The sequence below is a fragment of the Rhinichthys klamathensis genome, unplaced genomic scaffold (assembly GCF_029890125.1).
Source record: "Rhinichthys klamathensis goyatoka isolate OS25496 unplaced genomic scaffold, OSU_Roscu_1.1 h1tg000094l_1, whole genome shotgun sequence".
NCBI lineage: Eukaryota > Metazoa > Chordata > Actinopteri > Cypriniformes > Leuciscidae > Rhinichthys > Rhinichthys klamathensis.
This window is the reverse complement of record NW_026606633.1, coordinates 2,278,962-2,423,140: the sequence shown is the minus strand read 5'-3', so window position 1 is coordinate 2,423,140 and position 144,179 is coordinate 2,278,962. Positions and strand designations below refer to the sequence as shown.

Here is a 144,179-nt window from a genome sequence, read left to right as displayed (position 1 = left end):
AGAGTGTGTGTGTGTGTGTATGTGTGAGTGAATGAATGAATGAAAGAAAATAGCGTGAGTGACCAGAAGAGGGAGACAGAGAAAGGAAGGAGAATACCAGGATCATGACAGTACCCCTTCCTCAACGAGCGCCACCAGGCGCTCCCGAGGATGGAGCCTGACGGGAGCGGAAGAAGTCATCAATGAGCGAGCGGTCCAGGACGTCCCGGGAGGGGATCCAGCTTCTCTCCTCAGGACCGTATCCCTCCCAATCGACCAGAAATTTGATGACCGCGGCCTCGAGGACGGACATCCAATAACCTGCGAACTCTATAGACGGGAGAACCCTCAACGCGAATGGGATGAGGTGCAGGACGGGTCGGGGCGCGTATGACAGGTTTTACGCAAGACACGTGAAAGACTGGATGAATACGTCGGAGATTGGGAGGAAGTTTAAGCCTGATAGTGACAGGGCTCATGACCTTAGAAATACGAAAAGGTCCAATGAATTTGGGGGCCAATTTGCGAGAAACGGACTGTAACGGGAGGTTAAGGGTGGAGAGCCACACCCTCTGACCACAAGTATACCTAGGACTCTTAACGCGGTGTTTATTAGCAGCCCGACGAGTGAGGGAACGAGAATGACATAATGCTGATCTCACCCTTCTCCATGTGCGTTTACAGCGGCGAATAAAAGCCTTGGCCGACGGGACACTAGAATCAGAGTCTTGGGACGGAAAAAGCGGCGGTTGATACCCAAGACAGCAATGGAAAGGAGACAGGCCGGTGGCGGAGGACGGAGCAGAATTGTGCGCGTACTCAGCCCAAGGAAGCTGTTCAGTCCAAGACGCGGGGTTGCGGAACGCAAGACTGCGCAGAATGCGCCCAACAATCTGATTAGCGCGCTCGGCCTGACCATTAGTTTGCGGATGAAAACCGGAAGAGAGACTAGGGGACGCACCGATTAGTCGACAAAATTCTTTCCAGAATTGAGAAGTGAACTGGGGTCCCCTGTCAGAAACGATATCTGAGGGGAGACCGTGAATCTTGAAGACATGATCGACGACAGTCTGTGCAGTCTCTTTGGCGGAGGGGAGCTTAGGAAGAGGGATAAAATGAGCGGCTTTGGAAAACCTGTCAACGACCGTGAGGATAACAGTATTTCCCCCCGAGGAGGGAAGTCCTGTTATAAAATCGAGCGCGATATGAGACCACGGACGGGACGGAATAGGAAGCGGCCGGAGAAGTCCAGCGGGCGGTGAATTACTGGGTTTGGTCTGAGCACAGACAGAGCAAGACGCAACGAACCGGCGGATATCACGTTCGCGGGTGGGCCACCAAAATCTTTGGCGGATAGCCGCAAGTGTTCCTCTTACTCCGGGATGAGCGAACAGCTTAGAGGAATGCCCCCATTGCAGAACGGCAGAGCGCGCAGTGACGGGAACAAACAACAAATTCCTAGGACACTGACGAGGAACGGTGACAAGGGAAAGAGCTCGTTTGACTAGTCGTTCGATTCCCCAGATGGAAGCACCGAGGACGCATCCCTGAGGAAGGATCTCTTCCTTGACAGGGACCTCCTTGGGGGAAGCGAACTGGCAAGAAAGCGCGTCGGGCTTGAGATTCTTCGAACCGGGGCGATAAGAAATGGTAAAATTGAAACGACCAAAAAATAACGCCCAACGAGCCTGACGAGCGTTAAGACGCTTAGCAGATCGGATGTACTCGAGATTTCTGTGGTCGGTCCAGACTATGAACGGAACGGGGGAGCCCTCTAGCCAGTGACGCCACTCGCCCAACGCTAAACGAATGGCCAACAGTTCGCGGTTACCCACGTCGTAATTGTGTTCAGACGGTGTAAGGCGGTGAGAAAAATAAGCGCACGGATGAACCTTGCCGTCAGTGGAAAGGCGTTGGGAGAGGATGGCCCCGACGCCCACCTCTGACGCGTCCACTTCGACGATGAATTGGTTGGAGGTATCAGGAGTAGTGAGAATGGGAGCGGAAGTAAACAAAGACTTGAGATGATCAAAGGCTGTCTGGGCAGCCCGAGACCACTCAAAACGAGACTTGACGGAGGTGAGTGCGGTTAGAGGCGCGGCTACCTGACTAAAATTGCGGATAAACCGTCTGTAAAAATTCGCAAACCCCAGAAAACGCTGAAGAGCGACGCGAGAGTCAGGCACCGGCCACCCGGTAACAGCCTGCACCTTAGTAGGGTCCATGCTGATCCCCTCCGCCGAAATGACAGAACCGAGAAACGTGACAGACTGGGCGTGAAACATGCACTTCTCTGCTTTTACAAACAAACGATTCTCTAGAAGCCGTTGGAGAACCCGACGAACGTGCTGGACATGCACCTGGAGAGAAGGGGAGAAAATCAAAATATCATCCAAGTAAACGAAAACAAATATATTGAGCATATCTCTCAAAACATCATTCACCAGAGCTTGGAACACGGCGGGAGCGTTGACCAACCCGAACGGTAAAATCCGATACTCGAAGTGCCCAAGTGGAGTGTTAAACGCAGTTTTCCACTCGTCTCCCTCCTTAATGCGCACCAAATGGTACGCATTGCGTAAATCCAGCTTTGTGAAAATCTTTGCGCCCTGCAGAACCTCGAAGGCGGATGACATAAAGGGAAGAGGATAGCGATTCTTCACCGTTATGTCATTCAGCCCACGATAGTCAATGCAAGGGCGCAAAGAACCATCTTTCTTTTTCACAAAGAAGAATCCAGCACCGGCGGGAGAGGAGGACGAGACAATAGTACCGGCTTCTAAGGATTCAGAGAGATATTTCTCAAGGGCTTCGCGTTCTGGGGCTGATAAAGAATATAGCCTCCCTCAAGGGGGCGTTGTGCCGGGGAGGAGGTTGATACCGCAGTCATAGGGTCTATGAGGAGGGAGAGAAGTGGCCCGGGAACGGCTGAAGACCGCCCGCAAATCATGGTACTCCTCCGGCACCCCAGACAAATCACCTGGATCCTCCTGAAACACAGAAACAGAGGAAACGGGGGGAACAGCAGACACTAAACATTTAACATGACATGATAATTTCCATGAAAGAATAGAACCCCTGGCCCAATCGATCTGAGGATTGTGTTCCACAAGCCAAGGATGGCCCAACACAACAGGTATATAAGGAGAATGAAAAATTAAAAACGAAATTGTCTCTCGGTGATTACCCGAGACAGTAAGACTCACCGGTATGGTAGCACGGTGAACCTTCTCGAGGACACTGCCATCAAGAGCGAAAACAGAAGTGGGCTGATTTAAATCAATTAAAGGAATACCCTGTTCAAGAGCCCAGGCTTCATCAATAAAACTTCCCTCAGCTCCCGAGTCGATAAGGGCTTGACAGGAAACGGAGGAGCCCGGCCAGTGGAGAGCAGTAGAAAAAGTAGTGCGGGTTCTGAGTGGAGGGACAAGGGCAGTAGCGCTCGCCAGTAACCCTCTCTCTACTGGCGAGCGTTGGCTTTTAGTTGACATGTCGACACATAGTGACCAGCCGACCCGCAGTAAAGGCAGAGTCGATTAGAGATTCGGCGTTCGCGTTCAGCGGTGGAAATGCGAATCCCTCCCAGCTGCATAGGCTCCGTCCCAGCACTAGCGGAGGAGGAAATGGTGGTAGCGGGGAGCGGAGAAAGGAGAGTGGACTCCATACTGCGAGATCGACGCCGGAGCTCGAACCGCTTGTCGATGCGAATGGCCAGGTCGATCAAAGCGTCAAGACGAGTAGGAAGTTCCCGGGAGATTACCTCATCTTTAATGTCTGCATTGAGTCCCTCCAAAAAACGAGCGACCTGGGCGGGTTCGTTCCATCCGCAGGAAGTAGCGAGAGTGCGGAATTCAATAGCGAAGTCGGGAACCGAACGTCTACCTTGACGAAGAGATGAGAGAAGACGAGAAGCCTCTGTTCCATGAGCGGAGCGGTCAAAAACTCGGGTCATCTCTTCTCTAAACAGCGAATACCGGTCTAAACAGTCCGACTCGGCGTTCCAAACCGCCGTGCCCCATTCGCGAGCCCTTCCAGTGAGCAAGGAGACAATATAGGCGATCCGGGCTCGATCCTGGGAGTAAGTGACTGGTTGAAGAGAAAACACCACCTCGCATTGTGTCAAAAAGGAGCGACATTCTGAAGGCTCACCGGCATAACAGGGCGGATTGTTAACCCTGGGCTCATGAACGTCTTGAGGTCTGGGTGGAGGATCAAGCCGGAGATGGTGAATCTGCTCGGAGAGGTCGGTCATCCGAGCCGCTAAGGACTCCACTGCGTGTCTGGTAGTGGACAGTTCCTCCTCGTGACGGCCCAGCATGGCTCCTTGATGCTCGATCGCCATCTGAATGGAGTTTTCCATCGCTGGGTCCATTTTGGCCAGATTATTCTGTCAGCGATGTCTGAAGGAAGGACCCAAGAGCGATGGCAGATTAACAATGTCTTTAATATAACAAAGGAATGCGCCTCGTAGGGCTAGCAACAGAAAGTCTCTCATTAAATGCTGCAAACAATAGAGATGTAACCCTGGACTGGGCTGGCGGGTCCCGGAGTGGCAACACAGGAGAAAAGCAGAGCCACAACAGCAGCGGTAGGGACTCAGGTAAGGAACCCGTCTCTAGTCTTCAGTAGCAGGGTAACTGGGCAGATAATAGCTTTAGCGAACAAACAATCAGGGAAGCCTGCAGAACAGGACTCACCAAACAAGACAGGACAGGACAGGATAATCAGGTGAACAGACAGACTCGTACGCAATCATTGATAATAATCTGGCAAAGGAGAGGTGGAAGAAGGATCAAGAAGTAGGAAGACTAATCAGAGGTAAAGAGGTAGCAGGTGAGAAGGGGATGAATGCAATAGCGATAATTGAAGAGGGCTGGCAGAGAATGAAGAGAGTAATAGTAAATGGGTGTGTCTGCACAGAGTGTGTGTGTGTGTGTATGTGTGAGTGAATGAATGAATGAAAGAAAATAGCGTGAGTGACCAGAAGAGGGAGACAGAGAAAGGAAGGAGAATACCAGGATCATGACACCCCTACCATTGTTTTGTAATAATACTATACCCCGCAATAATACTATTTAAATACGAATCCTACGTGTTCTGTGTGAATGAATGGTGCAGTCGACGCGCAGTTTAATTTAACACACACACACACACGCTGAAGCACGTGTGATGCTCGAGCTGTTTATTTGCCTATATGAGGACACGACTGCATGAACTTCCTCGAGACGCACTTGATTCCTGCCGGTTCCATAGTGAGAGCGGCGCGGCCAGAGAAATGTTGGGCGCTGCGGCATATTATATTATAAATAGTTTTTCAGCGTGAGAAATACAATGTGTGGCGGGAGAGCGTGACAAAAGACCGAAATGAGTGACTGTTATGCTCAACGCGTGACACTTGAGAGCCCTGCAACTACTTTCTGTTACTTTCTCCTGCCCGCAAAAGCCCGCAAATAGACTTTTTTTTTGTACCTCCAAATAGTTTCAAGTTAGCATACTTGTCGCCACCATACACATCAGCATAAATGCTCCTGATAAATTATGTTATTAAAGCATTAACACACACAAACCACACTGTTATAAAAGCAAGCAAGCTACTGCGTGCATGGTTTGGCATGACTGAATGCGCACAAGTGCGCTCCCTTAAAATTCCTAAAAAGCTGACATCAGTTCATCGCGATCTCACACATCTCTGTTATTATCAATGAAGCTGACTGCACAATGAATCTTTCATAATATATACCCTTTGTTTGTTATAATTAGAGGATTTGCCAGCATACAGAATTCACACACAGAGTGAGTGCATTACCGCCCGCGCCCGCACCAGGAACTCTGTGTAATCCGTATGGCCGTAAACATGGGCATTCAATGTGCAACCAAGGTTTGTGAATTTCAGAAACGGTTTTATTTGTTGTTAAAGCAGCCAACCACACAACATGCTCTTCTCGGCATCACTGGACAGCATACGTACTAAAAAAACTACAAAGAAATAACATTTCGTACAGCTAACATCTGCTACAGCCGCCTACGGGACCAACGCTACTTCCGCTACTTCCTTAGCAGCAAAGGCCCGCAGTAATGGCGGCGCTGCTTTACTTCCGTGTTTCGCCGGATTTGTGTATACACCGTTCATCATTTGAAAACTATCATAGTTGGTCAAATTAAGCCCAAGCGCCACCTACAGGCCTGTTATGTGAAGTTGTAGGCTAACAACAACAGGCGAAATGGTTACGACGTTGCGTGAAAGGACTTTATTATATTAACATTTTTGATAATTATGCAGCAATAGTAGCATATTAGTACGGTACTGGTCAAAAAGTTGGACACATTACTTGTAATGTTTTTTTAAAGAAGTCTCTTTATATGCGCTTCAAGCCTGCATTTATTTGATTAAAAATACAGAAAACAATTATTACAATTTAAAATAATGGTTTTCTATTTTAATATAGGCCTACTTCAAAATATAATTTATTTATGTGATGCAAAGCTGAATTTTCAGCATCATTACTCCAGTCTTCAGTGTCACATGATCCTTCAGAAATCATTCTAATATGATGATTTATTATCAATGTTGGAAACAGTTGCTGCTTAATGTTTTTTTTTTGGAACCTGTGATACTTTTTTCAGGATTCGTTGATTAATAAAAAGTTAAAAAGAACATCATTTAATTGAAATAGAAATTATTTTATAAGTCTTTACTATCACTTTTTATCAATTTAACACATCCTTGCTGAATAAAAGTATTAATTTCTTTTCTTTTTTTAAAGAAAGAAGGAAAATTACTGACCCCAAACTTTTGAATGGTAGTGCATATCAGTACAAAATATTTCAATTTTAAATAAATGCTGTTCTTTTTGTAACTTTTTAAACTCATAATCCTGAAAAAAGTATCAAATGTTATAAGTATATTAAAATAGAAAACCATTATTTTAAATTGTAGTAATAATCACAATATTACTGTTTTTTCTGTATTTTTGATCAAATAAATTCAGCCTTGATGAGCATATGAGACTTATTTCAAAAACATTAAAAATAGTAATGTTTCCAAACTTTTGTATATGCCCCTTTTTTCTTTTTCTTTTTTACATTTGAGCCCCTGCCCTTGAGGAGCTCTCTGCACGTCCCTGCTATGTTTACATGACAACGATGTACTTAAAACAGATGACAAAGTTGTCAAAACAATCCCCGTTCACATGGATCTGCAAAAATGACTAAAAAGGCTGCGTGTTATGCATGCCAGGCCAGTAGTTGGCTATGTCACTTTGTCAAGAAACACCCCGAGAACACGTAATACGCATTCATGAACATAGGCCTAATATGCGCATGATGTCACCATTTTCACAAATACACATTTTTGTTGCTTACTTGGAGACAGTAAAGGCATGATGCCTTTACCGTCTCCAAGTAAGCAACAAAAATGTGTATTTGCTGTTGGTAAAGGCCCCCAAAACACCGTTGTCGTGTAAATGAATGACCAAAATGCATAAAATGTTTAGCATCCTTAGATTGCTAAGATTTTTTAATGTTTTAAAAAGAAATCTCTTCTGCTCACCAATGCTGCATTTATTTGATCCAAAAATTTTACATTTTTTGATCCAACTTTTTTACAATTTAAATTAACTGTTTTCTATTTTAATGGTTAAAAAAAAGCATGTGATGGCAAAGATGAATTTTCAGCATCATTACTCCAGTCTTCAATGTCACATGATCCTTCAGAAATAATATGCTGATATGCTAATTTGCTGCTCAAGAAACATGTCTTTTTTTCAGGATTATTTAATAAATAGAAAGTTCAAAAGAACAGCATCTATCTGAAATAGAAAACTTTTTGTAATATTATACAATACCGTTCAAAATTCGGGTCAGTAAGTTTTTTTTTTCTTTTTTTTCTTTTTTTAAAATAAATGAATACATTTATTCAGCATGGATGTTTTAAAATGATCAAAAGTGACAGTCCACAACTGTTTTGAGCAGAAAATCAGCATATTAGAATGATTTCTAAAGGATCATGTGACACTAAAGACTGAAGTAATGATGCTGAAAATTCAGCTTTGCCATCACAAAATAAATAGCTTTTTAAAATATATTGAAATAGAAAACAATTAAAACAAAAATATTTCACAGTATTACTTTTTTTGCTGTATTTTGGATCAAATAAATGCAATCTTATGGTGAGCAGAAGAGACTTCTTTTAAAAATATAAAAAAAAATCGTACTGATCTAAAAAATTTAAACGGCAGTGTATAGTATGTCTGACATTCGCTGGTCAAAACACAGAGAACACCTATCAAAATTAATTCATTACACATGTTTAAAAAAGTGAGAAGAATTTTTATTTTAAAAAATATATCATTAATCAAACGAGAATTTTACGAAAACATTTTATTTGGAGCCTTTTTGTTTTATTGTGAGAGGCACTTTGGTCCTGTGCCTCAAGAACTCTTGAAAAGTTCAGTCTTAAATGACTGACCTTATCATCTGTATACCGCACTAAGTGAAGGGACAGGAAGAGAGATAAAGTAAGTCTACGTGTATGAAAGGTGGGCTGGGATAGGGTTGTAAATATAGAGAGAAAAAGAGAGAGAGGGAATGGAGTGGGAGGGCCAGAATTACCATGGAATAAATAACAAGGCTGCCAGCAGATAACAGACCAATTCAATCTCTCTTTCTCACCCGCTGGCGAAAAGCAAAACAGAACATGGGATGCCTTCCAACGTCACCACTGTAAAAAGCTATCAGTTTTCTCTCTCGCTCGCTGTTCTTCTCATTGAAGCCACAGCTTGTTCACATTGGGTTTACATATTAAAGTCATCTTTTGTGAGGGTGTCATGATTTCCAAACATACATGCACTCTCTCCTGGCTCCGGTCCCTCAACAGTTTGGTTATATCACAGAAACCTCGACAAAAGCATCTAAAAAAAACTGTCACAATTACAAATTCTCCAGACTGTCAGGGAGTGTTCAGCCAAACACACAGTGTACCATCTGAAACTCTGGAAAGATATGTCTAGTTAAGCCAAAAAAAAATGTTGTTACAAAAGCTAATTTTATTGTTTTATTGTTGTTAATAATATTGTCTCTGAATACAGTCGCAGTGGGGCAGATGAAGGGAATCTCTGAATGGGATCTCGGCCATACAGGTGCACTGTGGAAAAAGACAGCAGTGAAGCATAAAGCCATTCATCCCGCTTACGTATCCGCCCCATAATTTATGACTGCTGCATACGAAACCTATGCAGCATTTTCTGAGTGCATGTACTATAGAGCTTGGTAAATCAACATGACTGCTAACAGAGGACACTGTGTACAAGCCATCGAGGGAAAAATTGCATCCCTCTGAGTGAAACTCAGAACGTCTTATAAAAAAGCGTATGTACCATTCTTGAGTCACACACTGGAGGTTATAGCACTATCAACAAGTTTAATCACAAAACAAGAATATGTGCAATCTGGAGCACTATTGAGGATGGTTAAGATTTATTTTAAAGCATAAATGAGGTCTTTTTGTGCATATTCTACACGACAGGTTGCTCTTAAGTCACCCTCCGGATATATTGTGATAGACGCATGACTGTGATAATCAGGAGGTGTGTCAATCTGACTGAGATTGTGCAGCTCCTGAGACAGGTGCAAAGTGGAAAATGTGACCAGTAAAATGACAAAGAAATGACCTATTTCCTCTTCCACACATGCTGAAATAAGACCAACCTGCTATGGTACGTCCTGATGACATCCCTTCACACTTCCAACAAGCCATCTATTATTTGTTCGTCAGTTGAGACTTAATTGAGCAGAAACCACACATAAAAGGCAATGACTGATGAGGCCCTCGATTCATATGAAGTGGCTGTTTCTTGTTGCAATTGTATGCTGTCATTTATGTTACTAAATAAAATAACTTTTTTTATTGTAAAAAAAAAAAAAGAAAGTCAGTGCATCCCATTATGAGTGACCCAACTATCTTCACCACTTTTTAAAACAAAGTGAAGGCCAATGTCACTAAATTTAATGTGTCGATTGTTTGACATTGGAGTTGTTTTGAAATAAGGCAGCACTTTCCAATTTCTCGGTGAGAGAGGCCTATGTTCTGTTGGCATGAAGGTCAAGGTCCACAACAATACAGTGATACATCCATCTCACGCTGTCTGTCTCGTTACGCCTGAGAGCTCTTTTGACTCATTGGCCCATGTCGAATGAGAGGTGCGATCAGGAACAACAGTGTTTTTCATGTTTCTTATTCTCGCCTTGCCCTTTCTTTATTGTGTTTTTTTAGAGCCTTGCATCATTTTTTTTCCAGGCTGTAAACTGTGGAGAGGGGCGTCTCTAAGCTCACTGACCCTCGCCACACAAGACTCGACGAAATTAAAAGAAAATAAGATACCAGCTTTCCACTGCATGAACCGATCCCCTGCTGCAAGTCCACTGGGAGAAGCCCAGCAGTGACTGCACTTTAAAAAATGGGCAGACTGGAAGAGGCTGCTGACCTGAAACTGCCCGAGATCCTTCAGGGGATCTGAGACGGAGTGACAAAGAGAATGAAGGTGCGAAGTTACATTGGCATCATTACGGCGAAATTTTCTGTGCAAAAAAAAAAAGTTCTATTGCGATGCTTGAAGAATTTGCGCGATTAACTTGAACTTGATGACGAATCTTTATAGGGAAAAAAATTCCCCTCACTCAAAAGTCCCAGGTGCTCTGATTCTCAAAAGGAAATTACTTCCAAATGCAAAATTTCGTTGAGCAACGCTAAATGTCAGCACTTTTTATAGAAAAACTCAACAAAGTCTTATTTAGACAGTTCTAAATGTACACTAGCAGGCAAAGGTTTGATCAACAACATCAAATATATTAGAAACAAAACTGAAAAAGGAGAGAATTACACAGTGACCAAACCAAATCAAAACTCATATTTTTGGAGTACTGCTTTTTAAACAGTATTGAAGTAGCATCCATGCTGTTTGCGGATTTACTTTATGGTCTCTTTCATCCATTAAAAATGGAGCTGTAAAGAAATTCAAATGTAGTCACAATTTATATTTGCCTAAAAAACGAATTAACTCAAGCATTTAATCATAAGACTTCAAAGAGTTTTTATGATCATGAGAAGTGTATATTTAATCAGGTGGGTCCAACTTTTCACTGGTAGTGTAAGTCATTGGTGGTCATACTAATAAATGACATGTTCTCTCTGACCTCCCTCATCTCCATCTCTCTCTCTGGCAGCAGATTAAGTTGAGTTAACAAGCAGTGCAGATAAGGGTGACTGATTAGCTAACTCATCATTTTCTCTGCTCTAATGATCTTTTATCCCACCTCTCTCCCACACACACACACACACACACACACACACACACACACACACACACACACAAACTCTTTCTCTCAATCAGGCCACACTCACACACAGTTTAATGAATGGTTAGGGGAACCACTTCCAGAACTTCAAATATTTGGGAAATTAGCAGCATATAGAAGATGCCCAGTTTTAATTGTTCACATTTTTTCCTTTATAATGAAAGAATGATTTTTCTTTAATTTCTGTTATAATGAAGGTCACATTAAAACTGCTTTGGAAACTAGGCATAACTGAACTGTATTGGAATGGAAACCATAAACAGAAAGAAATAAAACTGTTACATGTAACCCCAAATATGTTTAAAAAAATGTACATTACACATTTGAGGGGCATTTCTAACCTTTCATAAGATTATTGAGACAAAGTCAAATAAATAAAAAGGTGCATTTTCAATCTAGGCTGCGAGGGCTGCACCAAAGAGTTCAATTTGATTTCAGGAGCTGCATTTTCTTCAGTAGGCCTTCTATTGTTTCGCATTAATGTAACTATATGGGCTACAAAGAATTCACATGACAAAGCACTAGCTGAACTTTCTCAAAATTACCTTTCAAAAAAGTTGCCTAGTGACAGTGTCATATATACACTACGGCGGTAGAGATTGTATCTGATTTTATACTACTGGGTACTTTATATTTACCGTACCATGGAAACTGAATGGTTACACCAGTCTTATCAAGTTCAATAAATGAATTTTCCTGTAGTTCCAATGTTTCCTTTCCCCACCACTCAAAAAGTAATCAGATCATTTATGCTGGGAAAGAGTGGCATATAAGTCAAAACATGACTGAATTGTTTATTATAAGTAACAAGACAAAAATGATCACAAGTAATTTCTACAAATCATATAAAATCTCATCTATATTAGCTTGCTAAATAATATTAACAGCAGAATTTGCAAGATCAATTAATGCACATTTTTCAACACAATTAACGCAGCACTGGCCCAAAATAGCAAGTCACAGTTATCAACTGGCCTGAAACATGTCCAAAGCACATGTTAACCTACTTTGGTATGTACTTTCGTATAGTAATGTTTTGATTGTAAATGGTCTTTACCTTCAGTACAGTGTTCACAGGCTTCGCATGCAGGTGTTCAACCTAACAGAACATGTTTGCGGTCCACTGCGCTGTGTCGTACAGTAAATATACATTTTCGAGGTGGTATTTGACACATGGGCACCGCGTTTAGACGCCATGACAAGTTAAAAGAGGTTCAACTTTTAAAAGCGCGCCTGGGGACCCTGCATTCTTTTCAATTTTTATAATATGAAAATTAATCAAAAATATAAATTATTATTCAAATTCTTTCCATTTCCATCACACCCAAAGCTGATTATAACTTGTGTGAGTTTAATGCATTATTTCACACAAAGGGTTTGTGTTTTTCTCATCACCTAAATTCCCTGATTATTCAGATTGTCCTTTAATACTTTCCAAAACGCATCCAAAATTGAGGCTCTGTGTGGACAGTAACAAAATATGTGAATTTTGAGTTCAACTTGTGTACCTGGGAACTTTTCTAGAGTTCAAAAACACTCGAGGAGGTGATGAAAAGAAAACATTAGCAACCCAGTCAGATAATGATCCATTTTCATTGGCTGCCCAGTGTGTGTAAGTAGCCTCAGGTTGATAACAGATTTTGGCGCAAAGTTCAAGATGTAATTGTAACACTTTAGAATACTGTTCCGTCATTAATAATGAATAACTACACAGAAACAAATGAGTAACGCATTATTAACACTCAAGTAACTACTATTTATTAACAAGAAACTCTGATTAACAAATTAGTAAGTAATAGTGCTTAATTTAATGAGGTATAGGTCACTATGAGCTAATCAATATTTTTTCATACCTCTCAGAGAACTACTATATACAGGTTCATAATTAACGTGAATAATGCATAATGTATAATTCATTCTAAAGGGAAGATCATGATAACCCATAGTAATGACTCAAGTATTATCAAATCCATTAGAAGGAATTACTAATGATTTGGATCAGTATTCGAAAAACATAATAACTCTCTAGTAATGAGGTTTTTGGAAGCTTATGAATAGTAATGGCTTATAATGGATTTGGTAACACTTGAGTCATTACTAGTGGGTTACTATGACCTTCACTTTACAGTTAATTATATATTATGCATTATTCATGTTAATTATGAACCTGTATAGTTTTTAGTAGTCCTCTGGGAGAAATGAAAAAAAATAGTAGTTACTGAATAGTTACAATAATGAACTACCTCATTCGACTAAGCACTATATATTCACTAATTTGTTCATCAGAGTTTCTTGTTAGTTAGTAGTTACAACGTTACTCGGTTGTTCTTGTGTAGTTATTCATTAATGACTGAACAGTATTCTAAAGTGTTGCCAACTTTTTTGTGTATTGCACACTATTTTTTAAAAGCCGCCCTGTGGTGTGAACATTTTCTACAAGCACATTGTCATCCGTGACACTGGTCTGCTCAGCATTAAACACAAAAGTGACTTTAGATACTTTTTCTAGAATACAGAAACACATAAAGACTCCAGGGTTACATCTACAGTAATATAAAACTCCCATTGTGTAAAGTAGTAACTTTAGCATGCTAGATGAACAGTTTATTCCAATTGAATATGTTGTGTCTCGTTAACAATCATGATCATATTCTACATTTGAAACAGCACTGAGAAGCTTCCACTTCATCCTGCTTCTGGCAAATGCTAGTTGCCTAGCAATGAAATAGGCCTAGCTGATTTTATGGTCTGTGAAGTTCGCAAGAGCCAGAGAGAGAAAGAGAAAGACTGAGAGAGAGATAGCAAGGGAGAGACAAAATGGATAAAGACAGACAAGTAGACGGGGGTGGGCGAGCATTTGAATAATATTTTGAGTTTCAAATCTAATACTGATAAATCCAGAGAACACTGTATGATGACAAATATGGGAAATGTGTAACATATTGATCCGTTTATTTTAATAAAGCACGTATGGTGGAAATGGATTTGGCTGTTCTTTGTCTTCATCTAGGGATCTACTGTGTGTGCAAACAGTTTAGATAATTATCTGATGAAGAAACTGAGCACAGAGCAACTCACACGATATAATACTTTACAACACATGAGCCCTTACGGTTTTTTGAGTGAGGGAGAGACAGCCAGGACTCATCTTAGATCCTAATCTCCCAAGGCTCGCCTCCACGAGGAAGTTCTCTTTAACCATCCTACGGTTTTCCTCTCTTATCGTTTCGCTTCCCTGTACCACCTCAGAGAGGAGCCAAGTTCAAAGCACCATTCAAAAGCCGCCGCTGTAAAAGACGAGCAGGAAATCTAATTAATGTGAGCGACAAAGAAATTAAAATAACCTGAGCCGTATTCGTGACACTGAGGTTATGGTCAGCTGCAGGCTGAATATTAAAACAGGTCTATTATCTGACAGAAGAGCTCAGACTCAGGTGACAGAAATCAGAGCCAGTGACGTGTCCAAAAGGACAGTATTATCTTACATTTAGTTTATGAATTTTTATAACCCGGGGCTTTTTATGCTGAGGAATGTGAGAGTAATCTAGGCTCAGTTATTGACTATGAGCTGGTTTCTTAACAGGACACTGTACAGTTAGTGTATGCAGACAATTTTTCCAAATTGTTTTCTACAAACAAATTATGTATACTGCAAGCTCAAACCATACACTCTGTGACATCTCAATTGAAAATCTGAATTTAGTCCTGTTTTCTGTGCTGATTCTGTAAGACATTTGTTTGCAAGTGAATTATTGACATTTTCTTTCTGACAGCCCACAATTTCCAGTCAGCACTTAGGGAGACTGTAAAATCTCAGCATGTACTGGAACAGCCACTCCAACAGTCCAGGATTCCTCAAACGCACAAGCAGTGATGAATGATTTTTGGGTCACAAAAATGTCATGAAATATACTACTTTAATTAAATAAAATGGGGGAAATTTGATTATGTTCTTGCAAAACATGACTAGGTATTCCTTTTTGTTGGGTTTGATTAAAAATTGAGCCTCATCTGTATTAAATAACATAAAACTTTAAAAAAAAAAATTATGCATTGTCACATTTTTCTCATGAGATCAGGCTGACAAAATGTCAGAAAGCTTGCAAAGGTGAGAAGGGGCTCTGATATCACATGACCTCATAGGTGGCTGGCAAAAGTGGGATGTTATGATTTCCATATTTAATTTGCATATTTTTCTTCCTTAGACCCGAGACGAAAGAAAACATCAAAATAAACGAACAATGCTACCATATTACAGTCTCGCACAGCAAGAGTGTCACACACACATGAACGCATTTACAAAACTGAACAGTAATTTGAGGACAGCTACCATAGTCGAGAGAGATTCAAGAATCACTAAACAATTAAACATGAAAGAATGCAACAACAAAAAAGTCTCATTCTCCATCTCACTTTCTATCTACTCCTTATCCTGTCCTTTTCAACGTTTATGACAAACGACAGACGAAATCATTCATTTCCAATGAAGTTTTGACCCTCTGTGGATATCTGATCAAAAGGTCAGTCACTTTCGATAGTTGTGCTCCATTACTAAAGGCATTAACGAAAACATGGTGTCTTCACAACAAACTTTTCATAAGACTGCCACTAGGAAGGTGAATTTGCGACGGTTGTATTATAGACAGTGACACAATGACTTCACACTTCCTCTCCACTCCTGTCCAAATCTTGCCTTGATTCCTTGTCACATTCAACCCCTCTCTCCAATTCTGCTTGACCACAAAAAGAAAGCAAATTTTGTGTCTGCAGAGATTTCTGTAATATTTTAAAGATCGTATCCAGTATGTTACAATAGGGAAGAAAAGACTATCGCAACTTACGTTTCATGCCGACTTTAAATAAAATGCATTGATCATATAAAAGTTAAACCCCAACAATGCATGTTCCTCAGTGGCAAAGCAAAAAAACTATAGTTGTGATTTATTTCAGTCACAAGATTAAATGCTGCAGTTTAAAAAAAAAAAGTGCCATTGGCAGCTGGTGATTTCAGTCTGATCTCCAGCTTAGACCTTCCTGCACCATCTAACACACTTCAGATCGAGGAAGTGTTCTTTGTTGGCTGTTCTTTCTGTCTGTGTCTGCCTGGTTATTTTGAATATATGCAGATTGAAATATGCTGAGATACACAGAGCTACTTATCAATCAGAAAAATCAAAATGTGTGTGAATAATAAACTCAATCTCCTGAACATCAAAACATAACGCACGTACCTGTATTTGATCTTTTCTGCCATCCCGACGTCGCTAAAATTGTTTCATGTCAAGCAAGAAAGATAAAATCTGACATTCGTTTATCTTTTTAAAGGCCCACTGAAGTGCCTTGGAGGTCACAGCTTGATTCAATGTGTTTATGTAATTTCCACTGAAACAGGAAGACAGGGCGGGACATCTCGAACCCTTTTTTTAAAATAGCGTTTCATTTATATCACAGCTCTGCCAGAGCCGTTGAGCTCTGTAAAGCCGCAGTTTCCTCCTAATCTCTAAACGTTTCTCCTCCATATTGCTTTAAAATATAGCATTCTGTGCAGATTTCAAATGGGTCCGATACGTTTTCCGGTTTCATATGATCCGCTCTGTGCTATCGTGTTTCTGGACCGGAGCAGACTGTGTGCGGCGCTGTTGCCTGGCTGAAACCCGTTTAAAAAAAAATTTGCATTGTTAAAAAAATATATATATTATAAATATTTTAAATAACACAAAACAACTAAATGGTGGTAGGTAATACACATCTGATTTTATATACTGCTTTAGTAAAAAAAAAACTGCAATGGAAACAGGTTTTGCGCATTTACAGTCAGCTGACTTAGAGAAGACGCGGGGATAATAATGATAATTATCATCATTATTATAACATTTATTAGGCTACATATGTAGAAGACGCTTATCAAAAAAAAAGGAACAAAGCAATTCATCACATATCATTCATAATACAGGGCTAAGATGATCACAAATAGGCTAAACAAGATTTTGACGCATATCCAAGTGTGTGTGCGGAATGTGGAGCGCGCACTGGATGGCACGGAGGCGCGGGGCGCGGGCGCGAACACTTGCATTTTCCTATCAACAGTGGAAACAACTTAAAATAGGCTAGCCTACCTATTGTAGTGGCAATTTTAATGATATTCATTGATCTTTAGTAAAATATAGATGATTCAAAGAATGTCACATGTGTGTCTCTCACTTGTAGTGAGAGAAGATTCTGTTTATGTACCTGGGGAGGCAGAAGAGGGAGACACTCCAGAGAACAGACGAACAAGGACCTCTGACCTAGATGTCAGAAGGCCATTTTGGTGCAGGGGAGCTTAGTGGGCCAACTAGTGACGTCTATGGAAAACTACTGGGAGGAAGGCTCTGGGGGAAGAAGGCCTTGAAACTAAGATAAAAGCTAGTTCAGTCTGTCTGGGGGTGTGTCACTCTTCTGCACAGGGTAACAACTGTGTATTAGACTGCTCCTATTCTTGCAAGAATAAATACTTCTATTTTATATAATTTGACTCTGAGTGTCTCTTACGCAGTGATGTTTGTTTGAGATGAATTTTTGCCACAACAGTTTTGGTGTCAGAAGTGATATTCCTTGGACGTGCCTCCTGGACCTGAGATCGGACGGTGTTTGGCCACCTGGACTAAGTAAGTTCCAGCTCTACCTCGTAAACTTGAGAGAGAGGGGCCGACCGATATCAGGGCCGGGAGAATCGACCACTGGAATCTAAAGAACCCGCAGGTGGCAACAGAAGCATCTCTGGTAAGAGACAGTTCAATTTATTTTCTTTTGGGTAAGTTAATTAAATTCAGTTTAATTGGGGAGAAGAGTGAAATTGAACCATATTGGCTGAAGGCTGTTTCTGTGGTACGTAATCTGAGATTAATTGAGATCTATATAGATCAAGAAATTTCAAACAGATACGAGGGAAAAATCTGAGATTAATTGAGGTCTGTAACAGAACAAGAAATTTCAAGCAGATAAATAATCTGGGATTAAGTGAGAACTGTAACAGATCAAGAGATTTCAAACAGATAGGTACCCTGAAAATTAGTTGTTCCACGACGGAGCAAATTGTTTTTAGGTACTGAGGCTAATTAGGGGGAACCAGAATTTTTTGGTAAACCGTAATTAGGAGGGCACTAATAGTGCAACCCGACCGATTTGGGTTAAAAGAAAGAATCGGATTTGTTTAGGGACGCCTAACAGATTAAAGAAAACGCGCGTTGAAGAGAAATCCACAGAGAACAGAAAACAGCCAGTATGGGGATGTCTCAAAAGCAAGCTTGCGAAATTTGATACACCGGTTTTCTGTAGAACTAGGAAAGTATGGGGGGAAATGTATGTTTTAGATATTGGAAAAAAAAACTGAGAAAATACCATGATCATGAGCTACCATGAGCACAAATAGACTAAGAGTGTGCGAGAATCAGTGGAACAGGGCAGCGGGACAAAAGGTTGTTGTGGCTGCGTTCAACATGTGTGTAAAAAATTTGAACAGATAATGGATTGTTCAGTTGAAGATAAAATGTCGAACTGCCAGGAGAAATAATGTTTTTACTTCTTCATCCAGTAAATGGATGCATGACATTAGATGTCTATAGAACTTAAATTTATATGACAAGGATTGAAGTAGCAAGAAGCAATAAGGCTGTCTGTGTGAAATAGAGGGAACTGTAAGTGAGACTTGGTGGAAGAGGGAAGTGAAAAAACAAAAAGGTTGGTGTGTGAGATATGTGTGTGTGGGGATTGTTCAAACAATCATGTACTGGTTAGATAATGAAGGAACTGGCATGTTTGAGAAAAGAAAGGAGAGGATAATGAAGGAACTGGCATGTAGGGAAAAGAAAGGAGAAATATAGTAGAAAACGACTCGGTTACTAACGTAACCTCGGTTCCCTGAGAGGAGGGAACGAGTATTGCGTAAGCTTACGCTATGGGAAAACTCCTTTTCTCGAGAAATATTGAAGTCTTTATGTAAAACGCATTGCAGCTGCACAGCATACAGCAATGAGCGAGGCAGCTCGGTCATTGGCTGTGCTGCGGCAACTTGCACGAACCAATGACGGGGCGACTCTGAACCCGCTTCCAATGAGCGTGCTTCGCGCCCACGCGCGTCAGAGCCCGCCAAGATGGGCGTGGCCAAGGGCTATATATTGGGCGCCCCGTCGTCTGAGTTCTTTAGGTTCAATTCGACTAAAGCAAACTGACCAAGCACAAGCACGGCAGATTACGCAATACTCGTTCCCTCCTCTCAGGGAACCGAGGTTACGTTAGTAACCGAGTCGTTCCCTTTCGAGAGGTTCCTCCTATTGCGTAAGCTTACGCTATGGGAACGCCATGTAAAACGCCGTGCGTGCTGACTTCGCTTCTATTAAGCCGGAGGCCGGAGCCTGAGCCTTTGAGCAAAGTAATTATCCAACGAGCCAGCCGAAGGCGGGTTTTATAAAGGACAACGTGGAACGGCCCGATGGGCGTCCAGAGACACACACAAGCACATTTTCATGTACTGTCATGTATGAAAAAATCCTCCACATCAGTTTCAAGATGTGATTCTATGAGGGAGGAGACAATGCTCAGCATGTACACACCCCAGCCTATGATGGTTAGACCGACAGTATGTTAGAATGCAATGAGGGGACCTGTAGGTTATAAAACCTGATAAATGTGGACGGTGAGGCCCAGCCTGCAGCCGCACAAATATCTTGAATGGGTATCCCACTCGACCACGCCCACGAGGAGGCCATGCCTCTCGTAGAGTGAGCTCTGATGCCCAAGGGGCACTGAAGGCCCTTGGCTTCATAAGCCAGCGCTATAGCATCAACTATCCAGCGCGATATTCTTTGCTTTGACACAGCCAGACCTTTAGTGCGGCCGCCAAAGCATACGAACAACTGCTCTGTCTGTCTGAACAGGGCAGAGCGTTCCAAATATACTCTGAGTGCCCTGACCGGGCAGAGTAAATTAGCGTCACTTTCGTCTGCTGGGGACGATAGCGCGGCCAAAGATATCACCTGTGCTCTGAAAGGAGTAGAGAGCACCTTAGGAATATACCCGTGTTTTGGCCTGAGGACAACCCTGCTGTCGTTAGGTCCAAACTCCAGGCAGTTAGCGCTTGAAGACAGCGCGTGCAGATCGCCCACTCTCTTGACCGAGGCGAGAGCCAGCAAGAGAGCAGTTTTGAGCGAGAGCTGTTTAAGGTGCACAGTTCGGAGGGGTTCGAACGGGGCACGCTTAAGTGCGTCCAGGACCGTGGCCAAGTCCCAAATCGGCACCGAGGGGGGGCGTGGGGGATTCATCCTCCTGGCGCCCCTCAGGAAACGAACAACTAGGTAGTTTTTCCCTAGTGTGCGTCCTTCGACCGGTTCATGTGATGCCGCTATGGCAGCCACATATACTTTGAGCGTGGAGGGGGTGCGGCCTGCCTCCAACAGCTCTTGTAAGAAAACGAGCACACTCGGTACTTCGCATGTCTCAGGGTTCAGGTTCCTGGGTTTACACCAGTCACTGAACACCTTCCATTTCTGGGCATATAAGCGCCTCGTAGAGGGCGCTCGCGCCTCAGTGATGGTTCTCAACACTCCACTGGGGAGGTTCCCGGGAATCCGTTGAGGGGCCACGCATGGAGGGCCCACAGATCGGGGCGGGGATGGAGGATCATCCCGTTGGCCTGCCTGAGGAGATCTAGCCTCAGTGGAATCGGCCATGGGGCAGATTGCATCATCTGCATCAGTTCTGGAAACCACGTCTGGTTCTTCCAGAGTGGGGCTACCAGGAGCACTGCACATTTCTCCTCCCTGATCCGACTGATGACCTGAGGTAGCATCGCGACCGGAGGGAAGGCATACAGCGGGCGGCTCGGCCAGACTTGGGCGAGCGCGTCTGTGCTCTTTGAAAAGAAGAGAGGGCAGTGCGCATTTTCCTTGGAGGCAAAGAGGTCGACCTCTGCTCTGCCAAAGGTTTGCCATAACCACTGAATCGTCAGGGGGTGGAGAGACCATTCTCCTGGGAGAACTTTGTCTCTGGACAGCATGTCCGCTCCCTGGTTCAGAACGCCTGGCACATGCGCTGCTCTCAGTGAGCGCAGGTTGCGCTGGGACCATAGGAGGAGCTCCCTGGCCATCGAGTGCAGGGAGCTCGATCTGAGTCCACCCTGACGATTTATATGCGAGACTACCGTCATGTTGTCCGTTCGGACTAGAACGTGCTCGTCCTTCAGGTACGGGAGCAGGGCTCTGAGAGCCAAAGCGACCGCTTTCAATTCCAGACAGTTTATATGTAGGCGCTTCTCCGGGTTTGACCACAAGCCGGAGACAGGCCTGCCCTCGTAAAGGGCCCCCCAGCCTATTTTGGAGGCATCTGTCGTGATCATTTTTCTCCTTGTGTTCACGCCCAAACTCACACCGGACTGATACCAGTCGACAGCTTTCCAGGGCGTCAGGGCTTTTATGCAGCCGTGATTTGCTCTGATTAAAAAGTGGCCTGAGCACCACGCGTGAGTGGGGACACGGCTTTTGAGCCAGCGTTGGAGAGGACGCATGTGCAACAATCCTAGCTGGAGTACAGCTGATGCTGAGGCCATGAGACCGAGCATCCTCTGAAATCGCTTGACGGGGGCGCGCGCACCCGCTCTGAACGATGTTGCAAGGCGCCGGATAGTGAGCGCGCGCTCTGATGAGAGGCGCGCCGTCATCTGCACTGAGTCTAGCACTATTCCCAGAAAAGAAATATTCTGGCTGGGGGATAGCATGCTCTTTGCAAAATTGATTTTTAGACCCAGGCACTCTAGATGACTGATAATCCAAGACCTGTGTGTCACTAACTGGCTCTCTGATTGTGCTAGGATTAGCCAATCGTCGAGATAATTCAGTATTCGCACTCCCCGCTGTCTCAGGGGGGAAAGTGCTGCATCCATACATTTCGTAAATGTACGGGGTGCCAGTGACAGGCCGAATGGTAGTACTGTGTACTGGTATGACTGTCCCTCGAAAGCGAATCTCAGAAATGGCCTGTGATGAGGCGCTATTGGAATGTGAAAGTAAGCGTCTTTCAGATCCACTGACAGAAACCAATCCCCCGGGCGAACTTGCGCGAGGATATGCTTGGTTGTTAACATTCTGAACGAGCGAATCATTAAAGCTTTGTTCAGATGTCTGAGATCTAGGATGGGGCGGAGACCGCCATCCTTTTTCGGGACGAGAAAATAGCGGCTGTAAAAACCTGCCTCGCTCATAGAGGGGGGCACTGTTTCTATAGCGCCTTTCTCTATCAGTTTGAGCATCTCGGTGCGTAGAACATGTGAAACATCTTTTCTCACTTTCGTCTCTACCACTGCTGTGAAGCGGGGCGGTCTGCGAGCGAATTGGAGCGAGTAACCGTGTTTTATTATGTTCAAAACCCATTTCGGCATGTCGGGGATATTTTCCCAAGCTTTCGCTCGCACAGATATGGGCTGAATGCTGGCCGGGGGCGTGTCGCAGTGACGTATGGCTCCCGCCAGCGAATCGTTCTGTGTAAATACCGAGCTCACAGCTGTCAGCGGCGCGGGCGCGCGCTGAGCAGCTTTGTTGAATGCCGAGTGCAGGGGTGCGTGTGAGATTACAGGCACGCTCGCTGTAACGCTCACAGAGTGAGATGGGGAAATGTTTAACACTGTGTGTATAGTGCTTATGGGTGGGGGTGCATAGACTGTGGTAGGCACGCGCGCCACTTTCATAAAACTTCCCGCTCGTGGCGGGAGGTTTTTGGCCATATAAACAGTGTTTGTGAGATGGGGTGCGTGCATAACAGCGGGCACACGCGCTACTCTTATACAACTTCCCGCTTTTACTGGGGAAGTGTTTATAACTGTGGGAACAGTGCTTGTGTGTAGTGGTGCATACGTAACAGTTGGCACACAATCTACATTTATGGGGCGTCCAGCCTGAGCTGGGAAAAACATTTGGCACTGGGTTTACAGTTTTGATATGTGGGAATGCGCACTTTGGTGTGGACACGTGACCCTTTAATGACACAGGCAGAAAATAGCTCTTTATGTGATTTCTGTGTGTCGCCGTAAAAACGGCGTTTGTTTGCAGGTGGGCGAGCTGTGTGGCTGGCACATTGGCTGCTGTATAGACATTTCCAGCCGCCTGTAAGGGGACTGGGTAATGCTTTAAACGTTTTGGAGAGAACGGTCCGGCTCTTGCGAGACACGCGCTCTCCCTTTTCCTCCCTGTAGCTAGGAGGACTTACGAGGCTCTGGGTTCAGCACAATCCTGGGCCGAGGTCCCCGTCGCTCGGGCGGCTGTTTCCTGTTGGCGGAGCGCGAGCGGCATCGAAAATCCGTTTCAGGTTTGGGCTGAGAAACGGGGGGCGCCGTCTTAGCTCGCTGCTGCTGAGGCGGCCGTTGGCGGCTCTGCGATGAGCTAGATCGCTTGGGCAGGAAGTGACGCATAGCCTGTGAGTCCTTACGGGCTTCGGTGAAGCGCTCGGCGAACTCCTTCACCGCTGGTCCAAACAGGCCGCTTTGGGAGATAGGCGCGTCGAGAAATGACGCCTTATCTGCATCCTTCATTTCTGTTAGCGTCAGCCACAGATGGCGCTCAAGGACAGTCAGGTTAGCCATAGCACGGCCGATTGATTGGGCGGTGGCTTTTGTAGCTCGCAGCGCTATGTCAGTGGCGCTGCGTAGGTCCTTAAATGCCTCAGGATCGGGTCCAGACTCGTCCATACTGCGGAGAAGTTTGGCTTGAAATACCTGGAGGACAGCCATAGAGTGAAGCGCTGATGCAGCTTGGCCGGCGGCGGCGTATGCGCGACCGGCGAGAGCTGAAGTAGATCGGCAAGGCTTCGAGGGATGAGAAGCTTTAGCTTTCCATCCAGCGTTGGAGGGTGGACACAGATGATTGGCCACAGCTTCCTCGAGGGGCGGAGTCCCCTCATAGCCTCTTTCTTTTGCGCCGTCCACAGAGGAGAGCGACAAAGAAAAAGAAGGTTTCAGGCGAGCGGAGTGCGGGGCTTTCCACGACTTCGTGAGTTCGTCGTGAACTTCCGGGAAGAAGGGGGAGGGTCTTTGTCGAGGGGCCTGTCGGCGCCCCTGCAGGAACCACTCGTCCAGTCGGCTGCGGGCGGGTTCTTCCGGGGAAGACCAATCGAGCCCGAGGTCTTCCACGGCCTTAGAGAGAATGCGGACGATCTCAGAGTCCATGCTGGAGCCCGCGCTCGTGCCCGCTAATGTCGATGGCGCGGGGTCGAAGGACGAGCCCGGCCAATCGTCGGATGCAGCATCACAGGAAAAACTGTCATCCTTATCATCGTCATCCCCTGACGCGCCAAACGAGACGAGCCCCATCGCTCCGCTGGAGGGGTGCTGGTCCGCCTGTGTGAACTGGACTGGCGGCGGGGAGTCTTCGGGTGGTGGTGAAGCACGCGGGGATTGGCCCGGCGTGACATCACTGCAAACCGCGTGCTCCGGCGGCCTCTGTGAGCGGCGTTTTTTCTTTCGCGGCTCGACTAGAGGAGATGGCAGCACGGAAGAGGTGGGCTCTTTCGCGGTGAAAACGGCGAAGCGAGCGCGCAGCTCGGTGAGGCCCAGGGCGTCACACTCGGGACATCCGCCTCGAGTAAGGGCAGCCTCTGCGTGGTCCGGTCCCAAGCAGCGGGCGCAGATGATGTGACGATCCCCGTCCTGAAGAGGGCCTCGACACGAGGCGCAGGAAGGCATTTGAAACAACGCCTTGAGAAATTTGACTCTTTTCGAAAAAGTGTCGCGGGGGCGAACACTGATAGCTTTGAAAAAGGATATAGATGGTGCGCGCCGGATGGCTTAGCAGAAGGGCGATCGAAGGCGGCTGAAGGCGCCGGCGTCCTCGAAGCAGTCCTGCTGTAGGCTTGTCGACGGCAGCGGCGAAAAGACTCCAACAAATCCGGAGGATCCAGCGAAGAGAAGGTTCTTTGCTGAAGGAGATTAAATCTAAAGAACTCAGACGACGGGGCGCCCAATATATAGCCCTTGGCCACGCCCATCTCGGCGGGCTCTGACGCGCGTGGGCGCGAAGCACGCTCATTGGAAGCGGGTTCAGAGTCGCCCCGTCATTGGTTCGTGCAAGTTGCCGCAGCACAGCCAATGACCGAGCTGCCTCGCTCATTGCTGTATGCTGTGCAGCTGCAATGCGTTTTACATAAAGACTTCAATATTTCTCGAGAAAAGGAGTTTTCCCATAGCGTAAGCTTACGCAATAGGAGGAACCTCTCGAAAGGGAACTATATGTGATGAAAATAGACATGGTCTGACAGAATTTATGGAAGTCAAATTAACTGTTTAAATGATATGAAAAGTTTTAGAATAAAATAAGGCATTGTATGATTGACAGGGATTAACATGATATGAAGAATGTTTTAAGCAGAATGGGGAACAATTCTAGATTTTGATAAAATAATGATTGAAATGATGATATATCTGCCTTATTTTATTAAGGTTAAGAAAATAAGGGTATTGAAGCAAGTAGCTATAATGGTTGTCTGTGTAATTTACGGACTGAGTAATATAATCTGTTTTGGAGAAACAGTAGAGATAAGACTGAGACAATAATGTGATGGAAGGAAAAAAGGCTTCAAACCAGTGGTAATGAAAAGAATGATGTACAAATTGTTACACTTTGTGAAGAGTAACTGAACAGTCCGGGAAAATAAATAAATAAATAAATAAATAAATAGTGAGACAGAAGAGAGCAAATGCTGTAAACAGCTCTGCTCTGAAGATCTCACTTTGAAGAGATTTGCAGATGATGTTTTGTAAAAGATAAGCTGGGATAACAGCAACAGTACTTGTAAGGTGTAAAGACAGCTATGTCCAAAGATTCTGGAAATCAATAATGTATAATGTTCTGCCAATAATAATGATGAAGATTATGATTTGGCTATTGTGATTAAATCCGCCATTGGTGGACTGTAAAAAGAATACAGAGAACTGCTTATCAGTGGCTCTGTTTACATTCCTGAATGGGACACACACTGCTTCAAGGGCGTGTTGAAGCCCTTTGGAAGCTCACAGTGATCAAACTGCAAGGTGTCTGATGCTGTAGTTGAGGCTGACACACGAACCAACCAGATGACAGAGAGTGTCTGGATTGTGGTCAGTAGGACCATTTAACACGTGACACATTTCTGATAATAATGTAGGGTTGAAAATAGATCAGTGTTTAAATGACGACAGTGACAATTTTTGGTCTGAGAAATAAGAGATAAAAAACAAGGTCAAAAGATTGAAGTCTTAAAGTGAATCCTTTTGTGACTCCAACAAATGTGAGTTGCAAAATATGTAAAGGTAATATAGAGAGACAGATCTCAAAGATGATTTATAATAACTGCAAAAGATGCAGAGTAGCCTTGTCAAAGTTAGTGTGAATCCTGATTGGAGACTGATAAACTCCTAGAAGAGAAAACTTTGAAGTCAGAGATTAAGCTATGGTAATTGAGATTGAGAAATGTGAAACGTTATTGACAGAGCCGGACAGTAACGGAGTACATTTACTTGAGTACAGTACTTAAGTACAATTTTGAGGGATCTGTACTTTACTCGAGTATCATTTTTGGGGAGTACTCATGACTTTACTCAAGTACATTTGAGAGGCAAATATTGTACTCTTTACTCCACTACATTTCTATCCATAACCGTGAGTACCAGAGTAAAAAAAAAAAAAGGAAAAAAAAAATCTCGGAAACCCTCAATTTGTTGTTTCCCTCTCAAACGTGACTGGATTGTGCAGGCGCCACTGATTGGGACAGCCTATCAGCAATCACCTTCAGCTTTCCGACAAAGTCAACTCCATGGTCAGATTTTATATTACACATTAATGTAAGCTAAGCATTTACTGTGATGTTCTTGAGTATGCGGTGTGTTTAACACAGTCAGGTTCAAATGTGGCAGTGGCGTAGCCACGAGGGATTTCTGATTGCTTAAAAAAAAAAAAAACTTACGGAGGCAAAACAGAAAACAGACGACAGACTGCTCTCTGCTTATGTCATCCGTATGAAATGTGCATTTCTCTCTGGCGCGTTCACTAGGCTACTGAAGATTGCGAGTCGTCATCGTCAACTTCATCTTAGCCGACACTGACAAAGAAAACTCTTGTTTATTAACAAGTGTTTATTAATAAACAATTAAAATATCTCCTTGCTATATTTTACATATTCATAATCATTCCTTTTGCCGGTTCTTTGTGAGAGCTTTTAGGTGCTTTATTGGCAGCGCCACCCTTACATGTGATGTGTGTGTTGTCCTTGCATTTAAAGATGGGACCCCCCAAAAATTAAATTAAATTAAATAAAGCAACATGGTAAAAAGATGAAAATGACTTGATTTTACTTTCAATTCCTTTTACATTCTCCAAGGTATTAACATTAACATTTTTCATAACTCCATGTAGGACGTTTCTGTGCATAAATGTAAGCACTGTGGCAGTAGATTAGTAATGCAATATTTAGAAAATCTACTCTTGTACTCTTGATACTCAAGTACTTTTAAAAACAAGTACTTTAGTACTTTTACTTAAGTAGACATCTGACTGTAGTACTTTTACTTGTACTTGAGTAAAATTTAGCAAGGGGTATCTGTACTTTTACTCAAGTAACAAAGCTCTGTACTCTGTCCGCCTCTGGTTATTGAGAACTAGAATAATTACCATTATGTAAGAACAAATAAGCAGAAGCAGTAGGCTACTGATTTAACAGTTGCTAAATGTAAAATGTGTTGAAAGGCATCTGCTTAAACAAACAGCTTGAAAAGTTGACCATGAAAGAACTAGAAGCTGATGTTTTGCTTTCAAAAGATAAGTTTGTTATGGGCTGTAATGAAACAGTTCGCTTATCTAAAATCTGATGTGTGCTGTGCCTGAAACTGCCAGTGCGACAGAGACTCAATCGGAGTGGAAATTTGTAATGTCTAAATTCCCTGAGGTGGGCAAAAGACAAATATAAATAATATGTTTATTTGAAACCGTATGTAATTTCTGGCAAAGATGCCTTAAGCTGGGATAGAGTTAAAAGATGATAGATAAATGTTTGATGTTAGAAGTATATGAGAGAGCAGTGTACCATCCAATAGAGTCTCAGAGTCTCTCTCATTCAATGAGTCAGCTAAAAGCTGGTATCTGTGATAATAAGTAAAGCACAGTGTTTCAGTTGAAGATCATAGACACAGAGATGTTTTAAAAATAAAACTGAATGACTTTAAAGAAGTATTTAAAATAATAATACAGATAGAGATGACATTTTGAGTAGCTTATTTTAGGACCATTAACTTCTTTGTCTCATTTAGTCTCCACCATTCAGGACCGATGGCTCCGGCTACAGATGAAGTACACTGAATGTACGGTTGTGATCTAAATTCACTGAGTATAATCCAAGTAGCTAGGTTGCTGCTTTTAAGATAGTTAATGGATTTAAGTGATTAAATACTGTTGTTATTGACCTGTCTCCCTGTGTGAACACTATTAGGCAATCCGAATGGCCCTGGTGACTCTTGAACGTGCCTTTCCTAAGCTCCAGAAAACAGCTGAGTTCTGTTGAAGAGAACTGATTGTGTGATTGGAAAGAGCGGTCACCAGTGGGCACGAGTGACCATCTCGATGACGGGTAAGACCTTCTTTGGCCAGACAGGGGGCAACCCAAGCCAGAGTGGATCACGTAAAGTCACTGGGCATCTCAAGATGGAGGTGTTTATGTGAGAAAGGTATGAGAGTGGAGCGGATGACTGTGAGGCCAGCAGCATCCTTTATCGTTAGGGCAGATGAGCTGTGAGGAGTTACAGGCAGTCTGACCCAGAAACGTGAGTGTTCCTCTATACCAATCACAAGAAACCGCATTAGTTGTATGGCTTGTTTTTATTGTGACAAGCGTCTGCAAATATGCCAGGGGAAAACACCCTGATGGAGATTATAGATAAAGGGCTAACAGGAGTGGGCTTTCAAGAGCCAGCTGAGGCCATGAAGTGATTCCCATTAGTTGTTGTGGAGACAGTAGCAAAACTTTTTATGTACTGGTTTGCCTTATGGGCAAGGAAAATCATAGTGTTGATTTTGAACTAATAGGTCTATGACATAGTTTTAACTCTTGAAGGTCGTTAGACATGGTGGTGGCTAAAGATGAAGACAGCTTTTGATTTAAGAAAAGTCTGGATAACAAAGGTGAATGGTCAAAGATTAGTGTAACGAATTTAATATTACATTTTATATAAGTTACAGTCTTAGAAATGTATTTATAGTGAGAGAGACTGCCTGAGTTGGAGGAAGGGATGGTAACTGTGTCTGTCTTTCTGTTATCTGCCTGCTAGAGCAAGCTGAAGCAAAATAATGATAATGAAACAAAACAACCCAGCTGACTTGTCTAAAAAATCAAATAAATAATGAACAGACGTGCTTTGAAAGTGGTTAAGATACCATGTAAATTAGGTAGAAGCTACAGGAAAATGGAAAGGTTAAAATCTTATTTAAAATTTAAATCTTTAAGCAATAATATAAAGAAAAGTGAACATTGAGAATGAGCAGTTAACATATTACAGTTAACATATTATGTGTGTCTAGTATGAGTGTGTGTGATGGTGACAGCACTTTATGTCTTGTATGTATTAGTTTGGGGCACTAATATTCCGCCTGAATGGTGTGTATATTGCGTCATTAACCTCTGGAATGAGTTTATCATTACAGATGGGTTAAGGCAAATGACGAATTTTAAAGAAGCTGATAATTCTGATGAAAAGACAATACAGAACATGGGACAAGCTTTAAGTTGATTGGCCATCAAGCTCTGTCTGGTAGTAATACTTTTGTCATACATAATGTAGATTTGAAGATCAGTTTAAGTAAATTGGAATTGTGTAGTTGTAGATCACCAACTGGCATGGGCTGAGATAAATGAAAATGTTGTAGATTTGAGGGAAACAACAAAGTGACATATTGGCTAAGTCAACATGAAATTATCAAGAGAGCCCCTCACATTTATGATTATTGTGAACAAAGGGAGAAATGGTTGACTGACATTGACCAAGTCTGCACAGCACGACCTGACATGATAGGGAAAATTGATGACTGACTTGAGAGACCAAACAACAGGCCTGAAAAGCAGAATACGCTGTGAGACTGAGGGCCATTGCCTTTCAAATACTTCGATAAGAAGATGAGATTGTGGCTTTAAGTGAAGAATGTAATATTTTTGTTTCAGAGGCAGAGAAAGATGTCTGGAGAAATTTGTCTGAAGGACAACGTTTGGGTTAGTGTTGATGGCAAACTTTATAAAAAACACTATGTTAAATGTTATGTTAAATTGATGCTCGAGTTGTGTCGTGCATCAAGAGGGAGATGGTATAACAATTGCCAAATATGGTTTATTAAGGGGTTCACAGTTGCTGAATAAATGTTGGGAGAACACTAGGGGTAATTTGATAAAAGCCCTGAAAGAAGCCATTTTTTCTGCCTAACAAAATTGATGTCTGTGAGTGTGCACACACCAATAACAAAGATTGTTTCAACAGGAAACGCCAGGGCATCGAAGGACACGGGAGAACAGTAGACAAAAGAAACTACGCACTTTACTATCTGACAATAACCTCGAAATTTGTTTCTCTTTACAGAGAGCATGCAGGATTGGGAGACAGGGCAAAATGTGCCAATAAAATAATGGTTATGGATGAATTTGGCTAACTATCCTGGCCTGGGTTATTATTGTGGCAGAAAGGTGCTACACCTGCGCAGCGCATAACTTAAAATTTTCCTTTTACAGAATGTCAGGATGGATTGGGTCAAACAGAACTAATTCTGTTCCAAATGTATAAATATTGTGTGGACATGAGCAAAGTGGGTTGAGTGTTTTTTCAGGGTAAAAGGACCCCGAGTGCTATTAAGTGAGCAAGAAATTATCCGGAGATAATGTTTCAGATTGTTGATTCCACAGGTCACACCAAAGGGGACGAGCGGTTGTCAAGCGGTCACTAACAAAATACTTAAGGTCTCCATTCACAGATGACAGTTCACTCCAGTGGGGGAGCGGTCGTGATATAAGGGAAAACCTTATAAGGATCAGAAAATGGTTGGAGAGTGTGACACCTGGGTCCAAGCCTTTCACCTTAGACAACACCAACAGGCCTCAACCATCCAATAGAGCACAAAGTGAGGGATTCAAGGACGTGCTAGTAACGTACCTCCCGAACCTACGAGGGAAAGACCATTGCAACGGCACGCAAAGTGTCACCCTGGCGAACACGGAACGTCCGTGGGGCGAACGAGATGATCAACACAACTGATGGTTTAAGTTTAACAGAAGAATCTGGTTTTGTGATGATTTGGTTTGATTGAATCAAACTAGGTATTGATTTGATTGTAAATGTAGAAAATATATTGATTGTGTCCGTAATGGAAATATTAGAGTTAATATTGAACAACTGCATTGGTTAGAAGAATGGATAAAATTATAAGACTTCTCTGGTTAGATTTTGTTAAATATGGCATTAAATAGAGCTTACTAAATTGAATTAGAAGTGAACAAAATATGGTTAGGAAAACCGAGGTGAAATATGGAGATGGGCGTAGAATAATGGAAAAGGCTTAATGATAGGAGTTAGGATTGTTATTCTAATAATTTTGTTATTCATGGGGGAATACGATTACAGTGACAGGTGAAACATGCTGTCTGTTCAATTGGTGAAAATGACAGTCTATCCCAAGGATGAACAAAATTATGTGACGATACATGTAGCGGGAGCTACAGTGAGATATGTGTTAAATGTATGTTCTGTTTGTTTTTCTTCTATTTGTTTATTTTCTGAGAAAGATTAAGGGCAAAAGATTTAAAGAAGGTTACAAGCAGCGGTCATCCGTGTTACGAGATGGCTTACAAAGATAGGGTTTGAAACTGAGTGATTTTTATTATACTTTATCTGTTTGTTTTCCTTACTATGTTATAACTACCTTTTTCCTTACTGGCGTGACTGAGGGTCTGTTTACAGGAGCGCAGGAACAGTGATTTCTCGCTTAGCCCGGCGTCGTAAAAATGTTTACTTGCTAGCTAAAATATTACGGGGCCTTTCCCCCTCAAAAACAGCCTTATGCTTCTTCATTCTAAACTTTTCTTCACAGGTTCAAGGAGAGTGATCATTTATGCAAAAAATCAGAGATGAAGAGTATAAGTGTGATGATATGACTTAAAATTTGTTTTATTGTTTATTATTGTGATTATGGGTAATCAGAATGATAAAAAGTGAGGAGTTGTAGTGGCAATTTTAATGATATTCATTGATCTTTAGTAAAATATAGATGATTCAAAGAATGTCACATGTGTGTCTCTCACTTGTAGTGAGAGAAGATTCTGTTTATGTACCTGGGGAGGCAGAAGAGGGAGACACTCCAGAGAACAGACGAACAAGGACCTCTGACCTAGATGTCAGAAGGCCATTTTGGTGCAGGGGAGCTTAGTGGGCCAACTAGTGACGTCTATGGAAAACTACTGGGAGGAAGGCTCTGGGGGGAAGAAGGCCTTGAAACTAAGATAAAAGCTAGTTCAGTCTGTCTGGGGGTGTGTCACTCTTCTGCACAGGGTAACAACTGTGTATTAGACTGCTCCTATTCTTGCAAGAATAAATACTTCTATTTTATATAATTTGACTCTGAGTGTCTCTTACGCAGTGATGTTTGTTTGAGATGAATTTTTGCCACAACACTATCATTTCTGGTCATACAGAAAATAATAATACATTATTCGCAACTACTTTTATTTGTGTACACTCACAATAACAAGAAAACGTTGTGCTTTTGTAAAATAAAATAAAACAATCAGGCGCGCTTCATGGTCTCCGTGAACTGAAGCGCTATAACTAAAACAAAATAGCCTAAGCTAAAGCTTGAAATGTCCACTTTAAAACGAACAAATTCGAATCGAAAGCTAATACCTTCTGATTATGTAATCCGTATGAAAGGTGCATTTCTCTCTAAAGGTGCATCCGCCTTATACAGCGGGGATGGAGATGTTTTAGCCGACACTGAATTTTTTATTAATAAACAATTAAAATGCCTTGTTATTTTTTCAGACACATTTATTAATTATTATAGCCTATAACTCACCTATAAATCCCCTTTCTGTAGCCTGTGGTTATCTTCTCATTCAGCACTGCGGGAAAAATATAGAATTTCCAGTTTCTAATTTGGCCTTAGAAAACCAGTTAAATCTACTTTTTTTTTTCATATTAATTTGTCAATATTTTAAATGTTTAATAAAGGGGCAAAAAGTCATAAACAAAAATCTGAAAATTCGTCCATATTATTTATTTTGCGCAGCATTTGGTGTGTAGCAGTTCAAATTAAAATTTTGGTGTTCGACTTTACATTTTAAAAATAGGCTACAACCGTTTATTTTTCGTTTTGTAATTACGGGTTAAATAAGGAAAAACGAATGGACACAAAAGTACACTGACCGTTTGGACATAATACGAGACAGAGTTCTTTATTAAATTCATAAAAGAAACAATGACTACGTTTACATGCAGCCAAATTTCGGGTTATGGTCGGGTTAAGGTCACTATTCGGGTTTCTGAAACATTAGGGATAACCCGTTTACATGCGTGAGCAGAGAGAGTTACTCCTGTATAATTGCAATATCCCGATGTAAACGCGACGCGCGGTTAGCGTCTGGACGTACGGACAACCTTAAGACGCAATATGCGTCATTTCCGATTCTTCTTCCTGTATCCAAAGACAACAACAACAGCAGCACGCGGATAATGAATAGTTCGGGGCAGATAGTGATCGCCTTTGTTTGCGCTTTGGTGCTGGTAACGTTACTGACCTCGCTCCAAAAGTATGCTGTGCTGCGTCTCGCCATGTTTACTTCCGGTAGCCTATACTGCACGCGGGTTTTTGTATGCGCCGAGAAGTTTCTCTACTCAAAAGACCAAGATTCCTTGCGAATAGAACATGCGCAGAACACACATCACTATGGGGATATGCCGATGCGCGTTTACATGACCAAAAATTCGGGTTAGAAAAGGGGTACCCCAGGTATAATATCCCGGTTTTTAAAATCCGGGATATGAGCATATTCGGGTTTTTGGCGCTGTTTACATGGCCGTTCGCGACTGGGTTATTGCTAATATCCCGTTTTCAACGGGTTATTGGCTGCATGTAAACGTTTTTTCCAGCTGTCGAACGATAAAACACTGACAGCCAATCAGAATCCATTCTAATTTAAAGGTCTACTTTGAAACCGCAGCGCGGGCGCGCGCGTGCTTAGAATAAAAAGACCATTATCAGTCGTTGGTGTGGACGCATATATAGTTATCTTTATCGTTATTTTTATAGTTATCGTGCTTGGTGTGAACGGGCCTTTAGTGTTGATTTTATGCCAGTACATCACTGGGAAACGCTCAGCATAAAACTTTGCGTGTAACGTTCATATTCTGCTTGTCTGTAGCCTACAGACATCCCCAATAAGGTGCGAGTTTGGTCTTTTATATCACTGTAATAGTCTTTTAAGCGTTTTGTCCCGACGGAAGGGGAATGCTTGAGTATGATGAGGTATTGAGGGAAACCAATTATAATCCCGTTCATGGTAGAGAAAACTGAACATGTAGGCTACACAGGGAAAGTATGAAGTTATTGAATGAAACATAAACACAGCTTTTGTGTCTTTATCATCTTTTCCGCATATACTGACCCAGTCAGATAATCATCACAAAAACTTAATGCATGCTCATTTGCTGTAAATGAGTTTTTATGAATGAAGGGCTTGCTCTAACTGTTGCTCTGGTCTTCAAAACCACACGCTTGCACCCCCTGCTGGTGAGGTCGACTAACAGCAGATGGAGATTATGCTCGGTAATCTACTGCTTTTCCTGCAGTTCCTGGATGTCATTGTTGAATTTACTGTCGAATTTTAACCACTGAATTTGTCGAAGCGAATTTGCAAAGCGAAATAAAATGGACCGAAAATTGCCTGTTGAATATAATAGGTTGTATTTTTAAACAGTTTGAATATTTTGGAAGTGAAATATGAAACGTGAATATGGATTATTGCATTTTAAATAATGAAAAGTGTTTGAAATGTTTTGAATTGAAATATTCACTGCTTAACCTCTTAACCTTCTCCAGAGCGTCGGCGCACTGAAGCGTTTTTTTTTTTTATTTAGTTCAAATATACTATCAGATTTAATGTTATACCTTGACAAACTATACATCATTAAAAAGATATAAGACTCAAGATTCAGTATTTGACCACTATTGTATTCTGAGAAACTTATAGTGACAGTTATGTCTTAATTTGTGTCAGGAGTTATGAAATGAAAAAAATGAGTCGATACCTTTAATATGAATTATGAGCGTCAGCTGGTCCATTCATAAAAAACACTCCGTGCTGTCGTCATGACAGCGATTCACAAAACAACGTCCCTGAGGGCTTTTAGCTCAACAATGTGCAGATGTGGAGAAATATTGATATATTCTCATAGATTCACATCATATTTCTATAGACAGGAATAATATTTATTGAATTTATACCCAAATGCGTCGATGTAATCATAATTATCGCTTCTTACTGAGATGTGCTGTGTTTTCCATTCATACCAATAGCATGGGGGCGCTATTATGTCCAATAAAAGTCCATATATGGATCATGAAGAAGACCCATAGTCATGTGACATTCCAGGACGTCACTGAGTGATACAGAAAGTACAGAGATCGCTGTAACATGCAGATAAAGATGTTTTGAAGACAATAAACATGATTGCAATGATATTTGAGTTACCTGTGTTCTTCAAGCCATGCCAGGTATTTCATAATAATAGATTATATTTATAATGTAATGCTAATCGATATAGATTTCATCATCGTTCAGAACACTAAATAATACATTTTCTGTCTGATTTTTTTTTATCTGAAGCCAAGTTAGATCACAGAAGATTATTTAAAACACTAGACTTGCGTTATATAGTGAGTTTGGAGCGCAAACATAGTTTTAATCTCATAAATGGTCGTGTATTGATGGTGTGCTAAGCTAACATGCTAGCGAGCCCAGGCGCACCTGCCACGAGCAGTTATTGTTTTATGATTTTTTTCTAAATAGGAATGCTTACTGAAATGTTTCAGTGCATTTGATACCAGTTTCAAATATTTAGTGAGAACTTTGATAAAAGAAATTAGGGTTTAACCATATTTAACCATGTTGAATTTCAGCCCATAAAAATGCAAGCCCTAAAAATACAATGTATTAAAATGGAAGCATGGTTAATGCAATGCCTATTTTTTTCAAGTAGTGCAATTCAACAGGCTTTTTTGTTTCAAAAACATTTGGCATTATTTTACTTCCATAGCACCATTCAACATTTAATCACAGGACGACCCAAAAGACCCCAAAGTTTCTTTCCAAAGCACATATTTTTGTAATGAATTTGTGAGCAGTCTGCCTGTAACCCCAGCTAAGAGGATGTGGGACATGAATGTTTTATTGTCGTGAGCTTGAAATCATATCGCATGCCAGTGATGCGTGCTGCCACTTTGGAGAATTACATAAATGCAGTAAAAAAAACATCTCCATGCAAGAAAGTGCAGGAGGAGGCAAAAATGAAGCAGTTCTCAGTACTTCTCTGTAATGACATGTTCCTCTCAGTGAAACAGATTGAGTCTGCCCCGTCTGAGTGGGTCAATATATATTTAAAATGCTGGATTTGATTATTTTACGGGAGGTTCTCATCCTAATGACATTTGAAGGTGTTAATTTCTAATCCTGTGAACTGGAGCATATTAAGACATCCTTCAGATTTCTGAAGCAAACACACATTATGGTTTTAGCAATTAAGGATCACAAGGATTCTTGTTGTCATGGATATAAATGGGAATGAAGTAAATGTTCCTCCAAGGATACTTACCGGTAATAGCATTAGCATTATTACAACCGGTTCCATGCAAAGCTTCACTCAGATAACTTTATGAAACCCTGTCATTGTCAGCACAAATATTTTGGAGCTGTCGACTGTTCTTTGATCCTCATGCACCTGGAAGTCATTGTTATTCGGATGTTACACCTGTGACGCATTCTGTCTGGTTCAAATAGACATGTTGTAACACAGAAGTTGGAGTGAGCCCTTCTCGATCGCATCAGCAGTTGCCATGGTGATAATGCACCTGCAGGTTGCGGGTGAATCTGAGGGAAACAGCGCGGGCCTTTACATGTGTCATTTTCTCTCAGTAAACATGTAGGTGATTGGTAGAAAGAGGCTTACAGCTGACCTCAGACATTCTCATATAGACTTTCTAGCAGTGTTGTGGAAATTATGACGTTGCTGAGATTGACTAGAATCTTTGGCAGATGTTACAATATCAGGAAAGCTGCTAGGCAAAAGGCGTTTTTTTTTTTTTCTGTAAATGCATCCAGAGTCATCTGTGACAGATTTTCTGCAGAAGCCGATGTGGAAGTATATTATTGTTTCATCTTATATTCATGTTAGCCAGCAGCCATATCACCCTGTAGCCCAAGACTGGTTGCCCACTGAAGCTAAGCAGGGCTGAGCCTGGTCATGGGAGACCTCCTGAGAAAACCAGGTTGCTGCTGGAAGAGGTGTTAGTGAGGCCAGCAGGGGGCGCTCACCCTGTGGTCTGTGTGGGTCCTAACGCCCCAGTATGGTAATGAGGACACTATACTGTCAAAGAGCACCGTCCTTCGGATGAGATGTTAAACCGAGGCCCTGACTCTCTGTGGTCACAAAAATCCCAGGATGTCTTTCGAAAGAGTAGGGGTGTAACCCCGGCATCCTGGCCAAATTTGCCAGGCCTCTGTACATCATGGCCTCCTAATAATCCCCATATATATATACTAATTGGCTTCATCACTGTCTCCTCTCCACCAGTAAGCTGGTGTGTGGTGGGCGTTCTAGCGCAATATGGCTGCCGTCGCATCATCCAGGTGGATGCTGCACACTGGTGGTGGTTGAGGAGATTCCCCCTTCTGTAAAGCGCTTTGAGTGCCGAGAAAAGCGCTATATAAATGTAATTAATTATTATTATTATTATGTTATACTGTAACATATTTAATTTAAGAGTATTCACTGAAGTCCTAGCCTCAACTTCAAGTGAGTTACATGTCAGACACCACCACCAAAGCTGGCAGTTTCAAAATGGGTCAGCCAATCATGGATCACCTCTCATGTAGTTACCAACATTCTTCAAAATATATATTTTTTGTGTTCGAAAAAATAAATTCATACAGGTTTGGAACAACATGAGGGTGAGTAAATGTTGACAAAATTTTCATTTTTGGGTGAACTATCCCATTGTTTTGGAAATACACAAGAGGAAATGGTTTGTTTTGTGTATAGGGATGTGGGAATCGTAAAGATTTGAATTATTCTGGTTCCAGTTCCTCTAAACGGTTGTTTTAATTGGTTGTAACTTATGTACAGTATATATAAGTTGTTAAAATACTGTGATTCCATGTCTTTTTGATTCTTATACAGAACCTGATGGTGAGAATTTTGTTCAGTCAAAAACATTCCACATGACTGATATAGCCTGAATACAGAACGGATGACTTTTTTTATATAGAAAGAATAGCTCTAATGAGTTGTTTTATTGTGTGAATCAAAAGCATACAGAGCAACCAGTGTCCCAAACGAACAACTCTTATGAACACTTTTTATGAGTCAGTTGTTTTTCTGAATTTCTGTGAATCAGACTCAGCAGCTTACATCTAACGGTCCCACTTTATATTAAGTGGCTTTAAGTACTGTGTACTTACATTGAAATTAATTAATTTGATTTAATGGACTTATTGTGTACATAGCCTACATGTTTTTACATTGTACTTATATTTTGAAAATACCTGCATGTAATTACAGCTGTAATTCATTTATGTAATTGCATTTGTAATTACACAGTTGACCCTTCTCTTACACCTTAACCTACCCTTAAACCTACCCATACCACCCACCTGACCCTAACCTTACCAGTATCACATCTAAATAGCAGCAAAAGTATTTTACAATACAATCTGAACACAATAAGTACATTGTACTTATTTTTCGATGTAAGTACATAGTACTTAAAGCCACTTAATATAAAGTGGGACCCATCTAACTGCAAGAGTAGTTACACTGGAGTATTTCATTTTAAAAAAAAAGAATTACTGTTATTGTTCGTTTGGCAATTAAATTGCATTTCTTGTGTTCAGATATTGATTACCTACAAGTAGCCCACCTTAATAAAGGTAAAAATGGACAATTTTTTTTTTTTTTTTTTTTTTTTTGATATGGACATAACAACAGCATTGGACAAACCAGCAGACATGGGGACTTGTGACTTGGTGACTTGGACTCGAGTCGACTCGAGTCGCTATTTTTATGACTTGTGACTTGACTTGACATAAAATGAAATACTTGAGACTTGACTCGGACTTGGAAGTTAAAGACTCGGGACTTGACTTGACTTGAGACACGATGACTTGAATGACTTGAGTGTTAATCACATCATGTTTTCAGTTTGAATATAAAATATATATAAAAAAATGTTTTAAAGTTGATCACGACACTATCATCAGTCATACCTCGTACCTTACGCACACCACGCCCACTTAGATCAGATATCGCATCAAAATGTCAGCCGGAGGGGTACCGAGGGTCATTGCTTTCGGCTTCAAGAATTATTCACACGATGGCAAAAGACGAACAGCGCTTTGCAAGACATAGGCTACAACATTAACATTGCGGACAGCCAGACGACAACCTCCAATTTCGTCCGTCATTTGAAGAGCCATTCTGCCCAGTAAGTGCTTGTCAATTTGTTAATGTTAGTTGGTAGTTAGCTAATGTAATAGCTAAAGTAGCCATTAACCCTTTCACAAGTAAGTTTAAACTATTCTAACTGATCCCCCAGCGTGAGTTTTTTTAGGCGACCGTTATTTAGAACCTGTCACTCACTTTAATGTTTCATGGTGACGCGTCATTGCTTGTCAAGTGACACAGCGCAACCACAACACAGCGCTGAATGAATGATCTGCTTTTATGTCATTTTTCCTGTTTTATTCAAAATGTTCACAAATGTATTAGCTATAACATGCAACACTGATATTCCGATTGTCAAATATGTGTAAGTGGATGTGTTTTGTTGTTTAAACACCTTTATAATGATCGCGTTAGTTGAGCTGTATGTGCGAATGGGCGGTGCCATGTTAACGTTAGTTTACAACACGTCAATTTCTCAACTTCTCACGAAATACATGAAAGTAAGTGACCGGTGAACTGGGAGAAGAATAGGGTAAAATGTAAAGCTACTTACACAATGTGTATCTGATATGAATAAAACGTGCGTCTTATTATAATGGAAATGATTATTATTGACGCTTCCATAGACATCAGTGTATATTTTACAAACTACAAATATATTTTTTGCTAGTAGTTATGTGTATTTAAATGTCTGAAACCTAAAATAATAATGATGTGGTTGAAAACACTGAACAGTTGTGATATATGACAGCACTGAGAGCGTATGTCTCTGGCTCAGCGCCAGCCAACGCGTTTGAATTCATTGATAAATAACTTACACGAAGCAGAATAGTGGGTCATATGTCTAATGCTTTTTGAAAACTTAAAAGGGGCATATAATGCCATTTTTGTACAAGCTAATATGATTCTTTGGGGTCTAAATTAAAAGTTTGTAATATACTTTAATTAAAAATTCTCATTAGTATTGTAAGAAAACACTTATTTTACTTGGTCAAAAACAGCTCTGTTTTCAGCACGCCGTTTCAGTGCATATGACTTTAAATGATAATTTGCTCACCCCGCCCCTCTGTTCTGTGCGTACACCGTTTGTAACACAATAACACAATAACCATAACGCGTTGTTCAGTATAAACGTGGAATTATGAATTATATTGAGAAAGTCATACATAGAAAACATGCCGTAATGTACCCTGAGTGTAAACCTTAGACGCATTCATTGTGAAGTGTGCAGCTAGCGATTTGCAAAGATATAAATATTAATATAAAGTTGAATAAAACGTTACACTCACTTCAGTTCTTCTGGAGATTCAGCAGGAACACGAATATCTGGTACCGATCTTTTTTCATGAGCAGCTACTTAGCAAATCCAGCTTTATACTCACCCTCGTTTATAAAGCAGTCTGGTGTGTGAAATGATTCGGGCAAACATGAGAGCATTGACGTTGCTCGTGGGGAATATTCCCTTCGAAAACAAACTCAGCCACTGCGTCTTCAGCGGTTCGGATTTAGGAACATTAAAATGACTGTGTTCGTTATTACACCCAAGAACAGAACACCACAATCGCTTAGACGCCATTCTGCTCATAGACAGTGCTCCAGCATATCAACAATGACCGCGCCGGTCCGCGCAGACTATGATTGACAGCTCGCTCTCACGAGCGAGGGCGGGTCTGTGTTGAAACGCTGCTGTCATTCAACAATCGTGGGAGGGGCGTGCGAGCTTGTGACGTCACAGGCTCGAACGGCTCGATTTGAGGCAGGGGAAAACATATAAGGAGATTAAAACAAAACCACTGGATGGATTTTTATCATTATATGATGGTTGTGTACAGGCACTGCCAACACACATTTCAGTACAATCAACTTGTAAAAGTGCATGTACCATTATATGACCCCTTTAAGGCTTTCTTCTTCATAAAAGAAGTCGGACATCACATTTTTGTATACATTTTTATTTCTTTAAATTAGTAAGCTACAGGACACCATCTTTCAAAACATGACCTGCGTGAAAGAAAAAAGTGAATGAATGCGTCATTGTTCCCAAATGCACTTCCGAATGCGCCTCTGTTCATTTCAAACCAAACTGACGCCCATAGATCAAACTCTGCAGGTAAAATTACAATAATAAGGTGACTTGACTTGGACTTGACTTGACCTACTACAAGACTTGACTTGACTTGACTTGACATAGCCTGTGACTTGACTTGACTTGACCTGCCCAGGAAAAAAATACTTGGGACTTACTTGAGACTTGAAGGTTAAGACTTGAGACTTACTTGAGACTTGCACATGTGTGACTTGGTCCCATCTCTGCAAACCAGATACATTGTTTTTAGTGTTATAGCAAAACTGTTAATTTGCAACACTTGTCCAGGAGGCCATTGTCCATTTTATAATGTGAATACGTACCTTGTATTTTAAATTTTCTAGTAATATATTAAGACCTTGTATACCTAAGACTATGTAACATTTACAATATAGTGTCAGCAGACTGACTAGGCCAGTGTAGAGGTGTGTAATGAGAAGCCATGGGGAGACAATTTATCACCCTTCATTACTTCAGTACCTCTTTTAGTAATAGAGAACTCAGACTGGAAAGTTGGACTTAACTTTTGGGTTAAATTTTGGCTATTTTGATTGTTTCCCACTTTGAAAGGTCAATATTCGAAAACCCTTTTATGTTTCTTACACAATTTTTTTTTCCAGTCTTGCAGTCCATTGTTCATTCCAGTGAATTATTCTTAGTTAAATGTACTTATATTATATTATACTTATATAAGAGCAATAGTGAAAATGCTCAACGTTTGTAAGAGCCTCTTTCTTTTATTCCAAATTGTTACATTCTTCTCTTTTTAAATTGTCCCTTCTGTCAGTTGCTTTCCTTCTTTGTCTCTGTATCCAGTGACCTAAAAAAATAAATAAGGGCAAACAGGACAGATCGATAGTGTTTTATGTGATTTCACCTCGGCAGGACACCCCACGGTGCAGAAAATACTTTTTTATTTTTTATTAGACGTAGACCCTTAATGGCTCTGATTTTGGCCTGAGAAAAGAAAGAGCAATGCCAGTCTAATTGTCTGGTGATGCAATGTTTTAATTAGATAAGTTAACAGGCAGGCAGTTTCTCCACCGGCGTCCCCATCATTAACTATATTCATTATCCCTACGGCTGCAGTGGCGATTGATCATGACAGATCACACAGGTGAGAATCCAATAGGATCCAACGTCCTGAACAGAATTAAACGGCTGTTAGAGCAGACGGAGGAAGACTGATAACACACAACAGTCAGACTCAGTGACCCCAGATAAACTGAGCTCAGTTTAACAGATTTACATGATAGCCCATCAAAATCCTTCTGCGGCTCTGAGATGCTATCATCCTGTCAAAATATTTTACACCGAAATATTTTCTCCCTTGGGGAAAAGATCAAAGCTGTTGATCATAATGTCAGTATTTAAAGGATAACAATTATGTTGTTTTTCTTTATTTATGTACTCTTGAAGTATGCAAACATCTATCTGTAACTTTTCTCGCAGGCAAACGGATGAATCTTTTGATCTGTAAATCATAAGAACTGTATTTTAAGTATACATCATAAGTTATGCTGATAAAAGACAACATAATGAGGTTCAATTATTTTATGATGGATGTTTGGATTCAGTGCTGGGGTCAATACAGCCACTTCACTTTGGATTGTGGGTAAATTGTGTTTCTAACGACTAACGAGCCCAATAAACCAATTAGGAGATTTCATGCTAAAGCACACACGTGTCAATAAGCAATTAATGAAGACAGAGGAGGAGACAGAAACAAAGCAACAGGTGCCACGCACATTATTAACAATTCTTCAGTTCTTTCAAGAGGAATCGGCTTGTTTTTTCAGCATTAGTGTCATACTCAAAAAAAAAGTCTGCCCTCTTTGCTCAGGAAGATACTCAGGTTCTGCCTCTTTTGAGCCGGTCACCTAGGCTAGAGAATGCCATGTGACTAATCACTTTTTTAATTAACGATCATTTATTATTATTATTTTAATTAATAGCAATTCACACATTTTTGAATGGCCTTCAAGGAAGGGAGAAAGATTTTCAGCCAGATGATGTAGTTAAATTTTTCTACCAGCAGGGGCTAACGAAGCCATGCTGACCAGCCAAACCTTGACCCCTTGGTTGTAGTACAAAACGAATTTTCTTCTATATGAGAACTGCTTATGCACAGCACTGAGCTTTAATTGGTCTGTCCGGCAGTATCCAATAGTCACTGTCTGCTAATAAAAATGCTGCACATGAATCTCTGAGACAGAAGTATTAAGGCTGGACATAATATCGAAGGAACAGAACTGTTACGTTTCTTTGTAATTATCTTGGCATCAATGAAGCATTTTGTCATAATTTATCGCTCTCATGTCATTCTAAACCTGACCTTTTTCTTCTGTGGAAAGACTTTTTTTTAAATAATGTGCTGATACATGACCTTACGAAAAAGTTAATTTTATGAAGTATACTTAAGTAATGTTTAAGTATATTTTTAAGTATACTTTATGTAGTAAGTATACTAATGTCAATATGTATTAGTAGTAAACTTGTAAGTGTACTATTTTAATACCGCTTGGGACTAAATTGGCCCACTTGTAGTTTATAAAAGTATATGTATAAGTGTACTATAAGTGTAACAGTAGTAAACTTTAAGTGCACAACTAGTTCATAATTACGTTTCTCATTTTGTACTGCAAGTGAACTTATGGGTATACTAGTAGTTTACTATTTTAATACTTGTAGCAAATTTTTAGTTTATGAAAGTACACTTTGAAGTATACTCTCAGTAAACTACTAGTTTAGTAGTTCTATACTCCAAGTATACTTGCAAGTTTTCTTTTAGTGTACTCTCAGTAAAGTACTAGTTTAGTAGTTTTGTACTACAAGTTTTCTTTAAGTGAACTTAACATTATACTTATAGTTTACTATTTATATATTATTTTGCACTTGCAGGAGGCCTATACTATATGTTCAAATGTTATTTTTTATACTTTGAAAAAAATACCTTTTACTTTAATATTAAAATACATTTAATTAGCTTCATTTAATTAACTTGAATGTTGGTAAGTTTCATAAAGAAAGGCAACATTTTAAACAAAAAAGTTGTGAAAATCTCATTTGTGTCAAAGACTATCCTACACTTGGATCAGATTCAGAACGATGATCAAAACACAGATGGAGTAGTAGATCGAGTCCAACACCCCCAAAGCTTCACAGTCGTTTTCTCTTCATGGGTTACGCTTCATTTCATTTGGAAACATTAAGCAGTTTTGATTTACACGCAGTTTAATGTTTGATGATCACATTATTTTACATTTGAGTGAGCAATCTTCTATCACTTGTTTCAGCTTCTTCTTCTCCTGTGTTTTAAACCGGAGATTCTGTACTGGAAGATGTGTCATAACGCGCCCCCTACCGTATAACAGTGAAAACATGGATAGCTGGAAAATTCAGTCAATGGTGGGGAAAGAGTAAAGTAGAATTAAAGTAAATTCCTGTACACTACCAGTGGACTAGCCTACACAAAAATAATTCAGAGATGCAGAATTAGAAACATATCTGTTTTATATCAATATTTTAATCAATATTTTCAAACATTATAAGTTTCATACACTGTATATGAAAAACTATGTAAAAAAAAGAGTATTTAATAGGCTACTCGGTCAAAAGAGTTAATCCACTGCAAGTATCCATAGCAAGTATACTTTGAACAAGTTTGGAACGACATGAGGGTGAGTAAATAATGACAGAAGTTTCATTTGTGAGTGAACTTTTCATTTTAATTATCTGCCAAATTCTCTACTCCTAATCTTCCTTCCAACTATAGAGTCTTTTCACAAATTGCTGTGTCAATAAAACTGACTGTATCTTGGAAAGAGACTGCAGACTCATTAAACTGCAGAAAAGGAGACCAAGACAGTGCTATGTGACCAAAAATGTCTGGTGTGAGTTTCAACACATACGCATGTCATCTGAAGCTGTCACAGGAATGTATGAACAGATCTTTGACTTTCATGAAGCAGAACTGAACTGTATTACAGGGCTGCCAACTCTCACGCATTCACCGTGAGACTCACGCAATTGAGCCAATTCTCACGCTCTCACGCCACACCCCCGATTTCTCACGCTGAAGTGTCAACCCGGTCGGTCAAATCCCTGAAAGATAAGTTTATCTATAGATCTACCAGTTGAGCCATTCGTGATCGACTAGTTTTACCGCAAATTAGTTAAAATATCCTGTAATCTATAGCGAGCGAGCGTGCATGCGAGACAGATGTGTTGAGCTCTTAACGGCGCGCTCCTAACCGCGCACGCGCACGACGGCAGAGAGGTGATTAAGCGAGCTTGCGTGTCTTTCGCAACATAACCCAGTGGACAGTTACACTGTATTGAGACAGTTGAGAAATAATAATATTTTTAAAGTTTTCAACAATAATTGTCATTGTTGAACCCTTGCTCTTATTATATTTCTGATTTCTCAGTTTTGTCATTATTTTAGCAAATCATTTATTTTATATGTTTTGAGACAGTTTGTTTTAAGAAGTTTTAAAGAGTTAGTAAAAGAGTAAAGTAAAAGTTAAAACTTTTTTTTATTTAAGTAGGCATCTATTTTTTATTAAGTAGGCCTATTTATTTTGTATTAATACATAACCTTACTGTATTCATTCATAATGTATCATTATTGCGTGACATTTGTGTCAATAATCGTCAAGCACAGGGGACTTCGCGTAGTGGGAGGGGGCCCCCAAATCAAATTCTGCTTAGGGCCCCCAAAAGGCTCGGACCGGCTCTGGAGACCAGACAGACAGTGTGAGTTTTTTGTGACAATTGTGAGGGAAATACACAATTTATTCCCATAAACTGTGTAGTCAGCCGTTCTCCCTCCCATCTGCACCGTGTGAATTGTGAACGCAGGCAGGTCAGTGAGTTACAGGGCGCTCCTTGTCTCCATCCAGTTTAGGCTGGTAATAGGCCTGTTATATAGTTTATATAGAATTAAGTTAGCAATAGCAGAGTTGTTTGTTTTGCAGCACTGAGCAGTTATTTTACATAACTTTATCATAAAAACAGTACAAAAGCATTTCCAGATGACAAATATGGACATGCCTAGTAGTTAATGTTAATTATTGTTTTCTAAGAACAGAATGTCAATTAAAATGTAAAATTAAATGTAAATCTCCCAAGAAATTCTGTACAGATACCAAATACCTTGACAATCAATATATATTTAATACACTTCTGCTAATGCAAGGATTTTGTGTTTGTATTTTTCCCCACACCAAGCCACGCCCCTCAATAAGCCCCTCCCCCATAACAAAGCCCCGCCCCCAAAATCTCACTCTAAGCTGAACTCAAAAGTTGGCAGCCCTGGTATTAGTAAATGTTCAACAGTGTGAGCATCTCTACCTTTCATGGTTAACAGTTTCCATTGTGTAACCGTCTCTGCCTGTCCACATTAATAAATGTTTAGACAGTGTGGGCATTTTGAGAATATAAAAAAAATCAGTAATGAGGGCATTTGTTTATTTTCTTGGGAGAGAAAATAATGAATAATGATTTTCAGTGTTTGACAGTTTTGTTTTGTACATGGAATTATTTGGAGATAAAATGTAATCAAAATTTAAAACATCCAACTTCCATTTTTTCAAACAAATTCTATTTTAAAAGCTGATTTAAAATCAGATCTACTGTTAAAAAAAAAAGTTGAAATTATATAAATATTAAATAAAGTCAACTTTCAGGCCATTTAGTATGAGCAACTTAAAATATTAAGCGGCAATAACTAACAATGACAACTAATCAAATTAATCACTGTTCACCTATTAATCCATTGCATTTGAATCGTGTGTTTTGGTAAAAGTGGATCTATGAGTACATGCAAATATTTGATAGTCAGAAGTAGATGTTTTAGCTTTATCTAGAATTTTAAATAAAAAGTTGTTTTGTTTTAATTCACCATTAGGGTAATGTTTCCTTTGGTCAAGTTTCTTTAATTTATGGTATAAATTGTAAACACATGTTTTGGTGCATAGAAATAATATGACCTTCTGAGTTTGTGCAACTAACTGATACACAAATTTTAACACTTTAGTGGAAAAGTCTTCCAGAATATGACATTTCTACATCAATGATGTGCAATATAAATAGTCATTTTAACTTCAAAAGCTTACTGAACTTGGATCCACAAGAATAAATTATGATTACTTTTGAGTTTATAGGACTATACTATGTTTTATGAAAGCTGATAAAACTTCAGATTTTTACAGTGAACACATAAATCAAGCAGCGGCAGCTGATTCCAGACTTTATTAGTCTACATTATTCCTCATCCTGTTTGATCTGTGCCCCCAAACCTCCACTCCAAAGCTTTCTCATCCTCCAAACATTTCCAGATCAGCATGTTTGATATAATATATTGACAGGACACATTATCTCCAATCACCTCTGCAACAGGAAATTACGTTTTGATGAACTGGGACTAATTTATAAGGAAGATATAAAGATTATCTGTCTGTCAACAGTAAAAGAAATGTTTTAAAAATCAATTTTTCTCACTTTCAATTACCGACCCATGAAGGGGAGGCAGAGAGGGGTTTGCGGAAATGAGCCGTGTGACTTCAGTCCACCGCAGAACTGTTTGAGTGAGTGAATGAGATACTTAGCCTCACTGAGGCTCTCATTCTCATGGCTCATTTTCAGCATTATTTTATGTTGACGAATGATGGCTTCATGAATATTTATATTTGATCTATTTAGCGAAAAATAAGTAGTAGGCTAATTTATTGCGAATGCACAAATTTGATAAATTTCTATTTGAACTGTGCAATACATTACCACAAAAGTCATTTCACGAGGAGGGTGGATTTTGAAAAATGATGGTTAATATTCAGTTGCCGTGCAAAATCTGATTGTGACTATAAAAATGGGGTTTTAAAGTTTTTTCCAAAAATTTAAAATGAGTATTCCATTATTGAAATTTCTTTTGAGGTATGGTTTTGTCAAAGGCAGATTGCAAATGCTCATTGGCAATCATGAAACCTAAACCCATCTGTGACATCACATCCTTTCTGTGTGGGCCCTTATCAGGTGCTTTGCTTTGCTGTCAGTTATGAGTTTTGTATAATCGCCTGTATATATATATATATTTTTTTTTTTTCATTTACGTCTGTTTTCTCTCCTCCTCATCTTTTGAGTTTACATAATGGCATAATGTAGGACACTGGCCGCCAGAAGCAATATCTCTCCTTGGAACACTTGCGAGTGTGAATGGGGAGGATCTATTTCAGGAAGTGGGCTAATGGTAAAAGGAAGTAGATTATTTTTATGAATAAACAGCATTATTTGTGTCATTATCTGTGTCCAAATTCATGTTCTGAATTTGATGCTTCTCGACTATTGATAAAGTACGTTCGGTATGCATGTGTGTAGAATAAATACATTCCTGGATATACAATATCTGCCATGTTGCCTTTGTATGACAATCTACTTTGACCTTTGATGGACTAACAACTACAAAAATAAAACATTTAGGTGCTTTTTAAGGGGAACTATTTGCGAGTTCACACTGACAAATAATTAGATGGAGTAAAAGAGTATGCGTATTTGGTGTGCTGTCCGGGGGAGGAAATGTGGCCCGAACCCAGAGGACTCCCCCCTATCCTTGGCTGGGATAGGAACTAGCCGAGGTTGAGGAGTCAGGTTGGTGGAGGGATGCGGAAAAAAACTGTCAAGGAACGGAGGTGAGTCGGCTATATATATATAGGCCTCCAATCATACTGATTGGGTAGATCGTTTGAACGTGCTCCTCCCGAACTTTGTTAAAAAAACATAATTTATGCTCTTGATTATGTTTTTTGGGGTCTGCTAGAATAGGTAATCACACTTGAATGTTCAAAAAATAATATTTTTTTTAAATAATAATAAGTTTTATCTTGTCTCTTCTAATTCTGTCAGTAATGCTCTAAATTCTGGTCCCGATGAATCCACTTCTTTCGAAACAGTGCACTGTGCTCGGATTGGTCACTTGGATCAATGTGTTGTGATTGATCAACCACTTCGAGCATGTTTAGGAAATGTCACATCCCTTAAAATTTCAACACACTACAAGCATCATCCTTTTTTTGTGTGTGTGTGTATGCCTTGTACAGGAATTACTTCAATGAGGGATATTGTGACATGTACTTTCGCGGAAGAAAACTCAAGACTAGAATTGAGGCATTTCAGGAAGTTCAGAAACGTCTTGGTTACGGATGTAACGTTATGTCGTGAAAAATATCTCAGTGGAAATATGCAATCAGTGCCTGCCCGAAGGGGACACATGCTCGGAGAGGCTTACAGTGGAAATACAAAATGTGGGGGTCACCAGTGGAGAACCAAGCACATGGAGGCACCTAGCCAACGCGAAAGCTGCCGCAGGCATAGACTCTGGCGTTGACATCAACTGGGCTGGAGGAACTCAGGGCTTGTGGGAAAGCTCACCTGAGGAATATATCGCATGTATCCAGTCCGAGGAGTGGAATGGCGAGCAAGCGAAGACACCTGAGCAGGTCCTAGTACCGCCTGGTTGAAGCGAGGACATGGGAGGACACTGGCTCCACTCGGAGATTGTAGAATCTGATGAATGTGTTGGGTGTCGCCCAGCCTGCAGCTCTGCAGATGTCTGTTAGCGAGGTGCCATTCGCTAGAGCCCAAGTAGAAAGCAACACTCCGGGTGGAGTGAGCTTTCACACCAAGGGGGCACGGTCGACCTTGCTGCTGGTATATGCCAAAGCAATGGCGTCCACTATCCAGTGAGACAGCCTCTGCTTGGAGATAGCCTTTCCCTTCAGCTTCCCACCATAAAAGACAAAGAGCTGGTCTGAGGTCCTGAAACACTGCGTTCTGTCTACATAAGCACGGAGGGCACGTACTGGACAGAGCAGTGCCAAGGCTGGGTCTGCCTCCTCCAGGGACAGCGCTTGCAGGTTCACCACCTGATCTCGAAAGGGAGTAGTGGGAACCTTGGGCACATATCCAGGCCAGGGTCTCAGGATTACATTAAAAATAGGCCGGCCCGAACTCCAGGCATGCTTCGTCAATGGAAAATGCGTGCAGGTCCCCTACCCTCTTAATGGAGACCAATGCAACCAGGAGCGCTGTCTTAACTGACAGGAACTTAAGCTCCAATGATTGAAGAGGGTCAAAGGGAGCACTGTGCAGGGCAGTTAGAACCACTGAGAGGTCCCAAGAGGGAACGAGAGGAGGGCGAGGAGGTTTCAGTCTCCTCGCTCCTCTCAGGAACCTGGTGATCAGGTCATGCTTTCCCACGGACTTACCCTCAACTGCGTCGTGATGTGCGGCGAAAGTGGCAGCATAGACTTTCAGGGTGGAGGGAGACAGGCTTCGCTCCAACCCATCTTGCAGGAAGGAAAGCATGACACTTCGAGCATTTTCTGGGGTCTTCTCGGTGAGAAGAGCACCAGTTGTCGAAGAGGTTCCACTCCAACGCGTAGGCATGTCTCGTGGACGATGCTCAGCGGAAGTGATGGTAGCCACCACCGCTGGTGGTAGGGTACTCAAACCTGCCTTGTCCTGTCCAGGAGCCACACGTCGCGGTTCCAAAGATCAGGATGAGGGTGCCAAAGGGTGCCCCATCTCTGAGAAAGGGTCCTTCCTCAGAGGAATTGGTCAGGGAGGTGCTGTCGCGAGGAGTACAAGTTCGGAGAACCAGGTCCGGCTGGGCCAATGAGGCGCAACCAATATGACCTGCTCCTCGTCCTCCCTTATCTTGTACAGGGTCTGTGCAAGAAGGCTCACTGGGGGAAACACATACTTTTGAAGGCTAGCTGTGCGCCAATCCGTCCGTGCCGAGCGTACTCTTGCCCTCGAACTGTCTCAGGCAAGTTAGCAGTGACTGGGTGCAAGTGCTTGCTCTTAAGCTGCGCGCACATGGCGACCGAGTCGATTTCCATACCGAGAAAAGAGATCCTCTGCGTGGGGCAAAGTTTGCTCTTTTCCCAGTTGACCCAAAGGCCCAGACGAGCTAGGTGCCAGAGCACTGGGTCCCTGTGTTCGCAAACCTGGTCTCGAGAGTGAGCTAGGATCAGCCAGTCGTCAAGATAGTTCAGGATGCGAACCCCATGTTGCCGAGCGGCACAAGGGCTGCCTCGACGACTTTTGTAAAGGCGCAAGGAGACAGGGCTAGCCCAAATGGGAGAACCGCGTACTTGTATGTCCGCCTCTCGAAAACAAAACGAGGGAACGGTCTGTGTCGAGGACGAAAGGAGAGTAGGCGTCCTTCAGGTCGATCGCTGCAAACCAATCCTGTGGCCGCATACATTCGAAAATGCGTTTGGCCGTGAGCATCTTGAACGGAAACCTTTTAGAAGGGAACGGTTCAAGACGCGCAGCTCCAGGATTGGTCGAACCCACCGGTTCTCTTTGGTACAATGAATTCGAGGCTGAAGAAGCCGGACTTCATTTCGGCTGGAGGGGTGGTCTCGATCGTACCCTTCGCCAGTAGGGTGACGACCTCCGTACGCATGACAGGGGCATTGCCACCCACCACGGTATAGCGGATTCCCCGGAGCGGGGAGGAGGCCGTGCAAACTGAATCGCATAGCCGAGCCTGATGATTCTCGTGAGCCAGCGGGAAAGATAGGAAGCTCCAAAACTGAACCAGCAGGGTCATGTGAACCACAGACGTGCCCACGATGGGGCAGTGAGGCAGAATGACCGGCCCAGACGTGGGTGGTGGAGCGTCCCGATGTGGGGGCACGGTCATATGCCTCATCCTGACAGAGGAAGGCCAGGGAAGGACCAGCGTTCCACGGGGGCCTGCTTTATCAGGGGTCTGGCGACAGAGGGGGATGAGAGTGGCGAGGCTCGTAAGCGGCGCGCACTGCCATCTGCGCCCTCTGGGGGCTCAGAGATGGGATGTCAGTTCTTTGGAGAAGAGGTTCTCCCCCGGCCCTCCACCGGGGGAAGGAGTGGCCCTGCAACCACTTCCTGAAAGAACTGCAACCCATCTCTGAGCTGCCTGTAACGGGAGCGCCGCATCACCTGGATTTCGGCAGGCTGCGGGACTGGTACGGGCTGGGGCGCCTTCCTGCGACCACCTCAATGACACGGCCCGGTGCTGCTGGGGCCGGGCAGGAGGGGGCGGAAGTCGCAGGAGGACGCGTTCGGCAGCAAGCGGACTGAGGTGTCTTAGCCGGCGGCTGGGTGGCAGCAGCTGGCCGCGGGGTCAGAACATGTTTGGTAGCCTCAGTCTGCTTCTGGGCAGCCGAGAACTGTTGGGCAGAGTCCTCGACAGCGCCACCGCAGAGGCCAGCCTGGGATATGGGGGAGTTCGTGGAAGCGGGTTCGCTCAGCCTCGCGCATATCAACCATGTCTGACCACGCAAGTGGACATCACCTGACCCAGGGAGCATGCGGTCACCTTCGTCGCTCATAGAGCGAGGTCGGTGGTGACAGGCAGCTCTTGTATGAGCCCTGAATCAGCCCTACGCGTGCACACTCTGTTTGTGAGAGAAAAGCTCGCAGCAGTGCTGAAGCGCACGGGGAGAAACACACACGCTGTTCAGTTCAGCAGGCAGGAATGTGAAACTCGCTGGAACACGCCATCACACCAACACTGACTGGAAGCTGCTCGTCTAGAAGATTCTCGAAGATAGTCAGAGAATAGGCTTCAGGAGTGAAGAGGACTTCTTGGCTCCGAAGTAGAAACATATCTGCATATTGCCAGCGCACTTCCTTATATACCCACGAGGTGGGGCGGAGCCACGCTATGCAAAATCCACATACCCATGGCATTTCTTTGCCATTGGCTCGTTTTGTAATACTCAAAGTTGATAGGCTTTCTAAGCGAAACCCCATTCGTCGTCACGACGTAACTCAACGTAGTGACTACGAAAGGGAACAGTGCTTACTGATGTAGAGAATAACTCCCTTTGGGACTTTGTGTTTTGTAACTTTGCTGACCATTTTCAAGCTCAAACAACATTACACATCATCAGCTCCTGTGGCCTTATGGAATAATCGAATCTCACTTCAGAATCTCCAACGCTATCTCACGAGACCAATTCGTACAAATTTCTAGATGATTTAGCAAAAATCTTACTAATTCGTACGAGTGATGTCGTATGAATTCGTACGAATTAGCCACCTTGTAAAATTCGTACGAATTGCCGTGAGATCGGGTTGGAATCTCAGCAAACAGTAGGTTATCCAGGTATTTTTGCCTACTGTTGATGGTGTTGCACAGGACCGCACAGGTGACAGGACCGCACTTTAAGGAAATGGGAAAATAAGCAGTTTATACATTTGATTTATAACTAAAACTGACATTAATACTTTCAGCATATTTCATGTAATGGCTGAAGGCCTTGGCTTTTTACTCATTTATTTAATACCTAAAAGTGATTTTTTTATTCCATTTGCAATATTTAAAAGATCTTTTCCCAGCGGGATCTACTAGTGAAGCAAATACCAACACATTTAATCGCAATCTCCTGCCCCTAATACAAATGTCATCCTTATTTTTCATGGCTGAAAAACCAATTATCAAACCAGCTGAAGTTATCCTGTAAAGTTCATCCCGGCAACACAACAGCTTGTCTGGGTCAGAGCGAGAATGGGATTTTTCACCATGCTGCTCATAATTGAATTTGCTCCTCTGATTGTCGGCTCGGGAGATCTCATCCAACTGACGAGCCCGGAGTTATGTTTGAATTTATGGAAAAACAAGTGTGACTGTTTGCGTGCATGTGGACCACATGATGAATTGGTAATGGTGGAGAGACAGCGGCAGCATTTGAATGTCTTTATCACATTGTCTTGGGTGTGACTTGAAAATGCATAATTCAATTATGTTATGCAGCTCAGATGAATGGACGCTATCAGTCTGTTCAAAATATTTGATGGATAATCATGAGATAGGAGAGTAATTACAACTATGTCACTTTAAAATTAAACGTGACCTTATTTTTAATTTTTTCTAATTGTGGGAAAACCACATCAGAAAAGTCACCACAGGTCATGTGTGAGAAAGCTGTACCAGCTAAGATAAAAGCAAGTCAGTGACTTTGAAGTGGTAGTTTGGGGGGATAAGGCTATTCTGATTCTGCTCTTTGGTAAGACACCGTTCTATATAATTTATGTTACACCTTTAAAATAAAAATTTAGAGGGATCCAGCGGTGGAACAGACAGTCAGTCAGTAATGGTCAGATGGCTAGATGAGGAGGTCTCTCTTCAGAAACATAATGTACTTGCACTAGAAATACTGCTCAGCACTACAGTAAACTGTCAAGTTGGGAAATAGGAGTTTGTTGAACAGGGAGACTCAAGTATTCACTGAAAGATTTGTTTCTTGCTTCTATGATATTCTTGTCAGTCTGGGGGGTCAGGCTATCTCGGAAAAGCTGCTTGCATACTAAGGCTGAGTTTAAAGATAAATAACCTTACAATTTTGTGCTGTTGTTTTCCCTTACTGTCAACCAAGCAAATTTCACTGTCAGGGATGAATGTTTTTCAGGGCACAAATATAGATTGGCTGCAGTGTGACGTTTGCGATGCATCGTGGCCGTTATATTTTTTGTAATCTTGCAAAAGTGCAACCGCAAACTTTTTCAAAGTTTTGTCTTAAACATTTAAAGGCACTTACAGATGATCTTTAGTCTTGAAAAATGTCCATGATCTTTTACCAAGGAGCTATGATATCAAAAGAATATTCTTTCTCTGATCTAACTGCCTACTGTATATACTGTATTTCAAATACCCTGTATCCATCTCATATGTGTGTGTTTATGTGTGCATGATAGGTACTTCTATTATTGATTCCTTATTTGTAGTTTGTGTAGGTCTGTATAAATTCGAACAGGCGAGCGGAGCTTATTAATGCAGCTCGTATACTTCTGAGAGCTCAGATTCAGGCCTGCCACAGATATTTCCACTCGTTTCTGGAAGCGGAATGCTTTTAAAGTCAAATTATCACACACATCTTCCTGTTTGCCAGTGAAGATGTTTGAACTTTGTGTGCAAGTTCGTGCGTGTGAGAGAGAGAGCGCGCACATATATATCTCACAAGCTGCACTCCTTCCTTAAGAAAACTCCAGAGCACTGCTCACAGATAGCTTCATCCCTGTCTCGACACCCCTGAAAAGGCTTCGGTAAGCCCTTCCGCACTCAGTCTGAGACTGACTGACTGACTCTGTCTGGAGGCAGAGTGCAGGACGCAGATAACACTTCTTCTCTCAGTTTAGGAGCTGCACACACTCTGTAACTCTTGAGAAGTGGAAATGAAGCTGTTTTCCAACTGGATTCTTAATGTGACAGAATGAACCACAATTAGGGATTGAGCTGAGAAAATCAGCTTAATTAATTCAACTAATGAATCATATTTACATGATAGATTTTATATTGTATACACTACTATTGTATAAAGTCTGTATGATTTTTTTATGTCTTTGAAAGAAGTCTCTTATGCTCACCAAGGCTGCATTTATTTGATCAAAAATACAGTAAAAAAAAAAAAAATAATAATACTGAGAATCATTAAAAATGACTGTTTTCATTTTAATATATATTTAAAATTTTAATTTATTCCTGTGATGACAAAGCTGAATTTTCAGCAGCCATTACTCCAGACTTCAGTGCATGAATTGAAACCTGTTAAATATTTTTGTGGAAATCTATTTTTATATTTCTCCAGCATTTTTTGATGAATAGAAAGTTCAGTAGAACAGCAATTGAAATAGAATTTTGTAACATTATACATGATCAATTTAAGCAATTTATTACATCCTGACTGAATAAAACTAATAGGCTATTTTCTTCTTTTTTTTTAAACAAGCAAGCCTTACTAAACTTATGATGCCAACTGATAAAACACAAAACTGATATATAATATATTTACATACAGCTAAATGCATTGACAAATCCTTTTTTCTCCCATTATATCAGATTTAAAGGAATAGTTCACTTAAAAATGACAATTCTGTCATCATTTACTCACCCTTAAGTTGTTTCAAACCTGTATGCATTTCTTTCTTCTGCTGAACACAAAGGAAGATATTTTGAAGAATGTCAGTAATCAAACATTTGATGTACCCCATTGACTTCCATAGTATTTTTTTTTCCTATATACACTTTGTCTACTAGTGAAGTTACACCAGACTACTGCTTAAAGGAAATAAAAACAAATCATTCACCTTCAAAATCCAACATGAAGTTTAGTGTGTCTCATTTCACAAAAGTGTCAACGACTCCAAACTCTCTCTGTACATGGATGAGCAATTACACAAATGAATCACAGGATATTACGCTCCACTGTGCCACTTTGGCTCAAATTAAAAACCTCTCTGCCCTCTTTCGCCTTCAGAACTGATGAACCAGTAAATAAGCCAAGTATAATAGATCCAACAAGTAAATGTGTCAGACTTATTTCTAGAATCAGTATCTAGGCTCTGTACATGCGAGAGAGGTTGTTCACAGTAGACTGCAGCAGCTATGAAATAATGGGTTTATAAACATGAATTATGATTTCTGTTATCTCGCTCTTACTCTTATGATCGCATGTGATTCTTGCTAAATATGTTTTGACAATTACGGTGACAATTATCTCAGTGAGTACATTTATCTAATCATTATTCTTGGATGATCTTATGGAAGTGTCATCAGGTTGATGGCTTCAATATGCTCAGTGTTTTTTGAGTAATTCATGCGAAAAGATTCAGGAAACTGTCCACCCACGAGTCTGCCCTCTGCCCGGAAATTATAGACCTTAGACACATGAGCTTGAGCCACGAAAATGTGTGGAAAGACTGTGGGAGTTTGGGGAAATGCTTTTTGCTGAATGTGAAAGTGCATGCCTGGAGCAAAATTGCTCAGAGGACGTTCTTTCATATCCCAGGAGACTTTAATGACCTCTCAATTTTCATATCAATCAAAAATTAAAGGGTTTTGGGTGTGACCTCCACTGGTTCTTTTGATGAGAGTTCAATCTCTGAGTGATGATTGCAGACTTATCTAAAACTCATGCAAGGTCACTGGGGTATTTTTCTCAAGAGAAAAATCTGAGAAGCAAGAGAATTAAGAATTGAGCGCTCTTTTAAAGAAATTGAGACATTAAAGACATCTCCTTTGTAATTTTTTACTGTTGATGTGGCCCTCAGAGGCCATTCACACAATAGCGTTTTTGTGTTAAAAAAAGAAGAGACACGCAGAACAAAAACGCGAGGTCTAGAGAGCAGTGTTTGGGGGTAATGTATTACAAGTAATGCGAGTTATGTAATCAGATTACTTTTTCAAGTAACTAGTAAAGTAAAGCATTACTTTTAAATTCACAACAAAATATCTGAGCTACTCTTTCAGCTAACCCATCAACCCAAACGCAAGTTACCTTGTTTTCCCATTTATTGACTCCCCTGTCCCCATGTTGAGATAAATTGGGAGTAAGGTGCAGAGGCGTTGTGTGCGCTCTCTAAACATATAGTTTTAGACTAAATGTGAGCATGCATATACTCATCTCACTTGCACAAATACAGATTCAGTATTCCTCAAAATGAATAAACACAGTAAAAGGCAAACCTGCAATAATTAAATGTTAAATAATACAAATATACTTTATGTATTTAATCTCACTTTATTAACCAGTCTTTGCTGCTAAGCTTTGATGATCCAATTCAACCCCAAAAAAATAAGCAAAAATGAGTGTTGAACTTTCCTCTTCTGCAATCCAAAATGCTACAGAGCTGTGCCCTTCTAATGTACAGGCGTGAATTTGCATTTCCTTCGGCTTATTCATTTCACTTTTGGTGTGAAAAGGCCTTTACATTTGCCAAAACTTATTATTAAAAAATAAACAAGCAAGCCCAGCCCAGGTCAGAACTAACCCAAATATAACTCAATGCAATACTTTCCATAAAAAGTAACTAATTAACTCAAGTAACAGTAGTCATGTTTAGGGAGTAATGCAATATAGTAACGCAATACTTTAAAAAGTAACTTTCCTCAACAATGGTCTAGTGTTTTTAAAGTGCATCTTCTGAGTGCCATGTTTTAAGAACGCTGTGTCATGTGCAAGATGCTGCAAAATACTCAAGGGCAATGGTCAAACAATGGTCTCTCGAGCACGATTTAAAAAGAAAAACAATAGGAAAACAGCAGTGGAATACAAAAATGCGTTCTGTGTGAACAGGCCCATGGGCTATTAAATATGTTTGTCCATGCCTAGCGTAGCCAGAGTGAGAGTTGTCTGTTTAAAAATATGGTACTTTTTTATATAAATGTCAAAAGTATCTGCTAGTTTTTAGCCATTGCAGTGGCAGAGGGTGAGTGTAGTGCAGTGGGTGAGCAGCAGAGGGGGTGGAAACTGAGAGTGAATGCCATCATATGTGAATCATCTGATAAAAAGCCCCAGGGAAAGTGATGGACAGCTCATGATGTATGAGCCTTAAATTATGCAAAATACATGTGTGATGACTGCAGCCGATTTAGATCAGCTCGAGGGAGAAAATATGCAGAAAGTTGAATTTGATTTTATATGAGAGAAATAAATGTATTTTATAAATGTTCTACAAAACAGTGGCATTTACTGTCAGATTACTATATAGATTGTAATGTATAGCTGTCACATTGCACCACTCTGGTACTTTGTGCTCCCGGTCACAAACAAGCAGCTTCAATCATTCATAAATGTGCCATAAAATAGTTCAAGTTAAGTGCTATTGCTCTATATCTTGGTAAAAAAGGACTGACAGTAACAAGAGCTGATCAAATCTCTTATAGTACAGATGGAGTTTTGAGGCAGGGATTGAGGAACTGGATTTTTTGTAGGCCTAGTTCACATTAACGGCACAATGTGAGCCTGCTGTTGAAGTTTCAAAGCTGCTTTTTCACATGTGCTGCTTTTGAGTTTGGTGTGAATTCAGAGAAAAATTCTGAAATATAATTCTTGTCAGGTGTTCTACAGATATGCACCTGTTCAAACCATATGTATTTTACTTGAAAGAAAATTCATATATCCACACAAGTATTTATTTGTGGGTTTGTGCGTTTTCTCTACTATTATATTTCTCTATTAAAGTGAAAATACTGTCATCATTTACTCACTTATGTTTTTCCAAACCTGTATGAGATCTTCCTTCTTGCCAACACAAAAGAAGATATTTTAAACAATGTCTCAATGTTATGTTTGTCCTTAGGGTTGAAGTTAATGGGGCCCAATGTTGTTTTGGATACTGACTTTCATGTTTCATGAAAAAAAAAACATCCTTCAAAATATCTTATTTTGTACTGTGCAAGAGACAGTGGTCCTCATTTATCAAAAGTGCGTACACCAAATTTCCAGCGTACACCTGGCGTACACCCAAAACCACGGTGACTTTGAGATGTATCAATATGGACGTTGGCGTACGGCACGCTCAAATCCTACGCCAGCTCAGGAGGTGGTGTACGCAGAAATGCGCAGAAAAACAATTCCTAACACCACAAAATGCACTGACAAACTAAAAGATATTATATATTATGACCCACTGTAAAACAAAAAAACAACAACATAGTAATTATAAACTTCAGTGTTTATTTTTGTGCAACATGGACTTCAATTTTTAATTTGTGTGACTTTACCAAAGCATTTGATTTGTAAGCATATGTATTCCTTCAGTTGCGAGCCTGTGCGCTTTACCCTGACGTTTCAGGGTTTGGCCCGGCAGGTGCGCACGGACTGGGTTCGGTAACAAAAGGCTTTCAATGACCAAAAAATTATTCAGACTGACAAAATAATAAAAAATACATTCTTCTTATTTTAAATAATACAAATAATAATAAAGACATTCTTCTTCTAAATAACAATAAGCGTCATTAATAATACAAATCATACTAATAATAAGAAGAATATTACAAATTGTCATGCAATTATTAATGTGAATGAATGGTACTCCACATCACATCATCATCATCACTATTGTACACCCCAATACATGTAACGTGATTCGAAATTGAATGCTAATTCAAAAGACGTGCTGTAAAATATTGCATTGTGATAGGTCATTTCGGCTCCACGTCAGAAGTTTCTCTTCTTTGCCGTCTTCCGTGTGTCCATGGCGTAAAATCAGGGCGTGGGGGAAGCGGAGACTTGAATATATAGGGGCGTGTTATTCTAATGACGATCGTTTTCAGCCGCAGGATTTATCAAGGGCAGGTATTGCGTACACCTCGATTTCAAAGGTACGCACAGCTTCATAAATCAGGCGGTGAGAGGAGTGTAAGCATAATCTACGCCAACTTATACGCCCGTTTCTACGCAAGAATGATAAATGAGGGCCAGTATGTCACTGTCATACAGGTAAGTTAAGAGTGTGTAAATGATTAATTTTATGCTTCTTTAATTTACTTTCCTTCGGTTACGCTTTTGATTATACAGCCTGTACTGCGTAAGTAAAACTAATTTACAGCATAACTTTAGGTAATTATTGTGTACCTATAAAGTAAGTATGTGTTGGCATAAAGGAACAATATGTAAAGTTTGGGGAATAAAGGGGTAACAACCAGGAAAATTAACAAATGATTTATACAGTAAGTATTTTAGAACAAAGGGGTACTTATTCTACTATTATGCAACATAGAACAAGAGGGTAACATGCACCACTTTTATTTACAGCCTGGAGATGTCACATACTTCATGAAACAAGAGGGTAACAATCACCACTTTAATTTACAACACACAGATGTTAGACTTACCCTGTAACTTCATAGAACCAGAGGGTAACAAGCACCCCTTACCTTATAACTATATGGAAGAAGAGTATATTTCCCAGTATTTAAAAAAAGTAGATCTGAGGAGTTGTAATAGTTTTAGTTTTAGGCTACTTGAAACATGGAAGACCAAACTTAACCAGTGCACTTTTGTTATAATATAAATGCACTGATATGTACCCTGTAATTAAAAAAAAGCCTTTACGCATAGCCTACTCTATTACAAATGTACGCAGTGCGGTCTATGTTCTCGCTAAATTGCTCCCAAACGTAAGATTGTTGCCTATCATAATAGTAGAATAAGTAGGCCCTACCCCTTAGTTCTAAAATAGGCCCACTTAAAGAATAAATAATTTGTTAATTTTCCTGGATGTTACCCCTTTATTCTCCAAACTTATACCTACACGCACTGTACGTACTTTATAGTTAGGCCTAGACTATAATTACCGAAAGTTATGCTGTAAAATCGTTTTACTTACGCAGTACTTTGCGGGCTGTGACACGAAGCGTTGCGTTGCCCATTCTTCCCTTTTGGAACTGAACCTTTTCAAACCAAAGAGAACTGTATGATTTCCTTTCCTCTTTTCTTCTGTCTATCTAGGGCAGGTCGTTGTTTAACCGTTTGATCAGCTGACTGCGTGTCTCCTCCCACGAGTTCAAATCTCATTAAAGCGTGCACTTCATCTCTCTCCTCCAACAATCTGCTCTTCACTCTCCTTTCTTTACCTTTTTCTTTCTCGTTCTCTCACTCTCGATCCTCGCCGTATCCAGTGCATTACAGTCTCCACAGTGCACTCGATTTTGGGGAGAGGACTTTGAAAATGAGAATGTGAACAACTCTGGGGAGCCGAGGGGTGACAGAAAAAGATGCAGAACAGTTTCATTGTGTTACGTCGTTGTCAGGGGACTTTAATTGTTTCTGATTTATTTTAATGCAGAACCGAGAGAGAGAAAGACAGACATGCAGATGGGGGGGAAGAAAGTCTGTTGCCCTGTTTTTGTCTAGTTCTTTTGTCACAAGCACTGTCAGCCTTCACAGGAATGAAAGATTTTGTGACAGAACAGCACTAATGACAGAGCTCTCTTTGAGGTGTTTCCCTCTGTCTTTCTTTCTACACGTCTGTCGGGTCTCTCTCTGAGAGCCTGTCAAAACAAACAATAATCACAACTATACATGATATGTGTTTTTATTCTGACTGATATCCTAATTAGCTGCCGTTCTAATTAACCACAAGCAAAGGTCGGGTTTACTGCTTTAAATCCCATGATTGACAGGAGCTGTGTATCCCAATCTCACTGATTTTTTTTAGAATGATATTTTGGTCTTCATGACAGTACTTCAATCTAATATGTCATCGTCAAAAAGATACAAGAGTTCTGAGCAAGGGGAAAGGCTTGAACTTTGAGTAATGAGACAGCCGTGGACAGATCATTCACAAACATCAGGAAGCACTCAGGAGCTGATTTGTTACCTATTGATGTTAGATGCAAAAATGTCACAGGTTGCGGTGTCAGGGTACCGTTGAAGAGGCGTCACGATCTCCAGAGCAATTTCCAAATTTCATCATATAGCTCTGTCCTTACAATGAGTTTGCTCATACTACCATCTGCTGGCCTCAAGTGGTAGCAATTGTGCTGTACAGTGCTGTCCATGCTGGCTGTCAGATTCTTAAATAATACAATCTCAGAATCAAGATGTTTATGATAAGGTGAATGTTAAGTAAGTTTAAACTTCCAAAACGTTAAACCTTACAAGGCACTTTTTGTTTGAATACTGTCTACACAGACATACACAGACATACACAGACAGACAGACAGACAGACAGACAGACAGACAGACAGACAGACAGACAGACAGACAGACAGACAGACAGACAGATAGATAGATAGATAGATAGATAGATAGATAGACAGACAGATAGATTCAGCTGGTTTCTATAGCCTCTCCGTCAGTCCATTCTGAGTGTCCATGAGACGGGTCACATGACTGACTTCCGCTCCCCGGAATGCTCTTCTCAAAGTGGACAACACAAATCCTGTAGACCTCCAGCAAAACAATGAGGATGTTCTTGCATGTGAAGAAGATCATCAGCTGGTTCAGAACATTCTCACGTATCATGAGGTACAGACGGTAAATTAGGAAAGGTCCATCCTGCAGACCCACCGTTAGCAGAAGGCTCCAGACTTCACTCGAGCAGCAGGAAACGGTCCAGCCAGCTCGGCCATGCTGGGCAGCCTCTGGATGATCTTCCTCCTGGACCTTGGGGTGGCTGGTCTGGGTAAGAACAAGAGGAAACTGCATCAAGGCCCAGGAGAACAAACTTAGCCCAACAATGATCACGGCCTGCTTGGTTTTCACTTGTGGCTCCTTAAAAGTGTCAAAGATGTCCAGGATATCAGCTCCAAGCCCCACGTAAACCATGAGGAGCTGAGATAGCTGGTCACGTGACATGTCGCCCTTCGGCATCAGCCAGCGGCCCAGAACCAACACTATCAACATGGTCTGCTCCAAAGCTTCCACCCAGTTCTCAGGATCAAGTTCTGCCAACCCCTGTCTCACACACACACACACACACAAATAGGTTAATCGCCATGGTAACAGACCAGACAGCGAGAGCACACAGCGAGACTGTGATAATTTGAATGGATGAATCATGTGTTGTTAAGATGTTATTGTAATACCAGATTAAAAAGGTTCAAACATTTTATAAGAAAAAAATGATTGCTTTGACTCATTGGAGTGCCTGAACAAAAGATCCATCGGAGGATTAACTTAATGAAATAGGACAACTGAGATGATATGGTTTCCCAAAAAGCTTTTCAGTCAAGTCACTGATTAGCTTTTGCAGCATATTCTTACAAAACATCCTGTGAGCTTTCCACCCACCTGAACGCAAGACAAAGAAAATACCACAGTCATCAGTATTACAAATATTCAGATACAAAGCTGTCAGGAGGAAATGGAGGTCTGAACCTTTAAAAACAGGATCAAGTTTCAATGTGTAAAAAAGCATTATATATGCAACATATTCGAGCTGGGTTATAAAAAAAAAACAATCATTTATATACATTTTTAAAACCATGAGCTTCAGTAAGTTTCAGATTACTTTGCCAGAGCCTAACAAACCTAGAAGTGGGGGTATTCAGAATACATAAAACTGCAGCCGAACTCGCAACACATAATATAGGAACACATCAAATTTTATAAGAAGAGTAAAATTCTTCTTTATTCTTCTAAATTATCAATTTATTCTAACTATTATTATGATTGATTTCTAACTTCAGAAATTAAGAATATTTTGTATTTCCAAAAATACTTATATTTTTGTAATATTTCTATCTTTTTTCTTTAGATTGTTCTTTAAAAAAAAAAAAAAACTTTCAAGAACTAAAATTTGTGAAAACAATTTTTTAATTAAATGCCAAAAAGGTAAGATATTTAATTAATGTATTGGGTTCTTACGAATAGAAAGACAGCTGACGATACGTTTGCATTTTCATATAAATTAAGACAACATCAAAGCCTGTCATTTTATTTCTAAAGCAAAAATTAAGATGTGAGAAAATTTTTGAGAACTTTTACTACTTTTTTTGCAAAGAATTTTTCTTAAAAAGATTTGAATCTGGATTATAATCATCCTGGAGGAAGCTATTGTTTTAGTTTTTATAGTTTTAGAGTCAGGTTTTGCGGTTAAGACGTTTAAAAATCTGTGCCTGAATCTTTCCCTATCCCCCCCCCCCCCCCCCCAGAATTGCAGACATTTTACAGAAAACAGTCTGCTTTCCACGCGAATCAATTTCCATCCGAGCATTTTATGTTTATTGCTTTCCCAGAAATATGAGTACTGAAATATCCAACACAGTAGAGAGAGAGAGAGAGAGAGAGAGAGAGAGAGAGAGAGAGAGAGAGAGAGAGAGAGAGAGAGAGAGAGAGAGAGAGAGAGAGAGAGAGAGAGAGAGAGAGAGAGAGAGAGAGAGAGAGAGAGAGAGAGAGATTCTAAGTGATTTGGTTCAAAGCTGAATTCATTCTTAACTGGTGAGGTCTGAGTTTTATTGTTAACGATTGCTTTCCACCCACCATTGTTATTGGGATCTGTGAGAAGAATTGTGGGTCAGAGTTTGTGCTCGAGTTGATGGGCAGATTGGACTGTAGGAGGTTCAGCTCCAGGAACCAGACTGATGGAATCACAGTGCACAGATAGAGAAACACCATAGGTGAGAACCTGCAGAAGAGTGGAAGAAACATCACATTCATGGATGGACACATTTGCTTATACTTTACTTTCTACTTATAAAGCCACCAAGTAGTTCTATGTGTGTCAGATGCATCTGATTGGGTGGTAAAGCTGGGTCACACTACAGAGTCCAGTGCTGTAGGCACACAAGCCCAACGTTGACTGCAAATTACTCCCATTTGCAAATCCCCACTGACACAAGCAAGCCTCTCTAAAGAGCACAGAGACTTCAAAGTGTAGTGTGCAGGAGAGAGATAGTATGCATAGAAAAGTAGCACGGCAGAGAAAGAGAGTTATAAAGGATGAGATGGAGATCATGGTAGAGTGAAGGGGATGATGAGAAAGACGAAGGGAGGGAGGATATGTTCTCAGCAGGTCCTCCGTCCATGTCAGTGGGAGGGGAGAGTCTCATTACATACTTTTGTACAATGTACATACTTTTCTTAAAGTCTGACTGAACGCGACCATGTGCCGCTCTGTGAATGCAAAGGTTGGGAAGGCAAAGGTTGTTTTTCTCCGTCGCTGTGTTGAGAGGAAGGGTTATTATTATCATCCGTCCCCGCAAGACAGACTGGAGTGCCGTGCCGAGCTTGAAGAAACGAGAAAGTAATTTCCCACGTTCTCGTTAGTGTTAATCATGGCGCCCTGCTTCTAAGCCCCATGTCTTTTTATACCAGAACGTCTGGAGTAACTCAGTAAAGTTATTTTAAAAAGGCAAAACCGATTCTCTTTTTTTCTGAGAATGTCAAGACAATTGGCAAGGCTATTTTTGCCAAACACAACATGTCCTACACAGTCAGTGGAAAGAGTCCTTAATAGGATAGTTCACCAGAAAAAGACAAAATCTGTCATCATTTACTCATAGATAGATTTACCCACATGTTGTTCCGAACTAATATTATTTTCTTTTTTCCACAAAAGATGTTATTTCTATGATAAAGTGTTCAGTAAATTACCTTCTTTTTTTTTCCGATCAGGAAATTGATTTATATCAAAAATCTATTTATATCATTCTAAAGTGACTGCCTTGCTGTTTATATTCAACATGTTTGCTTTTTCTAGTTATACTGTTCAAAAGTTTGGGGTCAGTGTGATTTTTTTTTTTTGTTGTTGTTGCTTATTTTATGAAAGAAATCCATATTTGCATTCATCAAGGATGCAGTAAATTGATCAAAAGTGATAGTAAAGACATTTATAATGTTAAAAAATATTTCTATTTCAATTAAATGCAGTTCTTTTCGTTTTTCTGTTCATCAAAGAATCCTGAAAAAAAAATTATCATGGCTTCCACAAAAATATTAAGCAGCACAACTGTTTTCAATATTAATAATATAATAATGTAAGGAATGCTTCTTGAAAACCAGATCAGCATATTAGAATGATTTCTGAATGATTGGCAGCTGAAAATTCAGCTTTGCCATCACAAGAACAAATGAAATTTTAAAATATATTGAAATAAAATAACTTTTTAAATTGAAATATTTCACATTATTACTGTTTTTACTGTATATTTGAAAAAAAAAAAAACAGCCATAAGTGACTTCTTTCAAAAAAATTAACCGACCCCAAACTTTTGAAGGACAATGTAGGCCTACTGTATTTTTTTTTTTTTTTTTTTAAACAATCAGTCAAAAAATGTTGCAAAAGATAGAGTTCTATTTTACGGCAATATGAGCTCTGCAATAATTTCAGGGACATCAGGATCATTATATTTATGTTAGAACTATGATAGCATTCAGTAACCTCACCATTTCCATTCTGCTTTGCGTGTGTATTTGATTGTGATTGCCATCTCGACCCCGAGCAGTGCCACCCCCGTCAGCAGCAGCCAATAGGAGGACTCTCCTGTCACCTCCACCACCCGCCACACCGTCAGGACGCCATGCACCGCGAACAGGAAGCGACTCAGAAGAGCCAATAAGATGTTCAGAACCCGGCACATTGTCCAATCAATGCAGTCCGAACCATGCAGACAGAACTGAAGGACAAAGATTTTTTTTTATGATGCATTTTTTTAATCTATAAATTAAATATTTAAAATACAATACGTGCACCTAAAACATTACTTAGCTTTATTCAATTTTGAATTATTCATTCATTGGTCATTTTAATCATTGAATGAATGGTTCTTATATCAATTTAAAAATAAAAACTTAGTTTCTAATTGAATTAATCAGAATTGTACACTATTAAAACCCACGTGTAAACAAATGCTTAGTCATACTCTGTCAAGTTGTCTAATTACCTGATCAAGCCTTTTTTAAATGTAGTCTAAAATGATGTCAGACTTACTTTCAGTGGGTTCAGCCAAAGGATCCAGATTCAAATACTGCAAAGTGACTTTTAGAAAATATATTCCACTTGTTTTCACAGATTACCAAAACAAAAGCTTCTACCATATCCACAACCTTCTGTCTACCCCCTAAATTGGAGGCAGTCCTTTTATAACTGCAAACACAACTTATCCCCCCTGAGGTTTCAGGGACAGTGAGAGGATGTGAATGGGTGTGTGTGTGTGTCTATCTTGTGCAGATAAAAAGCAGTCTTTTGGAAGAGAGTATGATGGAGTGTGTGTGTGTGTGTGTGTGTGTGTGTGCATTTTGAGGTTATTGTGAGTGAACATGTCCCTGATAACACTTCCTGCTGCCGTATGATCATCCATTATGATGTCATCCTTCAGGGCCCCAAGAACAAAGTTATCTCCAATAAGGAGCTAGTCCTTTAGCCGGCATTTTCAGACACATTTTACACATACACACCCATGATTTCACCATGCCATAGTAGTACCACCCAAAATCATGGGCAGTGATAAGACACCTCCACAGAAAAACTGAGTAATGCAACCTTTACAGCTGCCAAGGGATCAATTGAGAATCGGTTATTGTGATTATGACTATAATTATCAACACTGTCACAATTCTCAGTCTTCATGTTTTGTATTATTTAACTGCTTGTACATAGGCTATGTGTTTGTAATTATAATTATGTTCAATAAACATAAGTTAATACTGAGTGACTTACATTTTAGAAAGTTACTTTGTCTGTTTTTTCCTCGTCAACAAAAGTAGTTCCAAACAGCAAACCTGTTGCGTGTCTCCAAGGAACACTGGCGTTATCTTCCTGAATTAAATGGCTGAGTGAATGATTCAATGGCTCACTCACAAACATAGACTTGTTTTATTCATGTTTTAATTGCACCGCGAGGAGTGAGGAAGCTTCCAGAGGATCTGTGAGTGAGGATGCACATGCAGAAGTCTTTCTTGTCGAAAAACTCTTTAAATAAATTCTTCTCCCCCTTCACATCTGTCACAATAATTTTAATTCATTATGAATTTATGTTTTACCGCAGTTTAAATAAACCATATATCTCACATATTTCAACAGGGCATCTTGCTTTATTATTATTTATCATGAATTCCTTAAATAACTAAACTAATAACATAAGGGCAGATCCTTGCAGCACAGCTGATGACGATTTGAAGTGACGCTTGAGTGATCAAAAATATTCCAATATCAGATTTCCTTCTAATCTTCCGCCCTCATTTTCTTTCCTTGCATCCTTTTCTCACATTCTAAGGGAATGGAGCTGATACAAAGGAAGCAAGGAAATGAGGATGCACACCTCCAGTTACTTTGTTCATGAATAATGAATCAGTTGAATGAATGATTCAAATGACTCCCTCATGAAGACGTAATTTGTCGCCACCTACTGGCGAAACGATGTAACCTGCAGAGAGTAGGCTATTTGCCTTATTCACCTGGCGGCCATTTTGATAACTCGTACGCCGTTGAGGGATACACAAACCCGGAAGTTTGACTCCGACGCAGCAGCATCAACAATGGAAACTCCGTGGACCACCAATCTCTCCTGTCTGCCCGAATTAACTATACTATTAGCCTAGCTAGCTGCTAGTGATACAAGCTCGTTATGGAGACGGCTCAGCCTCACAGCACCAGACATAATAAAACTTACCTTAAAATTACGACCAGGATCCCTTCTGATGTTTATTATCCATTGTCGACGTAGTCCATGATCTTTGGGGAAACGGTGAAACGTTTGTCCTCGGTTTGATTTTTTCCTGTGTGATGAAGTGCATTGGGGAACACCAAGGGGGTAATCCATCGACCGGAAGTTGAAGCCGGCCGGGTGCCGCCATGTTGTAGCAGAACTTCACTTGCGTTAGCATTTCCATTGACTCCCATTCATTTTGGCGTCACTTTGACAGTGATTAACTTTACGTCTGGGGCGTTTAAAGACTCCATTTGTCCATTATTTATTTCTAAAGAAACACGACAATGTATAAAAGGCTCCATTACCTTCTATGTTACATTATGGCCCCGTAGAAACAGATTTAGTAAAAGTAGGCTAACGATTGCGTCATAACCACTCGACTCTCTGTCGCGCTGTACAGAAATTACCGTACAGACAGGAGGAGAAGCTCGCAGGCAATCGGGGGGACGTCCCGTCAAGGGAGAAGCCCATAGATAATGAGTCCATAAAAGCAACGGAATACTTACTCCTGCTCACTCACGACAAAGAACGCTTTGCTCAAGTTCCCCGTCTCTGCAAGATTAAAGGTGATGATACACAGGGCAACTTTTTGAGCAATGTTGCTGGGCAATCTTGCCGAGCGATTGTTGCTTGGGCACTTTCCCATTGAAAATGGGCAATACATTCCTATCTGGATAATTTAGATCGGTCGTGGGCCCTGTGTCTTATCTGGTTGCCCGTTGACGGCAACATTGCCCAGCAAGATTGCTCAAAAAGTTGCCCTGTGTATCATCACCTTAACGTTGTCAATTTTCACGCACAGCTACTAGAAGATTAACGTCTGTCAAACAGGTTGCTCACGTCATCAAGCTTAGTTTGAGTCGGTTTGAGTCTGCGCGTCACGAACGGAAGTGCTCAAAAATCGCTAAAAATGGGCTTCAACTGTCTCAACTGAGTGTCAATGAGATGGCTCTGTCCACTTCTTATAGGCTATGTGCACAAGCGTAATTTCGAACTTCCGCTATTGTCAGAAGTCGGCATGTCAGTTTCCGGTTTACGGCTGTTCATCCGCATCCGCTATAAACGAACAAGATGAGTGCTGCTGTTGTACGAAAAAAAGAGTTGTTAAACACATCTAAGTTTCTAAGAACTGTAGGTGGATCTATCATCTAACGCCCGTTTCACACATACCCCGTTTGCAGTGCGTGTTGCGGTGCAGGAGCAACGCGCGCTATAGTAGGCTACTTTCACATATGATGCGTTTGCAGTGAATAACTGATCCGCGGCTGTACCACAAACACATACTTACTATTTTTATTTAAAATCCAAAAGTTGTGCTGCAACTTTTATTTCAAAAAAAAGTCGTCAGCATTGCGATTCTCTTTGTACACACTCTTTAATGGATGTATGCACGTTTAAACACAATTTAAACAACGCAAGTTAGGGCTATTATTCCATGCATTACTTATATTAATTTGCTCAAGCAAGTGGTCAAATTTACTATATTAAAATGGCAAATATTTTAAATTAAAACTTAAAATTGGCAAAAACAGCCGACTCACATGCCTTTTCTTTTGCATTTAAATTGTAATAGCCTACAATAGATCTTGCATGTCACAAAGAACTTGTTTTTCCACCTCCACGAATGAGACGAGTGTTGTTCATTATGTCGCCTTAATTGTAGTTTTCCTTGATTTACCCCGGTTTTCACAGTCTTCAGATGACTGTGAAAAATAGTAGTACCGGTATATTAAATGCATTTATGGTGAGATTACTACATTTTATTTAATGAAACGCATTTATGGTGAAATTACTACATTTTCAGGTCAATCTTTGTGCATTTTGACCACGAAACATGCGGTGTCACTTTAATGCAGCACAGCAGAAATAGATTCGGTGCAGTAACGATCGCTGCACTGCTGTTAAACGTGCCGCATCTGAAACTGTGTGAAAAGTGAAAGCCCTAACCTGTTAACATGGTGCGTTAGGAGCACTGCTGTGTGCCACTTTGCTCTGCTTCAAGTCGCTAACAGCCATTTGAGCTTCAAACGCTTCCCGAAAAACACCAACCTTCGTGCGCAGTGGCTGCACAAAATAGACATTTTGGGCGACGCGCAAAAAAAAAATAGTAAGTATGTGTTTGTGGTACAGCCGCGGATCAGTTATTCACTGCAAACGCATCATATGTGAAAGTACTATAGCGCGCGTTGCTCCTGCACCGCAACACGCACTGCAAACGGGGTATGTGTGAAACGGGCGTTAGATGATAGATCCACCTACAGTTCTTAGAAACTTAGATGTGTTTAACAACTCTTTTTTCCGTACAACAGCAGCACTCATCTTGTTCGTTTAGCGGTTGCGGATGAACAGCCGTAAACCGGAAACTGACATGCCGACTTCTGACAATAGCGGAAGTTCGAAATTACGCTTGTGCACATAGCCTATACTGTCTATGGGGAACACAGCAGTGAGGCGCCATTGCACGGAGAAATCGCGTTGTGAGAACAACCGGAAGTGGTAAGTGTACCCCTCAGGCTCGATGGAACGTTCGAGGTGAATAAGGCGAATAGCATTCTGATGAACATACCTATTATCATACATTCATTATTATTATCAAATGACATAATTATGAAATAGTATAACATTATTTAATACTAGGTTAATATTACAGATCATTTAAGTTGTCCTGGCAAATACATTAACTGAATTAATATGAAATGGGATACATTTGATTTATAGAGTGTCAGTCTTTGTGTTATGGTGCCACCTACAGGAATGAAATGTCTACGACATGACAGACTGACTCCCATCACACCACACAATAAATCTAGAGCAAGGCACACTACATCAGAAGTGAACATTTGTTTAGGGCGGACAGGCTGTCAGGGGGGATTCAGGTGAAGACAAACTGTGTTTGTGGATGGATTGAGTGGCCATTTATTTTGGTCATTAAGAAATCCATCTCTACTTCTAGCTAGGCCCATCAACCTCACTACCCACTGCTATTTATGGACCCTCTCAGAGTGCTTCTGTCATTCTCCTTCATGAAATCATCAGCATTTTCAAAAAGGGAGAAGATGGGAAAATGCCTACACTTTTAGATCTCTCTCAGGGGAGCGCCGGATATCTGTGAATGATAGAATAGCTTTTGAAGAAATGATCCATCAGCACTCAGTTGCCTTTATAGTCTTCTCAGCACAGGCTGTCTGTGATGTAGAATGCTGTCAGTGTCTGTAGGCTATGAGATAAAAAAGATCAGAAGTTCGATTTTTGTATGTACATGAATGTACCGGTATGTATACACAAAGCACCCAGACAAAGAAACACAGCTCACAACAAATAACAATGACAGAAACGGATTATGCGTTAAACAATATCATTATTGGTCCAGTTCTTAACCCACCCTGACAGTTATGTAATGTATATTGTGTTAATATAATTAAAACATGGGACACATTTACATATAAAGTGACCCCAAAAACTACTTAGACATTAGCGAGACTCAAAAATCAAGTATTGCACTGGATTCAAAACTAAATATCGAACAAGTGGCTTTTGAAGAATGATTCTTTACCTTTAATCTAATTTTTCAGGCCATTTTAAAAATATATATATTTTTTTAAAAACATTACTGTTAACCAGTCTCAAGATAATTTCATTTTTATGGATGTATATAAAGTCTTATATCAAGATGTCCTAGATGAGTCTCACTATATTTGACAACCAGAATATGTCCAAATATCTTTTTGTCTTCCCGTTAAAATGAAAATGACATAAAATATGAATATAATATAAAAATGCCATTGATTGTGTTATATTTGTGGGCTTTTTTGTTGGCAGTATGAGCATGAAGTATGGACTCTAATACCATCTGATAATGCAATACCAACATTTTGCCACAGGGAAGCAGTCTCTAATCGAAGGAGACAGTTTGGGGAGCTCAGCATAGCTTGTACTATTTGAATTACCATGAACAAAAGGTTGGACCCTCTTTCAATATTTGAACTGATTTTTCTCTCTTGATCCTCTAATGTGCTGGATTGAAGCCAGCAGTCTGAATGGAGCAGATGCCAGCTGGAATTCATCCACCCACTTCATATAGTGATCAGCACTAATGAGGAAGATGAGGATCATTTCAAATATTACGTGGGCCACTGGTATTTTTCTAATAATCTGATTCTACATTCAAAGAAAAAAGTCAACAAATATAGATAATGCAAATTGGGTACTTCAGATGGTTTAATGTGATCCTATCTGCTTGTATAATGAAATTTAATGATCACTTCCAGGAGCCTTCCTTTATTGAAAACTGTCCATTATGTTCTTCTATTCTCCTCTACCCACAACAAGCAAACAGAGTTGTGTGACAGTAATTCAGACAAAACGATGAGAGGAGACTTACCCTTGATGCCTGTCTACACAGCACTGAGTGTATTTAATTAACGTAATACATCACCATACTTTCTGAATCTCTACCCTGTTGTCAGATAGCTCTGTAAATGAGGAACAGATGTGAGGAACAAAAAGTACTAAGGTAATTCTTCCTCAGAGAAGAGACTGTGGAGAACAGTTGGGAAATGATCCCACAGAAAGTTCAATCCAAAGGCATGTTTGTTGTTAAACACCAGATATTTGCTCTCTTTCATTTGAGGGCTTTTAATACCTTAGATATTATGTCTTTAAAATGAGATATGCAGAGATTTACTCATTGGAAATGCCACATTTCCAGTGACATTACTGATATAGTTCAGTAGTTTAGTTCTTTTATTTATAAAGCACATTTAAAATAGCCACAAGACTGACCAAAGTGCTTACAAGCACAAAGCTAAAGAGAAACAGCTAAGAAACTACATGCAGATTTGAAACATAAAATAAAGAAGTCAAATATACAAAATCAATAATTGAAACATGCAGAGGAGAGACATTAACAAGTTTTAAAAGCTAAAGAAAACAAATGGGTTTTCAGCAGCGATTTAAAAACTGATAAAGTAGGAGAGTAGGCCTACTCTAAGTTGTGCTGGCAAGCTGTTCCACAATCTAGGCCCCCACCACCGAAAAGGCTCTGTCTCCTCTGCGTTTGAGCCTAGTACAAGCCAAAGAACTAGTGATGTTGCATTTGACACTGAAGCTTCAAAGCGTGTGTCGAGTACGCAGCGCAATTTTATGGAGAGAATTATGTGCCGTAATTAAACAAACAAATCCAGCATTTTGCAAACAAACTCGATCTGCTTTGCAAAGGAAAACTTGACTCGCAAACAAACAGAAAGCAATTTGCAAAAACAAAGGTCAATTTGTGCGAAAATGCAATGGAGTAACCAATATTGTGTTTTACAAATATAAATAAATGAGCCAAGATAATATTTCACAAATAAATACAAACCATCCTACAAATTGCATGTAACCTTTGAACAAATACCAAATCTAGTGCATACAAATGCATATCTGTCTGTTACGATTGTGAGATCTCTCGGCTCGATTTTCTCACTAATATGTCCAGGCAGATTTTCTCACAAATGCAGTTGAGTAACTTCCTCTTCTAAAACAGCAGATGGCGCTAAAATAGGGGATTAATTTAGCGCTATTCTCCCGGGAGAAGCTGATTTGAAACGCGCTTGCCTTTGCCTACAGCTGAGGAAAAAGTTTCTGTCTTACTTTATTTATAATAAACATCTTGAGGTTTTCTTTTGCAAAATGTTGTCCGTATAGACTTGTGTTTGTATTTATAAAACAGTTCAATAAACAATGAGTTAATATTAATTGACTTAACATTTTGGACGGTGTCTGTTGCCAACTAAAATGGTTCCAACTCTCAAACAAAGTAACAGAATTGGAAAACCGCATAAAACATTTGCGAATAAAGCCAGGTTTCCATCTCATGTGTTAAAGAACATCACTTCCTGGGAATAAGTGACAAATAACTGTAATCCTCACTGCAGAACACGAAATCCAGGGGGAGGTACTGAGGTATCCAGTAGCACCTCATTGCAGTACACGAGATCCAGGGGGCGGAGTTGGATCCAGATCTAAGGGGTGGAGATGGGTAGGATTAGGGGTGGGGTTAGGGATCAGGGGGTGGAGATGGGTAGGATTAGGGGTGGGGTTAGGGATCAGGGGGTGGAGATGGGTAAGTTTAGGGGTGGGGTTAGGGATCAGGGGGTGGAGATGGGTAGGATTAGGGGTGGGGTTAGGGATCAGGGGGTGGAGATGGGTAAGTTTAGGGGTGGGGTTAGGGAACAGGGGCGGAGATGGGTAAGTTTAGGGGTGGGGTTAGGGAACAGGGGGCGGAGATGGGTAAGTTTAGGGGTGGGGTTAGGGAACAGGGGGCGGAGATGGGTAAGTTTAGGGGTGGGGTTAGGGAACAGGGGCGGAGATGGGTAAGTTTAGGGGTGGGGTTAGGGAACAGGGGGCGGAGATGGGTAGGATTAGGGGTGGGGTTAGGGATCAGGGGGCGGAGATGGGTAAGTTTAGGGGTGGGGTTAGGGAACAGGGGCGGAGATGGGTAAGTTTAGGGGTGGGGTTAGGGAACAGGGGCGGAGATGGGTAAGTTTAGGGGTGGGGTTAGGGAACAGGGGGCGGAGATGGGTAGGATTAGGGGTGGGGTTAGGGATCAGGGGGCGGAGATGGGTAGGTTTAGGCAGAGCCATAGAGAGAAAGAGTTGCGACACTCCCATAGACCGCCATAGGAACTTTGGAATGCGGAAGTAACGCGTGTCGTGGAGCGGCCAATAGTTCCAAACACTGATAGTTTCCCCCATTGAACCCCATTCATTTTCAGTGCTTCCGAAGTACGTTCGCTGGTAAATGAATGAAATTACTGTATTTTTTTTATTTTTACACACATTAGCCGACCTCTCGTGAATCTAGTCTATAGTTATATTTTATGTAGCCAGTTTTAGTAAATGTTTATTGGAAGATAATAGGTTAATTGCAGCGATAGCTTACGTGACCAACACTTCACTAACGTTAGCTAACTGGTAACCTGATGTATATAATATATAATATTTTTAATAATATTTTATATGTATATATTATATATATATAGCCTATATATAATATTATATACATACACACACACACACACACACACACACACACACACACACACACACAATTCATTTATTTAAATGGGTTAGGGCTATGCATGTGCTTATATGTATTTAGGAACATAGTTAATTCACTCATTAACTATCTCTCCGGTTTAATTTTATGCAGAATATTTTTCGGTTGAATATTTACCGAACATTGCTGTATATAGTCGTTGCTTTCTACGTTATGGGAGCAGTCTATTCCCTCCTAAATCATTCATTTGTACATGCACAGCGTAATTATTTATATTTTATGTTGGTTGGAATTCTGAACGGACCGCAGACCTCTTTGCGTGATCACGAAGCGGAATTTATAAGCAAGATCACGGGAATCAATAGCCTAATACAGCCCAGTTGTGCTAAAATAAATATCATGAGACGTCCATCATCAGATGAATGACATGGAAAAGTTAAGTTAGAGCCGCTAAAGCCAGTGCTATTACTACCCATGCGAACATGAACACTAGCGTTTCCCTCCAAAAATATAGCCTAAAACTTATCTAAGTTGTCACCCTGCCTCTCCAAATGCAAAACTGACATTAACAAAACGCAATAACAGCTTAAAAAGTACTTGGGTGTGTGTTTTATTTTATATTTACCGTTTAATAATGCAATCGCTGCTGTCTGTCCATAGAAGAACATGACAGCCCGCGTATGTTTTGGAACTATTGGAGCTTACATGAACCACGTGACAGCCGTCGCGGCGACATCAAAGAGTGTCGCAACTCTTTCTCTCTATGGCTCTGGGTTTAGGTATATGTAAGGTGGGAGGAGTTGGATCTGGATCCAACTCCTCCCCCTGGATTTCGTGTTCTGCAGTGAGGACCATCTCGAGATATCGGGGAGGCCTTTTTGGCTCTCTTTTTTATATCATAAATTACTTGCGCCTCAAAACGCGCAGATGACGTTCAAAGGCGGAGTCAAGTTATCCGATCTGTTTAGGTAAAGTCACGTGAGACTTGTGTTGCACATCAAGGGCTTTATTCAGTAAATGTGTTTTTGAACAAATCACTTGAGTAAATGATTCAGTGACTGCAGCTCTGGCTGCAACCGAAATCGCATACTTCCCTACGATATCCCAATTCAAAGTACTTATAAAAGAGTAACGTTAGGCAAAAAGTAGATGACCTACTATTTCCGGCGAGATTCTGAAGTGTGCATACGATGGACACTTTACTATCCCATGAGGCCACAGGAGAGAATTTGTGAATGACAGGGAAGCGACGCAAATAGGTCACATGATAATGAGAATATGGTACGAATGTAGTACGTCCATATTGTATTCATACTACACATATTCATATTTAAAGAACATACTTTTTTAGCGGTTGAGGAGTAATTACAAAATAAGTACCTATAAGAGAGTATGCGATTTCGGACGATGAGAGCCTTGTCTCTCATTTGGAGGTTGCATACGTCAACTTGAGGCTGCCTCACTTCTGCAAAGTAACCATTACATTCCAAAGTAAGTAAAAAAATTACAGTAATTTACACCACTTTTCTGAAATGGAACATCCTTGTCCTTCACCTCTGGAGGGTGCAGCCTTCCAAAAGAGACTGTTTCATTCATGAATGAATAAGTATTGAATGAAACACATATTGTAATAAAATGACACTATTAAGAAATATTATAACATCATTTAATATTAAAAAATGTTGATCACTGTACCCAAGTGTGAATAATACACAATGCATAATTTTAGGTGGTCTTAAGTTGTGTCCATGTCAGTGGGCCTCAGTGAGCAGGGGGATTTGGGGGCTCTCTGGGGCTTGCAGAGGGCTGGCCAAATCAGACACCACTGAACAGATCTGCTGTTTCTGCCCCATTTCTTTATTCAGATTATTCACCTCACTCTCTCTCTTTTTTAGCTTCATCTGTGAGATCCGTTTCTTCACTGCAGGGGCCTGTGAACACACACAGTAAAATCTAGGGCTGACAAATAATGATTACATTTTAATAAAATAATTACACAACATGCCTGATATATATCAGGGGAAAGGGGGGACTGTACACAGGTACACAGGCCCCTATATAGTATGTAAATATTTGCTAAGAAACACCCCTAAATGAAGATAAAAGGCATTACATTATAGTGGGAGTCGAAAGTATTTGTCTGCAATTTTTTTAAATAGGTCTAACATCAAACAAACAGGAACAGATTCATGCTCCATTTATAGCGCTGAGATTATGAGCTCAGGAAAGAACAAATTTGTTGGTGCTGCTAAAAATCTATTAATTGCACAGCGTGGAGTTTCTTTATAAAACCCAAGGCAGCCTGTGGCAAACAGCATGGATTTAGACCGTGCATATGTTCTGAAGATCAAACACACACACACTCTACTTATCAAGTCACTGATTCTAATCCACTGTTGCCATTGAGTGTACCTTTTCATAGCTTTCATTTGGTATACAGTTGTGATGGCCCACTCTTCTACTGCTTCTGCCCGTTCTCTCTGCACTAAAGCCCTGTAGAGAAAGCATTTATTATAGACGGCACTTGGTTGAGCGATGAAGCCACTTAAAGGTGCCTCTCTATAGAGAGACAGAGAGATGGTGTGTCTGAGATGTTGAAAATGTCTATTTTGAAGTATGACTTATCCATCATGCCTTAAAATAGGCATCCGTGAGTGAGTAAATAAATCAATTAACTTGTAAGTAAAAGCATCAGGGTACCATAGACTTTCTAACCGGCAATGCAATTGTTGGATTGTTTGTTTTTACAAACTTAGGTAAGAATCAGAACTGTTTTCTGAGGTAATCAACAGCAAGCTACATGCAAGTTTGTTGTAGAGCAACTTTTGACTTTTTATTTTTTTCTCTCTGTCACAGAGTTTCAGTCAGACTTTCTCACTATGATACCCTATTATTTCTGTTGGTTACACTGCGTTCCTGCTGGTTTCTCTGCAGCTGGTTGATGCTTTCCTGTAGAGCCTGGTGAAGCTGGTCTGTTTCTTGTCTCTGAGCCTCCAGTTCTGCCTTCACACTCTCAAGCTCGGCCTGTGTCTCGTAACCCAGCACCTGTCTCTCTCTGAGAGAAAGACACAGCATAGACGGACAAAACACAGCAAAAAAAAAAAAAACCTTTCATTTACAGTAATATAATATAATATCTATTTTAATATATTTTCAAATGTAATTTTAAGTTTCAGCAGCCATTACTCTAGTCAAATCATTGTAGTATGCTGATTTGGTACTCAAAAATACATTTACTATTATCAATAATAAATAATAAGTTTTAATAAGCTGCTTAATAATTTTGAGGAAACCATGATACGTTTCCATGTTTTTAAAGAATAGAAAGCTCAAAAGAACAACATATATTTGAAATAGAAAGCTTTTGATCAATGTAATACATCATCGCTGAATAAAAGTATCAATTGCATAAACGTAAATGTAAAATGTCATTTATTTGAAGAAAAAAATATGACCCCAAAATTTTGAACGGTGCATGTACATATTGCATTTATTACACATACTTTTATTTTATTTTGAAATGAAACTTTTTCTAAATGTATTAAAAATACACTGAGAAAGAGAGCGAGATAATTATTTGTGGTGAGTGTATTTTTCTGTTTGCACCTGAGTGTGTGTATTTCTCTCTGGTTCTCCTGCAGCAGTAGTTGTTGCTGTTGGCTCTGGCTGTTCTGTATTTCTAAGCGGGTTCTCACAAACTCCAGGTCTGTTTGTCTCATAGAGACTATGTGCTGTCTCTCGTTAGGAGGTATGTGCTTTAAACTAGCACAACCTGACATCTCACCATCACTTAGCTCCAGAGCCTCACGCAGCACTTGCACTAGCTCCAGGTACTAAACGAAAGACGAAAAATAATGATTTACCAACACAAACTAAAAACAGAGCACAATCTCAGGGCCACAGATGCTCTTTTCACACAATTTAGTTTGAGTTTGTACGTGCCATGTGTCACTCACTGTTCTCTCACTGAGCTCCAGAGCATCAGACATGTCCAGTCTGGCTGTACGCTCTCGTGCTGCCTCGGTCAAAGCTTCAGGGAACCCAAAAGCACTCTGCATGTGTGTAAAATAAGCACACTTAAAACACACAAAAATGAACACAGATGTCAGAAAGTGTCCCTCTTCTGCTTTAATGACAGCAGCACTTGAACTACTTGAACTCCACAAGCTTGTTTAAAACCTGATGATCACGTTCTCCAGCATGATTTGAGAATGATCCAAAGAGCAACTTGCGCTTCAATGGAATCAAGAAAATCTAACATCTGTTCAAAATGACTCAGTTTTAGTGTCACAAATTTGCTTATCTGATTAGTGACCTAGAAATGGTGCATAATCTTAAATATTTCTTGAATATATCATCTTATGTATTTCAGTACTGAAATATATGGAATAAGTGAAGCTACTACCACAGAACTGATGGATCCCCTCTGAGCTGCGGATCTCTTCATCCAACTCTGCTTCTCTGGCTCCCCCTGCTGGCTCAGACGCTCTGTAAACCACACAGAAGAAAATTGATCATGTTAGGTTAATGTATGCCAAAAATTAGATCAGATCAGGATCACCACATCCAAAAGTTTGATCATTAGTTAAAAAGGATTGCAAGACTCACTGCTAGGCCACTTCTGTTCTAGAGCTCTGATTCGCTCCCTCATGTCACGCAAACCTTCCTGCTGTTGAAGTATCGCTTCCTCACCACGATGACCTTTGTGTTTTGACCCCTGATTGATGACATCATTAGGAGCTGTCATGAGTGCCACATCCTGAGAAAACAACATCCATATAACAGTTAGCAGTGTCCATGTGTGATCTATGTGAGTCTGTGTTTGTGATCCCTTATTCTCCTTTTTTTTTTTTTGGTGAATGTACCCTACCATTAAAATGTTTTGGGTCGGTAAGATTTTTCAATGTTTTTAAAATATGTCTCTTGTGCTCACAAGGCTGCAATTATTTGAGAAAAAAAAAATTTAGTTAAAAGGGGAATATTGTGAAATATTACTACAATTTAAAATAACAGTTCTCTATTTTAATATATTTTAAAATGTAATTTATTCCTGTAAAGGCAAACCTGAATTTTTATCAGCCATTACTCCAGTTTTTAGTGTTACATAATTAAAATATAATTGTTTTGTAACATTATAGATGTCTTTACTGTCACTTTTGATTTAATGCATCTTTATTTAATTAAAGCATTAATTTTTTTTTTTTTTAAATCTTACTGACCCCAAACCTTTGAATGGTTATGCATATATCCAGATGTGCTTTTTAGGCTAATATCAGGCACATTCTGTTCCTCAATGTGACTAATATTTTTCTATTCAGAAAAAATTCAAACAGAGCATATTTTTCTTCTTTATCTTAATTTGTCTCGATTTTTCATAAAATATGTCTAAATATAGGTCATTTCAGTTTTGTTAATGTTTGTCCAGTTTGTTGCCGATCTCACTTTAGTGTTTCTTAAGGTCTGAAGTGGAACAAGGCTTGTGTTCTCCATCTCTCTGTATGCTGCTGCTTTAATTTTCAGGTCCTCCTCAGTTTGTCTAACAAAAATGGAACAATATCTACTCAGAAACACATTCACATGTTGTGGATTAATTTAGCAGACAAGTCATCTTCAAAAAAAAAACCCACTACTTTGTTTGATAAATCGTTTTATAATGCAAAGATTTAAGTTTGAGGCCATTGTATGTGTCTTTTTTTTTTTGGTCGTACCTCAGTTTTTCTTCCAGCTTCTTTGTTACTTCATCTTTCTGTTCCACTAGTTGTGACATCATGGTAAGCTTCTGTGTGAGCATGCTCAGTTGAATCTTCTGGTCTACAACTAAAGCTTTATGACTCTCCAACTCCAACTTCTGCTGTTCACTTAGTTGTCCTGCACAGACAGACACTCGGTAAGAAACATAAAGACAAACACAGAATGCAGATGTACTCGATTGTGTTGCTTTGTGTCTGACCTGTCATGTCAGAGAGCCGAGCATGAGCCTGGGCCAGGTCACAACTTAAGGCATTGATGATCTCACTCTGACTGACCACTTCCTGTTGGGATGAGACCAGAGATGCCCTGCAGGACAAATTAGATACAAGAATATTGTAAGTAGACAAGCAGATTGAGTATGATGATGAGTATAGCATACAGTATAGATTGTTTAAAGTCGGCATGAAACGGACAAAAGTGCAACAGTCTTTTCTTCCCTACAGTGATGTATATCCGAGTGAAATGGCCTCTCAAACAAGAAAAAATGTAGGATTTTGTCCATTGGGATTTGATTGGATCGTTGTGGTTTGCTATATTTCTGAGATGTCATGAGAGTGACAGGTTGTCCTGCCTTCACGCTGGTAAACTCATCATCAGAGAAGAGAAGAGATGTTGTTGCAGGAGGGAGGGGAAGTTATTTTGATTAAAGACTACAGGGGCACATGAATTTAAATCATTCATAATAACTTCTGCAATATTCCACACACAAAAAAAAGAATTCCATTAACAGAATAAACACTTCTGATCTTTTATAGATAAATAACAATAAATGATGTATACATGGTCTTTGGTTATCATTATAATTTTAAATAAATTAGAAGATTTTAGGATATTGACTGAGACAAAAAAAGAGACATATTTGCAGCAACAATTTAACAGTGCCTGATCTATGAAATGATTTAAAGAGAGAGACATGGACTGTGTAATTAGTTATTGAGCAAGAGATTCATAAATAATGCATAAAAAAAGGCATGCATTATGCATTAACAAGAGCACACTGTATGTATATTATTCTGCTCACGGTGAATGTGACAACAGAGAAAGGAAATCTATTTACAAAGTAACTTGCAATATATAAATCGCTAAGCTACAAGCTCACATACGCAGAGCTGTTGCATCTGGTTTTGGGGCAGTCCCAATGGCTAAATACTTAGAATAATAATATACAACATAGTTTTTGGATGATGGGTAATGCAGTGATACCGGAGGGATTTTATGGTTTGATCCAGTTCCGAATTTTCCTGTTTTTCTGATGTGCAAGACGTGCTGTTGCTTTCAAAGCCCGCCAGTCTATCGAGCGCCTCTGTGAGACAAGTACAACAAGGGTAAACATGATAATGAACACATATGTAGGATACATAAAATCTGTTACACAAATGAGTTTTAATTAGCTAATGCTTTTGAGAAGCTGCCCTCTATGTGTAACACATAAAACTGCAGCATTTCAAAACAATGTAAAACAAACATGTTTCTGTGAGCATGAGTTAAGGCAATCAGTACAGTCCAAATGCCACAAATTTGCTTATTTTAAATAGTGATCATAATGTTTATTTGTTTTTAATTTATTTTAAGTGAGTTTCAATGAAAATATGAATATTTTTGGTCGTGTTTATGAATATAAGGCTGTGCTCACCTTTGAGTTGGTCCTTCAGTGAGTCCCTCTCCTCCTCAATCACTCTCCATCTTTCCTCACTCTGCTGGGCTTTGTTTATTCGTGTTTCCATAGCAACAATGGTGTATGCGTGCTGTCGCACCTGCTCCCTGTACTCCTCTACCTCGACCCTGTGTTTCTCTCTCTCCTCTTCAGCTCCTCTCTGCAGGGCCTTCGCCTCTCTTTCCTCACACTGCTTCATCTTCTTGTTCCTCTCCTCTTTGAGATGGAATTCACGCAGTGTTTCTTTCAACTCTGCTTCTCGTATCTTGGCTTCTTCAAATTTGGTTTGCCACTCAGTCTTGCGTGTCTCTATCTCCCTGTGCAAGGCACTCTTGGAAGACAATAAAGTTATTGTCATGGAGTTTTTTTTTTTTATCACTGTGGTTCTGTGTCATAAAAGCCCATTTCCATCACATAAGAAAACGTACACTTTGGTAAATCCTAATTATGAATGATGTCAAAATTATGAATAAAAAAACATCATTATGAATTAAAAAAGTAAATAAAATATGCAATATTTATATAATTATGTTATTTTTTATGTGGTGGAAAAATGGGCTTCAATATGTGTCAAAGGGAGAAGCAAATAACCAACACATGTGGATAAATATTTGGGAAACTAGACTCTCAGAAACCAGAATATAGCGATGCAGCACATGTTGAGAGTTGAGGTCAGTTTTATTTCATTTCAGGGAATGAATTCAATTCTTAATTTTAACTCACCTCAGTTTGTCTTACTAACTGAAGGTCATCCTTAACCTCTTCCAGCTGTCGCATTAGTGTGTTTTTCATCTCTCTGTGTCCCTCGGCTGTCTGCATCATTAAAAGGTCAAAGGTCAAGAGAAACTTCAGTGAAACTTGAAATTTGATAGTAAATTCAATTCATTAAACTAATCTAGTGTAGTCTATTAGCTTGGAGTCAATTCTCTGAAACACTTTCAATAATATATGAATTTCCATTGGAACTGAGATGAGTTTCACTTCTAATTATAACTGAAAAATCTAAATGACAATCTCAGTAATTGAGAACATCCCTCAATAGGTCTATGTCTCAGAGACTACATTTGGTGTTTTTGAGAGAGGCAGCAACACCTGAAGTTTCTCCAGCTCAAACTGCTTTTGCATGAACTCCAGCCTGCTGTGAAGATCTCTGCCATGCATCTCTGTCTCCTGAAGCTTTTGCATCTCTGACTTCAGTACAGGAAAGAAAGACAGTCATGTGTCTTATGAAACATGAAATTGCTCGTTTCCTTATTCTTTAACTGACTTTGCTGCAATACCTTTAGTTTCCTGAGCTCTGATTGGATGTCCTTGTGGTCCTGGCATAAAATATGTAAGGCACCTGATACTCCTAGACAAAACAAATGATAACAATAATTCAGACTACGGTTCTGTAAAAAATGCACTGAAATTCAATAACAATTCAATATTTTGTAATACTATAGTGATTTAAATTCAACATCACTTAGCTTGTCACAGTCCTGCTTGAATCTTCCTAAACTTTCTGTTTCTTACCTCCAGTCTTCAAAGAGACATCAACCCCTGCTGTATTTAACATCTGCGCAGTATTTTGCAGTACTGTGAGCAGGAGGTTCAGTAAAAACAGCGAATGCTCCTGAACCCAGCTGAGCGCAGGACTCAAATTCATGACCTGCAGCCCAGATATTTCCATCTTCACTGTGTCCGCAATGCATGCATCTTGTACTCGACTCTGTATACAAACACAAAGAGATATTATATAGCTGTGCAACATGTGTATTGCTGTAACACAAACATACAACATTACTTGGCATAATCAATGTTTCCGCCTACTAATACCTGACATTCTTGCAGTCTGGCTCTAAATATCTGGGTCTCATCCAACATTTTACTCTGTGTGTGATCTTCCTCTTTGAATTTCATTTCAAAGTCATGCACTTTGGTTTTGTACATCTCCATCTGTTCCATTAGCTCTGATAAACAGTCCAACACCTCCAGAATCGGAAATAAAAATAAACAATTTCACAACAACAAAAGAATTCTGGCAGTTTTCTTGCCCTCATGACTGTCCAAATCTGCATGACTTTCTTTCTTCCGTGGAACACAAAAGACTTTTTTTTTAAATCCTGGCCACTCTTTTCAACATAATGACAGAGAATATAGATCATAAATTACAATAAAAAAAATCATAAATGTGGTCTAATCGACAATATCCATTTCTCAACTATATCCTTCTTTCTATTTCATTTCTACCCTTACAAAAAATAAGTATATTTCAAGATCATTTTATTAAGTATACTTTATGTAGTAAATATACTAATATCAATGTACTAGTGGTATACTTGTGAGTGAACTGTTTCAATACTGCTTGGGACTAAATTGACTCACTTTGTAACAGTAGTAGGAGGGGTTGAACGACTTTTTATGTGATGAAAGTCGAGTCGCTGATTACATCATTAATGAACAAATAAACCTGAACTTCGAGCTGAGACTGAAATTTGGCTTCTGATTTGCTTGAAATATTTTCTTACCTTTTGATCTGATTCTTTGTCAGAAACACGCACAGTCTTGACGATCTGGTTACGAAAACTGTCAAACTTTGAAGAAATGTCAGATAAGTTATAGTAATAGACACTTTACAGACTGCTGTTCCTGTCTTGAGGTCACTTACCCTTGACTGTGTGTGTTTGAGTTCAGCTAGAACTCTCTGTTCTCTCTGCTGCGTCTGCTCATGAAACTGCTTCAGTCTGTCTATCTCTGTCAGCAGAGAAGCCTGTTCCTACAGCGCACATCACACATGAACATACATGAAATCAGATTTCATAAGCTGCCATTACCTGGCCCAGTGGCTTAATGGATAAGACATCAGTCTCTGGAGCAGTGTTGCCAAATATATTCAATGGAAAGTAGCTAAAGTCTGCTCAAAAATAGTTAAATATCGCTAGATGACATAATGCACCAATTGTCGGCAATTTACATCTGTTTTCTCTCCTAATCCGTGCTCACATACTGTAATTTTAAATTAATATATAGCTGAATGTCCAATAAAGCTGTTCTCATTTACTTATTTTCTGTCAGACAACAGAATGATTATGATATAGTTACTGACTACATGTTAACCAGATTTGTTGCTAGCTAAGAAAAAGTTGCTACAGGGGTCTGAAAAGTCACTAATCTCACTGTGTGGAGATCAGGACTGGGTGTGAGTGAAACCGAAAACTCACTTTTTTGAGGGATTCTGCCTCACTCTTCCTGACAAGTAACTCATTCTGATGCTTCTGGGAGTCTTTCAACTTTTAAAACCACACCAAACAAGAGAAACAGTTATGTTTATTGATAAAACATAAAAACAGCATCATTAAAACATAAGTGCTGATGCAGGAACCTTGTCCATCATGCTTGTGAGCTTGGCTTCTTTGTGTCTCACATCTTGTCTGAGTTTGTCCACCTCAGCTGCTAGTTTAAGAGCCTGTTTCTCTCGAGCAGACACATCTCTCTGCAAACTGCTAATCAATGCTGAATCAAAAATTAAAAATAATAAAACACAGAGTAACTACCTGCTCAGATCTAACAGGATGGTCCCTGTATGCAACAATTATGTTATTGATAATTTCACTACAACAATATAAGTGTATCTTAATATTACACAAATGTCCAAAGGTTTGGGGTCAGTAAGATTTGTTATGTACTTGAAAGAAGTATTTATGCTCACCACGGCTGAATTTATTCAATCAAAAATATACAGTAAAACTACAGTAATATTATCAAAAATTATTTCAATTTAAAAGAACTGCTTTTTTTATTTGAATTTATTCCTGTGATGGCAAAGCTGAATTTTCAGCAGCCATTACGCCAGTCTTCAATGTCACATGATCTTTCTCAAAAAAAATTATTATTATTAATGTTGAAAACAGTTCTGCTGCTTAAACTGTGATACACTTTTTCAGGATTTTTTGATGAATAGAAAGCTCAAAAGAACAGCATAGAATAGTAGTGTGTGTATATCAAAGGCAGTATAAAAATAATACTATTGTATATACTTACAATTGTACTTTTATATAAATGGATATATAATAATAATATTAATAATATATAATAATATAATCATAATATATCATATCATATGTCATAAAAAAAACAATATATATAATATATAATATCATCTATAATATCATCATCATACCTCCTGTAGAGGAATTATTTTCATTCCTCAGTTTATTCATCTGTTCTGATAGACTACGTATCTTCTGATCTCTCTCTGTAACAGCCTGTCTGAGCATCTCTCCAGAACGTCCCTGAAGTTCCATCATCTACATGAAGAGATAAAGAGATAAAGCTTACAAAAATGCACGGCAGTTAATTATTAAATAGCACATGAAAGATTTCCAAGGGATTTTCGAGAGAGAATAAATAGCTTTAGCAAATAAATGTGTCTCTCTTAAATTGAATATTCAAGCAAAAAATAAATAATAAAACTTGAAACATTATAGTCAATAATGGGTATTTTTGCTACAGAGTGGATGCTTTCTCATGGACCAGTGGCCTTCTGGATAAGACATCAGCATATGGCACTGGAGATTGTGAGTTCAAGTCCCACTAGGGTCATTGCCGTTTTTATAAGAGGTTTACTGTTTCTTTTTTGAGATGGAGACAACGCATGGTGTTTTCTGTGATCTCATTCTTGTCCTGTAACATAATTGGGGCTCTTAATCCCAGACTTACCCAATGTAAATTTTTACTGTACTGCCATATGAATTAAGTTGTAACTCAAATGGCACGAAAAAGGGCACCTTATTTTTATTGTATCATGAATTCCAACCTGCAGCCTTTGTATTTGTATATGACTATGAATCTGCTGCTAGCAATTAGTTGCAGACGACTGATATAATCTAAGTTAGTACTATTATTGAACTCCTTCAAAATAGGTGAGACTTGAAGTCACAATCCCCTATTCCTGAGGCTGATGCTTCATCCATTATAAAACAGTCACAAAACAATAAATAATGTAAAGTGAAATGTAACAAAGCAGACACCTGCTCCTTTAGCTGCTGTATCTGATCTTTCTTCTCTTTGATGTCACTCTCCAGGCAGCGAAGTCTGAGTGTGACATCTGGATCACCCTGCTTCTTCTGAGACAGCTGGAGCTTCAGAGCTGACACTTCCTCCTTCAGGGCCATGATCACATCATCCTTCCTTTGTGACTCATCCTCAAAGCACACAGACACACGAACGTGTCCCTCTCCGGGCCAATGCAACCTCTCCTCCTAAGAAAGATCACAGTTATCAGTGTATTGTTTAAGCCTTTTAGCCCTGTGAGATGGCATAACAATTGCATAGATCGTACAGTGACCAAACAAACACTAAGGTTTTTTTAACAGGATGTTACACTCACCTCCTCCATTGGCAAGGGGTTAATGCTTTGAGAATTGTGAGGTTGTGTCTTATTTCTTAGATAACATCCTTTTCCTGTATTACCACTCCAGCTTCCTGCAAAAAAAAAGAGGAAAAAAAAGAAAATTGGATTCAGTTTGAAATAAACTAAGTAACACTTCATTTTTTACTTGTATGCTGAAAAAGACTTTAACTGCTACCTGGTCTGCTGGACTGGGTTTTGCGATCAGGTGTATTTGGACCCCGTTTAGACCCAGCGCTCATGGGGCGAGGTCTGGTGGGAGGGTGGGGTGAAACAGAAGGGGTCCGAGCTCGTACCCAGGCCTGCGGAATGGGAGACTGAGCAGCCAGAAGAGGAAACTGTTTGGGAGTAAGGCAAAAAAAGTATTTAATATAAATATTAGATTGTTATTTATAATATCATTATTTAATATAAACTTCAATCGGTACATTACAGGTTTTATATATGATAATGAATTTTCTGTGTCTTTGAACTTGAACTTAAGTCAATATAAAATGCTACTGAAACAGAACGGATATAAAAAGACACATAAACAAGACACATAAACAAAAAGACACAATGTCATTTCTCTTTTCCGTTCAAACACATCAAAAAAGTTACTGATTTCTCGCTGTCAGTGGAGAGCTCATAGGTTGATCCTCCATAGCCAAAGTGAAGCTGGTCTCCCGGAGAGAGGCGCACAGTGGCATTGTGTATCCGGCAGTCATTGACGTAGGTCCCGTGGGCAGAGTTCAAGTCACGAATAACATAGCAGCTGTCCGCTTCACACCAGTCAATAGTGGCATGACACTCGTCCACCCCACTATTCTGAGTAGATGAGATGAGACACACTTAAAAAAACATTCTAGTGACGTGTCTCGTAGGAGTCAGAAATTCAGAATGTCATCAGATCATCATCTCATCAAGACATAATTAAAAGTTGAATCAATAACCCTGTGAACTGACATTAGTGGACACATCTGGGAAAGAAATATAATACAGTACCTGCAGACAGAGGTCAGAGTCTTTGTGTGTTCCTATAGTAGTTCTTTTAGGCTGGAGTTTAAATACCCAGTTTAGAGTTTTGAGGTAACCCCTCATTTCAACCTGAATTGCAGAGAAAACTATTAAATTGGCATTCAGCCCTTACTGAATTTCTATGTATCTGTGTCTTTTTTTAAAACCTAAGTAAGTTACTTGCATAACATAATAGGCATGGTCAGCATTTTTTATACTGTAGATTGCAATGATTGTGTCTTGACAACTCACCAGTACGAGTTTTCATCTGCATTCGTCCAAACTGTGTACGACCCTGCTGCTCATGGGCATGTTTCTTGCTGTCTCTAAATAGGTTGTGTACGAGTGTCATGGTAACGTCAAAAGAGTATTGCCCCGCCTTCAACACAGCGTGCAGTCCGTTCTGTCTGGGTGAGCAGACGACGTCAACCACCCTGGAAACTTTCGAGACGCGCTGGTGCTTGAACGAAGGTTGTCAAAATAAATAGAATTTTGTATTTAAGTCCTTCATTTAAAATATATATTTTATGCTCGTATTATTTTATTTCTAAATTTCGTTCTATTCTAACATTACTTGTATTGGCTATATCAGGTTGATGAATACAACTTAATTAAACATGGCTCCTCTGAAGATTATGTCACTTCCTCTTGATCATATGATTTAAAGGGACAGTTGACTATATTATTATGAGGTAAAACAATCAAATAACCCTATATAGAGATTGGACTGTCAGAGAGTTTGGGAATATTCACACATAATTTATAGGCTACACATATCACAGTTTTAAAATCAAACATTTTTAAAACATCACGGTTGTTTAAACTGTGTCGGCAGCAAGTCGTTTCCCATCGTGCTTTTGATCAGCACAGTCGGTGGAGAGCAACTGCGCTCGACTGCAGAATCCGACGTGACCGCAAGAGTTTTTTGCCATACGTCAGCATATCAGAGCAAGGTGGACCACACTCGGACACATTTCTAACCGGCATGAATGCATCTCGCGGTGATCGGTTCTACGCAGATTTTGCTAATCTCAAACAAGCCTATCATCGCACAGTGTGTTTGCTGCTACGATCTACATCCAGGACCGTCGCTATAGTGGGGTGAAAGGTGGTGACAATTAGGGCACCCGCTGCCCAGGGGGGCCCACAAAATCCAGCAGTTATAACCTACTATATAGGCCCCTGTTGTATGAATAATTCTAATATTTATATTAGTTGTATGCCTGAGATTCAAATGAAAACCACAAAAACATGCAATTTGGTTAAATATTTTTTCCAAATAGTATTGTAAATAGATAGAGTTTAAAAAAATGACACGAAAAATAATGACATATATTTTTTAAATTTGACTGCATTCTTGTCAATTTCTAAATGTTTACTTTTTGATTTATGAATTATAACAGACTGATGGGGGAAAAAACATTATTTTGCTGTTACTTTTTTTAAAATTGGTTTTATTATTATTTAACAATTTCTTGCTTTTTGTTAGTTTTTATTAGTTGTATTTTTTATATAAACATTTAACTTTTAAAATAAAGGTTTTACAACAACATCACCATCTTCTGTTATATGGGCCTCCATGCTCATCTATTGTACAGTATATGATATTGATATTGGTGGAGGGTAGGGGGGCCCACATCAAGATTTTTTCAGGGGGCCCCGAATCCTCTAGCTACGGCCGTGCCTACGTCCACTTACTAACTAGCCAATAAAAACGCATCATGAAATGGTGTATTGATGAACGCGACATGGTGCTAAAACTTAAAACTACTTTAAGCTCCAAAATTTGCATGCCAAGTTGGCCTCTTTTCCCTAGCCATGACCGCATCCATGTTCTCCTCTTTCGCTTCCTCCTCGTTTTTTTCAGTGATTCATATTGCTCTATTTTGTTTGCCATTACCTCATGCTGATGATGATGATCATCGTAAAGTCTACATACATGTCATACCCAAGTTTATTACATCCGTGTCGTAGTGTGATTTGTAATGATCTTATAGGATTGCCGAAATCGCACAGTCTGTACAGCACTGACTAGAGCAATGTTTACCTCGGCATTTGTAACTAACTTTATAATACACCCTCAACCCACAGCACTTTAGCCGATGAATTATCTAAATTAGATATTTAATTGGAAACATATATTTATTAGGCCAATAAAAACATAACCACAACAAGAAGACGAATATATATTGCTTTTTAATATTTTTATTTTTTTACTTCTTTAAAGGCAATTAGACAAGAGTTTTGAATGAACTTTTTGTTGTTGTTTTTGATGATGATGATGATGATGATGATGATTTTGAAATAACAACACCTTCCACACTTTAATAAGAGGTCATCACCTGAAAGATAAGAGGCCATTTAAATATCTAATATGTCTTAAATATATGTCAACAGGATGTGTAAAAAAAAAAGATGGTGTGTGCTCAGAAAAAGACACTCACATTACTGATCCAGGAACTGTAGCCAGACACACGGGTGAAGACAGAAGGCTTCTTGCGGTAGTTGCAGCCCAAGCTGGAGCCAAAACTCACAATGCCGTGAACATCCCAGGTGCCGTCACTTCTCTGGCAGTTCAGAGGGCCACCAGAATCACCCTGCACAAGTGAGTAACAAAAGTTTACATCATTAGGGCATTTTCACACATACTGGTTATAATGAAATATCAAACACTCATTAGGGACAATAACAACGTCAATAAATAAAGTGTGCATAAAACCCACATTGCAGCTGGACACAACTCCATCTCCACCAGCGCACACCATGAGGTTGGTTACGAGGTTGCCCCACCAGTCAGACTTAGTGCAGGTAGCGTAGTCCACAACTGGGAGCATAGCCTGCTGCATTACATCAGCAATGGGACCATTGGCTGAAAAAACGAGAAAGCAAAACGTGTTTTTTGTTTTGTTTTTCGGCTTGAAAAATAAGAAAATAGCATTGCAGTGGAAAGGCACATACTCCAGAGGCGTCCCCAGCCAGTGACGTAACAGGAGAAGTTGTGAGGCAGGATGCTGCCAGAAGTAGGCAGGCAAGCAGGTGAGATCTTGTCGTTGAAAGTCACTGGAGTCGACAGCTTGATCAGGGCAATGTCATTGCTGAGAAACACACAAATGCATCAAAAACACTCTTAGTTTAGACAGATCTTCCCGGTCAAAAGTTGAGAATAATTACGATTGTTTTAATGTTGTTGAAAGAAGTCTCTTATGCTCACCAAGGCTGCATTTATTTAATCAAAAATACAGTAAAAACAGAAATATCATGTATCATGATGTATTCATGAAAAATGTATTCCACAAAAAAAAAATATTAAGCAGCAAAAACAACATTTATAATAATAAGAATGATTATTGATAAACCAGTACCAAATCAGCATTTAAAATGTATTTCTGGAGGATCATGTGACACTGAAGACTGGAGTAATGATGCTGAAACTTCTGCTTTGACATCACAAGAATAAATTACATTTTAAAATATATTCAAATAGGACATTTTTAATTGTAATAATTTTTCACAATATTAAAGTTTATACTGTGTTGTTGATAAAATAAATACAGCCTTTGTGAGCATAAGAGACTTCCTTTAAAAACATTAAAAAAACTTTTGACCTGTAGTGTACATTAAAATTAGATAAGGACCAACCGGATATTGTAGGAGTCCCAGTTCTCATGCACGATAATCCTGGCAGGAGAGATGGCGAGAGAGCCGGACTCGCTGCTGAGTGCCAGGTTGTGCTTGCCCAGGTAGACTCTGTAAGTTCGGCTGCTGCTTGGCAAAAGTTTAAGACAATGCAAATTAAGGAAACATTCATTGCATTCCTTAAATGCCAGCTATAGAGCAGTGCTGCATTATGTTTCATGTTGCCTATTGTGACAGAAGGAGCAGTGTAGGCCTACCCAATGCAGTGAGCAGCGGTCAAGACCCACTCCTTGGAGATCAGGGTGCCACCACAGGTGTGATAAAAGCTGGAGCCACTCTGGTACTGGAGAGACACCTGAAATATTGAGGAGGTAATGAGTGTTGAAACCGGAGCTCTTTTCAGTGCATTTAGTCATACAGTCAAAATTATTTTTATAATTTATAATTTATAGTTTATAATTACTAGTTGATGGTTAAACATTTTAGGATGAGATTAATGAACTGTAGCATTCACAATACCTGCCATGGCCAGCTGTTTGGTTTAACATCAGTTCCACCCACCACCCTCGAGGCGAGAGGTTTATAGGTGGGCTGCCCACATCCGTAGGCTGTTTCAAGACAACACACAGTGATAAATTACATGTCTGCTCAGGTTCATTAGCTACAATGCACGTGAACGTGAATTGTGAAAGATATCCCTGCTTTTTCCGATGCTTAGGAACCCAAGATAATTTCTGAACTCTTTTTAGAGGTTAGAGTAGACAAATGATCATCTTACCGCCAGCAATGAACAGAGCCAAGATCAGAAACATCATGATGCCTGATTTCAGTGGCTACAAGCGAACACCCATCACTTATATACAGTAACCAGGGTTGCCAGATAGCCCAATTCCACAGTTTCCCATGGAATTGGGCTACTTTTAATCTGTTGCCACAGGTTGATTTTTTTTCTCCCTAGCGGGTTAAAGGTTTATTTGACTGACATGCTTGTATTGAGATATTTTACCCATTTTACATTCTAACAATGATACAACTATTATGAGTTTTGTGTGGAAGCGCACTGGGGGAGCTCCTTTATGAAAACAGACTGTTTATGATTACTACTATATAATGGTTTTCAAGTTGAATTGTGTATAATGCATATAGTGACTGTAAAGTATGCATTTTAGGGATGGTAGTGACGTAGTTTTAATATTTGGGATATGATCATTGGGCTTGTTTTGGGCTACTTTTGATTGGCTATTAGACTAGTTTTGTCACGCAGACCTGGCAACCCTGACAGCAACTAACCTGGACAGCAAAATAGGCTAGTTACAATTCCTGCTGCAATGCACTGATAGCATTTCCAGTATCATTTAACCTTGTAGATAAACATCCCAAAATATCAGTTATCTTTCAGGTTTTATGAATGCGGCCTGTGAAATGCACAGATGTGATGCAGAAATCCATTACCAAAGCCAGATGGCTTTTTGTGCTTCACAAAAAGTTTTTTTTTGGGGGGGGGGGGGGATTGAACTATTAATATAGGCTACATTTGTGACAAAAACTACAAATGTAAACGGGTCATGTCTTTTGGATTGGGTCTTGATCTGAAGTCGTAAGAATTCAAGGAAGAGAAAAAAAAACTATTAAAAGATTATTCTGCAGTCAGAGTAAATGCGAGAACAAAACGTCAACATGTTAATCAACTGCAAATTTATTTTTAACTGATTAGATTATACCTTGTGAAATATTAAGTTCAAGGTGTACCAGAGAACTACTTCTGAATAGTTTTTCTCTAAAGCAATCATTCATGCCAAAAGAGTAAGTTTGTGCTCTTGGCTTTTCTAGTTGTTGGAGGTAAGAAGTTTTAAAGACTGATAATATATATTTTTTATTTATTTATGGTAACCACAAGGAGAGTAGTATAATTATTAATTATCATGCAAATTGCTTAGGGGTCAATGACAAATTAGAGTGTTCATAATTAAGAAAATGAAGAATCTTTTCGAAGGAGATTTTAAACTAAAATCTGGTGTAGAACATGTGTCAAGTTCTACCAGAAAGACTCGGGAGATAAAATTATGTAACGAAGCATTCATTTATTGGCAGCCCAGCAAGCAATTATTTGTAAAGTTCTTTGGCGTAGGCCCCGTCCATAGATCGTAATCCGAGGGTAGCGGATCAGCATCTCCTGCCTGAAGACGAAGGCAGGGGCGCAGCCGACCCCCCAGGGAAGAATAGACGGGACCATCCTGGTGGTGGTGGGGAGGGTGGAGGGTGTTGTCGCATCGGCATCTGCGAACTCAAAAATGTGTAAGTACCGATCTTTTATACGATAAGAATAAGGGCGTGATTGGATAAACTTGAAGGTAACAAGTGACGCAGTAATTAAGTCTTCCTGGCAGAACTTATGCTAAAGCTTTCATTTCTTAAAAATGTTCTCATTCTATTCATTTTTTTTTCTTGAAACGTTTCAATTTAATGACTACTGGAGTAACCATCAGGTAAAAGGTTGTAACATATTCCTGCATCTTAAATACATGTAAATTTATACATTTTAATTATCATTTTCAAATTATATATTTAAAAAAAGGAGTTTAACCAGGGATGTACTGTAGAAATCATTTCACAAGGGGGTGCAGAATTAAAGCATATTATAAAAAATAGGTAATTAAGAAATTGAAGAGCCCCGCATGACGTGCAGGAAAAAAATATATGTACATCATGGCCACAAATTACTAATTTGTCAGCACGTTTTACTAAATTATTTTAAGTAAATCATGTGCACAATATGATAATTTGTTCCCTCGTTTTACTAAAATCATGATTACGTTGTAATAATTTGTTCTCTTGTTTTAGTTAAATAAAAACGAGATAACGAAGTAGTTCAATGTAGCCACGATCACGAATTGATTAGTTATGGGAACAAATTATTAATTTATAGCCACAATTTAACTAAAATGAGTGAACTACTGTAATTATACATTTCTAAACAGCCAATCCCATGGCAGCAACTCAATGCTTTCAGGTATGTAGACATTGGTCAAGACAATCTGCTGAAGTTTAAACTGAGCATCAGAATGGGGAAGAAAAGTGATTCAAGGGACTTTGAACATGGCATGGTTTTGGGTGGCAGACGGGCTTGTCTGAGTATTTCAGAAACTGCTGAAATCTCCAGTGAGTGGCAGTTCTGTGGATGAAAATGCCTTGTTGATGCCAGAGAGAATGGCTGGACTGGTTTGAGCTGATAGAAAGGCAACAGTAACTCAAATAACCACTTGCTACAACAGAGGTCAGCAGAAGAGCATCTCTGAAAGCACAACTCTTGAAACTTGAAGCAGACGGGCTCCAGCAGCAGAAGAACACATCAGGTGCCACTCCTGTCAGCTGACAACAAGAAACTGAGGCTACAATTTGCATGGGCTCATCATAATTGGACAATAGAAGATTGGAAAAATAGTAATTCTAGAATTCTATTTATATAAAAAAAAAAAAAAATTTAAGAGGTACCAATTTCCCTAAAGAAACATTATTCAATAAAAACTCAGTGTGCATCTGCGGTTGAGCCAATCTCGATCTAAAAAGAAAAAAAACGTCCTCGTTTATTCAACACCATGTGTCTTGTTCAACACAATGTACTTATTTATCCTAATGTTAGTAATGACATCGCCCTGATCAAACTGGAGAGTCCCGTCACCCCAAGTAACACTATAACACCTGCATGTCTTCCTACGGATGACATGCACAATGCTCCCTGTTTGGTCATTGAGCCTTTGCCCCTTTTTTCGCGAATAGTATAGTGCCCTTTCGGTTGTATTGCATTGGCCCCCCAAAATGCAACTTTACCCCTTCCCCAGCGGAGGTCTGTGCACACCTCTGACCGACAGTATTTTCATTACCTTTCAACTTTGTAGATAAACATGTTGTACTTTGTAGGTACTGCATGTTTGCGGCCTGTGAAATGCACAGATGACATCCTGATATAAGCAATAACAGCTTGTGCACAAAGCCTGTGCCTAACAAACTATACATTTTTTGAATTTGAATTTTTAAGCTGAATCTTGTGAGAGGAAATTAGCTATTAACAAGAATTTGTGACAAAAATAGAGGCCTATATAAATAAATTAACAGTAAATAATATCATGTCTTTTCGATTTGGTCTTCAGTTAAATACATTTATCCAAAGAATTGGGGAAAATAAAAGGGGGAAAATGTATAAAAGGTGGTTCTGAAATGAAATGAAATGTGAGAACATAAATGTTCAAGGTGTTAATCAATAGTAAAAATTACTTTAAATGATTTGATTATTTGCTGTGAAATATCAAGGTCAAAGTGTACCAAGTGGGGCTATTTTATTTGTTTTTCCTAAAGCAGTCAAGGACATTCGTTTCAAACGACGATTGGTTAACTGTGGTAATACATTACGCTGAAAGTGATGTGGCCAGTATATAAGCCACAGCAGAGAGGGCAAACGTTGAAGATATAGCCACGATGAAGTTTCTGGTCTTTGCTGTTCTGGTTGTTGGAGGTAAGAATCCTTTAAAAACTGATAATATATTATAGTAGTTTGCCTAATAACTATTTTTAGGGTCTGGTAATGCCATGCAGCATCACTCTTAATTTTTATTCAAATTATTAACTTTTTATTTTTTTACATTTTATTTTTTGTATAATATTTAAAAATATGTTTAAACAATAATATTACTTTTAAAATGCCTAATAATATTTATTGCTATCAAAAAAGCATGATGCGTTATGTTTTACCTCAGCTTACGGATGTGGGCTGCCCACCTACCCTCCTATTGTGACGAGGGTTGTGGGGGGTGTGGATGTCCGTCCTCACAGCTGGCCCTGGCAGGTAGATGCACATTCAATTCATTTTTGTAATAGAAATGTTTACTGAAACTTTAGGCAAAACATTAAAAAAAGATCCCAAAAAATTATTCGTTTTTTTGTTGTTGTTGTTGTTGTTAAATATTTGTTTTAGTTTTTTTGTTGAGAGAAAAAAAAAATCAGCACACTTGCTCCCACAAAAAAAATCACATATATGTGTGTGTGTGTGTGTGTGTGTGTGTGTGTGTGTGTGTGTGTGTGTGTGTGTGTGTGTGTGTGTGTGTGTGTGTGTGTGTGTGTGTGTGTGTGTGTGTGTGTGAACAAATAAACGTTCCTATAAATAAAAGCCTGATGTATCATATTTGATACATTTTAACAATTATTTTTTTGTTGTTGCTTCAGTCCAGTGAGTGTTCATCTTGAAATATTACTAACAATATAAAAGTTATTTACTTGACCTGAAGAGGGATGTTTTTAGCATTTTACTAAAAGGCCTTTTGCTTGTTAAAAAAAAGTATAAACTATCAATCAGACAACAGATTTTTCAGCAAAGTTATGATCATGTTGATCATTTAGAGGCCTTAGAAATGTATAGGGTTCATATTTGCCCGACTTACAAACAAAAGGACACAAGGAAGTCAACTGACCCCTGTTCTGTTCTTCACCCAGGTCTCCCTCCAGTACAAGAGCGGTAGTAGCTGGTACCACACTTGTGGAGGCAGCCTTATTTCCAATGAGTGGGTTCTGACCGCTGCTCACTGCATCAGGTTAGTCTGAGGAATAGGCTGAGGATCTAAAACGCAGCCCGAGTTGGTCACACTTTAGTTTAGGGTCCATTTCTCTATATTAACTACGACTTTTGACTCAATAAACTCCTAATTACTGCTTAGTAATAGTTAGTAAGGTAGTTGTTAAATTTAGGTACTGGATAGGATTAAGGGATATGGTCATGCAGAATAAGGCATTAACATGTGCTTTATAAGTACTAATAAGCATCCAATATCCTAATAATATGCATGCTAATAAGCAGCTAGTTAATAGTGAGAATTGGACCCTAAACTAAAGTGTTAACAAAAGTACTATTTTAATATTACTATACAATTTAGTTACATGGTATATATCAAAGTAGTACCATGGTATTACTTACCATTTGTTTCTGAAATGCTTTGTCTTTCTCTTGTGGCCTTGCAGCAGTAGCAGAACTTACAGGGTGTTTCTGGGAAAACATAACCTGAAGGAGGAGGACAACGGATCTCTGGCCATTTCCCCTAGCAAGATCATTGTCCACGAGGGCTGGAATTCCTTCACAATCCGGTACTTGGGCCAAAAGACTCGTCACGAAGAACAGATTTAAACAATTGTGCAATGAGATAATAGTTTTAATGTTGTCTCTGGACCGCAGTAATGACATCGCCCTGATCAAACTGGAGAGTCCTGTCACCACTAGTGAAACTATCACACCTGCATGTCTTCCTACGGACGGCCATGTTCTGCCCCACAATGCTCCCTGCTACGTCACTGGCTGGGGACGTCTCTACAGTAAGTAACGCTAATGGATATGGATCAAGTTGTGTTGAACTCAACTGACTTAGACAGGCAACACGATCACAGAAAATGTGGAGATTTTCACATTTTAGACATTTTTTCTTTTCTTTTCTTCTCTAGCCAATGGACCTATTGCTGATATCCTGCAGCAGGCTCTCCTGCCTGTGGTGGATCACGCCACCTGCACGAAGTCTGACTGGTGGGGCTCTCAGGTCACACAAAACATGGTCTGCGCTGGTGGAGATGGTGTTGTTGCTGGATGTAATGTAAGGAGATCCTAGTGACTTACATATACAGTGCAGTACGCGCGTTAAAGCTGGAATACACTACATGAAATCTGAACAAATTTTTTAAACGCTAGGCATCATCATTTGCTGACTTTGTAATGAGAAAAACTGACTGACTGAGGATTACACCCTACCAGACTTTCAGGTCGTTCCGAACATAGTCATGCAGAAACATGCGCCTCCTGGCTAGGAGATAAATGGCAGATGAAACAATATATGTTTTGAAATCGGCTCAAGATATCCAATATGTTTTGATATCCTCCATCCGAATAGAATCAGTGTGAAGCAAAAAAATTTAATCGGAGTCTTTGCCCGTAATACACTACGCAATTTTCTATTAAAACGGTCAACTCAAATCTGCAGATTGGCTCTGACTTTCGGCAACTAACGTCGATTCGTCCAGACTTTAAATCAGGGGAAATATCTGAGCAAAAGTCATGTCGTGTATTGCAGCCTTTAATTTCATATAAAAAGTGAAAGACATGACGAAATGTTAAATAAATGTAAAGGATAATTTCGGAAACAATTGTCACACAACAGGGCGACTCTGGTGGCCCCCTGAACTGTGCCGGTAGCGACGGCGCTTGGGAGGTTCATGGTATTGTGAGCTTTGGTTCAGGCCTGAGCTGCAACTATTCCAAGAAGCCCACCGTTTTCACTCGTGTGAGCGGCTACATTGACTGGATCAGCAAGGTAAGTGTTTTACATTAACAAACATGCTAAATAACCTGCAAATCTCATTTTGGATAGTGTTTGTCATTATGGAAAATACTGTAATACAATTGAAAATCTTTTCCTTTTTAATCTCTTACAGAACATGGCCAGCTATTAAAGATCAAACAGAAAAATGGGTTTTGTATCATCGATGCCTTGAACAATAAAAATATTAAAAGACACATAAGAAAGTTGTGTAAGTGTATTTGCACTATACGTACATTTTTTCATTATTTATAAGATTATAAATGCACAAACAAAATGCACTTATGATGCATATGATTTAGTCATTTTAGTCCGAAGTTCTTGTTAGTGGTTTTTGTCAAAATTATGAGACAGTGTGGTGTTTTATTTTGATAGGGTCCCATCCAAGACAATTTTATATGTCACAGTTGACCATCGTTTGTTAATGTTTTTTAAAAAAATTTTCTGCCATTTCCAGTCTCTCTCTGTAAAATTAAATACATCAAATTCATAGTACAAATATCTACTGCTTTTGTTGGTATTTGTAACCAAGTGGTTTTAAGTAGTTATCAGAGTCATTTTGTTGGAACTGACCATATTTATTGAATTTTTAAATTCATGAATTTGAGTACAAGAGAATAAAACGGTCCAAAACAAGAAAGGGGACATGTGGCATAGTCTCGGTGTGCTGTTAGTAAACATGATCTTTCATGCGTATGTATAGCCTACATATAATAACATATTGGGGTATTATTGAAAACCATGATTGAGATTCATATATTCAATAATAGTAAACTACCAAAAAGTGGCCTTGTGCAGGTTTGCTGTCATGCAGAGGGGACACACAATTAATGTGGAATTCAGCCAAGTCTAAGTATATCATTTTAGTGGTACACTTATATGAATATGTGAAAACAAATTCTTCTTGCATCATTAACAGTCACAGCAAACAATACAGAAACACTAATTTTGCCACACACATTGCTTTAAATGATTTAGGACATTTTGAGCACTCTTTACATTTAGCTTAGATACCATGAAAATATTCTAGACTGGAGGAGGATTTTCTTTTGAAGATTCAATCAAATCTGATAAATCAGATCTTCATCTTGGTGTGTTGAAACTCATTCACTGTGCAGCCACAGTGATGTACCTCGGCTCCATGTTACCAAAGTAGGACTTCTCCCACTCGCTCATGAGGTCAAAATGGAGAGGCCGATCACAGAAGGTGCATGAGGCCATAGCCGGTCCATTCAGCGGTAGTCCAACCTCCTGCCAGACATCCAACAGTTTCTCTGTCCAACATAAAATACAATTAAAAATACATATATGAATCATATTTGGTGTAAAATATGATTACGGTAATGGCAGATGTTGTGTAACAAATTAAATTAAAATCAGAGTGTTAAGAAACCTGTTTGAAAACTAAACTGCTATTCTGTATAGTGGCGCCAGGATTACAAAGTAATGTAAAGTAATAAAAGTTTGCCCAATAGACCAAGGTATGACAGGTATGAAAGCGAGGCTTTGAGGGATAGACTTGCCATGTTCTCAGTGCCATCCCAGTGTAAAAAGCTGTATAAAGCTCCTAGATCACTTTATTTTAGACAGCTTAAATATAAAAAATCATATTGCCTGTAGTTTTTTGTCAGCTGAAATTTCTTGAAAAGTCAGCAGAACAATCCAAAAACACATTAAATAACAGTTCAACCCACTGAAGAGATGTAGTATGTCTATCCTTCACAGCCTGGCTTTCATTCCCGTTAAAAAATCAAAGATGGCGCTGCTCTGAATAAGGTCTATCGCATGACCACTCACCTACAAAGTAGTTCATCATAATGGGGTTGTGGAAAGGAGAAGGAGCCAACCGCAGTAGCTCCTCCCCACGAGGCACTGTCGGGTAATTTATGGCCTGCACATAGATGTTGTGTTTCTCCAACAGAACGTCGCACACCTTGGAGTTTTTCGCTGCATTTCCAACCTGAAATATTAGATTTAAAGTTCAAACATCTATACTTGTGCAGACCAAGTCTGAGGGGTAACTTGAGTATTTACAGCCCATAATTGTTAGGACTACAATTGCAAACACTGACCCGTATAGGAATGATGTGGCTGGGGCAGTTGACCACAGGCAGCCCAGCGTCCAGCAGCAGCTGTCTCATGAGTTTGACGTTTCTCTGATGGGCTCTACGCAAGGCCTGGCCTTCTGCGCTCTTCAGCACTCGCACCGATTCCAGAGCCCCAGCCAGCACCATGGGAGGCAAGGAGGTAGTGAAGATAAACCCGGCGGCGTACGAGCGCACAGTGTCCACCAGGGCGGCAGTGCTGGCTATGTACCCTCCCACACATCCAAATGCCTTGCCTACAGATATTTCAAACAATGTAACCAGCTTGATGAAAAGGATTAGGGCAAGAACACAGGTGAATGACATTGACTAGTACTGGATAAAATCATGCACTTGACATTGACTGTATCTGTCTTACCTAGAGTTCCAGAGACAATATCGATCTTGTGCATGATGTTGTCTCTCTCTCCTACACCTGCTCCATGAGCCCCATACAGTCCGACAGCATGGACTTCATCCACAAAAGTCAGAGCACCATATTTGTGTGCTACGTCACACAGTTCTTCTAGAGGGCAAATTGCACCTGAGAAACAAATTGAGATTGTCATTCATTCAGCTGTATTTCGTTGAATCAGTATTATTGACTGATGCAGCATAGTTTTCAGTTACAGATGCAGAGTAGAATTGAAAAAAGTGAGTAGTATTTGGCTGGTCATGTGATCTCAAAATGGCCGTCCCAATAAGGTTCCACGTCAAATAAAACATATAAGGCTACTGATGAGTGGGATCTTCATTTTATGTGAGTGTACATGATACTATACAATTTATTTTTAATAAGCAAAGAAAATTCTGAGTGCACTTGTCTTCAATTATTGTATTTTTTTAGCATCACTAATTAATGATACACAAGTATCCCACCAGTTTATTATAGATGCTCCATTTTACATTTCTGCATTCTTACATTGCATTCCAGTTTTACAACGTATCAGTACATGTTTTCCATGGGAATCGAACCTATGACATTGGCGTTGTTGTTTTTTGGGTCAGATTTAGCTATTTTGAATTGGAATTATAGCCTATATTTTTCATGATTCATGCAGAATTCATAATTGAATGTGACGGGACAAGAAACATTAACAGAGCTGTTTTCAGCTATTTTGATACTAGGAAACAAACTCTTTTGAATCAATTGTGTGATTTCTTCTACTCACCATCCATTGAATGCACAGTCTCAAAAGCCACGATTTTGGGTGTGAGTGGATCTGAGCGGCTGAGTAGTTCCTCCAGGTGACCAGCATCATTGTGTCGGAAAATGAAACGTTTAGCTCCACTGTTCCGGATGCCCTGGATCATGGAGGCGTGATTGCCCATGTCTGAGTAAATCTCACAGCCTTTGCAGAGAAAATACATTTTTAGAGGAATTTCAACACACTACGGTTTAAAAGTTTGGGGTCAGTAAGATTTTTTGAATTATTATTATTGAAATATAGTCAATATAAAACCTAAATTCATCCATTAATTCACACATTCATTAAGCAAAGGCTGTTCATTCTGTTGTGTTTGATACCTGGGAGCATTTTAGCCAAAGTAAAGAGGGTGGAATCATTGGCAACAAAGCAGGAAGAAAAGACTAGCGCTCCATCTTTCAGGTGTAAACGGGCCAGCTCACTCTCCAGGGCCACGTGATAGTTACTCGTCCCAGAGATATTTCGGGTTCCACCTGCTCCAGCACCATGCCTCTCCAAAGCCTCTCTAAGATACAATGAAAGTTGTGATTAACCAGTTAGCAGCCATACTATATATGTATCTCGAAAAGCAAACAATTAGAAACTTCAATTTACTTGCAGCATTTAGCAAAACTACAATCCCACAGTTTATTTGTAAAAGTAATGAAAAGAAAAAGTGTAATAACAGATGATGGCAAACATTTGTTTCATTGTCTGTTTTATGTACTGACCTTATGGCCTTGACAACTGTGGGATGTCGGCTCATGCCCAGGTAATCATTACTGCACCATACAGACACCTGGGAACCCAAGCGTCCAGGGATGGAGTAGTCCTCAGCAAACGGGAAAACCTCTGCAAAACGGTTCACCGTCTTAAAGATGCGGTAGGTATGGTCATTCATCTTTTCCACAATCTTCTGAGTGAAGAAGTCATCGTAGTTGAAACTGGCTGTGGCTGAATTATTTAAACAGTAGACAGGCAATATAGTCAATAAGTGAGGAAGAAAGGGAGGAATGAAAGAAGATTGACACTAAGTGCTGCAGAATATACAGTGTATACTATATTAAACAACAGTCTTGGATCAATTTGATAACTTGCCTTTTACTCACCATCCATTATTCCACATTGTCATATTGTTATTCCATTAGTTCAGTTATAAAACAGATATGTTCAACAAAAATAAGTGTTTTGGCAGTCTAATCAAATTATGAAACAAAAATTTGATGTTGAATATAATACTGCAGATTTAGTAGTATACCATTGTACTGTAAATCATTAAGGAAAATGCGGCCAGACTCACCAAAATTATCCTGAAGAAGGTGTGTAGGACCAGTGGACTGATGACTTTGCAAGCCACTGAACATCGAGCTCATTAAACCTGGAGAAAACAAGGCATCAATGTGTCAGAAATTCATCAAGCAAACACAAAATCCAGTTTCTTCGCTCTGTTTTCACACTGAAATCACTTTAACATGGAAAGTGTAGTCCCAGACTAAAATGCATGTTTGAGCTGTTTTAACTGAAAGCAACTTGCACTGACATAATATTAAATATATCAGTGCCATTGTTTTGTCCCAAGATCCACACCAGTAATGTTTTTTTTTTCTAAAGCACGTTTATAAAGGCTACTTAAATGTCCTTATTTAACTAAGGCATAATCCTGGCTTAATCTAAACCCAGTCTGTGAAACCAGGCCTAAGTGTTTTGTATTTAATGCCACTGTTTAAATCTTGTCTTTTCTTTAAATTACAGGCCATGCAGTATGAACTATGCACAGTACTTTAAAAACCAAAAACTACAATTTTCCAATTATGGTAGGTATTATTTTCTAGTACATATGCGGCTGTGTGAAGTTTAATCTGTAATGTGATTGTCTGAAGACTAGCTTTTGTTACATCAGCAGTCTGAGTCATCATCTGCTTACTATTCACAGCTGAGGAGTCTCTCAAATTGGAGTTAAATGGTGCAAATTGCAGAGAGGAGAATGCTCTCCATGCTATTATGTAAAATGCATCCAACCGCTGCATGATACCACTCAGACAAAAGAGCCTCTTCAGCAGCGACTCATTATACTGTGGTGGCAAAAAGAGACATGCAGGCAAATAAGATGCTAAAAGACATCGATCAGTCAGTCAGTCTATGAATCTATCACACAGAGTTCTTTTTTACCTGTGGTGTCTTGATTCTCTAGATTAGGCTGAACATCCTCTTGTACTTGAGGACTTGCTTTGACCAGTCCAATCTTCGAGGAAACGAAAGGACAGCTTTGGGACATGGAGATCGCCACCTGAGTCGCTGTGGTCGCCAGCTGTCGCTTTGGCTCCTTGTGAGGGAACAGGCCTGAACACAATAAGTACATGAATGTATACATCTGGGGTACTGACTACTGATTTAGAATAGGCCTTGGTCATTGTAAATCAAATTTGAATTACAGAATATTCTAAATATGGAATATTATTGTCATTATTGTATCTGGTATAGTAAACATTACAATGACACACTATAGAAAATATAGAAAACAACTGCTACCATTTCCCTCAGAGGATTGGGTGGCTTTTACAGAGATCTGGCGGACAATGATCGGACATCGGTCAGCCAAGCCGAGGCAAGCTGCCACATTTCTTAAAGAGGGGCCTGGAGTGGACTTCAGGAATGGGCAGTGATGCAGAAAAGCAGACATGATTTTAACAGCTGTAAACAATGGAAAAGATGTTGGTCAGTGGGACGAATATTTTCAAAATTACTTTTACATATTGTAACAATGTTAGCCTAGGCTATTAGATTCAAAGGAAAGAGGGCCAGCTAAAAATAATGATTAGGCTATATAATATGAATATTTAAGTGCCTTAAAGACCCTCAAGTGACCCTATTCCAAATTACGAATGTGTGGGCGCGCCGGGCACCTGGGCGCGGCTGATAGCGCTCCTTATCTGGAACGCGCAGACTCGCGCTTTCCACAGCACGCCGTTCTAAAAGTTAAAAACTGACGTCATATATACATTGATAAAGGCTAGATTATACTTACCGAGAAGTTTCAACCAAATAAACCGAACTATTATTACAATGGCCCAAAACAACAACAAAGAAAGATTGTAAACAAACTAATTTCACTCATATTACATTATTATTTATAATAATAATAACAATAATGACATTGTGTTAATATAATGATAATCAGCATTATACTAGGCTAATAATAATAATAATAATAATAACAACTTAATTTTATATTATGTGATGTAGTAGCCTATAATAATATATTATAAAACCACACACACTATTCATTTTACCTAGCCTATTTATAGTTGTTGTAGAAAGACCTAAAATGTAGTTTCTTTGTTTAATATTCCTGTGGTCTGAGGTAATTCAAAATCAATTATGAGCATCAATGGATCAGAAAAGAAACACTTTCTATATTTTTATAAATTAAGACTTGACACTTATTTGAGACTGATTAGGTCTTTTGAAATAATGTAATTTGCAGAATTTTAATTTCCAGAACGTGAAGTTTTACTTGTAAAGCCTTTGTTGTAAAATTATGCGATACAGATTGTTCCCATTTTAAATAGTGAGTTAATATTGCGGAAAACATTAGCCTACCTGTTGACCTGCACTGAGGACGAACTTCTGAACGGCGGCCGACACTCAAACGAACAGCGAAGGAATTGATCCCGTCAGTCACTCTGCTCACACCCTAATACTGTGAACTGTGCTGACAGAGGGATGTAATCTCACACAAGTCAAGTCAATGGACACAACTGCACTAATTACCGACTACAAATTACTTTTACTTTGTGAAAAGAATAAAAATAATTGCGAAGTTTTTCTATTGATTTTTGAAACAATTTACTCTAGTAAAATCGTAGTATTGTGTATAATCAGTTTCTTTTACTGTCCTTTACCGTTTAATAATCTTGAGACACAAGAGGTGAAATGGCCGAATGTTTTATTTTGTATTTTGTGCAAACTTGGTGAGGCTCTTCATATCAACATAAACAATATTAGCAATAAATTGAGAATTATTTGGAATCAATAATACAACCGATTAATTACACACTGGCTCTTAATAATAAGGCCAACATACAAGAATGTTCCAGCATTCTTTTTGTGGCCATAAAAGTCTTAGTCTGGGGCTAGTTGCATAAACATAACCATTATGTTAAGACGTTAAAGACATTTTTATGTAACTGACTTCAAGTTATAAACAGTCTTAGAGAAAAAGAATTGATGACTAACTATGACTAGTCTTAGCAGTTTATGCAACCGGCCCTTGGTTGCACAATGATTAAATAGACACATACATAGATATACATGCATTATGTCTGTTAGAACCATTAGGATGTCCGGAAAACAGATAAATAAGAATTTGCTATATTCCTGAGCAAAAGTTATGTTTTTTTAAGTCATTTTTAGGCACTTGTGACTTTTAAAATTAAAGCTGTATGAAATATGTAACCATAGTTCTATGCATTATTCCATTTATACAACACAGATTTATCTTTATTAACATGTTAGCATTCATTATAATGTGGTTAAGAGATCATAATATTACCCAAATCATCTCATATACAGTACATATCAAGCCAGGTGCATAAAGCTCATCCCTATAAATACAGCATGTGCACTCTCATCAGTGCATCTTAAAATGAACCATTTGACGATATTAACATACACTTATTCATGATCTAAAACACATCAGCCTCACTTACAGTAATGCTACATTTATCCATACATCCAACAATGTTTTTGAAGATAAGCTATCAAATATCTTGAAATAAAATGCTCTTAAAAAAAGAAAATGAAATACAAACTTCATATACTTTAAAATATATCAAATTTGTGCATACTAAGACCTTTAGGTAATCAGCCCCTCAAAGAATGACTATTGAGTCAAGTAGTGCTTTTGTGGGTGTGTAGATCCAATCCGTCAATCCGTTTCAACAGTTGAACGCAACTTTTCCACATTGAGAAGTACACCAGCATCACATGATTACATTATTGCTTCTATAAAGTCACTGCAAGGTTAGACAGAGGAATTAGGCCTTGTAGACCTGATGATTTCCTCCAGCAGCACTAGGAGGCAGAGGCATCCCCGGGTTTGAGCCAGACTGAACATCCACAAAACCCATCCGCTGCCTTCTCTTCCTCTGCTCTGTCATCTAAATCAACCCATACACAACCATTATTTGATATGCTTGAGAATACTGAATCGGAGAAATTAACAGCTCATTATATAGTGCTGACTAAAGCTACATTGAGAAATATACCTGTTCTTTTAACTCTGTTAACTGGCTAGTGAGGTTTGTGACCACTTTCATGGTGGAGGTGAGCCGATCCTGCAGGTTCCTCATCTCATTCTGTTCTCCATCTCCCTCCGTTACAACTAGAGACATGGCCTGCATGCGTGGGAACCAATCCAGGTTCTTATTCTAACAAGAGGCGACAACAAGTCTGAATCAAAACCATTGCAAGAAAAGTCTTAATAAATACTATAATAGTAATCAAATAACACTAAAATGACACTGGTAATAGCTATTAATACATTGAGTGTAAGCAGTATCCAATCAGCTGGAGCTTTCCATTTTTCTAAATGTACCTTTATCATATGCGCCACGTAGCTCTCCGGGCCAGTGTAATCGGTTCTGTTTTTCTCCCGTACCAGCACAATGAAATAGAGGTAGTTCCAGATGTTGTGCTCCAATTTAATGTGTTCCTCGAACGACACAGTCTTGTTATCAAACTTGTCCCTCTCAAGACCTGTTGAAATACAAATATAGAGCAACTGCGTTATCTAAATTGCTTTATATTTGAGTGACTTTTATAAAGCTTGTCAAGTATTACTTAGGTCACATATAAAATATAGGTTTTTTTTTTTTTAAATAAGGAAGTTTAGCATATTTTACCCCCTAAATCATAACAAAAATCAGTGTTGCATTGCAGTAATTATGCAATAAATGTGCTTAATTTTCATAAAAATAATGTCGCAAAGCAAAAAGAAAAAATCCTTAGTTGTCCTAAAAATAGGCTTCAAAAAATTATATACTATGCTACTATTCAAACAATTGTTTTCAACATTGATAATAATAAGAAACCAAATCAGTATATTATAATGATTTCTAAAGGATCATGTGACACAGAAGACTGGAGTAATTATGTTCATTAAATTAATAATTAAATTCAGCTTTGCCATCACAGGATTAATTGAAATTTGATTAAAAAAAATACTATATATATATATATATAAAATATGGATTTTTCTCTCTCAGACAAGCAGTCACATTATCAGGCTGAAGCAATAACATGCATTTATCCATTGATTTCCTACCACAAATGAAACAGGTGGTCTTCAGTATCTCCTCTTTCTTCTGTTTTTCACTACGCAGGTCAGCGAAGGTGTCAATAATCACACCAAATATCAAGTTGAGAACAATAATGATGACAATGAAGTAGAAGAGAAGGTCATACACTACACGAGCAGGGAACAAAGGCTCCTGTAAGATGAACAACATAGCATCAGTTGGGTTAGATTTTGTATTCAAATGTGCACATATTTAATTATGGTTGTGGGTCTCCATACATTCTTAGAGGGTTTGCGCAGAACATCTCCAACACCTCCTCCATTCCTCAGCCCATGATTCAGCACCGTAACGATACACATGAGAAGAGTGTCACATGCTCTCTCTGTGTTGTCTTCGTCTTCTGCAAAGCCAGAAAAAATAATCATCACAGCCGAGTTCTGATGCCAGTACAATAATGATTAAATATTGTTTTGTTTTTAATGTTCTACTCACCCTCTGATGGTGCAATCATCCCAGTTTCCTCTGTGCAGTCCAATCCGTCTGCACTGCAGCTGCTCATAGAGTTCTCTTCACCTGATTAGAGGACAAATTACATCATAAAGCCTCTCAAAGTGGCATCAATGAATAATAAATGGTATATTTTAGTTCAAATTCATCATAAATACTGTAGGTGTATGCAATTTACCTGTATCTGGGCTAGCAAGCCTGTCCACTTCCATGATGAAGTCATTCCTGAGGAAGAGAAAGCCCACGATGGAGAACAGATAGACCAGGATGATGGCCAAGACAGCAGTGAGGAGAATAGAGCGGCCGTTACGTGTCACACTCTTGATGACGTTAAACAGAGTCTCCTCACGGTAGATCAGATCAAACAACTGAAGGAGGTAAAAGAGGAACATGAGGTGAAGTAGAGGATTAGTAGATGATTTGTATGTCTTTTAGTCATAAACAATCATGTTACGCCACAGTTTCACAATTTGTTTCAAATGTATTCTGTTTTTACTGGCAAGTACAGCATCTCAGTTTTATTTATTCACCAAAAGTAATTTGACCTGTATTTGGAAAGATTTTTTGGGCAATCAGCAATGCAAAAAGCTAACAAATAAAGTTTATACTACCTTTCAAAAGATTAGGGTTGGTAAGATTTTTTTATGTTTTAGAAAGAAATCCAAGTGAAATGCTTAGCAAGGTTGCATTTATCTGATCACACAAAAAAAAAAAACAGTAATATTGTGAAATATTACTACCATTTAAAAAATAGCTGTTTTTTAATATGCCAATTACTCCTTTGATGGCAAAGCTTAATTTTCAGCAGCCATTCAGCATCAAGTCTTCAGTGTTATATGATTCTTCAGAAGTCATTCTAATATGCTGATTTGCTGCCCAACAATAATGTATTATTATTACAGTATCACAGTTGAAAATATGCTGCTTAATATTTTGTGGAAACCATACTTTTCCCAAATATTGTTTTCTTTGATGAATCCTCAGTCCTCAACAACATTTATTTGAAAGGATAATTTTTAACACTGTAAATGTCTTTTGATCAATTTAATGCGTCCTTGCAAAATGAAAGTATTAATTTCTTAAAAAAAAAAAAAAAAAAAAAAAAAAACTTACTGACCCCAAACTTTTGAACGGTGGTAAAAATAAGTTGACACACCCACCAATATGCTGTAGAAGAGCTCGTTGACGAACAGCCCCAGTGTGCTGGTTAACACATAGGCCAAGTGGTACAGGAACTCTACATCCATTACCATGGCTTTGTAGCCCATGATGAAGGTGCCATTGTTTCCCACAAAGCTCACCACAAACACTATCTTATTGATGAGCTAATTAAAAAGAGGAAGAGGCACATTTTTAATGAAATCAATTCACTTTGCTTTAAGCAAACATAAGTACTATGTTTTTTCTAAGACTTACATTTAGAGCGCCCAGCAGGATGAGAGTTGGCCCGATGCCGAAGTGATAGATGCAACGCAGGGTGATGGCGACAGTGAGGGACTGGAACCCATAGCGCCTGGACAACAGGCCCAAAACAGCCAATCCAGCGAAACCCCAGAACAGCATAATCAGCAACGAAGAGTCTATGCTACCTGGAGGCACAAGAGACTGTTAAAACTACATAGAAAAGCAATTTACAAAGCCAACTGTTGGTCCAATAGTTGTGTGCTTTGAAACTGATGCAAAATGTAGCATAAAACAGTCAATATTCTATAGCTACCAACAGGTAATGCACACAAAAACATACCAGGGCGACCAGAGTCATGTGGGTAGAACAAAGCGATAATAAGATTGAACAACACAGCCAGATTGAATGATATGGTGCCCCAGAGAGACATTCGGCGAGAGAACCAGAACAGCACTGGCATGCCTAAAACACACAAACATCTCACTAAACCTGGTGTAAAGCTCCTTGCTCAAGCACATATTTGTAGAAATTTGTACTACCATTATTTGGGGTGTCAGGTCTTTAGACACTACGCCACACCACACCTCAGGCCCAATACTTACTGCGAAGTTTTTTCTGCCATTCCATCTCGTTGTGCAGGAAGGAGGTCTGCTCGAAGAAGTGTGTGACCTTGCTGCCTTGCTCATCCTGCTCTGTGGTGGTAAACACACGAAACTTTGAATCCTCCGTCAGGAATTCGCAGATAGGGTGAACAGGAAACACTATCTGCTCCATGCTGCGGTCCTCCCGCACAATCTGCAAGTGACATACCAATGAAAATTATTTCACAACTTCTCAATTACAGATTCATTTTGATCACATTAAAGGTTAACCAGTACCATCAAATGTAATTGGTGACATTAGTAGAGCACAAATTACAATAAGAGCAATGATTACAACACACAAAGATAAATGTGTATATATTAGGGGTGTAACGGTTCTCTGTAAAATAATCGAACCATACGGTTCTCCACCCACGGTTCGGCACACACTTACACGCACTTGACGACGCATCTATAATATGGTTTGTTGAAAGAAAAAAAAACTGCGTAAAACATACAGAGTTCCGCTAATGTATGTTCTGCCAATAAATACAGTCCGTATGCGTTTCACGCGAGAGTAGCTGATCAATCAACTGTTAGCGTGTAAATCTGTTGTTGACATCACAGTTCCTCATGTGCTGTTGTGTTGCAGTTCAGCATGGCAAGCGAAGGAGACAAGTCGCTGATAGAGCCGTCACCTGCATCATATACACTTCTGTATGGGAACATTCTGGCTTCCCAATGCGTTACAACAGCGATGGTCAAAAAACAGGGACAAAACAATCACTCTTTGTAAACTTTGTTCGATGCGAGTGCCATATGCTCCAACATGACCAGTCATTTACGCCGTCATCATTGTTGATTGGGCAGGATGTGAGCGAGAGTGAGACTGAAACAGCACACATTGCCTTCTGTTTTTAAACATACACTCAGTGTTAATTCCAACAGACACAAAACAATAACAAGAGCACTGAGTAGAGTTCGTCAATAAGGACTGCCTGATGGCCCGGGGCTAGCTTAAAAGACGCTTGGGACACTGGGTTTATCATTTGCGTGTTTTTAAGCTTGCCAATTGAAACATTCAAGTGCAAGAAGACGAGAAAAAACTAGAGCGCGCTTTATGAGAAGTTTTGTGTGCACTTAGGATTTGGATCCTAAGTGCACACACGGAAATCCACGTTTCAAGCCTTGTTTATAATTTCACCTGCTGGCTGGAAGCGGAGGCTCGAGCAAAGTTCCAAAAAATGCAGTGCACACCGCCGCGCGAAACGACAGAAACAGTGGAGAAAGACAACGCATGTGTACAGTGTTGATACTGTACAGTAATATACAGTATTGGGATCAATGCGTTGTCCTGCTGCTGTCTGTTTTTAATGTTAATCAAACAAATCATTCTTGACTGAATAACTTTTGTAACTTTAATTTAATTTATACAGTGAAGATTATATGCAGTGTTATTTTACATTTGATTACTTAATTCGATTTCTGTACCTGAAAACTACTGTTAGACCTACCTGAAAAACTTTATTTATTTATCATACAAACCGTGTGTATATACACACACATATGTTATATTTTTATAATTACCTCAATCTGAGCAGTTTGATGGTCATAGTGCTCTAATGGATCCTCCTGTTGCTCCTCCTGCTGCTGCTTGTTCAAGTTGAGCTGCAATAAAAACAAGCAAAAACTCAAAAACAGAAAATTCCAGACAAATGCATTTTCTAGAAAATATTACAAATGTGCTTCATAAAAGTACAGTCCATAAGTTACCATAGAGGAGATGCTTTCCTCTTCTTCCTCTTTTGTCTTCTTTGGTGGTTTAAGCAGTGTGATGAGTGATTTGTTGTGTCGTGCAAGCTGCAAAAAAAGCAACATTGAAACTTTATGGTTTTTACCAGTCAAAGTAATATTCACTAATTACATTTCACTTCACAAAGTTTTTGTTATATATATATATATATATATAAAAAAAAGAATATAGAATAAATTATATATAACAAAAAAAAATCTAAAATACATTATTATTAAAAACAATGATATTAATACATTTACAAAAATATAAAAAAAAATCAAACACATACATATACACACACACACACATATATACATATATTAATTAAACATTAAATATATTAATTAAACATATATAAATTAAACATTAAAAATCAGCTCTGCACATCAAGTATTGGAATAAATAAGACAAAACAAAAATAATCAGTAGCAGTATCAGTTAAAAAACAATTCTCAAAATACAACAGTATGGCATCATGATGCAGTGGTCCACCTGTAGTGCCAGGATGTAGATGTTGTGTCCAACTTCACGTGGGGACACTTCTCCTTCCTCACATTCAATCTCTTGCTGGTAAGCCTTTTTTATCACCTCCACCTAAAGACATACAACACAGAACTGTTAAAAATATTATTTCTACACTTCATACTCTTAATACACATGACATAGCCAGACTGACCAGTTCTCGGGGTCGAAGGTTAAACAGGATCCTCTCTGCATTCTCACTGTCATGACGACTTTCCATCAAAGCGAGGAGCAGCTTAGAGGCATTGTCCTGACAATAATCGCATATTTAGTTATAAAGAGTAATGAAAATTATTTTTATGATTAAAGCAGAGACTGAGTTTGCATCATCTTCACCTTGAGCTGCAGCACCAACTCCATACGGTAACGACAGAGAGGACTGATATCATTCAGAATCAAGGCTGTGATGATGTCAATGCCGTTGCACTCGTGAGAGACAATGCATGTCTTTAGAGACGCAAAAAAGAGGTTTCATGAAACACAATTTTTTCTTAATAAATATCAGCTTGTGTGTGTTTTAATGCATGGTCAGTAAAGCTCTTTCATATCTCCGGTTTTGGTTTTGCATGTTAAGGATTTATTTTACAATTAAGTACTTAAAGGGATAATTTTCATTTTCATGCCGTATATCCCTCTATCTTTTTTGGACCACAAAAAGGGGACTTATTTTATTATTTTTTTAATGTCCCGCTCGCACTCGTCTATATAATGTCAGTGAATAGTGACCAGCATCAAGCTTATTAAAAAAAAACGCAAAAATATCAGAATGATCCCATGTGACTGGTGCTGTTTATTCCAAGTGTTCTGGGGGTATACAATAGGGTTTGGTGAAAAACAAGCCGAAATATAATGTATTATTTAATAAAAATCCTAACCGCGGCCATTTGTCATCTTCTCTACTGCACGTTCATGTGACTCTATTAGCACCACAGTGCACTCCAACTAGAAAGAGCACACAAGTTGTAAGAAATCAAGATGAATAAAACACGACATGAAATACGATGCATAGAAATCTAAAAAAAAGTATCCGTGTATTTTCTTCACTGAATTGAATATCTCCAGACCAGAAATCCGGTTGTCAGATGTCTATCAGAATGACAGTTGACAGATGAGAATGTGTTAACTTCTTGGTGCGACGAACACAACGGATTTATTCACAGCAGAGAAGTACTTGCGTACATGGACTGTATTTCTTGTCAAGTTTTTCTTAGTCTTGATTTCTCACAACTTTTGTGCTTTTTCTGGGTAAGTCTGAGTCTGAGTTTTCATTAAATAATACATTAAATTTCAGATTGTTTTTTATCAAACCCTATCGTATAACCCCAGAATACTTGAAATATACGACACGTCGCATCGGACCATTCTTTGATACTCTTGCTTTTATATAGATGCAGGTTGCTATTCTCTGCCATTATATGTACGTGTGCGAAGGGGAATTCTTTTTTTTATTCTCCTTTTGTGGTCCGAAAAAGAAAGAAGGGCATATGGCATTAGAACAACACTAGAACGGATAAATGATGACTTCATTTTATATAAAAACATATAAAATGTTTTTATATAAAATAAATCCAGTATTAGCAATTGACCTGGTTCTCTTGGCATGGTCCCTGGCAATACTCTGTGAGGGTCTCCAGGGTCTGTGTGATCAGCTCCACGTTGTTCTCATTGATGTAAAGGCCCAGCAGACCCAGCCCTCCTGTTGTACTTCCACACATGATGTCCAGGAATTGGAGTGTCTCACACACCAGGTTATAGTTTGTTTTATTGTTCTGACAGCGAAGAAAATTCTAGAGCAAAAATTAGGTAATTTTTAATTGAACAAACAGTATAATTAAATGACATGTAAAATAATAGTAAAACAATACTAAATTATTTATTATTTAAATTATTTACTAAGTAAAACTAAATACTAAAAAGACACGCCATAAAAATGGGGTTAATCAATAATGTACAGTTGGGTCCAAAAGCCTGAGACTACACTGAACATGTGGGATTATTTTTTAATCCAAATCTGGGAATAAACAAAGTTATAGGACATTGTAGTACAAAATTAAGAAATATAAAAAATTAAAATCACCATTTCTAGGTAACTAAACAATTTGTGACACTGAGCATGTGAACTACTTTGCTCTAAAGGTCCGATTCTCAGATTCCACTGAAGCACAAGACTCTCTTTGGATCATTTTCTAATCATCCTAGATGACCCGATCATCGGATCTGATTCTAAATTGATTGTTAATCTGGGGTTGTTCAGACCTGAAGGTCCTGATTATGGTTCTCACAGAGCAGCTGTAGAAAGCGCAGGATGGGTTTCATGATGGTGACAGAGGGGCCCATTTCTGTTTCTACTTCCTGCTGCTCAGGTTGATATAGCTGCTCTGATTGGCCAAAGGAAGGTACAGCACCTGAAGGAAACCACTGTTAGAGCCAGCAATGTATGTAGACTCACTAGTTTAATTTATTAGAAATGCATATTGAATAAATCAGATGTAGCATTCAAATTCATTTTTTTAAATGACCTGTCTCTTGATCTTTCTCATCTTTGGCTTTATTGGTCATTTCCCCCACATTGACAGAGATGGAGGATTTGACGTCCAGCTGTGCATTCTTCATGCGGTCATTCAGCACTTTAAAAAACTTCTCTGACTTGTTGTCTCCCATCATGAGTTTGTAGAATGAGTTCTGTTATAAATATGCACAGGACACAATTTATATAGAATAATGGGCACAATATTTATGACTATAGCTAAATATTTTTATGACAGCGGCTTCCCTACCTGGATCTCTGTGTTGCCTCCTTCTAGCAGACAGATGGCGAGCTGAATGCTCTCCTGGAAGATCTTCTCGTTCTTACTGCTGGTTACGAGGTCTGTGAAAAGTTTGGTGCCACCTTCTTTGTCCAGACGACACTGTAATGCTGCGACTGCCAGCCAGTCTCTCTCTACCTCTCCACCTTCACATACACAGACACCACCATTTTACACAAGACATATGCAAGTCCACCAAGAATGTTTTGTGTTGATCCAAATTTCACTACCAGTCATAAGTCAGCACTCTTGCTCGTGTGATATCTCTTAATTCTATCAATTTTTCATTCATTTAGTTGCTTTAATATTTAAATGTAAATTTAAAGTCTACAATATAAATGGAAATTTAAAAAAATTACCTCCTCCGTGTTCAACAAGCTCTGCTTTTATGTTCTTTTTGTTGTTGTAGAGGTAATTCTGGAGTAACACCTTTCTTAAGGCAAAGCCCTGCAAAAGACAGCATTGATTTAATAGATGCTCACTGTTCACACACACCCTTACCCATCTAAACAGGCGCTTCTAGCCCAAAAATAAACCAGAAGGTTTTGTTTTTGTTTTTTTTGTTTTTTTTGCTAACCTCTGTGGATAGTACAAATGAACATTCTTGGTTAAGAGCGGTCCACAGCATCTGCAGAAAATAATTTCCACCCATTCCTTAATTTGCAAAATCAAAAGATGAACTTCAATTTATGCAGTTCCTGTAGGGGAAGGTTTTCTCCATGTAAAATGTGCTGTAACAATTTCATGTCTCTAAATGTTACTGATTATTTAAGAATGTACCTTAAATCTTATCTTACTTAGTATAAAATAGATTATAAGGTTTATTCTATTACATTTAATATAAAAATATATCATTAGAATATTAAAGCTGCAGTCCTGCGTTTTTCCTCTTTGTCGCCATCTCTGTTCGAAATTCGCGGAATTATCAACTTTACGTGAGTTGTACCTCAGCACTGCACAGCGCGGATGAATCCAATGTTTTGAGGAGAATGTGTAGCTGTCAGTCACGCGCCGGTGTGGATACTGGCATTCAGAATCACAGATTCTACTTCTTGGAAGTATGACCAACATAAGAAATTTCACCCTAAAACGTCATCTGAACAAGTAAGTAACATCCACTTTTGTTCTTTTGACCAACTAACTGAAAAAAAGCATTGCAGTAAAGCACGCTGGTTAAATCTAACGATCGATTGTCATATCACGTCAAACCGTGCAAATTATACTTTGTTCTCAAATTGTTAATGTTAACAACGTCGGCATTGCGTTATGTATCCTTGTCTCCGCATGGGTCCGGTTGCAGTCTCTTTTTCCAAACTCTCAGTCCAAAGTCTTTTGCATTTTACAGCGTGTGAGTCTCCAGTTGTCACTGGTGATTGTCGTTTGAACCTTTCTGTATCCGCCATCAAATTAATACGTTTAATTATATCAAGTGCTGTGAGAAAAGGCTGTAAATCTCCACCTCCAACATCCTCACACGCAATATAGCCTACTAGCCAAGACTCCTCCTTTATGTTTACAGATGTGACGTAATGATGCAAAGACATGCTCGAATCTCCTGCGGAAATCCACCAGTACCACTGGAATTAAAAACATTATTACAAGCTTACCGCTTTGAATCGAGCTAAGGCAAGCAGATAGTTTTGAACACTGGCTGGTTATGTACTTGCTCAAATTTATTTTGGATAATTTCTGACCCAAAAAAAGTTGCGGACTGGAGCTTTAAGTAAAATTAAGAATATATATTTTGTTTTAATTTTTAAAATGGAATACTTTACACATTTAAATAGACAAATAAATAAATATTTAGAATTGATAAATTCTTTTTTTTATTCATGAAGTTCATATTAGTTAATTTGATCATTTATCTTGAATGAGAAATTATGAGATTACATTGTGATATAATTAGTATTATTATCTGTAACATTTTACAATAAGGTCTCATTTGTTAACATTAGTTAATGCATTAAACAAACTAGCAATAAGCAATATATTCTTACAACATTTATTAACCTTTGTTAATGTTAGTTAATAAAAATTTCATGTAGAAGTATTGTTCATGTTAACTGATGTAGTTAACTAATGTTAACAAATTAAACCTTATTGTAAAGCGCAACCTTATTATCTAATCTCACCTTCTCATCAAAGTTCAGATCACGAATGAGCATTTCCTGTAGAGTTCTGAGGACTTTGATACAGAGCTTCTCATCTGAATTCATGAGGGCCTTTGTGTGTTGGATCAATCTGCACAGAGTAAAAGGAGTGAGATGATGAATGCACACACACTCACAAACAGTAATATTGCATGATGCAGTATAATCTCTGTTTATTTGACTGATCCCTAACAGTTTAGACTCACTTAGATATGAAGCCTCCTGATTCACAGCGAGCTCGAGCATCTGTGCCTTCCAGGAACAACAGCTCAGGCTGGTGCAGCACATCCACCAGCACTGACAGCTCTGCATTAACCAACGGCATCACACGCTCCTCCAGTGTGTTAATGATATCCTGACAGCAGTGTTACAGAAGCATTAATACATGTATACACACACTATTATTGATAGAAATAAGACCCAAACAAACTATATAAAAACGTGAATTGTGTTGAATGCTTTACAGTCCAGGGGTGTCATGCACCTTTTTTGAAGGTGCTCTAGGCAAAGATGGCCACAGGATTTTTTTTAATACAAACACCTACCTAGCAACTTAATTTGTGAAAGATACAAATTATTTATTTTGGAAGTCACATATCTCCAAAATCTGAAGTACTTTGAATGGGCATGATGCTTCTTTTTCAGACACGCACACACACACACCTGTAGTTTCTCAATGATGTTTTTGTAGTCCCAGGGGTTGGTGGGTACAGCAGCCCGTGTGAGGCGTGACAGGCTTTTGTTTTGTTGGCTGGAGCGGGACAGTGCGAGGGCGTTACTGTGACTTAACATTATGTTGACATGAGCATCCAACTCCACTGGCAGAGGGATGGAGCGACTCTTTGCTGTATGGACAGTCAGGTAAACAAATAAATTGTCTCGTCATACTTTAAAAACCTTTACAGTATATGAGAACTGTAACTCCTGTTTAGGCTTGTAAAATCATTTTTTAAATTATTTTCTTTGTTTTTTTATCCCTTAGAATTGAACTATTGTCTTATAAATCAAGTTGACCTACTCGTCACTGCCAAAGTTCGGATGCATGACTCTACTTGGACTTTTTGTTGTGGCTGCAGCCAGGGACAATCTAACAGACGCATAGCAGACTGCAGTAGCTGTTTTACAGTGGTGTGATGAGCCTGAATGAGAAAATGAGAAAGAGAAAGAAATTAGGATAATTAAATGTGACCTGATGAAATGCCGGAAAAGCATTTTTTATGTGACACCATGATATATCAATACATAATATATCTGTTGTCATATTTATCTAATTAGTCCTTCTGCAAAGTTATCTACTAATCTACTAATAATCATGCATTTTATTTAGAGGCGCCTTTCAAAACACTCAAATGACACCTTAATTAAAGACAGTCATAAAATACGAGACAAAAATAACTCTGATACAGTCAGATTTACACTACTGTTCAAAAGTTTAAGGTCAGTAAGATTTTTTTTTTTAAAGAAATTAATACTTTTATTCAGCAAGGAAGCATTAAATTGATCAAAAGTGACAGTAAATACATTTATATGTTTGGGCCCTAATAATCTGTGGTACTCTCACAATGAATAAAAGCAGATGTGGCAGAGAACAGAAATAAGAATATGAAGGACAGATGAAGCCTCACCTCTGTGCTGGTGCTGTTCTCTGAGAAGGGAGAGCTGAAGAAGGCAGTTACAGTGTCTAAAACCACCTGAATCACGTACTTCTCCAGCACGGGGTCCGACATGCGTTTCTCACGATTGGAACACACCTGGAGTTCAAATTAAACCAAGTTAAACGAACGCCACTCAGTAAAGCACATCTTATCCAGCATCAGTGGTACAATGGACTCACCCTGGCCATATCTACAGTGAAGCTGTCAAACAGCTTCCAGATGTGGTTGCTGGTGTAGATCTCTTTCATCTCCACTTCTGTGTCTACATAGCAGTGGTTCACAAAGTTTACATAGGCAATTTTCACCTGCACAACACAGAGGAGATTCCCGATTTTTCGTATTCATAACATGCAACAGGATTTGGCTTTTGTTTGCAAAAATGTTCATGCAATAAATTCTACTGTAATCAATTAATTGACTCTTGCAACACAGCAAACAAAAACTGGGAGGTTGAATATAATCCTTCCAGACAAAAAAAAAAGAAGTAATTTTTTTAAAAGAAGAGCTTTCATTTCATGTCTGCCATCATGTGATTACCTCTGTGATACAGTCCTCATGTGTGATTACTTTCACCATGTCCTCTAGGGGCAGCAGAGATGTGCACTTGATCTCGGTGTAGACGTTTTTGCCCTCCGCGCATGCAGCCAGCAGCTCAACCAGAGAAATATGGTACCGCAGAGGACTGTCGTCCTTCACCCCTTCCCGCGACTGTGTCATCAGATCCAGCATGGTGTCGAATGATGTGCCATCGTTGTAGAAGACGACCACATCTTCGCCTGCACTTGTAAGCTAATGGTGAACAGAGATGTCATCTGACTGTATCTACCACCAGTTGGACTGAATTGACATTTCCTTAAAATCATTATATAAAATGATTTTTTCGGATAAAAGGAGTTTTTCGGTTCCTTGCCACTGTTGCCTTTGGCTTGCTCAGTTGGGGATAGTCAAATAAAATGACCCATCATACCACTGATCAGCTCTACCAAACTTGGATGTCTTTTTCCAGTAATAAACAAACACTGTTAAGTTGTTTTGATTGATACTGTGAAGCAGCTTTGATACAATCTGCATTGTGAAAAGCGCTATATAAATATATTTGACTTGACTTGATATAAATGATAAATCTAACAAAATACATTGTGAATCATAATAAAAAATAAAATAAAAAGAGTAAGCACCTTATATAACATACCAACCCATTAAAACCCCTAATATCCATTATAATTCAGCACTGGAGTTTTTTTGTATTTTAATTGAAGATTTTTTTTTTAAACACTGGGTAAAATGAATACATACGGTACAATAATTCAAGGTTGCTTTGTTTTAGTCACAATCACAAACCTCAGTCATGATCATGTCTTGACATTTCTTCACATATTTTCCCTCGGCCTTAATGATGGTGTGCAGAAAGTTGAGGTACTGAATGTGCCGGCCATGTGTGGCAAGGCAATGGATAAAATGATGCAGCACAGACTCACTGATCTCAGAACAGAGCTGGAAATTATTACTGAAAATGTGCTGCATTGTTTCTGCCTCTAGGAGCTGAGAGAGAGAAAACAAAAAACCGAGATGAGAACACAATGAACAAACATGATAAACATCTTTGGCTATTTCACGATGGGGTTTTTTTATCCTCTATACTTTTCACTCACCCCAGGTGTGAGAAAGAGGTTGAGGTGTTTATGGAGGAGAGTCTGATTCTCCAGATTCCCTGTGCAGAACTTCTGCAGGAAAATATGAGTATACTTGATGATCTCCTGCATTTTGGTATCATTCTGTTAACAGAAAGAAAATCAGGTGTTTAGGGACAATATCAAGACCTTGCTTAAGATCTACTACAGCTTTTATATGCTTTAAAAAGACCACAAACCCGATCATAGGAGATCTGCAACAAGTCCAGCATAACTTTGTGGGCGCCCATGTTCTTCAACAGCCTTTGTTGCTTCTTAAATACACCTGAACTGCACATTTTATTCAAACGCTCTAGAATCTGGAGATCAGATAGAAGATTTAAATATTGGTTTGTTCATTTAACAAATTTCCATCCATCTATGCCATTATTTTGCATACTCATTTATATATACAGTATATTAAATAATATAATATAATATAATATAATATAATATAATATAATATAATATAATATAATATAATATAATATAATATAATATAATATAATATAAAGTTTGGGGTATGTAAATTATTCCAATGTTTATGAAAGAAGTCTCTTATCCTGACCAAGGCTGCATTTATTTGATCAGTAAAAATAAATAAATAAATAAAGTAATATTGTGAAATATTATTACAATTTCAAAAAACTTTTCACTATTTTAATATATTTTTAAATGTGATTTATTCTAATTTTAAGCTGAATTTCAGCTGCCATTACTCCAGTCTTTAGTGTCACATGATCCTTCTGAAATTGTTCTAATATGCTGCTTATTATTATCAATGTTGGAAACAGTTGTGCTGCTTAATATTTTTGTGGAAATCATGATACGTTTTTTAAGGATTCTTTGATGAATAGAAAGTTAAAAAGAACAAGCATTTATTTGAGATATTAATCTTTTGTAACAGAGAAATAAACCGAGAACGTTACCTCTTTGACATTCTGGTAGCTTTCATTGCTCTTTTCAACCTTCTGTTTCTTAGTATCGGTCTCCTCGTCTGGAGACACCTGGATGAAAAAGAAAAGAAAAATGAGCCTCTTTCACCTAATTATTCTATTATACACAATCCCACATACCCCAGTGCATGACTCACCGGTGCAGCCTCTTTTTTGTCTTTCTTGTCTTTCTTCCCATCTCCCCCAGAACTACCTTTTTTAATGACCCAAAGCTCAGACTTCTCCACCATGGTGCGCAGAAGATCCAGATCTCGTTTTATGTGTTTGAAGTTGTCAACATCCTGAGTTGAAATGAGGAGCTGGACCTGAAGAGAACAAACATAGCAGGATAATCTGACATTATCAATAAATCAATAAACTGACATCAGCAATTTTGATCTTAAAAACTGATTGTGTTTCAACCACTTTAAAAAGTTTTTTTTTTTTACTTTTGTGGCACTGGAATTGTATTTGGCACATAAAATGTGAATTGTATGGTACTGATGGTTGCACATCTGGGAATAGGCTTTACCTGCAGATGTTTGACCTGAGGGGGTCTAGGGACATCTTTTTACCAATAAAAGCAAGTTGTTTGTATATGTTTGAGTGGGCTGTACACTCTACCTGTTTAAAGGTGTGGAGGACTTCTTGTCTTTGACTGAAATGCTTGAAGAGCAACTGCAAGGCCCCAGAAACCAACGGAGGGTAGTCGTGCATAATGAGGTGGATCAGAACACGCAGAAACATTCGCCCCCCTTCATCGTCCACTTCCAGAATGCTGTTTCCTTTACTGTACGGTCAGAGGACAATGAGAGGTCATAGGTCACAAGCACTGTATTAACTATGATGAACTGTAATGTGGAAATATAATTAATTGTTCATTAACACACCCAATTCCAAACATGGCCTCTGCCTGCTCTCCAATGTGCTGGAGGTTGATGGTAACTGTTAAAGTATTTAAAAAAAATTAAAAAATAATTAGAACGCACAATTAGAAAGCAAATTCAAGTATGACTACTACTAATCTAAATTTAATATGATTTAAAATGGTCTTCCATTAAAGGGGAAGTGTGTTATTTCTGCGCCACTAGCATTAACAAATGGAACTACAAATGTCAAATAATTTTTCCAAAATACAAACTAATAGATGTCTTGCATATTAAGTGACAGGAGAAAGTATTTTAACATCAAAAAAACAATTCCACACTTCATCTTTAAGGAATTCATTTTAAGAATCAAGAAATTATGAAACATTGCCACTCTCTCACCAGAACGAAGCTCTGAGACAAACACAACAATGAAAAATAGAATAGAGGGATTAGTTCACAGAAGAAATGGAAGAATTGTTGCTATGTTGTTATTTGATTATGATGTTATTTTATAGATTGTTAATTGATTATATTTATATGTTATCTGACTAGCAGGTATGTTCTGACATTCATCCAACAGTTTCATTTGGTATATTTGTCTGCACATCAGTTACCCTGTTGCTCCGTATGATGTGTTGCATCCGCATCACCCATTGGATAGACATCCACAAACTCCTTCTTGAAGACGGAGAGTAGAAAGGAAAGCCGATAGTCCAGGCGCACGCTGAGGATGAACTGCACAAAACCAGAAGTTTTAGATCTTGCCAGCACTGACAGCACAAAGCTGTTGCCACCTTCTTCGACAACATCTACCTGTAATATCTCCAAGATCTTCAGTTTGGTGTCCATGACAGTTATGTCCTGTGTGTCAATGCTATCTTTACTGCCAGCCTGGCTGTCTAGGGCACCAGGGCGACCAGGGGCGGAGAAAAGGGACGGCTTCCTGTTTAGCACCATGGTGGACATCATCTGACCCATCCCATGAATAGAGCGCCTGACGTTCTTACCTAGGAAGAATGATTCAAGAATTTTAACACTGGAATTCTAGCAAGTTTAATTCTGTCATTGCGAATACAACACAAAGTGATCAATTTATTCACTCGAAAAAAAAAAAAGAATATGGAGCTTAAAATTTAACTTTAGGAGATAAATTATATAACTTCAATAACAATGCACTTTAGCTAATCATTATTTTAGGGTTTTTTTTTTGTAAAATAATTAAAAATATATATTATTTTATTTATTTTCTACATTTTAAAAAAGTGACCATTTTAGTCGTCATCTGAAGCCTTGTGTTAATCTGAACCACACAAGATATTGAATTGTTTTCTTGTTCTTGAATACTAACCACTGGCATCCTCACTAAACTGTGGGTTGATCGTAGCATTACTTGGAGTGCAGTCTATGATTCCCAGAAGAGTACGAGTTAACCTCAGGAGCTCAAAAAAACTGTAGAACCCAAAGTAGATGAGATGTCTTGCCAAGCTCACCACCTACAAACAATGTAAATAAAGCAAATATGTGAATGTGATTTGGAAATATTAGTGTCAAATATGTAACATATACACGTTTCACAGGCAGTTTATCATCTGCAAGGCGCTTGACATCCAGCTTACATCCAGAGAGGGGGAGCTGGAGGTCATTTTGCTTTGCAGTGAGGTGAGCACCACTTGTGTAATCTTGACAATTCATTTTAATAACAATATGCAACTGTACCTCATATGTTAGCTTGTTTTTCTCCTCATTGGCAAAAGGCAGGTCATCAATGAGAACATTGTTGAGGTACTCTTCCATAAAAGCCATTGTATTGGCAAACTTGTTCTTTTTATTGTCTCGTGAGTAGTCCAGGTGAGAGTCATAACTATAACATAAAACAGCAAACAGCATGATTAGACCTTTCATTGTTTAAATAATGAATAATGCAATAAAAAAAATGTCTTTGCATACCCTACCGTTCAAAAGTTTAAAAGAAATTGATACTTTTATTCCGCAAGGATGCATTAAATTGATCAAAAGTGACAATAAAGACTTACATTGTTACAAAAGATTTCCATTTCAAATAAATGCTGTTCTTTTGAACTTTCTATTCATTTAAAATTCCTGAAAATAATGTATCACAGTTTCCACTAAAATATTAAGCAGGACTACTGTTTTCAGTAGTAATAAGAATAATAAGATAATAATAAGAAATGTTTCTTGAGCAGCAAATCAGCATATTAGAATTATTTCTGAAGGATAATTTGACACTGAAGACTGGAGTAATGATGCTGAAAAATCACCATCAAAGGAATAAATTACATTTTAAAACATTATTTATTTTAAAACGTAATAATATTTCACAATATTACTATTTTTACTGTCATTTTGATCAGATAAATGCAATCTCGGTAAGCATAAGAGACTAAAAGTATGCTTTAAAAAAAATACACAATAGCAAGTCATATATAATGTGATTGTGTGGGTATGTGAACGCACTCTTTGATGCTGATAGAGGTGGGCATCTCGGCCCACAAGCGAGCAAACTTTATGGGTGTCACAAGCTCCTGAGGGTCACGGTCGACGTGTGCATGTAGCATGAGTCTACAGAAAGACGCCCGTAGGTCAAAGGGAAGAGCCTCATCCATCATACAGAGGGAAATCAGCTCCACATCCAGCTGCTTTGAGATCTCATCTATGGCCAAATACTGACGATCGAAACACATTCGTGCAAATAGTTTGAGCTGATACCTGGGAAAAAAAAACATTAAAACAATTTGTATGGATGTAAGCAGAAGATCATTTTTTTTACAATAATTGTCCAGCAATGCTGTTATAATTAAAAATTATATATTTTTTCTGTTATTTCCACGGCTGTCAATTTTTATATAGTACAATCAGTTAAAAAATGTTTTATTGACAGAAGTAGTTATTTCCCTTCTCAAGTACCTGTAATATGTCAGCAAATTTTCGTCATGCACATTCCCTTGGCGGGCCTCTTGGGCAAGCTGTCGTATGCTCTTCTCATGGGTCTTATTTTCCTTCTCAGACCAGATCAGCCAAACTTCATCCTCCTCTCCAAATTCTTCCATGTACTCAGAGGTATGCTGTGTGTCCTTGGCGGCTCGACGCCTTCACAAACACATACAAAAAGTATTCACACAAGCACATAACCCAAGACAGACACACGTCGTTGTTTTTTTGTAGACTTACTCGGTTTTCATGAGAATATCCTGGTTCTTGGGATCCAGCACGCATTTACAGATCAGCTCTTGAGTAACTGGGATCGCTACATTATTGGATACACACAAGTCTGACAGATAGTCCAGAAACCTGGAAACCAAAACAAACAACATGTAACAGACAGGCAATCAGATCTTGTCATCCAGATTTTGTCATCCATGTGCTCACAATTATGCTATTTTAACACCTTAAACCTGAAGTGCTCCCCCCCACCGCCCAAATATTTGTAATCAAATTGCTAAGCATGCATCTAACATGCATCTAGCATTTTGATCAACTCTTAACGAGTGTTGAGTAGTCCCTCTAAAACGCCACCTAGCTACAAAAAAAAAAAGTTTGAAAGTTTAGAGTCTGAACTTTACACTGCATGCAGCCAATTTGATTAACTCCTAAGTAGTGCTGAGTTATTTGCTGATAAATAAAGTAAAAAAATGTTTTCATAATTTATTAAATACTTTTTTTGTACTATGTACTGTAATATGTCAAAAACATCATAGAGCTCAGATAGTCATGTGTCATGAAAGGACTCACGGAGTAGAATAAAACAAGCATAATTGCATAACTAAACTTGAGCGAGTTTTTGTACTTGGATATACTTGGTACTTGTACCAGATGCGGCTTTTATGTCACGTTTTCGCTCGTAACTTTATGAAACATGCTCCTATCTTGGAAAATGTACGTCATTATTTATAGCAGATTATCAGGATTAAAATGAGTCCAAAATCAACATAATTCATTTTGATTACATTCATGCTATCACCACAAAATTTAATCCAGATGCAGTTCACATGTAGGGGAACTTTACCAAAAAAAGAATTGTCCTCCTACCTTATTTCCTTCCTGAGTTATTGCATGTCAAATAAGAAAGATATGTAAAATTATAATAAATAATTTTGTTTTGTCTTTTATCAGCAGTTTCTCATCATGAGAATGTTCAAATGTAATGAATTATTTTTCCCAAAAAATTTCCTAAAATGTTTTCTATCAAACGATACCTACCTTTTCACTCTCCTTGCAATAGATTTGGAGTTATGAGTCTTTACCTTAGTGTATGTCACAACTCTAAAAATGCCTTCAGGGCATTAAGGGTTAAAGGTTCCTATTTTTGTTTTGGAGGTCTCCTACAATAGATTACATTAAAAGCATTAAAGGTTTCCGCCAGCCTACTCTGCTTTGATTGGTCAGACGGCCCAGTCTGTGATTGGTCAACTGCTTAAAGTGCATGTCGGTAACAAAACGCCTATTACCAAATCTGAATTTCAGCTCCAGAGGCTTCCTCAGCGCTTATGTACAAAGTACAAACAGTAATGATAGCGTAGTTTTTTCTGTAAGTGGATTTGCGGCACAGAAAACAGTGTCTTCTCGACATGTCGACAACACGAACCAAAGTCGTCTAGGCCTCAGCTACAACTAAAGTGTTTGAGGGTGGGTCAAAGTAGATGTTGTTCGCAGGCACCCAATGAAGGCCATAGCCTGGCAAATCTGTTACATTGGTACGTAGGTATGTAACACAAAGTAAAATTACTGACGACTCATTTTGGCAGTTCAGAATAAATTGGCCTTTTAGGAGATTATAACTTTATTTGTCGTGGACTTTGATCTTTTACATTCACAAACAGCTATATTACACACTGCATAAAAGGTAATATTTTGAAAAAGCATAATGGGGCACTTTAAAAGTGAAAAATCATACATTGTTTATTAAAAAAAAAATGTACCTAATGGGAAGAGGAAAGATACATATTGGGGAGAGGTATTGTATATGTATATTTGTTTGTTTGTTTATTTTCCCTTTCCCCCTTGAATGTAGGGTGTGGGAAACTGGTTTTATGCTATTTTGGAATTTTTAGTGGGAGGGCTGTCGAAAAGTTTCATTTGAGACAATCTGTAATTTTTACTATTCATTTAATGTACCATTATGTACTGCTTTGGTAAATACCAATAAAAGAAGTCATAATTTTGTTTCTCATGGACATTTTTTTGCTCTCTCTCTTCAATCCTTTCCCTATTACCTCATTGTGCCTGAATGGAGGGTTTAAAGAAGGAGAATTTTCGTGGCAATCTGTGTTTAATCAGTGTCATCAATCAATTGCTTACAAAGTAGGTTCATCTGATGGAAACACTAACCTGGGCTCCCTGTTCTTACGGACCAGACTGACAAAGGTCTCCACCTCGGTTTTAGTGATGTGTTTTTCCAGCAGTTTGCGGTTGTTGTGTAGCAGGGCTGTGATGGTGTCCTCAGCCAAAATATCATAGCCAATCTGTGACTGCATCATTCCAAACTGCTTGGCTATGTGCTCCTATAAGTCACAAGAGAAAAATGTCTCATAAAATGAGAAAAAGATATTGGCTGATCAAATCCCCATCTTTGAATGCTGTCTAGTGGCTTTTTCTAGTGTGACGGAAAGTCTGAATGCCATTTAACCATGTAAACATTCAACATCACTGCTTTTTATAATATATGTGTTACAACCACTTTGTTAGTATGGACTGGAGTACCTGATTCTTACGATAGTCTTCCTGTGAGTGACGCAGCACCCTGTAGCAAAGTCTGAGCATGTACTGATAGGGGGCGTATTTCTGGTCAGACAACTCCTCTAATGTCAGCAGAGGAGGCTCGGTGCCCCTCTGTTTGAATGGTGCTTTAATGATCCCAAATATCTAAGCAGAAAATAGACCGCTAGATTGGTTTGAGGAGTATGAACATTAGATAATTTACTAAACAAGACGTTTCAACTGTAGACACGCCATATATTTCAAATTGTTGAAAAGCAGACCTGTTTAAGAATGTTCTGCTCTCTCATAAGTTTCTGTCTCTCTCGGTTGGCCTTGTTCATCGTCACTTCCAGGGCAGGCTGGCCATTATTAGACTGATCGACGACAAAGAAAACCACATCCTCCAGCAGTTTAATGGCATACCTGTGCACAGAGGACACACAAATCTCTGACAACAGGTTTACTTTACAAGTGTTTAAAAAAGTAAATCCACAACCATTAAAATCTCAGGCTAAGATTCTGGTTTGTGCTTCCAGTATGTGTCATGTCAACTCTACCTTCTGTCATTAGGACTGGGAAAACCAGAGTTGAACTTGTCGACTACGGTGCTCAACATGAGGCTGGCATCATTCGCAAAGTCTAGATCTCTAATCTCCATGACTGGCACAGAGACGATGGCAAAGGCTTCTTTGTCCTCTTTAGTGGGGCAGGTGCCCAGCTAGCAGGAGGAGAGGACATACAGTATATATTATGCATCCTTGCATTCAGACAGTAACGAAATTTATAATGCTACACAAGTTTTCTATTGCAAATAAGTGCTGTTCTTTTGAAATTTCCATTCATTTAAGAATCCTGTGAAAAATGTAAGACGGTTTTCAAAACAATATTAAGCAGCACAGATGTTTTCTACAATAAAAATAATAAAACATTTTACTTGAGCACCAAATCAGCATATTAGAATGATTTCTGAAGGATCATGTGACACTGAAGACTGGAGTAATGACTGCTGAAAATTTAGCTTTGAAGTCACAAATGTATAAATTACATTTTAAAATATATTAATAAAAAAAGATTTAACTGACAACAACCTTTTAAACTGTAGTGTAATAAAATTAATAAAATAATAAAAATGAAAGCTGTAGTAAAACAAATGATTTATGTTTTAATTCTACCTGTTTTAAAATTGAGTTAATGAATGAAGTCAGAATTAAATGTTTCAGATATACAGTAAATATATACAGAATTCTTGACATGAAGTAGTTAGGGTCAAACAGATTGTACTGTAGGTACTGAGATAGTTTTTCACCATTAATCGAATGGGCCTCTCCTCATCGATATCAATGGGAATGTTGGTGCTTTGGATCCAAGTGTTTGTGCACAGATGACGGAATCGAACATAAGAATTTCTGTTGGCAGTCGAGAAGATGAATATTTAGGGGGTAAATCAAGAGATGTCCTTCTACCCACAGAATGCAACAAGACAAATAGAGAGAGAAAGTAAAGCATATAATGAAAAACCTTGGCACAAATGAATCAGTCTTCTGCAGTGTGGTGGGGTCCAGCTCAAACAGAGAGGCAATGTCATTCCCATGAGGCACTGCTACAAGCTTGTATTTTATCCTTTCTCCAAGGCTTCTCTTGATACGGCTACTGTCCACCTATGGACAAAGTACCAGTGACACACATTTTTTAACAACTCCTGATTAAAGTTTTACCAGAAGGCTTTTTCCATCAGTGTTATCATGCCGTATAGCAACAACTCATACAGAAAATGCCATTTACCAACCTCTATATCATTGATGTTTTCTTTGTAGCCTGGGTTCTCCTGCAACACAAATAAATTAAATAATATTTTTTTAATATTTAATAAAATTTTATTTTTAATCATATATAAGATTTCTATAAATGTGAAGGGTTTTACCTCAGCAGCAAGATAATTTCCTGTGGCCAAGTGTTTGAATCGGTAGAGGCTGTTCCAGTGTCCTGCTCCTCCACGACATGGATCATGGTGAACCACCTACAACAAACAAGCAAACAATCATCATCATGTCATTATGAAAGCACCTTTCCAAAAGATTGAGACAACAGACTTCTACACGTAACATATTGCAACGTAATACATAATACGTTGCAACGTCTACACGTAACACAAGAAAATAATAAACAGTTATTAAATTAACTTGAATCTATTTTGAATACATTACTAAATATAACAAATAATTTTGAGTATCCGCCCCTACCCACTTCCAAATCTAAATCCTACCATTAAATGCAGAAAATCTACTACGGTAAATTAATGAACGAGGTTAGTCTTACCTCCACCTCCCATAATGCATTGGAGCTGGTGGCTGAAGTAGCAGACTGACGCAGAGTTGTGCGCAGGAACACATGGAGCTTTGCCTTGTACTCATCGCAGGTCAGAAACTTCTCCTGTTCTGCGTGGAAGAGTCTCACCACATCTCCCTATGCATGAACAGAACAGTCATCCGTGACTTTTATTATGAAATGTCAACATAACTGGCTTGGCTTTGGATATATAGCATAAAACTTGATACAAATGTGGCTACGATGTATGCAAAAGTTGAAGGTCCCACATATGTGAACATGCTATAGCATTTATTTTAAAAGCAGCAAAATAACAGCGTGGATTAACTACAGCACAGGTCTGTATGTGTCCGTTGCACTTACTCCCTTAAGGACTTCATCTTTGTGGTCACTGAACATCATAAACAGATTGATCTTCCAGCTGGTGTTGCTGTTCACTGAGTTGATCTGTAGGTGGCAGTCTTACATTATAAAAAGACAATGGCACACAGCACTCATTTCAGCTTATTCATTTTTCTTACTTTTCTTTACAGAGCCATCACTAATCTCAGACAACATATACATGTTGGAGATGGCTGCAACAGCATGTCTCAAGTTAAACCACAAGTAAATGTTTCTAATAATCATCTGGACTGCTTACAATCACCCACAATCCCTCGGTCTACTTCACAGTCATGTTGACAAAGAAAGGCAAACTGATCACGTTTTCTTGAACATGCCCACCTCTTTGCACCCTGGGTGATCAGGAAGCTCATAACTACTAGCATGGAGAGGCTGTCCAGCATTTACAGGATTCATGATCACCTTATCTCCAACTACCACCTGAAATGGAGTACAAACGATTCAGTGAGGGACTTAATATGACTGTCATGGCCACAGATATCTGAAAAGCAAATATGTACATCTCTATCAGTTTACACAAGGGGGAAGCAATCTGCAAACATTTAAACACGGATTAGCCCAGTAAACCTGCAAGAGGATCATTTGCATGCATTTACCTTTGTGAGTTTGTATGTGGGCTATGTGCATGGAGTATTTGTGTCAATATTTGTATAGACTATGATATGTAATTGGGTGTGCAGGTGAATGCCTTTAAAGAACATAGGTGTTTGGGTATATAGGTATAAAGGTGAATCTTATAAAAGCTTGTCATGGTTATATTGCACCCAAAAAAAATTTTTATATATATATATATATATATATATATATATATATATATATATATATATATATATATATATATATATTTTGCATAAAGAAAGTGGAGCTTGTTTGAAAAGATCATTGAGATTTTTTTGCATTGAATTTGTGATATTTTCATGACAATTAGGTACATATTCCCTTCAAATTCAGATTAAAAGGCATCCAGCTTATTTATTTTGAGTCTCATTATTCTCTAAGATTTTCATTTGATAATCAGTATTAGTATGGTGTACTGTACTGTAGCTCCTTTTGCTGCAAATACAGCATCAATTGGTCTTGGGAATGACAGATACAAGTCCATCACGGTGGCCAGAGGGATTTTGAGCCATTCCTTTTCCTGAAGAGTGGCCGGGTATCTATGTGATGCTGGTGGAAGACAACGTTTTCTGTCGCTAGATGGGCACCAACTATTTGTCTTCTTTTGAACTCTGATATGTCTCTCATTATGTTGAGTGGATTGCAATATTTGTATGTACAGCTGTGCTATTGTTCTGCTAATTTAACCTTCACACTCTACTCTTACTGATGGAAGGTAAAATCAGTAAAGATTGGTCACCAGGAATATATAGGCGTGAAACCACCAACACTATATTGGCCAGTGTTTTAGTTTCAGTTTCATTGTCCAACCACTGTAAATGCTTAATTTAAATAATTTATATATTTTTATAGTGGTATATTATTTTATGTGTATCATTTGTTTGCATTACAGTCAAGACAGCGGTGGTGGGTAGGGCTTATAGTAATGGAAATAATGTCATAATGCAAAAATATTAATGGATCTAAAAAACTTTATGCAAATGTCTTGGTTTTTGAATGAGATTTTGGGGTAAAATATGACCCAGACATGTTCTTGACAAGTTTCATGAGATTCACCCGTATAGCTTGTTAATATTGTGTGACTGTAGAGTAAATTGTATATGTATGTGTTAATTACATTGTCTCCATTAGCTCTGAGTTTCCAGAAAGGCTGAATAAAAAGCCAGGAGCCCTCATTCCCAGTCCCATCAAGAGTGACACGCATAGCGTTCTTCTCCAGCAACGCTGGGAGACGCTTATTCACTGTCAAATACTTGTTACTCTTCATGTGTAGGAGCTGAAAACACATAGACATTTATTAGAATAAACATTTCTATTCTGTATACTCTTTTTATTAAATACAAAATGGACAGTTCAGGATTTTGAGAGCCACACAAGTTGTCACTAATACAATATATTACTTGGAAAAAAATGTTATAATTATAATTAATAAACTGAATAATGAACAGAACATTTGTATCTTAAATCATATTGTTGCCAACTTTTTATAAACGCATGTCACTCAAGACCATTGTGCCAACAACAAGCCTCTTGTGGCTGTAAGTATATTAATACCGGTAAGAAAGTTTATTAATAAGAAAGTATTTCCTTTTTGTTAAAAATAGATCTTTGCAAATATCTTGAATGGGTACGCTGAGGCTGCAGCATGGTGCCACCTCTTCTGCTACTGTGGGCCTGCTGGATGGCAGTAAAAAAAAGCTGATCACTTTAAAGTACTTAACACTTTCTACTGACTACAGAGGTATTTCATTCTTAAAGGAGTAATTCACCACTGGCAAAATGAGCTTTGAATAAAACTTGGCTGTCTATGTGGTAAAAAGCTGAATTTTTTTTATATGTGCTACCTAAATATATAAAACCGAGAAAAAGGGCTGATGTCTTTTCTTTTGCCAAATAAGTAGGAAATAGGTAGTAAAACTTCAACACCCATAATACACTGGCTATGTTGCCGTTCAAAGCCACTCCCAGTCAGCTACGGATACTCTTGACCAGCGTGAAATACCGCCTTGTTGCTTAAAAGTAGGAAATCCTTCTTAGCAAACTTTTAATCACAATGTCGACATGTATAGTTCCCAGGTGCAAGAATTCAAATGTTCAAATGTTTGGCGGGATTGAGTTAAATTCAGTTTCCAGTGAAGGATCCAAAAGTGTTGTAGGTACTGGCTAATGGCAGCAAAGAATCGTAAATATGGAGCGAACACCTCAATGGAACATCTGAAAAACCTCACTGTTTGTATCCTTCATTTCAAACAGGATGACCACAAAAAGTATTTGAGCTCAAACGGGATAGCTCAATGAGATAAGTGAGTTTGGTCAAAAGTTATCTAAAGGTTACCTAAAGTTACCTTAAATGTGTAATAAAATGAATTACTTTATTAACTACATTTTTTGTCATGTTATTTGGAATCAGTAATTGATTACAAATTGTAAATAATCTACCCTAACTTTTAGATTACTTTTGACTAAGCTCATTTATCAAATTGATTTGAATAGGATAATCTATCTAGTACCATATTTATATAAAAATGATGTCGATACAACTGTCAAAACATGCAAAAATGCAGAAGTATAATGGTTTTTTTTTTATTACGGCAAACTTATGCAGACAAGAGTGTTGGCTGGATTTCTGAGCAGAAGCTGTAACCCACAGGAATCACAGGGCATGGGAAGCTCTTTTTTATTTTAGGATACCCTATAGTATCAGGAAAAGGGCCGGTTTCCTATAGTGCGGCATAACTGTAGGCACATTATCTGTAACTGACGTCACTAACAGGGAGGAAACACATTTCTTTTTGCCTTTTCTGACTCAGATAAAGATGTGCGGGTATAGTTGTGACTCCATTAACAAACTCGCCATGTTAGTTCTACTTTTTTTGCCTTTAAAAGTCAACATAAAATCGAAAGTGACCTTTAATACACATACTGTGCAAAATTCATTGATGCATGCTATTCCGAAGAAAACAAATCTTTCATCAAAACGACTTTACTTTTCGTCTGACGTTACCAACCCAGCTCCTCTTATATACATCACTATGTCCAGACAAATACACTGACCCATTCTTATCCGGACCACCACTTTGCAAGATCCAGTCAATTCCCAATACATACATTTAAATCCAGCTGTACTTATTTCCACTGTAAAATGCATCATATCACATAAGCATGTGGACTTGAACCTTTGGGGGGTTTTTAGTTACAAAGTCACATAACTCTTTTTAGAGTCCATAGTTGGTGGTGCGCCTTGAATCTTGAATGAAATGCATGATTACTTTGGGTAACTAGGATAACTTCTAATCTTTTGTTTCTAGAAACAAGGTTTATGGCACATAATTGCACAATTCTGACATTCTACTCTATAAAAGGGCTTAAATGCTTTTAAGCTTAGGTCTGACAATCTGGACCAGACTGCTGTTTGATAGAGCTTAACTCCTGGTTTTTGAAAGTTTTACCATAATAATTAAATGGGGTAATGATGTCCTGAAGAAATGTATCCATGTATGGAGAAAAACATACTTTCACACTTTTTACAAACACACTGACTGATAATTAACAGGTATAATTTTTACCAAATGTGAGTTCCTACCTGAATGACGCTGCCATATTTTACCACGTCCCCGTGAACCTTCTTGTTTTCAGCCTCATTCTGTTTTTGTTCCAAATTAGCTGCATGCTTTGGTACGAGCAAAACCAATTAAAAAAAATTAATAACAAGGAACTGCAAGCAGCTCGAAGGCTCAAATGTCAAAATATGTAATGCGTCCAAGCAAACCTACTGAATTCATCAGATTCTTCTTTGCTTACAGCTGTAATTAAAAACCAAAGGCAGGTTCTGCTCCATGATCTACATATATTAGAGTTGTTTGTCACTTACTTGCAATTTCTGAAGAAGCACCATATCTCCAATCTTATCCTTCTCATGCTTTGCCTGTTTAGCCTTCCAGAACTGTTTCTGGGCAGAATATCGGTTCATGGGATAAACCTTAAAGAGGCAATCTAGATCAAAAAGAACAATTAAATAACATTTGTATCAGCCAATTAATTTCTTATGTGTGGCTGTTTTGGCAGAATGTGATTCAATCTGCAAAAACACTTTGTAGACACTGTTCTTGTGGGAAGAATTTGGGGAAAGTAACAAGAGGAATATTGACATTTTACTTTCACAGGAAAAAGAGAAAAAATAATTTTGTATTCATTCATATTTGATCTCAACTAAACTTTTGAATCACCTGCAGATCAGATCAACGATGGTTAGAGGTTATGGTTAGAGGTTATCTCTCTGCATCATTGACCCAGATAGTACAACATTCAGTATAAATAGCAGCTTGCTAAACAACTTGTATCACACCAAAGAGGTTTATTTCACAAAATGACTGACTGCAATGTTCATAAACTACAATGACTAAAATGTTTCTTTGGCAGCTAATTGAAATGAATAAATATAAATTGAAGTACAAGAATTATTATACCTAAAATACAAATAAATTACAGTGAAATAGAACATAAAATAACAAAAAATTAAACTAAACTTAAAATATAAAAATAAAAGCTAATTCAAAATTTTAATAAACTATATAATAATATAAGTACATTATAAATTGTATCAAAATAAAACATGCAGGCTACATTAAATATTGATTCGAGTTGAAAAATAGTCAACTCATTACACGCACAACACAAATGGCCTAGCAACAAGAAAAACACTGCAATAATATTACAATATTCCTTTATATATCATTATTGTTATTCATCTGCAATCTAAGTTTTTATAGATACAAGTTAGCTAGCATATTTAGCTAAAATGTACCATGTCTTACTCTTTTTTCCCCTCAAACTTCTAGCTATCAATCAAAGGTTGTATGTGCAACTGACCAATCAGAATCAAGACTTCCAAAGAGTTATGCAATAATTATTCTAGAGGTACATTAAGCTGTGTGAAAGATTATTTAAAAAAATATATATAAAATACCTCTGAATTTTTTGGGAGGGTTGTCTAGATCTCCAGTAGCTGGCTCCACAACGCAACGGTCATCCACCAGTCTGGGAAGGTAAACACACACGCACAGAGTCATCTCAATAAAACAATTCTTCAAAAGCCTTTATGAGGCAAGTCAATATCAGTGGTCATAAAGAATTATGGGTCACAAATTCTAAAAGAGCTTCATTCCTGGCCTGGAGTGTGAATGCCCTTGTTTCTAGACACTTGTGGAGGACATCCTGCTAAATATTTTAAATGATAAAGTCCAAACGCTCTGCCAAGTTGCTTTAAAGGTCTAGTTTTATTATATGTCCATTATATTTGGCAATATCCCAAGGGTAACCTGCATCTAATTATAGCAGCCTTTGAGGGTTTCTAAGAAACAGGCTAAAACATGTTTAGGCTGCCAGGCCAGTTCAATAAGACACTCAGTGAGCCTATCAAACAGAATGGTTAAAATAGCCCAAGGAAAAACCCTGGACGCCTCTGAATGCGGTTTCAGAGAGCCATTTCTGCATGCTCCATCTATTTCATCTGCTCCATTCTATCTCCATCTATTTGTTCTTGCATCTGGCTTGTATCCAAAACAACAGGGGTGGTATTTCCTCCTGACATTAAAACAACAGTAATGGTTTGGGCTGAAAAGTTCATACAACGAGAATAACATTAAACAAGTTTTTTTTTTTCCTTTCCATGACTAACAGGCTTCATTGTATATTTAAATTCAAAATTGTGCTTTATATATATATATATGATTCACAATCTAGGCTGTTAACTTACTCTTTAACTTAACTGCACACCTGTGTGCAGCTCTTTCTCTTTGCAAACCATAAACTCAAACACATCAAAGCGAAGTGTATAAGTAAGCCACAGTACAACCAACTAGCAGAGAAAAAGAACAAAGCTTGCAATCTCAAGACTACTATTTTATTTAACAAACAAATAGATTGATGTGAAATAATTTCAAATTGATGGCTATGGTTTACTGCATGTCAGCTGAACATAAAAACTGTGTTTGGTGCAGGGTCTTGGGCTGAGGTGAAGGCAGGCAGGAAGACAGAGAAATCAATGAAAGACACTTACCCCAGTGTGCTTATAAAACCATTGACAGTTCCTTCTGCATACAGCGAGACAATGTCCCCTATATGCAGAAAACTGGACGCTGAATCAGACATCTTTGCTATTTAAAGCACGCTGCAGTGTGGATGCTTCAGTTTGGTCTTCTCAAGAAGCCGGACACTTTTCTTACAGACTCTTCCTGATACAGCGGGTGTAGGCACGAGCTTCACCCACAGTTGAGGTATAAATGCATCTCGGTAGAGTTGAGAAACACGCAAAGGAAAAAAAATGCAAAAGTTTAATCCCTGGTTGGATGTGCCACTGGGAATGTAGAGCACAGAGGTCCGACAAGTAGAAGTGAGTTGTTGTTGGAACTTTGCGGCGTACCTGAGGACGAGGTCATAATGCTTCAAACCAGGAAGCACGCGCAACTTTGTCAAGTCAAAACACGCCTGTAGGGGAGGGCACCGCGTGGAAGAATACAGAACACGAGAGCGAAACTCGCTAACACCCTCTCGACACTGCAAGCGAGGGACTTGACAGAAAGAGAAACAAGTAAAACAATGAATGGGACTGCTGTACATTTATTATATAGCCTATTATTGTTATTATTGTTCGTGTAACCCTCTAGTGCTGCTCGCGTGGCTGTTAAAAAATAACCGATTTTTTTTTTTATTAGGAAATTTCAATTAGCCTAAATTAATGTAACCTACTATATTTTAGATCGATATTGTTTTTTTTATGGTACTAAATTATATTTATGGAATAGTATGATCAATTTATAGCTAACCACTTTTTGATATAGACCTGAAAATGAAATTTCAAACTTACACTGTGTAAATCTTGAATGCTTTGAAGCACAGACTTAAAGGTAGGGTACTAGGCAATTTATTGTAGCCTATACCGGTAACACTTTTTTGTTATAATGGTTGAAACTCTATTCACATCCTGATAGCAATCAATAATAGAATGGTCTACATTTTAAAACATTTACCCTACATATATTGTATCTTTGTATGTCTCAGGACCAAAAAAATGTTCGTCCAATCAATCATTGCATTTGGTCCGAATGCAATGATAGGATGTCCTGTTTGTAAACATGTGTATTTCATCACATGTCATCAGCGCGTTCCATATGTCTATGCAGACAGACAGCCACCAAGCGCCAAAATCAAACAGCAGCCGCCTTTTATATTTCCAACTGAACCAAAACAATGAGCTTATGCTGCGTTCACGCCATGTCATAACCTTAATTATGAGAGTTGGCAACATGTGACATTCTACCCGGAGATGTTCATGTCCTCAGACTCAGATTTGCGTTTCTATGTCAACACTATCAACGGTAAAATTAATCTGCAGCAGTCAAGTGGTACAAGTAAGAGCTCTGTAAGTTGTTTACGTTCATTATTATTGTGATGTTATGTGGTTTGAGATATGAGGCAATTTAACACTGTCTCTCGTGACGCTTTGCAGAATCTGCGGTGTGCGTTCATGTGTTTTGAAGGAGGTGTGCCGAGAGTGCTCTGAAGGGAGGGTGGGATGCTTTCAAAGCTGCTATTGCTAGCCTCTCCACAATTGTCTACCCCTATACTACATGTGTGACTATTTTCTTCAGGACCATTTAACCTTCTTGAATCATTTCCATTTATAAATTTTTTTTTTTCCATTTACATTGAAAGTGCCAAAACCTTTACCCAATTTTAAACCATTCTGATGAAGTAAAAAAAATTAACAAACAAAACGTAAAAATTTTCTGTCGAAAATGACCGAACAGGTTAATGTGTGGTTGTAGGTTTAAATAAAAAGTCATTTTTAGTTAAAATAGTAAAAATACATAAATCATTTTGTACATGTAGCATTTTTTATTTTATTTCTCGGCACAATACAACAATAAATAAATAGATAAAAAGAGTTTTATTAGATTTGATTAACTATTTATGTAGATAGATCTCTTTAACAGATATCATGTTGATTGAGATTAAACACAAAGTTATATTTATGTGTTATGCATAGATGACAAATGAGAACTCCAAATGGAGGCACAGGCCTCTATAAAAACAGACCCACCCAACCTCTCATTTTAAAAGCTAGAACTAAATTTCCTGTTTCAGTTCATAAGACAAAACATGGTATTTAGCAACACAATACAAGGGGCACCTGGTTTATACATGGATGCACAACCTAAATGTGTTATCATTTTGATAGGTCAGTTCAGCTTCTGCAGTAATTGTTTAGTCATATCAGTTTGATTTCTTTGTCTATAGTAACAATAAAAGCTTCATGAATATAATAGTATCAATATTTAATGCTTTAGCTGTATTTTCTTGGACTTACATGTCGTACTGACAGTTACTCTATAATCAGGCATCAAGCGAGTTTCACACGTTGATGTGTTGTGGTTTATGCTGAGAGGTTTTAGATTCACAACTGAGAAAGGTGCAATCAATCTTTCCATTCAATTATAATAATGCTTGAAAACAAGGTCACAGTATGTTGTATATAAAATCATTATTCACAAATCGAATGGAAAACGCCGGCATCAGTAAGAAAAGGTACACACAAATCTGCGACATGCAAAATCACATCTGTGCAGTGCACATGTAGTTGCTCTAAATGTTGAGCTGAGTTTCTACGTATTCAAAATGGATGTCCAGGCAAATTTGCATTCAAATCAAGATTCAGGAAAGATGGGATGCAATTGTGGCTGGATTTGTATTGCGGTGGCT

At 39.0% G+C, this 144,179-nt stretch overlaps 6 protein-coding genes across 6 annotated transcripts; 1 reads left to right on the top strand and 5 right to left on the bottom strand.

The window, feature by feature from the left end:
- Nucleotides 1-63,757: 63,757 nt before the first annotated feature.
- Nucleotides 63,758-68,581, bottom strand: LOC130086110 (transmembrane protein 26). Its single transcript, XM_056252261.1, has 4 exons — nucleotides 68,361-68,581; nucleotides 67,817-68,046; nucleotides 65,912-66,056; nucleotides 63,758-64,384 (listed from the first exon to the last, which is right to left on the bottom strand). The coding sequence occupies exons 2-4, from the start codon at nucleotides 68,008-68,010 to the stop codon at nucleotides 63,758-63,760; spliced, it is 966 nt and encodes a 321-aa protein (XP_056108236.1). The 5' UTR covers nucleotides 68,011-68,046; nucleotides 68,361-68,581.
- A 10,187-nt stretch (nucleotides 68,582-78,768) lies between these two features.
- fhad1 (forkhead-associated (FHA) phosphopeptide binding domain 1) lies at nucleotides 78,769-91,278 on the bottom strand. The gene is made up of 28 exons (XM_056252413.1): nucleotides 91,164-91,278; nucleotides 90,900-91,001; nucleotides 90,516-90,722; nucleotides 90,094-90,253; nucleotides 89,895-89,989; nucleotides 89,536-89,766; nucleotides 88,686-88,812; nucleotides 87,888-88,018; nucleotides 87,727-87,795; nucleotides 87,174-87,281; nucleotides 87,034-87,099; nucleotides 86,342-86,494; nucleotides 86,039-86,234; nucleotides 85,804-85,874; nucleotides 85,616-85,714; nucleotides 85,247-85,336; nucleotides 84,503-84,854; nucleotides 84,073-84,172; nucleotides 83,069-83,175; nucleotides 82,827-82,986; nucleotides 82,561-82,654; nucleotides 81,727-81,877; nucleotides 81,524-81,606; nucleotides 81,075-81,170; nucleotides 80,725-80,951; nucleotides 80,005-80,173; nucleotides 79,531-79,611; nucleotides 78,769-79,049 (listed from the first exon to the last, which is right to left on the bottom strand). Exons 2-28 carry the CDS (start codon nucleotides 90,993-90,995, stop codon nucleotides 78,870-78,872), a joined length of 3,699 nt encoding a protein of 1,232 aa, XP_056108388.1. The 5' UTR covers nucleotides 90,996-91,001; nucleotides 91,164-91,278; the 3' UTR covers nucleotides 78,769-78,869.
- Nucleotides 91,279-93,105: 1,827 nt separating this feature from the next.
- Nucleotides 93,106-95,430, bottom strand: ela2 (elastase 2). The gene is made up of 8 exons (XM_056252411.1): nucleotides 95,326-95,430; nucleotides 95,067-95,155; nucleotides 94,805-94,902; nucleotides 94,551-94,673; nucleotides 93,870-94,006; nucleotides 93,635-93,780; nucleotides 93,356-93,508; nucleotides 93,106-93,253 (listed from the first exon to the last, which is right to left on the bottom strand). The coding sequence occupies exons 1-8, from the start codon at nucleotides 95,360-95,362 to the stop codon at nucleotides 93,236-93,238; spliced, it is 801 nt and encodes a 266-aa protein (XP_056108386.1). The 5' UTR covers nucleotides 95,363-95,430; the 3' UTR covers nucleotides 93,106-93,235.
- A 3,495-nt stretch (nucleotides 95,431-98,925) lies between these two features.
- Nucleotides 98,926-102,099, top strand: ela2l (elastase 2 like). Its single transcript, XM_056252412.1, has 8 exons — nucleotides 98,926-99,057; nucleotides 99,299-99,387; nucleotides 100,032-100,129; nucleotides 100,554-100,676; nucleotides 100,765-100,901; nucleotides 101,028-101,173; nucleotides 101,735-101,887; nucleotides 102,009-102,099. Exons 1-8 carry the CDS (start codon nucleotides 99,021-99,023, stop codon nucleotides 102,024-102,026), a joined length of 801 nt encoding a protein of 266 aa, XP_056108387.1. The 5' UTR covers nucleotides 98,926-99,020; the 3' UTR covers nucleotides 102,027-102,099.
- A 351-nt stretch (nucleotides 102,100-102,450) lies between these two features.
- On the bottom strand, nucleotides 102,451-108,872 carry alas2 (aminolevulinate, delta-, synthase 2). The gene is made up of 11 exons (XM_056252408.1): nucleotides 108,765-108,872; nucleotides 107,694-107,855; nucleotides 107,334-107,504; nucleotides 106,465-106,542; nucleotides 105,896-106,118; nucleotides 105,506-105,690; nucleotides 105,150-105,329; nucleotides 104,357-104,521; nucleotides 103,966-104,234; nucleotides 103,691-103,853; nucleotides 102,451-103,167 (listed from the first exon to the last, which is right to left on the bottom strand). The coding sequence occupies exons 2-11, from the start codon at nucleotides 107,842-107,844 to the stop codon at nucleotides 103,001-103,003; spliced, it is 1,752 nt and encodes a 583-aa protein (XP_056108383.1). The 5' UTR covers nucleotides 107,845-107,855; nucleotides 108,765-108,872; the 3' UTR covers nucleotides 102,451-103,000.
- Nucleotides 108,873-109,642: 770 nt separating this feature from the next.
- On the bottom strand, nucleotides 109,643-141,887 carry itpr3 (inositol 1,4,5-trisphosphate receptor, type 3). Its single transcript, XM_056252406.1, has 58 exons — nucleotides 141,478-141,887; nucleotides 140,386-140,456; nucleotides 139,291-139,412; nucleotides 139,003-139,089; nucleotides 136,537-136,695; nucleotides 135,123-135,221; nucleotides 134,763-134,846; nucleotides 134,391-134,537; nucleotides 133,996-134,091; nucleotides 133,861-133,899; nucleotides 133,593-133,732; nucleotides 133,381-133,480; nucleotides 132,632-132,792; nucleotides 132,356-132,497; nucleotides 132,078-132,239; nucleotides 131,706-131,878; nucleotides 129,549-129,668; nucleotides 129,285-129,467; nucleotides 128,835-129,086; nucleotides 128,076-128,220; nucleotides 127,708-127,852; nucleotides 127,173-127,366; nucleotides 126,974-127,094; nucleotides 126,381-126,435; nucleotides 126,115-126,280; nucleotides 125,649-125,816; nucleotides 125,485-125,562; nucleotides 124,756-124,875; nucleotides 124,538-124,660; nucleotides 124,227-124,427; nucleotides 123,423-123,674; nucleotides 123,065-123,190; nucleotides 122,856-122,981; nucleotides 122,249-122,369; nucleotides 121,894-122,075; nucleotides 121,437-121,585; nucleotides 121,213-121,321; nucleotides 119,440-119,527; nucleotides 119,051-119,226; nucleotides 118,793-118,955; nucleotides 118,530-118,678; nucleotides 117,860-118,060; nucleotides 116,610-116,720; nucleotides 116,428-116,523; nucleotides 116,244-116,345; nucleotides 115,730-115,816; nucleotides 115,544-115,624; nucleotides 113,978-114,170; nucleotides 113,715-113,837; nucleotides 113,387-113,559; nucleotides 113,131-113,295; nucleotides 112,149-112,338; nucleotides 111,956-112,036; nucleotides 111,742-111,863; nucleotides 111,490-111,655; nucleotides 110,761-110,921; nucleotides 110,432-110,593; nucleotides 109,643-110,323 (listed from the first exon to the last, which is right to left on the bottom strand). Exons 1-58 carry the CDS (start codon nucleotides 141,567-141,569, stop codon nucleotides 110,201-110,203), a joined length of 7,923 nt encoding a protein of 2,640 aa, XP_056108381.1. The 5' UTR covers nucleotides 141,570-141,887; the 3' UTR covers nucleotides 109,643-110,200.
- Nucleotides 141,888-144,179: the final 2,292 nt, after the last annotated feature.

Excerpts from the sequence above, each read along its gene's own strand:
- LOC130086110 (XM_056252261.1), bottom strand. The coding sequence starts at position 68,010 with ATGTGCCGGGTTCTGAACATCTTATTGGCTCTTCTGAGTCGCTTCCTG. Across the intron at positions 66,057-67,816 it reads CGCAAAGCAGAATGGAAATG|GTTCTCACCTATGGTGTTTC; the intron begins GTGAGGTTACTG and ends ACTCTTCTGCAG. Across the intron at positions 64,385-65,911 it reads CACAGATCCCAATAACAATG|GGGTTGGCAGAACTTGATCC; the intron begins GTGGGTGGAAAG and ends TGTGTGAGACAG.
- fhad1 (XM_056252413.1), bottom strand. The coding sequence starts at position 90,995 with ATGAGGGGTTACCTCAAAACTCTAAACTGGGTATTTAAACTCCAGCCT. Across the intron at positions 89,767-89,894 it reads ACCCCTTGCCAATGGAGGAG|GAGGAGAGGTTGCATTGGCC; the intron begins GTGAGTGTAACA and ends GATCTTTCTTAG. Across the intron at positions 81,878-82,560 it reads AGACCTTAAGAAACACTAAA|GATGTGGCACTCATGACAGC; the intron begins GTGAGATCGGCA and ends TTGTTTTCTCAG.
- ela2 (XM_056252411.1), bottom strand. The coding sequence starts at position 95,362 with ATGATGTTTCTGATCTTGGCTCTGTTCATTGCTGGCG. Across the intron at positions 94,007-94,550 it reads TGGGACTCCTACAATATCCG|CAATGACATTGCCCTGATCA; the intron begins GTTGGTCCTTAT and ends TGTGTTTCTCAG. Across the intron at positions 93,781-93,869 it reads TGGCTGGGGACGCCTCTGGA|CCAATGGTCCCATTGCTGAT; the intron begins GTATGTGCCTTT and ends TCGTTTTTTCAG.
- ela2l (XM_056252412.1), top strand. The coding sequence starts at position 99,021 with ATGAAGTTTCTGGTCTTTGCTGTTCTGGTTGTTGGAG. Across the intron at positions 100,130-100,553 it reads ACCGCTGCTCACTGCATCAG|CAGTAGCAGAACTTACAGGG; the intron begins GTTAGTCTGAGG and ends GTGGCCTTGCAG. Across the intron at positions 100,677-100,764 it reads TGGAATTCCTTCACAATCCG|TAATGACATCGCCCTGATCA; the intron begins GTACTTGGGCCA and ends TCTGGACCGCAG.
- alas2 (XM_056252408.1), bottom strand. The coding sequence starts at position 107,844 with ATGTCTGCTTTTCTGCATCACTGCCCATTCCTGAAGTCCACTCCAGGC. Across the intron at positions 105,691-105,895 it reads ACAGTTGTCAAGGCCATAAG|AGAGGCTTTGGAGAGGCATG; the intron begins GTCAGTACATAA and ends ATTGTATCTTAG. Across the intron at positions 103,168-103,690 it reads TATGATGAACTACTTTGTAG|AGAAACTGTTGGATGTCTGG; the intron begins GTGAGTGGTCAT and ends TATGTTGGACAG.
- itpr3 (XM_056252406.1), bottom strand. The coding sequence starts at position 141,569 with ATGTCTGATTCAGCGTCCAGTTTTCTGCATATAGGGGACATTGTCTCG. Across the intron at positions 121,586-121,893 it reads ACATCATTGAGAAACTACAG|GATATCATTAACACACTGGA; the intron begins GTGTGTGTGTGT and ends CACTGCTGTCAG. Across the intron at positions 110,922-111,489 it reads GACCACCTGTTTCATTTGTG|GTCTTGAGAGGGACAAGTTT; the intron begins GTAGGAAATCAA and ends GTATTTCAACAG.